The 121,896-nt window shown below is 41.1% G+C and overlaps 5 protein-coding genes and 1 long non-coding RNA gene across 6 annotated transcripts; 3 read left to right on the forward strand and 3 right to left on the reverse strand.

Moving 5' to 3' along the window:
• Window positions 1–1,656: 1,656 nt before the first annotated feature.
• Window positions 1,657–54,954, reverse strand: LOC141769331 (GDNF family receptor alpha-2-like). Its single transcript, XM_074638293.1, has 8 exons — window positions 54,270–54,954; window positions 52,659–53,015; window positions 40,346–40,432; window positions 26,363–26,741; window positions 11,904–12,016; window positions 10,792–10,932; window positions 7,599–7,741; window positions 1,657–2,875 (listed from the first exon to the last, which is right to left on the reverse strand). Exons 1-8 carry the CDS (start codon window positions 54,319–54,321, stop codon window positions 2,738–2,740), a joined length of 1,410 nt encoding a protein of 469 aa, XP_074494394.1. The 5' UTR covers window positions 54,322–54,954; the 3' UTR covers window positions 1,657–2,737.
• A 4,342-nt stretch (window positions 54,955–59,296) lies between these two features.
• bco2l (beta-carotene 15, 15-dioxygenase 2, like) lies at window positions 59,297–70,621 on the reverse strand. Its single transcript, XM_074638294.1, has 12 exons — window positions 70,548–70,621; window positions 68,254–68,431; window positions 67,781–67,992; window positions 67,193–67,308; window positions 66,972–67,074; window positions 65,819–65,956; window positions 63,649–63,809; window positions 62,675–62,845; window positions 62,043–62,180; window positions 61,108–61,290; window positions 60,827–60,937; window positions 59,297–59,880 (listed from the first exon to the last, which is right to left on the reverse strand). The coding sequence occupies exons 1-12, from the start codon at window positions 70,579–70,581 to the stop codon at window positions 59,764–59,766; spliced, it is 1,662 nt and encodes a 553-aa protein (XP_074494395.1). The 5' UTR covers window positions 70,582–70,621; the 3' UTR covers window positions 59,297–59,763.
• Window positions 70,622–76,213: 5,592 nt separating this feature from the next.
• Window positions 76,214–79,565, forward strand: ela3l (elastase 3 like). Its single transcript, XM_074638296.1, has 8 exons — window positions 76,214–76,340; window positions 76,570–76,658; window positions 76,870–76,967; window positions 77,326–77,454; window positions 77,858–77,994; window positions 78,243–78,388; window positions 79,258–79,410; window positions 79,523–79,565. Exons 1-8 carry the CDS (start codon window positions 76,301–76,303, stop codon window positions 79,538–79,540), a joined length of 810 nt encoding a protein of 269 aa, XP_074494397.1. The 5' UTR covers window positions 76,214–76,300; the 3' UTR covers window positions 79,541–79,565.
• Window positions 79,566–96,275: 16,710 nt separating this feature from the next.
• LOC141770196 (uncharacterized) lies at window positions 96,276–97,917 on the forward strand. Its single transcript, XR_012594458.1, has 3 exons — window positions 96,276–96,374; window positions 96,997–97,055; window positions 97,644–97,917. It is a non-coding gene; the product is annotated as an uncharacterized LOC141770196 (long non-coding RNA).
• A 2,844-nt stretch (window positions 97,918–100,761) lies between these two features.
• Window positions 100,762–111,105, forward strand: fam219ab (family with sequence similarity 219 member Ab). The gene is made up of 6 exons (XM_074638299.1): window positions 100,762–101,041; window positions 103,016–103,115; window positions 104,903–105,008; window positions 106,705–106,785; window positions 106,876–106,930; window positions 109,206–111,105. The coding sequence occupies exons 1-6, from the start codon at window positions 100,964–100,966 to the stop codon at window positions 109,362–109,364; spliced, it is 579 nt and encodes a 192-aa protein (XP_074494400.1). The 5' UTR covers window positions 100,762–100,963; the 3' UTR covers window positions 109,365–111,105.
• Window positions 111,106–111,245: 140 nt separating this feature from the next.
• Window positions 111,246–116,285, reverse strand: klf9 (Kruppel like factor 9). The gene is made up of 2 exons (XM_074638297.1): window positions 115,466–116,285; window positions 111,246–113,396 (listed from the first exon to the last, which is right to left on the reverse strand). The coding sequence occupies exons 1-2, from the start codon at window positions 115,869–115,871 to the stop codon at window positions 113,116–113,118; spliced, it is 687 nt and encodes a 228-aa protein (XP_074494398.1). The 5' UTR covers window positions 115,872–116,285; the 3' UTR covers window positions 111,246–113,115.
• Window positions 116,286–121,896: the final 5,611 nt, after the last annotated feature.

Genomic DNA, 121,896 nt, shown 5'->3' on the forward strand with positions numbered 1-121,896 from the left:
AGGATTTTGAATTAAGATTTTAATGTCAGTCGTCATATTTTATGATAACATCATCCTAAAAAAACATTAAGAATGCTTGAACAAAATCCTCAATTTGAACAAGTTATTAATCGGATTAAATTAGCTTTTTTCAACAGTTTTTGACCGCAGTGAAAATGTTGGTTTTGAAAAGCTAAACGCCAACAAAAAGGAATTGAAGCAGAATATTTTGTTAGATAAAAACGTGAATTTTGAAAATGATTACATCTTTTTTTCAATACATTTTGACTTTTGGACTTTGCAACGCTCTGGAGTTATTGGAAATTTATGGATCACAGAGTTGGAAACAACCTTACGCATCACTACTGGAATCTAATTCTACAAATAGTATAATACTAATAATAGTAGTGTAGCCTAATCTTTATCTGCAACTATGCAGAAATACCGGGTTTAAACAGATTGGATAGACATGTGCAACATTCAAATGTTGATTTAGAATTCAAATTTCAACTAGGTCGGAGTTGGGCATGCTTCAAACTCATGGTGTGAGCGATAGGTACCGGAGCAAAATTGAAGCGGGATGGAGCGGCAGCTAAAGGCCCTGACGCACCAAGCTGACGATCGTCCGTCTGACAGTTTGTGGCTGTCGGTGAGCGTCTGACGGCTTAGTTTTTGCGGTGTGTCCCAAACCGTCGGCACTAGTCGGCCCGTGTCGGAGGTTTTTCGGCCAATTCAGCATGTTTTTCAGCACTGCATCTTTTTCTGTAAATAGATATAGTGATATAGCCTATGTATGTCGGAGAGAGAAATCCCTCTGATTGGCTGTTCGGCTTGAACCAATCAGTGCACGAGAAGAGAAACGGACGCGAGGAAAACAAGCCAATGAGTCAAGAGGGCACACAGGAGGCTCTTTTCATTTTTCATCTTCATCTGATCATTGCAATACACGGATATTTTCACAATGACATGACCATCTGGAATAAAGCCAAGTGGTGAGAGAGAGTGGTGTGAAAGTGGTCGGCAAACGCCGCATTATTTCATGTATGTATCATAACAGCAGCTTGTAAATCCGGGCTGGTGCAGAACGTACGTGGTAGTTGGCAGTTGGCTGTAATCTTTGCAATGTGTTCAAGAGCTGCTTTTTGGCCAAGACACAGGCGACGTGAGGCGACGTAATGGTCGGCCTTCGTCGCTGCTAGTTCTTTGATGTTGGTTTGGTGTGTCTGGGCCTTAAGGTGACACTCCAACTTTTTAAAAAGTCTGCTCTGCAAAATCCTCCCGCCCATTGCTTTGAAGGCAGCTTTGTACAATAATTTACTTATTAAAGGACATTTTCTTTTCAACAATATCTTTTTCATTAAATAGATGTGGTCATAGAGCCTATGTATGTGAATTTAGATCATTTTAAGAAGAAGAAAAAAAGAACAACAGAGTTAAGAGGCTGGGTCAGGCTTAAGCTCTCTTAAAAAAAACTAGCGGCTGTCCTGACTCTCCAAAAAGCTTGCAGTTAATTACACTATGCATCATAACCTCTGCTCTCTGAGGGGGCACAACGAACCCCCACGCTGGCAATTTAAAGTGCTCCTTATAAGCTTCTTTTCTCCTGCATAGAAACATAAACGCACACACATTGTAATAATTGTCCGCAGTGAACACAGTATGATACTCACACACAGGTTATGGCTTTCCAAGCAGTTTGAGCTGGTTTAATCTCATCATCCTTGTATACATTCTTTGTGATCAAACCTTTATAGACAACGCAGATAATGAAGGCCTTCCATTAGAGCCAATACAGAGCCATCTTAGCGTACAGTGATGTCCATTCAAGGTACCGTAGATATCATTTGGTTGAATGAAAGAAAAATGTTGTTTATATACATAGAGACAGAAATATACACATGTGCAGGTGGACGTATGGCGCACACCCACAGTCATTAACAACATCTCAAATGACCAAAGGACTGCTAACTGGTTACGTCACCATCTTTAGTTCTTTTCGCCGCCTGCTGAGAAAAAGTATACTGTAGCACCCAAATGAAAGAGCCGTACGGTAGATTGATTATGGTCACGGATACTATACCAACACTTAGAACACTGAGTAGGCTTTACAGTTTAGAGTTTACACTAGTGTTGAAGAGACAGAATGTAATCATCCCCCATCCCCGCCCCTAAATTTGTGGTCTGTTCATCCAAGAGAAGATTAAGTCGAGAACCAATTCAAGACAAAAAAAAGTGTGACTGATAGCAGAAATATGTCTTTTTCTCTCTCTTTCTTTCTCTACCCCATTTACCTCTTGCTCATTCCTTTTCTCCCTGCAACAATTTCATTCCTGTCAATCCTGTCTTCTTTTAATTATGTTGTTCATTCCCTCTCCTCCCTCCTTTGGTGAGAAAAGCGCAGGAGTCTTTAAAATGAACAGCTTCAGTCCTCCAGGACTTTGTGTCTCAGTCTGAGGGAGAGTCGTTCCCAGAGAATGGCCCTCGTGGCCTCTCCTACCAAGGGTCCTTTTTAAAGCCATGTGCTTCATCACAGTCATGGTCCGCCCGAACAATACATCAAATGAACAACAAATTCACAATTGTAAAATTTCACTATATTCCACCTCCTTTTTTTTTTTTTTTTTTCCTCTTTCATAAATGCCATTTTACGTCAACTGCCCAGAGATTCAGCCTTCTTAATATCAGTCTCAGAAATAACACCTTCTGCTTTTGGGATCAGCTTGTGGGTGGATGACCTCTTTTTCTCCTCCTGGCGCTTCTATAAGGCATGCTGGGCCAGGACCAGAGCCAGAGCCAGGCCAGGAAGCAGTGCCCAGACGTTGGCACACAGACAAGCGGAGTGATCCTCTGGCAGGCCTTGGGTTTTGCCCAGGCCACCGTTTCTTGGTTCAGGATGCTGGGCAGATAGAGGGATACACAGAGGGAGAGAGAGAGACGTGTAAAGGTTAGACGTGACTCAGACACTCGTGCTGCTTCTTGTTCTGGCATTTGATGAGGGAGAGGAGACAGGAGGGAGGTGAGACAGGACAGGGTCAGAGCCGAGGAGAGGAAGAGACAACACAAGAGTCAGAAAGTCAGAGTAAGAGTGAGACATTACATGGATCCGTGGCAGACCCACTTTGGCACGAACATCAAGTGTTTGATCCACCAAATGTTTTGATATGTGAAGTATATTTGAAGCCTCTGCTTAGTATGCTCTCTGCTTCTTAAACAAGTTGGCAACAAAGGAAAGCTTCTAGTGAGGACTTTTTCTCTTTTTTCTTGAACTCTTTTAGGTTGTGCCAGCAAGTCTCTAAACAGTTTTTAAGGCTATCATTACCGACTTTATTTACAAGAAAAACATGCCACGGAGCCAAACACACACACTACAGAAGCCAGCAACGGCAGCAGCTGTGGAAATTCTCTCAATATTTCATAAGGCATAAATTACAGCAAGCAGAGGCCTAACAAAACACTTGCAAGACCCCTTGTATGGAGTTTGACTGTGCACAATCAAAACACTACAGTTTATTCTTGTGCACAAGAGAAAATAAACTCATGTACAAAGGGAGAGAGAAAGAGTTTGCTGTTCACATTATAGCAGAGAGCAGTGGGAACACATCAGTCCAGATATTAAACTCCATGGCCTCCAGAGCTCCACTGTCATATCCACACCGCAATTGCCTTATTATGTGCTTTTTCCATAAAATTGTTAGCGTTTTGAATACTTTTTCAATTTTCTTGGATTCTTGTAACACAAAGCAGAACCATTTGCCTCCAAGTTAAAGTAGTCTCGCTCAATTTGCGGAGGCACCATTTTCAGTCCAGCACAGCAATACGAAAGGCACATCATAAGGAACATGAAACATTTCTTCTTCTCCTCCTCCTCCTCCTCCTCCTCCTCCTCCTCCTCCTCCTCCTCCACCACCATCCCCTCAACTCATCTTCGCCAATGTAACCTTTGCAGAGATTGCACTTTGGTCCATTTCCCTGTACACAGGAAACACATCTACTCCGATGCTATCTAAAAGCACCTCATCTTCCAACAGAACACGGCAACATATGAACAAGAAAGTAAAAAATGAAACAAGAAAATTGTGTTGGATTATATTAACAGGGCAGGCATATATTTTTTCCTGTTGAGAGAAGGAAAGAAGGGGAAAGGAGGGGTATCCAAAATAGCAGCAGTTATCACAGCACCTGGGCTTGTGCGTTCACGCTCTACAAAGAAATGGTTAAAAGACATTTGCCAAAAAAAGGAGGAGAAAAAAAAGCTATGGTTAGCTTGACAATGCACCAAACACATCCGCGACTAAAAGCCAATTAATTAGCAAGGGCAGTGATGTGTGGCAGCAGCCTGTTGACATGAGTCCAGATCTCCGGCTGCAGCCAATATCCACACATACACTCAGGCTCGTGAGGAGGTACACACGCGCATAAACACACGGCTAGATGCACAAACACGCACACAGATGCATGCACCGTGACGGAAAACAGACAATGTCAAAACACGCACTCATTTACTGATGCTTAAACACATGCAGAGAGAGAGAGGATGGAAAACAGTCCCCTGTATTTATTTAAAAGTGTTGATAAGAAAGTATCCCGCACGTCATTGGAACAGGTACACATGCAGACGGCAGAGTGTTTTCATTATCGATCAGCAAATTGTCAAATTTACAGCGGCAGGTCTGCGTTTCCCGAGGCAAGTAATCGAGTAACCCTGAGGTACGTAGTTTCTGTCCACAATCAATTTCATTCAATTGAGCTGAAAATCAACACATGGCAGTGGCAGTGTGGGAACACACACGGCACCAGCTTGCCAATGGTTATGAGGTTGGAGGGGATGTTTACACATACAGAGGTTGGTTTATATTACATTTCAAATTAAACTTGAAATGCGGTAAAAATGAACAGTTTAACTAAAACAAGAATCTGTCAAGCGAGGACATTTAAATTCAAATCAGGATTACAAAAGACACACAAAAATACATCTTATCTGTGAGACCCAATATCCCTCATCCAACTCTACCGAAACATGTTAGTATACGGGAAAAAATACTGTTTTTCTCCACGTAAACAAAGCAGGACTTGTGATGGCTTCCACTCTGACTTACAATGCTCAAAGGACCGAGCTTCAGCCCACATGTTTACTCAGTGAGCATGGGATAAAGCCCACAACCACTGGCAGTGACATTTTGAATAATTATGCATCTAAATTAGCTGAAAATACTCTATACACACTATAAGAGAGCAGTGTGACTGACATGAACAGGCTTAGTCACGGACCGCGGATTCTCCCTCTAACTGCGCTTCACATTATAGGTTATCCTTTGGTGTCTTGGTCGTTCATCCATCCATCACAAACCTGATGCATTCTGGCGGTTTGTACACAATTGCGCGCTAGTGTGGGTCTGCCGTTGAGATTTACAGCCTTGGACAGTCAGTCTTCTGCCAAGAGGACTCCATACCATAACAACAACACTCCCCCAATTTATCTGCCATGGAAGTTTGACAAGTTTTAATTGCCAGGCATAGTTGTCTGAGAATGCAGAGCCGCCCAAAATGTCCCTACCAGCTCCCTCTCTAATTATAAACTTCCTGCTTGAGTAATCACACGTCTTATTGTTTCCTAATTACCATTTTTACAATAAATTAAACACCACGCTGCAGTGAGACAGGCACAGAGCGGTGCATCAATACTGACACACACACACTGAACCTTTGGAGAAATCCACCATCCATTCCCCACCCCGCCATCCTCTCTCCCTCTCCAACACCTTTCCCAAACATACACACTGTTATTGTTATCAGAGGTGCTCGTTCATTAATTCTCCCCATCGCAACATTTTTAAGGTTTTAATTTGCTGTCTCCGCCACAATGAGGGTTTGTGCGTAAAGGACAATGCCGCATGACTCGGGCGCAGTGTGACCATTTAATGGCGGTGAAAAGCCCCTGGAATTGCTCAAAATAGACGTCTTAATGGGAGTCATTCATTCGGCATGCAAATTTGCATTCGTAAACACTGCACGCTGCTTGGGTTTTGTGTATATCTGTAATAGTCGCTGAAAAATGACATTAACAATAACATCAGCAGCGGCAGAAAGTTTTTTTCAAAGGACAATTTTATTCTACAGTGTCCAATTCAGCTTAGCTTGGTAACTGGGTCTCCTGCAAAGGTGAAAAACACCATTAGTCTTACACCATGAAGGCTGCACGGCACATCTAAAATACATCTGTAAAACAGAACAATATTTCATTGTGAAAACTAATCAAACTCAACAGCTAGATAAAAAAAGAAAAGAAAAATCTCTCTTTTGTCCAAACTGCAGTGAAATATGTCTGTCCTGCCCAAGAGAGACAGAGAGCGAGAGGGTAGTCTTTGGCGGACAATATGGTCCTGTTATTTTCATGAGTTTTATTTGAGGAGAAAATGAAGTCCAGTTCTATTAGAAGACAAACACACGTGCATTCTTGCAGCGCAGCAAAGAGTGATGGTTTTTCTGCTGCAGACGGTGAACCCGGTTAGAGCCGAGTTGTATGCAGTCTTCAGAGTAGACGGTGCTGAGCAAAGTACAGGCCCTGGGCCAGTATTTTAGAAGCTCTAATCCAGATTAAAGCCCCCACCTCCCCATTTATTTCACTATATCATTGTGTGAGAGCGAAATATAATATTTCAACCAAATGTCATCATCTTGGGTGTAGCATAAACTGTCTTATCATAAAGCGCCTGTTCTGATGTGCCAATTGCTTTAACAAGCGTAGAGATTGAATGTGATGTGAATGTGAATGGAGCGGCGCGTTGAGCTTTATGATTTCGACTCTGTGCAAAATCCTCCTTTCATGGAAGTAGAGTGGAGGAGTGGTTTTGTGGCTCTTTTTGTAATAAAGCCATTTAACAAAGTTGTGCAAGGAAGTTGCTGGAGACTGATGAAAATGTACAGATATATTTGTGCTGCAACAATAACAACAACAACAACAACATCAACAACAACATATTTTTGCATATAAATTTAACATTTGCAATTGAGTGCTACAAGAATGAGTCCTAAAACCCGGACATGAGTTAGCATTTTAGCACTTCCAGTTCCCTCACCTGGAAGTCAATGGGTTTTAATGGGTTTTTAGTTGAAATAAGGTCTGTTGGTAACACAAGCTTAAGAAATTTTAACGTTTTGTTCTACGATATAAAATATGTCAGTAAATCCCCCACTTGTGAATTTTGAAGCCTTTATGTGTCTTAAAAAAGGTGGTTGCTAACAACAAAACGTCATCACGCTGACTCGTCCGCCTTTACAGTCTCGTTGTCTATACACCCGCTCATGCGACCGTGGTGTAGTTTGTTTATAGCGTTATAATATAACATTAGCTTTTTACCTCTGGCGATTGCCAAAAATCATAAAAGTGGTGTTCATTTGTGGAAATTAACTTGCTGAACAAAACGAGTAAGTATCATAAACATGTGTTTGCCACAGAGATAATTTTCTGCAATAATCCAAAACCCAATGTAAGAATCCCATTGGCTTTTTGTCGAGGGAACCCAGGGCGATGCTAACTTCCTAGTTGGCCTACAAAAAGACGTTATCCATGGAGCACTCTATATCCCAAGTAATGAAACAATCAGTGCAAAACCTTTTACCTTTGGGATGGTGACGAAGGGAGATTCTGAGGCGCCCGTCGAATACTCCGACCCCGTCTTCGTCGTCGCTGTGGGACCGGGGACCGACGCATTTTTGTTCTGCATGTTGTCTATCCCGTAACCGAAGGCCTGAATGGCATTTCCTGCAGGGACAGAGATATAAAGCCATTTGTTTTTCACATGCCGTCCCAGCAAGAGAAGCCAGCGAGCAGACAGACAGCTCTAAGTCAACTTCTTGGTCCCTTGCCCAATCTTTGGCAACCGAGGGAATGAGGGAGGGCGGCGTGGGATTGAGGAAGGAAGGAGCAAAACGAGTAAGGAGTCTTTTTGCTTCGTCAGTAAGCTTCAGAGTTAAACTAATCAAAAACAGCAATCGGAGACTTGTTTGCAAAATCTGTCACTGGGGAGGCCGCTTAGGATTTTACGGTCTTACAAACTACCAATACTGCCTTATGTTTAATATTTTAAGCTGTGCCTTCTTTTTGAACATGTTTATAGTGTGCTATCAATTTAGCTGGTAATTATCCTTCTATAAGTGAAGCCTGCAGAGACCCAACGGACACACTTATCAAATACAAACAACTTTGCTTCATGTCCTCGGCTCATTACAAAACCCCTTTTATGTTGCAACAGCCGCTCTCCAATTGCAACATGCTAACCAAATAGTGGCATAATGTTCGCACTTGAGATGATGAACCCCAATTTGTTTGCCGGCAGTTGTACACTCGGAAATGGAATCTTTTAAAAGCTCAAACAGAGGACGGCAGTCTGTGAATGCATGTAAGAGTGCTTTTGTATCCGCCTGTCCATGTACTGTATGCATGCGTGTGTCATTTTGTGTCTAAGTGCATGTGCGAGTCTCTGCAAAAATGTGATAAATCCCTGTTCAGTCAGCTTTTCAGCTAGATATGGTAAAATAGGGGCCGAGTACCTTTTCACTGCTCATCCGTTTAAAACACGAGGCTTGTTTCTCTTTGTTCAGCCAGAGAGAAGGCAAGGCATGTAATTGCTTGGCAACCACCTCCATTATAAGGTCAGCACGCAGAGATGACTTTGAATAGATTCATGTGACTGATCAAATTCAAAACATTCCCAAACAAAGGAGAAATGGCATTTTTCCCCACCACCACACAAAGGACAAACAGGATAGTTGTGGACCACACATGAATAATCGGCTGGACACCAACACAGTCCTCGGTGCTCCCGATGCATGGCCACATAGATTCGTCTGTCACATCCTCTGTACACCTACACAGTGTTGCACACGCGCCGTACAGCAAAACACACACCTGCGCACTTAACACATAACAAAAGCACCCTTCATGTTTCCCCATTCTGTTTCGACACTGGTGCTGCTGCTGGAAAAATAAAAAAGCACAGAGAGGAACAGAGCTCACCAGTGGAGCCTAACAACTTAAATGCTAGCAGTGAAGAGCTAGTGAAGTACTGCTGAGACATGCGATGTTACGCATCTGTTTGTCAGGGCCGTCTATCGCTAGCTATCCCCCTACAGATGCCGTACGATGGGGGGATAAAGTCGTAAATCAAACTAGTTGGCTGGAGGGCCTCCACGCAGGATGTTTTACTGCACCCAAATGTTTCACTGAGTGATTAAGCTCATTGCCAATAGCAATTCCATTTTTTAATGACTCTGGATAAGTTTTCCTTTAACCCCTGGGCATATAGCATGCATTGCCCTACCTGCAGGGACAGATGGAGTGAAAGGAAAAGGGAGAAGAGCAGAGACAGAGGGAGGCTCAGACGACGTTTGAACTATTATAATATCCTTTCAGCTGGGATGTTTTATGTTGGCCTCCTCCACACAAATTTGACTAAATGTCAAAACTATTCTTCTGTTGGACTAGCCCTTTGCTTGATCTTATAAGGAGAGAGTGGGGAAGAGAGTGGGGATAATAAGTTTGTCTAACACATGGTTTCAATTGCAATATGCTTTGGTTTGTTGATCAATGTAAAAAAAAGTGTTTACTCTGCAGGAACAGTGAAAGATAGGGATAATGTGTATATATGCACATATGTATACACATAGTGCTGCACAGTGGGTGTGTTTTTGTGTATATTCTCCTCCCTGGTGTGCCGAAGTTTATCGGCTGTTCCCCTTGACTGCAGAGCGGAGATGCTGCATTTTGTGTTATTTTTCAAGACGCCTCCTCAGCTCCCAGCCTCATCCCTCATCCTGCACACTCAGCTAAAACGGCACCTCAGCAATCTATTGAAATGGTCTGAAAGCATTATCCACACAATGGAACATGTTAAAGGCAATGGTGTCTTGTAGCGCTGATGACACTGCTCGCTCCGCCATAGCAAGAGGAAGGAGCTGTAGCTGTATTTTACTTCTCAGTGGGAAAAAAAATGGGATGTCATGCTGCACCCTGCCTGCGATGCATTAGATGTACAGATATGTGTTTTAGCTCCTGCTATTATTTCATTTGTGCTAGATCAGTTCCTTTTCATGACATTTTCCTCCTGCAAGGGATAAGCCCTTTAACTCGCTCAGATTGAATATGAAAATGACATGCAAATGGTTTCTTTTGTATTAAAGTCCGGGCAGATCTTGCCCAAAGGGGGGGATGAGAAGTGATAAAAAATGACTAGTTTCTGAGAAACTAAGAACATTTAATTCCAACTTAATCAGTGGGCAAAGGGGTGTCCGTGGATAAGTTGTATTAAACTATGTTGCAGACAAATTTTCATTAGCACTTCAGCAAGTTCCATCCATCCATAAATATTTAAATCGTTCTGGTTTTATTTCCTCTTTTGTCCTAACCAAATAACAGAAATAATTTCTTATTTTCTGTTTAAATTAAATAAAATGAATAAATTAAATCAACTTAATGTTCTTTTGACATTTTAATTCCTGGATGTTTGAAGAGTACCAACCCCGCCTCTCATTATTTCCATATTCTACCATCCACTCCTCATCAACATCACTTCCAATACTCATATCCCTGAAGAGCTCTCCGACTTTGAAAAGCAGAATCTGCCATGACACCATTAAAGTTGCATTAGATCGAACTAAGTTCAAGGCTCCTTCTATACTCTTACATGTCTGCAAGAGTAACTACCGCATCACATGCTTGTGCTCTTATCAATATTATATGACTGTTGGCCCATCTATCAGTTCCAAAACCCATTTGAAATGCATGCAGAGTAATCGTGTGTAGAGATGTCTCACTTAGGCATGTGTTATCGGTGAAGTACCGCAAGAAGTTCATACATTCCTCCTCTTGGTTCCCGCTGCCCTTGCAGGTGCACCACGGGGAGATGGTCCAGTCGGAGAAGCTGCTGTCGACGTAGTTGGGAGTCATGTCTGTCCCTGTGAGGGCATCCGCACACAAACACAATGCACAAATTAGGGCAAACAGTTATGGGTCACTAATGGACAATAATGGACTACATTTATTACAGATAGTATATAAAATGGATAACAAGATGTTAGTCATAGGAAGGGGTTTGCACTATTTGAGTTTATGGGAAGGTGAAGCATTCCGTAATGCTTTATTTTAGATGTAAAGAGGCCATTATGTTATGAATGTTTTTGCAAAGTAGGTGCTTTAGGAAGTGTGCGTGCTGTGTGAATATAGCACCGCTGCACCAAAACATTTTACTTTTCAAATGCCTCTCCGTGTCGATGCTTTCAGCTGGAGTCAGGGGTGTTGGATGCACTTTGTGCAGCATTTTCCAGAGAAATCCAGGAAGCGCAGTGGCATATTATCACTTCATACCGCACCAGTTACGACACATGGTGGGGAAGCAGTGACTGATACTGAAATATGGACACTTCAGCAACCACTATGTGGGAAAAAAAACGTGTAAATTTGCATTTGGAACTCTTTGCGAACTCTGTGATGCAACCGAGGTGCTGTTATCAAACGTTGGTCGGGGTCGAAAAATGTTGCACGTATTAGTCCAGACACATTGTTTGAGCAACATTTACTATGAGCAAACAGATGGTCATCGAGTGTTTTAATTAAGTAAACGCTCTCTCTGTGCCTCTACTGCCTAATTATTTCTGGTAGTGAGCTGATGTCCAGTGTACAGGGGGAGATATCAGGCCAGGAGGGAGGAAAAGTCTCACTGCTCTGCCTGCTCCTCATGATAAAAAATAAAGGACTGCTGTCACACTGTCTCTAACCATCACTCTTTGTCTCACCATGTAGCTGAAATTTGAGAAAATTATTGTGGGATTGTCTCCCGCCATTTCACACCCCTGTTTTTTTTGCTCTCAAACACACACACTCTCTCTCACTCCATCACAGTGCCACCCACAGCCCTGGCAGTACTGACCGATGAGCCTTGCGTAGGAGGCCAAGCAGGCTTGGTGATTGTCTTGGTTGGGGCAGGTGCTCCCAGTGTGCGGAGTCACCCAGCAGTTCACCATGTAATCAGCCAGCCTGGACCTGCACAACAAAAACACGAAGCACAGACAGAAAAAGAGAGAGGCAGGGGCTCAGTCATAAGCACAGGACAGATGAACACACATATACACAAATTCAAAACAGAGCACCTAATTTTTTTGGCACATTATTTTTTACTCTGGAGCATCTGCCAATTGAGTCCAGCATCAAACTGGGAAAATATAAGCAACATCTGTTTCCTGGCCGCTGCAACAGGTGTCCTGAATAGCAAACCAGGTCTCACTCACACCTCAGCACCAACAAGCTATTTACTACATTCACGGCGTGTAACATAAACCCAGAGGTGGTGCATTTGTCTAAGGATGAGAAAGATAACATGCGCCTCCTTTGGCCGTTACTCTCGTGCTTATCCTGGACATCTCGACCGTCTCCCAAACTCACTTTCCCCACAAACCGAGGGAACTGATAAAAATAGTATGTTTTGTTTCGGTGTGTGTTTGTGATAAGAGCTTTAAGTCTGTGGAGGCCCCCAGGGTGGCAATGCTAATCCACTTAAGTAGGTTTATTGGGAGTAGCGTGTGCAAAGTTGCTCTGTCTGTACTGTTCACATCACAGCTGCCCACTAAGTGAATCACAATCCAATGCACATTTCTCCCTCTCTCCTTCCTTCGCTCTGTAGCCTATCTCTCTCTGCCATGATTCATTCTTTGTGACCTGGTATGACCACTTTCTGCAGCCTTAAGTTCAAAGGTACTGTAGAGTTCCTCAGGCAGTCTTGTCCTTAGCAAACACATACAAGCACGCATACACAGACAGAAAAAGAAACAGGTTTAGTCAGGGCAGTTGACTGAATGCATTTTCTGGCTGGTATCCAGTTGGTTGCTAATTTTTGGGCAACTCTAGTGCCTGATAAACAGTTGATTTGACTCATTTATGATAGCCTCCTCTTCTTTTATTAGTCTGTTATAAAGTAATTTGTTACGGTGTTGTTTTAAAGGGTTTCTCTCATGCCCATGGTGTTGGTGCCAAAGAGTATAGAAGCAAATAGACGAAACTGGTGCTTTTTTTGACAATGGCTGCTAGATGGCGCTGCGGTATTTTGGACTGTAAACGCCAATGAGTCAATAGCCATGAATGTATAAAGAGACGTCTGTAAATCAGAGTATATTTTTTTTTTTAGGTAAATCAATACCCAGTACGAACACTTAAATAGCCCTCATTTAAATCATTATGTCCTAAAAGTTGTACAATTCACTGATAGCCGAATCCAGAGTTATTTTCCTCGGCATAATGAACGTGCATCAGACCCACAGGACTCTGCCGCCCTGCACGCTTAAATGACATATGAGGTACTGCCAGCCGGTTCTGGATATATTGGCTGTAATTCATCACTTTTATTATCTTATAATACACCCATGGGCTGTATGCTGTAAGCCTGTACCATGGTGGATGTATTAACGTCTCTGTCACCAAAAAAAAACAGCTATCGGCCAGTAGCTAGTAGTGCTAGTAGCATGACATAAAGAATTGAATGTAGTTGTAGGCTATTTCCTATAACAGGCAGGGCAAAAGCACAGGACACATACTCTTATCCATCCATGGTCTGTGGTCTATTGGACATCGATTTTGGAGGTCTTTGACATGAAAAAGATTGAGATTGCTCTCATTTTTCTAACTTCCGTTTATGCCCATCGCTCACTTTATGCTCCTGCGGGAGGCGGCCGGGCAAAAACGTTTAATAAATAAATAAGTAAGTAAGTAAATGGCTGTAATAGTATGCATATTTATAATATTTTTATTGTTCACACTGGCCATTTCAGTAGAGACATAAAAATGATGACAATAGAACAGAAATAATTTTGTTTTACTTTTGTACGCCACTTTGTAGGCGGACGTTTAACTGGCGTCATTATGGTAGTCGACTCGATTACAGTTCAAATATGGCGGATGCGTAGCTCTGCTGCTGGGCGCTGGCGTTGCAATGGAACATATAATCGACTTTCACTTCTTAGCAATATACGTTCTTTGTTGGTACTGCTTGTTTCTCACAATTAAAGGAATTGTTCGACATTTGGGGAAATATACTTATTCGCTTCCTTGCGGAAGGTTATCAAAAATATATACCACTCTCACGTCTGTATTTTCATCTTTAACAGTGATATTAATCTCCTCTAACTCTTGGCAACAAAGCCGACAGAAGTTTTTTCCAAAAATGTCTAACTATTCCTTTGAGCACAGCATTTTTGTTAGCCACTTTTTCCCCCCTCTGGTGCCAAAGTTCCAGTCAGAGGGTTTCTCTTTCACTTTGCTGAGGAACGTAAGAGGATTTTTTTTCTCATTTAATTTTTCAGAGTTATTCTGACAAACTCTAACAACCTATCTACACTGGAGTCAGACGTGTTTTAAGCAGGCTTTTTCCTCCGTCTGGCAGAGCAGGTAACCTTTTATGCTTTTAAGCAATGTAGCTGTCAATACCAGACACATAACAGTTTGTGCATTTCTTGCACCCTCGGCTCATTTTTCGCTCAATCTTTTACCGTGCAAGGTGTAGACAAGGTGTAAATAAAATGTGCAAAGTATTTTCCTGGTGATGTTCTCTTTTAGATAAGTAATTATCCCAGATGTCTCAAAATGGATGCGACAATAATCACCTCGTGGTAAAATGCTACAGACACCTTTGGATACATATTTCCTCAGAGAACAACAGTACGTGACAAATTCTGCATTTGCATGTATTTTTATATCCACATGTCACTGATTGAATTATTCATTACGACTTTATTGTCTATTTATCTAGTTATTGAATTAAACTGTAGTTAGGGAGACACTTTGACAGATGCATCTACAGCATCGTATTCATGCAATGAGCATTTAAAACAACAACAAAGTGCTGATGGTGCACACCACTGCATGCCACAGTAGCCTAAACAGGTAGAATGTTAATATCACAGAAATTTACATATTGCCTTGTCTTTAAATATGCATTGCAGCTCTATCACTTATTATACCTTCTACACCGGCGCCACTTGATCACTTATTCATCATTTTGGGCCTTTTTCTTGAGCTTCTAAAGTAATTGGATTAGATGAGATGCATTGTAATGATGCTGAGCTTCAACCTGTGTGTTTATCTGCAAACAGTGAATCTATTGCTTTGGGCATGGAGGGACATTGTCATTCAGGAGACTCAGAGAGGAGGGTACACGTGGCCATTATACATTACAGAGAGAGTTCTTCTGTTGTCGCAGTTAAAAAGACCAATGTGCTTACAGTTCTGCTGCATCTCAACTCCGCGAATAAAGAGAGCGAAGACGAGCAGATTTGGCTGAGGGGGACTACGGGGTGATGAGGTTACAATGTCTCTGTCTCTCTCTTGCTCTGTGTCTTTCACCACAGCAGAGATGCAGCCAGTGTGGTGTGATGGGCTTGAGCCTCCAGCAGCAAACCCCACTCAGACTCACTTCATTACTTCGACTCCATCTCCATCCGCCCTCCTATCAAATCACCCAGAGAGCCTCTCGATGTGACATGCTGCTAACATCACATCTAAAGCCACGCTTCGGAAAATGTATGGTTGCTCTGCCACGGCTGCGAAGACCGATACAGATGCACACACACACACACACACACACACACACACACTCAAATAACGATAATGTTAATTCACACAAAAAAAGAAAACACACACAAAAATACAAACCTATCCCCACCACACCTGCCGTGTGTCCTCCTCACTCAAAGCCCTCTCTCATCCGTTCCTGTTCTGAGTGAAAGAAGGCACTTGTACCCGCAATCACGCCACAAAAAGATACAACAGACGGAGGGAGCGAGAACAGCTTGTGCCTATACAAAGCAACCTTTAGAGCCACATTTTCCATTTTCCCATTTCTTATGGGCTAACAAAGAATGTGAGCGTCCGATTTTTTTTTGTAGGAAAAGCAAAGACCACGGGAAGATTAAAGAAACCGAACAGGCGCTGTGTTTCTTTTTAGATGCCGAGCTCTTTCAGACAATGATGGCTTAAAAACAGTAATTTAAAGTTTAGAGGTGTCCTGAGTGTTCAGACAATGGTGTTCCAACACCGGGATTCAGCACATTTCATGGCTTCCACGGGCTTTCCATTATACCTCGGCGAAGCGCCACTCGCTGCTGAAATTACAGGCTGTCTAGCTCAACAGAGTTTTATGGTCATTTCAGCCACTCAGCCCCCCAGGGAAGTGGCAGGGGAGCCCCCACAGAGGTAGACTTCTTTCAGCCAACCTGACACTTTAAACACAGTGATTCGGCTGAGCGCTGAGTGCCTGTCCATCCAGCTTGGCAGTAATAGAAAACTAATGGCTTTTTATATGGATTCTTATTCCTATCACTTGATGCCCGTGACAAACAATGTGACTCAAATCAGATGAGTGTCAGTCTTGGAAACCATTTCCTTGTGAAGGAGGAGGGGCGGGAGGAAAAACAGTTATCAGACTCCAAAGTGTCTAATAGCTTCCTTTCTACATTAGAAACAACAGTCTATCGAGAGTCCTATCTGCTTTATAGAGACTTCCCCTCTGTGCTCTTTCCACAAATATGAGTTCTTCCACGGATGATAATTTCTGTTAAATGTTACGGCTCTTCACTCTTATCACTTCCCCCAGTCTTCAGCCTAGAGAGGCTTTTAGAAACCGTATCTCTCACTCGTCTACAGAAAGCATAACAATAACCATGACACAGTGGCTGCCAACATAATAGCAGTTACATGAAGCAAATGAGGGAAACAAAAGATGTTTCTCTATGTCCCCTCCCCTCTCTTCTCCTCCGTTGCGTTCCTCCGACCTTATCTCTCCTCTCCTCTCCTCTCCTCTCCTCTCCCATTAATGCCCTGTTGTCACCGTCGTATAAACTGATTGTCATTGCAGCCTTAAGTGCTCATGTGCGAACTCACGGCGAGGGATATTTGACCCTGGTCCAATCAATAGGACTAAACAGCCTTGTGTGTCCTTTTGTCACTTGATGTTAAATGCCAAAGCAAACACTTCGTCTTGGCAGAGCTGGGATTTGTCTATAACTCTCCTTTGACACTCAAGAATGTTCTGCATTGTGCAGCACAGTTAATGACATCATAACAATTATTGTGAAAAGCCTAACAATACAGAGCTGACCTTGTGAGCGGAGTGCTATGAATATATTTTGATTAAAAGGGGCAAAACACACGGCAGTTATTTTTTTTCTTTCCGCTAAAAGACACTCTTATAATTTGGTCGCCTACAGTGGCGTTCTGCTCCTGCTTTCCCATGTCTGCTGGTGACCCAGAGACAGTCTCTTTGTTGCTCTGGTCAGAGTTGATTGTCCATTTTACCCCCAGCTATTTTCTCTTCAATGTGCCTAGACAGAGGCCTGCCTCTTTTGGCAGCACTGTACTCATTGGGATTCCCAGTCGATACTCTAAAAGGGCAATGTGGACAGATGGCATTCAGTCAAAACACAAGGCAGTTTAGCTTCGCTGTCCACATGACACAACCTTTCGCCCCCTTACTCAGCAGAGAATTGAAACCAACAAAAACTGTCTAGTGACATAATCTCCGCTGCATTCTTAAGCAGAAAATCCAAAGAAAGAAATACCAAAACAAACTCAACTTGCATTTTCATTTAATTAACCCACTTTATGTTTTATTTTGAAACACTTACTTATGCATGATTGCAATGTTCCTTGTTTGGTGACCAGAAAATTGCAAGTCAGTGTTTATTTTACTTTCTCTTGCTTTACTGTCTACACACCACCCGCTGCAGATGCCTTACAACCCCCTACTGAATGTTATGTCATTGGGACGAATGCTAAATCAAGCGTGCACCACACACAAAACCCAGTGCCGTCTGTTTGGTATAGGGGCGAGTAGATTATTCAAGGTTATCTGAACTCCCTAAATACTCTCTGAATAAGGCAAACAGCCGTCCCACTGACATGTCAAACAAATGGATGAACTGCCCCTGAAGCAGTGACAGAGTTAGCGGTACGCTGCAGAACGGTTACTGCCAGTAATTAAATAGCTGTTAGTCAAATATCAAACGATTCTTTGGGAAGAGTTTAAAGAAAGCTATACAGTGAGACTCTTTAGGAGAAATTCATAGTAAGAACGATGACGAGTGAAAGAGCAGGTCCTAATTGACAAATTCAAAGCCACACATCAACCATGCTGTAGATAAGGCTGAAGTCTTATTGATAATGTTTGCATTAATAATAGATACAGTAGCGTCGGCGGAAGAGATTGTGAAGGAAAGCATGAGGCCTAGTCAGTAATGACTGTAGTTTTCCGCTATACCATGTTCCCTTAGAGATTACGGTTAGGAAAGTAAATGGCCGTAGCGTAATCCATGTATTGGAATTAAATGCACAACTCTTTCTTTCCAGCTCATGTGTCATCCCTCTCACCACTTGTCTTCCTCTCTCTCTCTCTTACTTTCCTCTAACCCCGTTTGCCGCTCTCATGTGTAACCGGCAAGCTGAGCACGTCTCCACTGAAGCTATAAGGCCTGATTAAAGCCACACACTGCAGCAAACTGTACTATGTATGAGGAAAAGGTCACCAATTGACACATGCTTTGCTTGCAAAACCACAGCTTTGAAGAAGAGACACTTCACTCTGATAACTTGTATTGTAACCAGGGAGATGGAAACGGTCCAGAGTTTTAACTTGAGCACAGACTTTTTAAGGTAGCTTAAGAAAGAGAAATCTGTTGGTATGCTTTTATACTTCTGTCACTGTGAGGACCATTTCGAGACCTTGAGAGTGAGGACATGATCTCAATGCTATTATATTAATAATGGATTAAATGACTATGTGTAAAGGCTTGTCTACATAGGAGGCGTTTCAGCCCCATTTTTCAGTCGTCCATCTCACGCGTCTGTCAGAAGAGATACGCTTCTATTTTAATCAATACAGCTGTTTACACAATACTGTGCCTGAATGCATCCTGTGTAGACACTGACGGATGACTGAATTTGCTGCTGCTCTGCTAACTTGCTGCTTTCACTACGCAGGCTGGGTAATGTGAAATGGGCTCTGCTGCACGAAAGAGCAATAATTATAAAATAACAATAATTAATCCATGTTTGAGGTAATTGTTTAGGTAGTTGTGATGGTTAATTCCTTGCTTACACTTACAGATTTTAAAGATGCTGAATTCAATGATGATGATGATGATGATGATGATCGAAAGATAAAGAATATAGAAACATGAAAATGATAATGAAATTATATTAAATTCTTGAAACTTCTTCCCGAAACTGTTTACCTGACCTCTCTAGGTCACTAAGTAAGGGATAATGTACAGCGAGCCCATCATTGTTGTGAAATGAACCCAAACAGGGTGAAGTAGCACCACGACGTGAAGCGTCCCCATCCTGAAGGGGTTTATTTCACTACAATGACCCACTAGCTGTACATTATCCCGCTTATTACACGGCTACTTACTTAAGAAATCAATGATTTGACACAAAAACGGTCCGCCAGAGTCCGACATCAGAACTACGCCCATAGCCCTAAATAATTAGGTCCTAAAAGTTGTGAAATGCACTAATAGCCTAACCCAGAGTTATTTCCCTTCCACCGTTCATGTGAATGAGACGGAGACCTCAGCTGGAGCGAGGGCTGGGTGGCGGAGGTAAAAAAAAAACGCTGCTGTGCCTGCTCTATGGCCCAAAGGATGCGGAAGTGCGCCAGATGATCCGGGTACTTTGTCACTCGGCAGTCGAGCCATTTTGGCTTCATGCACCACTGAGCAACTCTCATAGGAATGAACGGGAGCCCGCTTGCAACGCTGTGTCCAGTTCTCTTTATACATCCATGCTGCTCACCCATCCGGATGCCCACTGTGGGTCCAACACCTCACTACGATGCGGAGAGCGGCAGCCGACCCGAAAAGAGAACTTGAAGAAACCTCTTCTACCTGGGTTCTAACCTGCTCAGTCTACCACTAAAGACCTTTGGACTCTGCACGCCATATCATCCTTCTCTCTGCTCTGCTCTCCTGCTGCTTGGTTCCTGAATCCCAACCTGCGCCTGCAGCCCCACTGCATACACCAATTTGCTGAAGACTGTTCCAGCAACTATAAAGAAAAAAGAGACTTTTAAAGAAAGACTTTAAATGAAAGATATTCTGAACTGGCAAAGATGCCAAGTGGCCTCCCTCCAGCTACGAGGAGCGAAGATATGATTAAGCGACTTGTCGCCACAACAGAGAAAGAGAGAGATGGAGACGGAGAACACGGTTCACGCTGAAGCTCCACGTGTCAGCCGACAGTATCCGGAGATGTCCGAGAGCGCCAAGGGAGCCAGAAAAGCTCATTGGAGAGAAACAACTCAAGCCAAGTCCCGTGGGATCCAATAGAACCAAAATGTCGAGGTCCAGAAAGAACCTGCAGCCACTCTATACAGCACAACCTCCTATCTGCCCATCAGGAAATGCTAGGTGATATAAATATATTCTCAGATGTGAAAGAGTTTGATGTTAGTCTACTAAACAGACAAGACTAAGAGAGAAATTCATCAGACCTAAATTAGATTACCCCTAAATTTAGAATGAATATGACATCAAACAACACATTTAATTGGTAGATATCAATGGCTGGATTGACCTGGTCACACTTGATTCATTTCTATTCAGAAATGTTCATTGTTGTGTTCATTGCTCATGTATCCTATTCCTTTTATTCCTTTTGTTTCATCATTTATCCACTTATCTTCTGTCGGTGGTTTAGTTATGTAGGTAGTTAAATAAACATTTCATTTTATAAAGACCTTGGTTATATGATTTGTGTGTAGGCCTTTATAAAACAATTTGTACATCACTGTACACTATGCCCAAGAACTCCATAGCATCCCCGAGATTACTAGACTCATTTGATTAATATCAAATTTGGAAGTTTTCCATTTTTACAAAATTGGGTGGCGCCTATTTGAAATGCCATCACTCTCCTTAACCTTTTACGACAATTCATGGGTTTATGATTCACAATTTTGAGCTATTAATTATAGATACATATTTTGATATTCATTATTGATTGATTATTTAATCTGCTTCACGCAATACTGCTTCAAAAACAAAGATGACGCATGACCAGGCTCTGCCAGTGGTTTGAAATGGTACACTCTTCCTGTCTCCTAAGTGGGTGTGGTCCAGCCAGCTCATAGCGAGATCTGTGAGCCTGACTGCCCGGCTGGCGAGGTAGGCATTTTCAGAAGTGAATTTAGTGACGAAATAGCTACGAAACATGTAAAAAAAACATGCAGTTTTTGGCCACTGTTGTTGTGACCATAGCCTGTACCGTTCCTTTGCATTGTGGGATACAGTAGGCGAGGTAGACTGGTCCGATGCATACTGGAGATTTTTTCCAAATCAGTACGACATCCGGGTATTTTTGGTATGCTGTTGATTTAGCTTTTATTTGCATACTGCATACTACATATGCAGATCATCAAATCAGTATGTACTACTAGTATAGTATGCAGTTTCGGATACTGCCTGTCTCTGACTACAAGCCACCGGCTCAACCATCGCCATGTTGAAAGCCGTGTGGAGGCAATCTCTTAATCAAAGATCTGCTCTGAATTTCGACTTTAGCACCTTTAAGGGTCTTTTTTCCTCATGAGTCTATAGCTTCAGGCATATTTGTGTTGAGCGTGTAATTTACATACCCAGCTCCAATTATGCACTCATATCTTGATTAATTTCCTATTTATTTTCCAAGTCTTGGTTGCTCTTTAAAGTTACAGTACATCATAGAGAACTGGCATCATGTGTGAACGCGAGGTTAGCGTAGGGTGAGTGGCCGCTGAGGGTCCTCACACAAATACAAGAGCACAAAAGTGTGTTTGTGTGTGAGTGAATGTGAGAGAGAGAGAGAAACTGATGATAAAAGTGCAACAACAATCCTTATTCCTTTCAGCTTCGTCTCAGAAGCTACAGAGTAATGCCATCTGGGCCAGTCAGTCTCCCTACACTGTTCCCCCTAGGTGGAGGCTTGAGTTGTCAGATACAACAGAGCAGAGTGTTGATTTAGGGCAGTGTGTGTGTGTGTGCGTGTGCATGTGCGGAGTACCCTGTGAGTTTTCTGTGAGCAAAGGCAGCCCGGTACAGATTGAGCATCTCCCAAACTGGGTCAGGTTACCTGTACAGTGATCGATTGTCTTTCAGCTCCCCACTTTGATAACCAGTGGCCAAAGAACTCAATCAAAGAGCACCCAGTGAGCCTGGAGACCAGGGGATATTAATCAAAGATAGAAGTGTGGCATTGATCCTCAGACAATCAATACGGTACACATATACAACTCAATGTTCTTTGGGTTAGGCTTCATTGGGCTGGCGTTAGCGTAAGCTGACATGGAAATGGATAGGGAGTTTATCTGCTTGCATACATGCATGCACACACACACACACACATATGCTCACTACCCCAAAACAGCACATCCAAATATAGCCCTATTGTCACTCCGTGGACTCTGCAGTCCCAAATGAATAGATGTTGGATCCATTGGAAGGATGGTGAGAACATAAGAGAGGAGAAGCTGAGAGGAGAGGAAGTGATGAAAATAGCAGGACGGTAACAAACACAGGTTTATTGTCTGTTGTATGTCTGTTTTTTCTCTCTATTTGTCTGGGATTATGGAAGGAAATAACGTAATAACTGCAGCAGAAGTACAACCAGGTGTAAGAAATAAGAGCTGCTCCATTTAATGCTTGTTCTCCGTCCATCTATAGTCCCTAGATCTCCAGAGTGTGTCAACAATTGCCTCTACAGAGACCAGGCAGAGAATGAAATCATCCAGTGCAATATGCCATCCAAGCCCAAGCCAAAATTATATATTTGAAATCCTTTCAAATATTTATTTTCTGTTTATTTGAGCTCTGGGCTCCACCTGGAACAATCTGAACAGTCTCCAAAGGTGAAATCAAAGCCAATCTGGCATCCAATGTGCTCAAGGTAAAACTCCAAAAAAGAAAGTATCTCAAGGCGTTTTTCCTGGTGTAAAGCAAGGACCTGCTGGCCTTTCAAGGTCTAAAATAAATAATAAAATAGGTAGAATATACATTTTTAAATCCATTTCGACATGGGTGTGTTTTGAGCCGTGACCCGTTCTTCATGAGAGTGTGTTGCGGGTTGCTAAGCTCGTCTTTGAGATGGCCCGCAGAGCCTGCTGCAGAGATCCATAGCTGTGTGACCAATCCACTGACCTCCAACCCGCTGCAGTAGCTTTACAGCCCGGATCGATTCTACGACCCTCTCCTCCCACCCTCTCTCTCTCTCTCTCTCTGTCTCATTATCTATCCTTCCCTCTCTTCCTCCGCCCAGTCCCTCCTCCTCTCTCCATCAGTCCCTTGTGTTAAAATGAAATAGGCTTGGGCTATAGCTGTGTAGCCCCCGTTTGGAGTCAGACAGGCGTCCCCGGGGGAGACAGGCCTGTCGTTGAATGATCTTCCCCCTGCTTTTATCAACACATCTCAGAGAGGGGAAAAGGGAGCCAAGGAAAGTTTCCTCTGCTGTTGTACTTGACTGTGCTGTGACTTCTGTGTTGGGAAAGTTTTAGGAGGGCTCTTTCTAGAGTGGTTCAATTGCGTTTATCACCGAGGTTGCACAAAAAACAAACTCTAATCTGTGGACTTTGTTTCCATTAGCATGACAAACACGTTTTAAATTCAATTTGCTTGTGCAACATACTGAAGGTGCAGAACAAATTAAGAACGCAACGTGTTGCTTAGCACAATATCTCGATAAATTATCAGATGGAATAAAATTCAGTGTTTTCCAAGGTGTGATGAGGCCTGACATTAACAGATAGAGGACATGAAGGCAGACAGAGGACACGTTAAGAATATCTCACAGGATGCTGGTCACTGTGGACACCTCAAGGCAGGATAAAAATCACCAATCAGAGAACACTGTCAGCCCAGCGCTGACCAACGACATCTCACTTTAATTGAATCGTAGTGTCATTCTCTTGCATGGCAGCACTTATTCACTGCGGGAGGATGCGCCACCCAAACAGCCGATTATTAGAGTCACGTCCCAGCTCAACGTGGCTGTGTATGAGTGTGTGGTTGTGTGTGTGTGTGACTGCTGAATGGTTGTTGGTCTGCTGATGCGCAGGCCAGCGTGCGTTCGCACTGTATGAGCGTGCGCACGCTCATCGAGCGGTTGACCTCAGTGGGGCATTTACCCAGCCACAGATAATGAGCTTTAACGTTCTATTTCATCTTTCTCAATGAGGAGGTGCACAGCAGACACCCGAGGGCCTAAAGGTCAAAGAAAGCAACTCAGCCTGAAAACAGATTACACAATGCAGGCAAGCAGGTAATTATCAAGACAATCATAAATCGGAGAGGAGGCGATAGAGTTTCCCTACTTTAGCAGCGCGGCTGCTGGATTTAGTGTTGGTGGAGAGGAATTGGGTTTTCGTCATTAACGCTCGGCCTCGAAGGCTGCTAACCTCTATAGAAACAGGATGAATGTGACGCACCACAGATATACTTCTCACAAGGAATCATTGTGCCTGGTTAGCAAGTATAATTTGAATTTCATGTGACTGTAAATCATTCTTACTTCTTACAAATGATTCAGGCTAGTTATCCAAAAGACAGAGAGAAAAACAAGTAATACAAAAGTGATATAAAATGTTTTTGCACAGTGCTTTTTATCACTATTATTCATATTGTGCAACATATTATTCATCTCAGAGTTGATAAACCGTTTGAATCTGTAAAGTTTGTTGTGTTGTTGTTAGGGCTGTCAAAGTTAACGTGATAATAACGCGTTAACGCAAATTAGTTTTAACGTCACTAATTTCTTCAACGTATTAACACAATCAATCTTTCGGAGGTTGTGGCGGGCTCAGGTTTGAAAGCTAAATAGAAGATACTGGCATCATATGAAACTAGAATATCTAACGAATCCATTGGTGCCAACCATGTCATACTAGCTTGTCGAGAAGAAGGATAAATAACGCTCCAAACTTGCGCTTAATTTTGGCAAGGAAAACCTGCCATTTTCAAAGGGGTCACTTGGCGTCTGACCTCAATGATAATGACATGCAGTTTTGGGCAAGTCATAGTCAAGTCAGCACACTGACAGCTGTTGTTGAAGTTGGGCTTGAGGTTGCCATGTTATGATTTGAGCATATTTTTTATGCTAAATGCAGTACCTGTGAGGGTTTCTGAACAATATTTGTCATTGTTTTGTGTTATGTTGATTTCCAATAATAGATATATACATACAATTGTATAAAGCAGCATATTTGCCCACTCCCATGTTGATAAGAGTATTAAATACTTGACAAATCTCCCTTTAAGGTACATTTTGAACAGATATGTGTGATTAATTTGCCATTAATTTGCCATTAATCGCGATTAACTATGGACAATCATTCCATTTGTCGCAATTAAATATTTTAATGGATTGACAGCCCTAGTTGTTGTGTCTGTCTCAAAGATGTAACCAAATTTATTCCGAACCTGTCATAAGACCTGTGTCAAGACCCGTCACTGAATTGTATCATCTGCCTAATCATCTGTCACACTGGCACATACAAAAGTAGACAAAAGTTTCCCCCGTCTCATAATTCTCGCACCCGTGAGTATTATTTTTAGTAGCGAGCTTTCAAGGGTCTAACACTTGGTCGAACTCCATTAGGCTCACAAATGAGCTTTTAAATGCTTAGAATTATTCAAATGTCCCACATTTTTTTTATGTTGTTAGACTAATGAAGGCAGAGCATATCTCCTCTAGCCGGCTGGATGTGTAGCCTGTTGATGGCCGGGCACAGCACATGGTTCTGGGGGGGTATTAAGATCTTGACAGCTGATTTGGGCTGATAGTACAACCGCTGTGTTTCACCTGCTCTCGGCAGCACTAACACAAGGAAACATGTCACGGCTGGGTAGGTGTGAATTGAATCCGGCCGCTTGAATCCAATAGAGGCCCCTGTGCAGCCAACGTGATCCACTAATGTTTTGTTCAGCTTAATTGAGCGTTGTCCCTTCAACTTAGCCTCACATCTTCATCCTGCCTCTAATAGCCACAGCCTCCATGAAAGTCTAATTACTTCACTGGCAAAGTTACAGCAGAGAAATATACAACTTCAGGATGCCATGGGAGGCAGGAAATTGCCGTCTTTTTCTTATTTTCCATGAATATAAGATACTAATGAATCTTCAGATGTGTTTGGCCGTAGCTCGTCTCGGATGCACAGCACTAAAATCTGTCCCTCAAACCAACAAAACAAAAACAGAGACATGGATGCACATAAATAAATGTCTTCCCTGCCACCCGTCTCACTACTCACATACAGTACAGGACACTCTTCCTTTGCCCTTTAGAAACCTCCTCCCACCCCACCATTTCCCATTCTTTTACCTGCAGAGAGAGTCCTGGCGGCAGACCCTCCGTAGCTCCAGACAGTTGGGTTTCTCCTTATCTTTATAGGAGCAATCAGGTACGATTGTCTGCCTGCGTCGTTCGGCGCAGCCCTCGCTCTGGCAGGGGCAGAAGAGCAGCCGGTGGCTGAACTCGGGTGGCACGCGGTCCAGGAACAACCTCAGTGCTTTGTGGCAGCGCTTCTTGCTGCAGGTTTCGCCCTTGTTGGGGTCCTCCTTGCTGCAGGTAGCGATGTAGGCGGAGCGTTGCCTCTTGCAGCTGCTGTTGAGGTTGCAGGCTTTAGCCGCGTCAAGACAAGGGTTGCAGTTTCTCTCGGCGTCAAGACAGTGGAAACCTTTCGGGGCCACAACGAGCATCCCTGTGACAGAGGATACAAAGAACAGAGAAAACTCAGTGACTTTAGTGAACTAGCCGATTAGACTCAGACCATTATAGGTGGTTATCGGTTATAAGCCCCGTAGATGTGGGTCAGTAGGGCCCTGCTACACGCAATATTAGGTTTTATCATCTATTCACATGGTCGATCACCAAAAGAAGGTATCAAAGAAGACGACAGCGACCTCTAGTGACCGTAGTAATTAATAGTTAATAGTAATCACTCCACATGGGATGGAGGTCGTGGGCGATGGATGGGACTGAAAACACAGGACTTTCACTTGGGATACTGGGGTTTGCATTCCGTGTGAAACAAACAACGTATAGCTGTCTTTGTGTTCACAATCGTCAAATTTTACTTTCACTTTTGAAGCATAGTTATTTTAAGCCAAAACATGATGTTTTTCCCTAAACTTAACTAATGGTTTTGTTGCCTAAACTTAAAGAAGCTATTTTGTTTTCATTCAAAAGGTAAAGTTTCATTCAGTTTTACAACGTGTTAGAAAGTGTTGCTTTTAATTTTCGCTTTCACATTTACAACGTAGTAGTCGTACAGTAGTAGGCCCCTACTGACCCACATCTATGGTACTTATAGCAATCGATAACGCCTATTTAATGGCCTGATAACAGTCAAATCGGGTTCAGCTAAAGGGAAAAAGAGATGCCAGACATGTATTTCCAGAGGGATGAGTCGTTTGAATTTACAATGCTATCTTTTTTTGTGATTTGTAGTATTTAAACAAACACAACCTGGATCAAACACAATCACAACAGTTAAATACAAATCTTCCCATTGATCCTCTAACTCAACATCATCATTACAGTCGGCTCAGCTGCAAAGTACGATCAACAAATAAAACAATAATCCCTGCGTCTCTACCCGTCGGGGAGTCCATTGCAAATGTTTGACTTGAGCGCTGAAGGAGACTCTTCAGTATCATCCAACATTGAGCCACTGGAGGGATGCCTGCAGATAGCCCACATCTACTCTAACTGAATTATTGATTCAGTCGGTTTCAGACCTTGAGTGAAATATGAATGAATTAAGCAATGATTCCAAATTGGATGTTGATGAATTATTCATTTCCAGGTAATATTATGATGTGATTATAATATTAGTACATTATAAAGTTGTTGTAGCAAGTTGCCTCGATGTTACACATAATACTTATTATACATAATCTTATTCTGATGTTTTTGCTATACTTATAATGTAAGTAAAACAAGATAAGCAAACAATATATTTTAAAGGAACTGATGTAAAACAAACAGGAGTCCTTGGGAAAATATTGACAAGAATGCTTATTGATGAGCAACACTAAATACTGTAACATCTGCCCGAAACATGCGAAGCTCAAGGACTTGGCAAAGACTCCACACTACGCTGTGCTGTATGATCCACTTATTGGATGGTTCAAGTACAAGATTAAGTTCCCTCATTGTTTTTTTCCAGTGTAATCACAAACTGAAACATTGCAATTACGCCTCAGGCTGCACATCATATTTGTGGAAAACAGATTATGTCATTAGGTGTTCTGAGATACAGCATATACCATAGTCGCAGTAAAAAAAAAACACACTTTTTCCTGAGATATACCGCTAATAAAGCAGGATCATGTTCACTTGTGGCGTCCCTCTCTTGTATTCTGGCTATATTAGAGAAGTTAACCTCCCTCCCCTGTAGATAATGATATTTCAGAGGTCGTAGCGGCATGGTGACACCCAGAGAGATTCATCTCTTATTCAACAGAACCAATCTCACTCTGCGTCTATCAGACAGCCGGGAGCAGGAAGAAGACCATTTATTTTAGAGGGGTGTGCCGGAGATGTTGTGTTGTTTCCGAGTGGTGCATCTCACGTTATCAATCCTAGAAATGGGGATACGTAGAACGCATCACATCACAACGGGGGGGATAAAAAATAAGGAAAAACCCCAAAATTAATGATTTTGTGGTTTCACATCACGTCAGATAAAACAAAACTCGATGCCGCCCGCTGAAGAATAGCAGAAGAAGAATATCGGGGATTCATCACAGAGAGACAAAAGCACACTTAAACTCCTCCGTTAACCAAGGCTTTCATTTTGATGTCGCAAGGAGGTTAAATGTAGGAGGCTCTGATAAACAGATGGTCTTAAGAGACACGTCCTGAGTTCAACACATGTAGGTGTTTACAATAGTTACAATGTTTCGTCGCAGGCCACCGGAGAGAACCTTTCCCTCTTTGTTCGAATAAAAAGAGCATTAACTTTCATGACTCCTATTAGAATAAGACATCATTGTATCATCAATTGAAACTTGTTTATCCTTGCACTCTCTGAGGGGAGCAGATAAATGATCCACAGCAGATGTCTGGCAGCGTAGCAAGCTCAGTCTTGTTAGTGTAAGTGACTGAAAAGGCTGGCAGAATTGTGCTCAGATCATGTACTTTTTCTGCGACAGTAGCAAACATCAAACCTTGAAGGCAGGATTGTTGTTGGTTCAACGAGAATCGAAAAAAAGAGCCGACTTTGGCGCAGGGCACGAAGAGGCCGAAGCGGGGCCAAAAGTTTGACTAAAGTGGGCCAAGCTTGGCTGAAGCGGGGCCTGAACGGGGGCGGTACGGTCCAGCTGGAGGCGAGGTTAGCGGAGCTGGTGTCCAGCGGTTCGGGCTATATTACATTGATGGATTGCAGATCCTAAATCTCCCCTGGCCATCTGCAGGCTCTAATGTGGGCCACTGGGGGGGTCCGGGATGAAAAGAAAATAGGAGAAGGATGAGCTACTAAGATTTATCTGACCAAGCCGCTTTTGAGGCTGCAGCGAACGCACCGGTTTTTACTACCTCTGATTGGGGAGCTGAGATTGAATTTGGTGCTCAACCCAAAAAGATGTCCTGGGGCGAACATAACACACAAAGCCCGCTTGATGGCTCTGACGCGCTTACACACAAACAGGATGATGGCGAGAGCGCGCGGAGGAAGAGGAAGGAAGCGAAGGAGTGGAGATGGGAGGGGAAATGTGCGGTATTGTGTTACAGAGTTATAATTGATTTTCCAAGTGCATTACAATGGAGGTTTTCAGCAAACATATTCTGCTATAATGCGAGGAGAAAGGGGTTGATAAGCTAATGATACGAGACGTATAAAAATGGAAAAAGCTTTAAGAGGGGAGAGGAGACTTGAGCAGTTGATTGCAGCAGCTGATCATGACGGATAGAGAGATAGAAGTGAGAGGACGCGGACTAACAGATTGGACGGCCACTTACAGAGACATGCTGGAGAGCTTTCAATTAATCCAGCCTAATTCAGGAGAGCCTCTCGCTCAGAATAATTAACCCAGCCCATCAGCGGCGCAATCAACAGCTCATAGCATCACAATAGTTTACACGTATCTATCACCTTACCTTGCTGGCTCTTGTACTATACATTAATGAGCAAGCGAGGCGCTGACTGAATGAACGAACAGATAGATGGGCGGGCGGCTGCATTGATTGATTAATGGATGTAATAAACACGGAACATCGGTGTCATTAAGTACAGGAAAAGTCATAAATAATGTTCTTTCCTATTATATCTTGGCACCTGTTGGCTGCAGAGTAAACTAATATGAATGTTTACAGAGATGTTATGGAGCACCATGCGACGTATTAATTTGGGGGAATACAAAACGGGAGTCCACAAAAAGAGTTGCAAATGGTCTTATGTTGTTTACTCGCAACTGCCTCGGAAAAAAACGCGGTCTCATAACTGTTTAGTCGATGTCAACAACAGTTAAAGCACCGCATTGCTTTTGGTGATCCTGCCGCTTGACTGTAAATAGGCTTTTAATAGGGCTCTTACTCTATGGGTATCATAAATTAGACCCCACTGATGGCAATGTAGTGGAAATAACCATCTATTCTTCCCGCACATATAACACACACAGGGGGAGAGAAAGAAAGAGAGGGAAACGAAGCAGAGGTAAAATGTGAGATAGGGGACACCTATAGGGAGACAGACGGAGAGAAACAGAAAATTACACGAGAGCTGTGCTCCGGTGAGAAAAGAGAAGGAGGGATGATAACGGGAAAGAGAGAGGCGGACGGAGCACGTATGAATGAGATGAAGTGGATAAAACGTTCACGTACACTGTATCTGGATTTTGATGCTTTTTTTTTACCCAAAGAGTAAGGGGTCTTCTTTCCCCAGTAATTGCTCTCTGTCAGCCTAATTTGAATTCTGCATTTCATATACCATCCCATACTCAAGGGACACTGCGCTGCAGAGGGGAGTTCAGCCCAGGTTAGGAAGAGGCTTCTGGCTCCGGGTACGTTCTCAGTAATTAGGAAAGGTGCCAAAGTTTGGATTTAATACGGCCCTGGGTGAGCGTGCGAGAGCTTGTTAGGGAAGTGTTTAGTCCGGACCCCGAGGAGCATGTCAAGCATTTCCGTGTCAAAGGGCTCATCAGTCATTAGCTCTGTACTCTGAGTCGCTGTGGGGTTTCTAAAGGGGAGGAAGAGGGCGCACTGGATCTTCAAAATCATCTCCCTGAGCCTCACTGAGCAAGTTAGACGTATAGACGTCATCAGAGGAAGACCGGCGGAGTTCATGAAGTCTTTTTCGTCTCTGGGATCAGCTGAATTTTACCTCTGAGCATGAAATTATTGCTGAGAAATGAACCAGCATGCAGATGAGAGAGAGAGAGAGAGAGAGAGATAGAGAGAGAGAGAGAGAGAGAGAGAGAGAGAGAGAGCGTGTGAAGGGAGATGGAAATGAAGAGAGAGGACTAAATATTTGTATGTGAGAATAAATACGTGTGTGCGTGTGTGCGGAGGTGGTCGAGGGGTGTCCAAAGGAATTTTAAATCATTGTAAACACACTTCTAAATACTTGAGCTGTTTATGAGCATCTGCCTTCCGGTTGAGCTTCCTCTGGTGAAATTCAAAGCCTTGAGCGTCCTCGGTGGCCCCCTCAGTCTTAATATGCATGCTGTTTAGCTCCTTCAACCGTCATCCGGCAATAATGTATTGAAATAATCTAACAGGATGTGTGTGTGTGTGTGTGTGGTGAACCTGTATCAATAATCTGCTTCCTTGTACGTAACCGCCGTGCACGTAGGGAATAAGTACAAACTGGAACATCAAACATGCTCTGCAGATTATTCCCTCTTGTTTAATGCAAATTTATTAGAAAAACGCTTACTCTAACAAAGGTTCTCTGCTAAGTGAGCTTCGAACAACAACTCTCATTACCGACCCACAGAGAGACAAGCTACTGTTTAAGGCTGGACTAAGGGTAAACTGATTAGAAAATGCACACAGAATAATGCATACGAACAAAGTAATATATAAAGACACACAGGCACAATCACAAGAATACACAAAACCAATCTTGCACAAGCAAACACGGGCACAGATATACTCTCAGACCCCTAATAACCAAAAACGCTGCATGCAAAAAAACAGATCCTAGTGTTTGCCTAAGTAATGGTAATTGTTATGAGGACAATGTGAAAATGTCAAACATTTCAACAGCATGCTGAGCACGGCTGTTGCACTGGTCCTTTTTTTCCTCCCCAGCTGTAGAAACAGCTTTCTGGATTTAATTGGATGGTGGGCACACTGAGCTGAGAGGTGAGAGGCTTAGTGCTGAAGGTCTAGCTGGGATGTTAAACTTAATTCCTGGAGGGACCCCCGAATGCAGGTTTCTACGCTGCCCTCTGCTCCTAATAAGTTAATTAGCTCAGCGCTGGGTCAAGAGAACAGAATGCATTTCGCGTGGAGCATATTAACAATTACGGTTAATGATATCTTTGCATGCTGTACGTAATATGGAATTCATTTGGGCTTTGATATAAGGTAGCATTGTGGAGGAAGGATTCTCGCCCACATCCTTCATACATGATGTCTTATTGATTTGGGAAGAGAGATATTGACTCGTTGCCTTGAAACCAAGAAAACAACGGTTATGCATTGTATCTCTAGTTCCATGAACATGGCCAAAGCTCTCTAGTGTGGCTCTGCATGCAAGGAAAAAATATATATTTTTACAGCTTGTTAAATGTGAAGATTTGCTGCTTTTTGTTATTTACCACTTAGTGAATATCTTTGACTTTTGGACCGTTAGTCAGACAAAACAAGCTATGTGAAGACATCACCTTGCACTTTTGTGATGAGCATTTTTCACTATTTTCTGATATTTCATTGATAGACCAAAAACAATGAATCAATCAAAACAGAAAATGAGTTGCAGAAAAAAGGTTTCCGCATGCATCACACAAACTAGCAGGACCACATCGGGCACCAAATGTGATTCATTTTCTCAACTAACTAAAGCTGGTGGGGCGAGGAGGTGTCTGTCATTGGCAGGTGTGGGACTATAAACAAGACAAATGTGCCTTCCTGTGGCATCTCCATGCTTCATCTTTTTGTCTGATTTTGTTAGATTCCCACTGGCGTTTAGTCCAATTTGATTAGAACAGGGGAAATATGCATTAATATTACTTATTGCACTCAATTGTTACAGCAACTCAAGGGGTTTTGGGTAGAGAGCTGATTATCAATAGATTTCCTCTGGGAAATACTCACTTGGCATCATTCGATGATGAAGATTTTTCAAGTTACATACGTGTGTATTTCGGTTTGCAAGGCTAAATGTGCCCCTTGTAAGTGTACCTACGCTTTCCACTGAAGACAGTCCAGTTAGTTAGGCAATAGTGGTGCAAGTGGAGTTTTGGTTTGGGCTGGACAACCAACTGTAGGGAGTTCATCCTTGATAATACTTTGGTGTTTTTATGGACATGTAGGAGCAGGCTAAAGTACATTTTTGTGGCTCTCCTTTGACCAGATTACTGCTGGAAAAAAAAATCCAATCCGTAATACATGATTAGCTGATCCAGTCGTGATGCTCTGGATTGGTCCTGTTGTAAATACCAAGAAGAAAATACTGATAAGTTGATAAAATGGTGGTAAAGGGCAACTCCAGGAAACAGTAATGTAAAAAATAAATAAATAAAACAATACTCTCCTGAGCTGCTCGTGTTAGAAACAGTACTGTTATTGCTCATCTTGGGTTCAATAGAGAGCATCTGTGTAGTGTCTTTTACATGCTTTAATTTGCTTTTTCATTGTGATAGTAGTAGCACATGGGAGAAGTTTGCCTTCAGGGCTTTCTGCCAGAAAGGGTTTATTTTAACCCAGACCATGATGTTTTCCTAAACCTAACCAAGTAGGATTGTTGCCTAAATCTAAGATTTCTAGCAGAAAGCCCTGAAGGCAAACTTCTCCCATTGCATACAGCTCAGACACTGATGATAAGGGGAACGTTGTCTAATATCTTTCTCCGTCTGTCTAGTCTCTACGGTGACTGAAAAGCATATTTTTGTGGTATTATTGAATATCTTAATTTCTGCTATATTTAAGACTACATATAGTGCCATCTGTGTTTCTGTGGAGCAGATCGGTGGCACTTATTGGTCGTTTTCATACTCATAGTAAGATACCCAAATGTTGATGATAATACCCCTACCTCCATTCCCATAGTCTTGGACACTTTCGAAGAATTTAGTTACAGGATACAAAATCAACTGATCTAAGTCATTACTACTTCCACTCAACTCATGTCTTGTCTCTTCCGCGATACCATCTCACATTCCAGTGGTGAACTCCTTTAAATGTCTAGCTGTGGATGTCTTCCCCTCCCTGTACTCCACTACAATTAATCCAGGGCATTTGAGTGGAAGCTGACATGAAAACATGGTCACTTCTCATCTCGAAATTCATTTGGAGGGGCAAGCATCCTCGCCTCAATCTGTCAACCCTGCAACGTTGCAGACAGGAAGGAGGACTATCTGTCCTCGATTTCAAGATGTATTTTTGGTCAGATGAGACCCCAATGCATCAGTTTCATGGCAATATGAACAGTATCAGACACAATTACTTTAACTAAAGATGATATGAACATAGTTACTGTATTGTACTGTAAACATAATACAGTATATTGCAATTACTTCCTCTACAGTAACTCTCTCTCCAAAAAATTCCATTGTTGTGTACACCAAAGAGCAAACCTGAATCCTATTTATAGCTTTCAGGCTCTGATTTCTAAGTGATCTAATTGGAATATGATGATAAAGTAATTTGCACTCATATTTTTCTCTGCATGTTTCTACACGTCTCACTCACTTTATGTCTGATGAATAACAGGTATGTTCGTAGTGACAATAAATCTTAGGTAGTACATTGTGCTTTCAGGATGTTGCTGGAATCAGACTGTGATTTTTGCAGCTTTAAGTTTTAACGAGGGTGACTTGCTGCAAAAAGAGAGCTATAGACTTACAACATGTAGCCATCATCATCATATTTCAGGCTTAGTATTACTAGTTATTATACTCTGCACACTGGATCTGTCAACCCAAAAGAGAACACCAGTCATTTTCACAGCGTTCCCACTTTCCGGTAACCGAGGGTCACTTCCACTTCCAGCCAGCTTTCAGTATTGTCCTATTCACACTTGCTCCCCTATATAACCTTTACCCTCTTTCCATCTATCATCTCCATCATCTATCAGATAACCAAGCCCCCTGCCCTGACACTGACAGCATGACATAGCGACTAAGAGTCACAGGTCACAGCAACACCCGGCAATATCCAGACTGCTTAAGCAGGATGTGGAAAGGTGGGCAGGTGTGCAGCGTCAACCCTCGTGACAGTGGGCCAAAAGGTGGGAGAATCTAACTGACACGGCACTGCTTGGGATGGGATAGGGAACAAATTCTTCCTGCTGATAGCGAAGCCTAACTGTGCCAGGTATCAGGTGTCACCTGGGCTGTGTGTCCATTTAAAGCATTAATATGGAAACCTGCTGCACTCGTATCGGCTTCTCTCTGGAATACATCATTTCCTGTCACTCTGAAACATGATTACACACCGGGGGAGTTTTTTCCATGGGTTATTTTGCACGTCAATATATTTTTTCGAACTGTTGCTTTTGTCATGAATACAGACAAAAATAACAATTAATATTCACACAGAACGTGAATATTATGCTTTGTAAAAGCAAAACATTTTGGAACGAGGTCATTTTTCTGAGCTTTCGCACCGCAGATAAAGGCATCAACCAATCATGTTGCACAGAACGGGTTGAGTTGCACCTATATTTATGAAACAACAACACGGAGGCTCCGTAGTCCGACCTAAGACGGCAAACTTTATTGCTCCTTTCAACCTTGACAAAGGCGGTGCAGACCAGATCCACTCTTTCTGTTCTTACCTTTCACAATAAAATATAATATTCACTGGTGAGTATTTTGCATTTTACAACATATTCTGATACAACGGTTCGTATGATATCTTACGAAAAAGTTATTCCTCCTTATTCGTTTGTTTTCCTACGAATGTCCAGCAACAGGAGTCAATTTCCGCTCGTTACATGCATACAGTTTTTTCAAAATAAATTTCCGTCTTCACAGGAAACAACGTCCTTAGGTTTAGGCAACACAACTTCTTAGTTACGTTTAGGAAAAGATAGTCTTGGTTAGGATTAGGCAACAAAACGACTTAGTTAGGTTCAGGAAAAGATCGAGTTGGTTAGGATTAGGCAACAAAACTACTTAGTTAGGTTTAGGAAAAGATCGAGTTGGTTAGGATTAGGCAACAAAACTACTCAGGTTTAGAAAAAGATCGAGTTGGTTAGGATTAGGCAACAAAACGACTTAGTTAGGTTTAGGAAAAGATCGAGTTGGTTAGGATTAGGCAACAAAACTACTCAGGTTTAGAAAAAGATTGTAGTTTAGCTTAAAATAACTCTGGAAGTGGCGTTACTTAAGCACGTAACTTACGTGACAAATAAATCAATGTTGACGTGAACGCCGGCCTCCTAAGTGATATTTTTTGACCCACCCATCCACACCGACCTCCGTTTACGTTAATTGCACACAAATTGATTTTGTGGGATATACACGGATTACAGTGCATTAATTGTCATAGGTTTAGCTATGAACAGTGTATGAGACCAGCCTGCATTTGCATGTTGTTTGTCCGTCAAGCCCCCGGTGTGTAAAGGTCTTAAGAAGTTTTCATACAACCTGGTAACCTTGTTGTCTTATTCACCCTGCATTGAGCTGCTTCTCAAAGTTAGCAAATTGACAGTGCTTGAAGCAAAATGACAGTCTTTTGTGACACTGAAGGCAATCCACCTTGTCACAACACAAACTACACCTACAGTGATATCACCCTCATCCTTTAGTGGGGAGAGGCGTGGCACGACAGACCCCCCACTGTGCCTCACTGCCATCACAGCAAAGAGGCTAGAGAGGATGCAACTGTGCTGAACACTGAGGTGATGAAACATGCTGATGCAGGTGCACAGTGCCAGCAAAGCCAGGACAGGTGGAGCAGAATTCATCGCTGTCTTTCTAACGAAGCCACCCTCGGCTCCATAGTCATCACTGAAGGGCAGCTACTTCCCTTATTTAAGCGACAGACCCCAAAGGGTTAAATGTGCTCATTGTCTTTTTGTCTGTGTGTGTACAGTGCATGCTAATTTTCAGTTTGAAGATATGCAAAAACGAGCGGCTAAGACTACACAGCCCCATTAGAAGGAGAAGCCTGTGTGAAATAGTTTTGCAGGTATCACTTGGGGCAATGCAGAAACCGAGTCTCCATATGTTCTGTTTAATTTAAACTTCAGGGCAAGAGTGCGTGAGTGCATGCAGCAGTATATAATTCTTTTTCATTTCTATCACAACTTCTGTCCCTTATCTTCCTCCCAGACAAAAACTTTTAAAGGAGCAGAGATTATTTTTCAATTTCCTACCTTTCCTCTTGGAGAGTATACATTCCCCTGTCCTCATCAACCAACCAGATATCATATATTCCCCGGGTCTCCTTGCAGTTTAGCATTTATAGGCGTGATTACGAATACTTTTGTGTGGTTTGGTAATCGAAATGAGAATTATTTTCATAAAACAAGTGTGTAATTACTTATCCGTTTGCCTGTGGTTTCCTCTCAGCGCCACAATCAATTACCCTGCCCCCAGAAATGATAAATAATGAGAAAGCTTGCGGCTAAACAGATTTCCGAGAGCAAATCCGATATTTCACCTTGGAGAGAATAGAGGAAACAGCTAAAGCAAAATGGATGCAGTAATGAGTCCCTTGTTGTATCTTAATATGTCTAGGTACACTGTACTGCTGTTTTACCAGGGCACTGGTACTCGTACACTGCTTGACTAAAGATAAGTGTCCGTACTTTGATTATCATTTTGCTTGATTGTTAGTTAACAGGGCATCTCAAAACTACTAAACATCAATCCCATTTTTTAAATGTTATGCCCATTTAGAAAGAACTTTACGTTTTTACTCCTACACAGATTTTCCAAAATTTCAAAAATCGTTGTGCTTTTACAACCACAAATGTCATCCAGCCTTTACCAAATTTGGTTCATAACACATTAGGATGAAAATGTGTTTCTCGTTTTTTGATATTGCATACTTTTTTATTATAACTGATAGCCTATTGAAGGTCTATTTGACATATACGGCCATATTTCTTGAGCACATGGTGCAAATGCAGCTATATTTTAAGCAGTGCGCAACCTCCGGGGTCTGAGAAGTGAAGCCTATGCAGAAGTGCATTAAACTTACATTCTTTCTAATAAAGAAAGTCTGATTGTATAGAAGTCAATGAGAAAATGACCCTATTTCTCACTGGATTTATTACCTCAGTAAACATTGTAAACATGAGTTTATGGTTTCAATCAGCATGATGTTCCATTTAGTAAATTATGGTCCCATTTAGAGTCAGATAGACCATAAAGCAGAGTATGCTTTAGGGCGTGGCTACCTTGTGATTGACAGGTCGCTACCACGGCGTTGTCCGGTCTGGGAGTTGTCCGTGTTTTCGTCTTACAACTTTAACCCTTTCACAGTGTGTTTTCAGTTTATGAACGTTGATTGTAATATTTTTGGTGAATAAAAATCTCGTCTGAAATCACATACTATGCCCTACATACCCAATAGGTGTACTATCGTTCAACATACTTTTGTGTGAATAAACAGCAGTATGTATCTTTTTGGACGCACTGAGCGGTAATTTACGTCGTCACTTCCTGAGAGCCTCCTTGCCGGTTGGAGACGTGTAACCATGGTAACCCGTGCCAACCTCATGTAACCAAAAATACGGTTTGTAAGAATCAAATAATTTAAAATATACAGTATACTACCCCTAGCAAAGTGAAATCGTATACTTACAATTAAATTGAAGCGTTATTGATGTTAAAGAGCTGTCCGTCAACGTCACTTATGAACGTTACCGTCATCACCGCATTGAATTGTGGGATATTTATGCCGTTGTAATGTCTAGCGTTGCATATTGTAATATTTCACCAGTAATAGTATGCGATTTGCATCCCAATAGGTGACGTCACGGTGACTATGTCCACTTCTTATATACAGTACAGTCTATGATTTAAATGATGGGTGCACATACTGTATCAACACAGAATTATTTTTGCAAACTATAATGGCATTTCACCTCTAGGTAACGCAACAAGCTATAAGTAACTTTTATTCACTCTTACAAAGCCCTAAAACCACTAATCATTAATCAGTATGAGTGTTTATAACTATAAACATTTAGCAAAATATCAAATGCTCAAATCCAGATGCAACATCTAAACATTTTCTACCACTAAAATAAAATTTTTTTTTGAGGATTCTGCAGCTTTGGAGGAAGAACACGCTTTCCGAATGCTTTCTAGATGAATATGCACTTAAATCTGGGACGGCACTTTGCCATCATTTCTCAAAAACTCCAAAGTAATCAAAGCCTGCACGTTTTCATATTTATTCTGGTGCTCTCTCCTTCTTTCAATATATCAAACAAGAGCATTTACAAAAACAAGTGATACACTGCTGATTTCGAGCTAATGGGATTATACAAAAAGCGTGTCTTTCTTGTACCTCCCAGTTATAAAACAAAGAGAGATACATCAGCCAAAAGAAAAGGAAAATGTGCTGTCTTCTGTGTTTGTAGATTGCTTTTGGCAAAAAAAATAAGAAAAAAAAATAGAAGAGAACATCCTCCGGAAATTTCTGTCAGAACTGGATGAAAGAAAGCGATTGAATTTTCAAGTGACTGTAGCCTGTAGCTCTGGCAGTGGACAGGCGCCGTCGTCCCTGTGTCCCATCATACCTATTGTATAACTTGCTTCCCTGCACTGCATTAACCATTGTAGCAGTGTCTTATAATAAGATCTGCATTGATTTGTAATACCATGACGGTAATAACCAGTAAATTAAACGGCAGGCTATAGCTCCCCTGATGAGTGTTGGGCTGTTTAATTAGTAAACCAAATAGGAAATCAAACTGAAAGCTAAATCAATAGCTGGGAAAAAATGTTGGGTAATACACTGAGAGTATATGGTTTACCTCACTGGCCCACAACAACCGTCGTATGTCACAAGACAGATAGGCACCCAGTTCATTCAGGACAGTTGACTGCTGGACTGCCAGAGATCGACAGGCAATTTAGAGACCTCTGTTTTTTATCCCAAAGGAACCAAAGGATACATATTTACATCACTTTGACACTCATATGTGTTTCATTAAGATCAAAACTGTGATACCTGAAGAGATGGAGGCCAGGCGGAACGCGTCAGGGTGTCGGTTTGGCGCCACAGGTTCATACGGAGATGAGTCATCCATGTCTCCACCTGAAACAACAGCAAGGGTGACAAAGATTCATCATCACTTAAGTGGACGACATGACTTCCGAGCAGAGCAGAGCATTTCCAGAAAAAACAAAAAAGAGACAGGAATGCGTTCCAGCTCCAATAAAAATACACAAGAACAGAACGGTAATTCAGTTCATGTCCCTAATGGAAACAATGAGCTTTGAAATGAATGTTTTGGATTAAATGTAACGCTGTTATGATGTAATTTCCCAGTATTGGACTGGCTGACCAAAAATTGACTCCCGCTATGAGCGGTTAGTTACTTTTTTTTTTCACATGGAAAACAGGATGTTCATTATGATCGAAACATTTCCTTTTGGAGAGAGTGTTTGTTCCTGCTGTGGTTTGATTTGGGGGAGCAGCTGAAGGACTAAAGCACGAGCAATGTGTCTTCCCTGCTAACAATGTGTTGCCAGAGCTGTTTGTAAAAAAAAGAAAAATTAAAATCAAATTAGCACTCAACTGACTGAGTCTCTCCCATGTGCCTGCTTCTCTGTAGGCCCTAATCCCGCATTTAAAATTCATAGCCATTCGGTGTGATTGAGACAAACCCTCCAGTGTGTAATAGCTTTGCATTCTGATCCCAACAGAAACACAGCCAGGGTGTTGTGAGGAAGGTTTGGAGGCCCGCTGCTACAAATGAGAAAATCTAAAACCTGTTGGCACAAGGCTGCGCTGCCTAGAAAACCAATCAGTAGATCCAATCAATAGATATAGTACATTTCGTTTATCAACATCCATCTCGGATGCTTTCCGAAAAGGGTGATCTTGTAGCTGCTTTGATAATAGGTAAGGCTGTTGTGGAAGGTGTGTGTGTGTGTGTGTGTGTGTGTGTGTGTGTGTGTGTGTGTGTGTGTGTGTGTGTGTGTGTGCACCTGGTTGCACGAAAAGGCGTGTGAATGACACGATAATGCGCAAGGCAAAAGCGTGTAATAAGAACGCCGCGTTTGCTTTAGGCGTGTCATTTGTACACCATGTAGTCTGTGCTGTCTGCAATGTAAATGCATCCATGTAAATATGCTACGCTCAGAGCTAGTGATTAAAAAGCGAGAGAGGCTTCTTATGGTGGGTGGGAGGGAAGGTGTATGCGTCCAACAATCACAGGACTGTCAACCAGGAGGCCGCTGTTCAAGGCCGCTGTTTTGTTTAGTAAGTGACATTATTGACGTTTGTGATGTGTACTTATTTTATGCCCAACCACAATGTTTTTTCCTGAACGTGGTTTTGTTGCCCTCTGCTGTACCACACCTTCTATGGCAAAACCATACACTGTATATAAACATGGACGACATAAACAGCTCCCCAAAAGTGAAGCCAAAATGTCTCGATCGCCCCCTGGTGGCTGGCTGCAGTATAGGTCATAAATCCCGTCTCCATGTTAGCAGATGGGACATGGGCCACACTAAAAAGTCAAAGTACACGTCAAATAAACTTTTCCCAAATACAGTTTCTGTCATTTTAGGTAGTTCTTATCACGCTGATGTATGTTCAATAGGGCTGTCAAAGTTAACGCTATAAATTTCTTTTAACGCCACTAATTTCATTAACGCATCTTGCAATTTTTAAGTTGTAGCGGGCTCAGTTTTAAAGCTAGAGTGAAGATACAGGCATCATATTAAACTATAAAACCTAAGGAATCCATAGGTACCAACCATGCCATTTGGGTAAATAATGCTCCGCTAAATTTTGGCGAGGAAAAGATTGCATGTCCATTTTCAAAGGGGTCCCTTGACCTCTGACCTCAAGATATGTGAATGAAAATGGGTTCTGTGGGTACCCACGAGTCTCCCCTTTACAGACATGCCCACTCTATGATGATCACATGCAGTTTGGGGAAAGTCATAGTCAAGTCAGCACACTGACAGCTGTTGTTGCCTGTTGGGCTTGAGTTTGCCATGTTATGATTTCAGTATATTTTGTATGCTAAATGCAGAACCTGTGAGGGTTTCTGGACAATATTTGTCATTGTTTTGTGTTGATATCCAATAATAAATATATGTATACATTTGCATAAAGTAGCATATTTGCCCACTCCCACGTTTATAATCCCTAAACCTAATCCCAGATCAAATGTACGTTGAAGGGCCCTGAATATCGTCTTCTGTGATTGTAATCTTTAAATGTATGTATCCCTGTTTCTTGTCTTTATCCTTTCTGTGATGTTGCAAATGGAGCTGCTGTGATGCAAAACAAATTTCAGACCTGTCTGACAATAAAGTATTATCGTATCATTGTATCGTATCGTATAAGAGTATTAAATACTGTACTTGACAAATCTCCCTTTAAGGTACATTTTGAACAGATAAAAAATGTGCGATCAATTTGCCATTAATCACGATTAACTATTGACAAACATGAGAGTAATCTCGATTAAATATTTTAATAGATCGACAGCCCTAATGTTCAAGTATTAATTTTTCTGATAAGTTTGGTTTTAATTAGTAATTTGATGGTATAAAAAGGGGGTGAGATGTTATGATTGGCAGCTGTGAGTCTCTCTCTGTGACAAGCTGCCGCCATGCTCGGCTCGTAACTGGTTCGGGCAGGTGACCTTGATACCGCGGCTCCACTGCCCGATCACTACTGCGCAGACTCTGGCTCCAAATGATGTCAAAATCTCAAGATGGCACTTCACGTATCCAGCAACATATTGACTTAATTTCTGTACAGTGGGAGGAAGTGGAGAAGCGTCGTTCATCTTTATATACAGTCTATAGGCAAAACATGACACTGACACACTATCCTCTGGTGGACAGGCGGGTCTATTACATGCTTTTGCGTGATACCGGGTTAGTGCGTGTGCGTGTGTGTGCCTGTGTTTACCAGTACATACAGTGTCATTCATGTATCTTGTGAACAAGAGTCAGAAATCAGAATTAAAAAGAAATGCGTTGATACTAAAAGTTGAAACTTAAAATCAAAGGAGCAGGAAGATGTAAAATGTACACGTACACTGGCACAAGGTAAAAAGGAATGACTAAAGTTAGATAATTAAGTGAAAAGGGAATTAACTAAAGGGAATTTTCTATCACAATTTGCAGAGTAAAGAAAACCAACCTCAGACTTGAGTCACTTGGGTCATTGCTTTACGTCCAGCTCTACATCTCCCCTTTCAATCAATACTGACAATCATAACAAGATGGAGCGGCTCAGCTGGCCATTCTCTGAGCACATAGCTATTGACATCTGGCACAGTTGAGGATTGTACGTGTGTTTGAGAAAGAGAGAAAGAGCAGAGGAGAGTCACGCCGGAGACACAAAGGCGAGAAAAGAAAAGACAGGACAAAGACGGAGAAAGGAGAAAGGAGGAACACATAAAGGGTGACAGAGAGACTTAGAGAAGATGACCTAAATCCTCCAAGTTTTGAGTATGGGCCTTTCTTGTTTGCCTTTTTGTCGGCGTATTGAAAGATATGTCGGCACATAAACTTATTTGAAAGTGTATCTCCGTCTTTTTTTCCCCCCTAGTTGCCTTTGCATCACCCACATCTCCGTTCATGTTATATTTCTGTCAAGAGAGAGGGACTGGAGATGCTGCCGGACTCGACATCTCTCAGTGTGTCTAATTACAACAATTACCTTCAAAAGCTATAGTGCTTTAGAAGCCTTTCAGGGGCTCAAGACTAGCACTTACTCGGCAAACAACCACCTTAACCCTCTTTCCATGTCAGCAGAAGACACAGTTGTGTATTTCAAAAAAGAGGCAACAGAAAAGTATTCTTCCACTCACCGAGAACATGTTGTGCTGTACGGAGCTACATTGGAATACAGGATTTGCCAAAAGCAAAACAAATGAGGTTGCTTTGCATTTTTGTCCAGGGCAGCTCCTTACAGTGCATGGAAGCTTCAGTGCACAATCACCCCGAGATCAAACAGTGTTAAGGCACATTACGTTTCATGACTGTACAGTGTGCACTGTGGCGATCCTATAAAACATTAATGTCAAGCCACAACAGCAGCTGTACTTAATGAATATTAAAAGCTTATTTACATGGATGTTACAAGCCGTGCTGAATCATAAAAAACGCAAAACACACTACAATCACACACACCCTCAGGATGTGGCAACCCCCACAGCAGGAAGCCTTGTTGTACTTTGAAAAAAAAAAAGAGCTCTTTGACAGTCATCCTGGACCCAATTATGCATTCATAATAGAGAATTCTTCCCAGCTGTTTGGTGATAGGATGTTTTTAGCCACAGGGCAGCAACTTATCGCTGTAATTAAGCCTCCGTTTGACTTCATTTGCTCTGACAGTGTGGAGCATGACCGGCACACAGCTCAGACAGACATGCAGGCCTTTTAGTTACAGCAAGAAAAGAATACTGCTTAAGTGGATCCACAGTCCTCTCCTTTGCCATAAGGGGTTTTATGAAGCTGTTAGGCGCCATCACTCATCCTTTTCATATGCATTATCAATGAAGCTAAACTCCTGGGGTGATGGAAACTGTCCTATGGATTCTTTAGCGACTTTCTTGGCAAACCCTTCATGGCTGGAAGCCAAGTCAATTTTAATAACTGTCATTCCCCTTGTTTTGTTTTTTCAAAAGGTGCCCTGTACTGATTTTGTTCCTGTTTAATATTGATTTATATATTTTTGCTGCAGGCAATGATGGTTAATGACTAAATAGCAATATTACTTCTTATTTAAATAACAATATATTGCAAAACTACTTCTGTTCTTATATTAATCACACACACAAAGAAAGTTTAGCACAGCCGGAGCAGCCTGGAGCACAGCCGGAGGTCCTCTGCAGAGCCCTGCTGGTTGTTGCACGAACTCGGCTGGTAACAAAAGGTGACCGAGCCTTCGCTGTCAGAGCTCCCAAAAGTCTGCAAATGAGCTGTCAGCGGAGATCGGGCCAGCCAGAACGCTTTCAAAGCACACTTGTACTCTATAGAAGTGTATGAGAAGGAACATTGGCATATGGGAGTTCACATATTTATTACATTAAGATAAATGCATTAATCTTTCCTTTCAACTTCCTCCCATACTGTAGTGGGCTCATTTCAACAAAGAAAAGATAAAGTAAAATGCATCTTTCTTCGAGGTGTGCTTAACAGAACAGAAGTTAAAGCATAAATTTCTTTACCGGCTCCAGCGTTTGAAGTGCTATTGACATTTTAAACTCAATTCCAAACCATACAAATAGAATATTGGATTAGCTCAGAATAATATTTCAAGTCACAATTCCAATCCAACGCGGCGTGGCGAGCAAACACAGCTGAGGAAATGAGTGCTGGAATTTTCAGCCATCCCTGTGGCTATGCGGATGTAATGTTAATATGAATAGTTACACACTCGCTTACCTAAATCAGCATTTTAATACCAGGTGCCAGGTGCTAAATGTTGAATATGGTGTAAATCCTGCAAAACTTCAGTTAAAAACGGCTATCATCTTTATGGCGTAGCAGCGTATTGGGGAGAACATTAAAAACAGGCAGCCCAATAGATCAGACTCTCCTCACCATTTTACATTTTATATCAATATGAGGGAATAGAAAACTCCATAATTTTGGTACATTTACAACATCTTAAATAGCCGATATTAAGCAACTATGCTGTAAACATGATTAGTGCTGCTGTTCTGTATTGGTAACTGAAGGATAAAAACCCAGATGATTAATCTAAATAGGGATGCACTGATGAGACAGTCCTGATAGCAATACCTGGGCTTTGGGTATCGATCCGATCCGATACCAGTCTTTAATTAATAAGATGTATGCCTCACTGTGTGGAAAGAGACTGGCATCATTCCTTTATGTGTAAGGCAACATCAGGTTTGACATTGCTTTCCTGTTTTTTGTTAAACAAAATGTAACAAATAAATACATAGATTACATTTTGTGAATTGTTATTTATTATTAAAATGATAAATTGTTCACCAGCAACTTGGCAAAAAAAATCTTCAAAATTAACAGGAAATACAATTCAAGTGTAAACCGTTTTAATGCAGCAAAACAAATTGGTCAAAACTTAAACAGGAATTCAAATTGAAGTATATACTATACAGTATATAATAGTATATAAACATAAAATTGAATTGAATAGATCGGCCCCATTGTCACGATACCCAATCGAGCTATTTGAGTTGGTATCAGCCCGATATCCGATCTGGTATCGGTGCATCCCTGAATCTAAATATATAAAAATGTGTGCTTGTGCTTTGAAAATCTTGGCTGATTTCTTATTCCAACAATCCGCTTCAATTAAGATGCAGAGAGTGAGAGACAGAGAGAGAGAGAGAGACAGAGAGAGAGAGAGACAGAGAGAGAGAGAGAGAGAAGTAACCATGCTGCGCTGACAGCCGCCGGGCCTGGTAGTTGACTTCTGCGACGCACATTCATTCAGCACCGCTGTGAACCTTCCTGCCAGCAGTGAGTCTTAATGCCCACATCATGACAGTATTCACTGAGCAGAATGGGCCGTCACTCACTCTCCCCTCTGATAGAGAGGCCCGAGAACTCACTCCGCTATAAAAGGCTAATCTAAACCCCCGTTACCTGGCCCTCATTTCAGCCGCACTGTCACACTCCATACAGCCTCGTAGTGAATGGGAGTCATCTCGGCCACTTCACCTTATGGCGTGGAAAATCATTAGACAGATTTACGACGACAAACAGTGCCCGTTTTGTCATATTTGTTCACTGATCCTTTTCACGTTTTGGGATGGGAGATAAAAGGAGGGATGAAAAGGGCGATGAGGGGGGGGGGGGGGAAGCTCTGAGAGGACCTTATTGATCACATCCAGAAGCTATCGACAGGTCCCTTCCTCTGATGATGAAGTAGCCACCTAGCGAGTGCCGGCTGGGTTCCCAGCGGTGGGAGGGGGGGGAAGCAGAGAGGACATATTCAGCATGCAGGAGCCTGCTTCCCCTATCCCCTGACATGCGGGGCAGGCTGGAAAAATGTTCTGCTTATGACAGTGGATGGCTAAGGTAATGGCCGGTGACTGCTACCATTGCTCATAGTAATGATGGTTTCACCCAGGAATACTGTGTACCTTTGTAACTCCCCCTCCTCTATGGTTTCCCCCCATGATTCTCCTCTTTCTTCCTCTCGCTCTTTCATTCTTTGGTTTTCTCTGTCTCTCTCTTAAATTTTCTTCCACCTCTCATCATTTATCCACCGTCCTCTCCTCACCTCCTCACCTCCTCTCCTCACCTCCTGTCCTCGCTCTCGCTCTCTCCATTTCTCTTCCTCCCTGCCTCAGTCTATCACGATGCTGCAGCAGAGCATTTTCACACTGTCCGTTTCATGTAACTTCCCGCAGCATTACTGGGGCCAACTCGTGGTATTAGCATGATGCGGTGACATATTCAGAGGGTGACCTTTTGCAACGCTGACATTCTTAAAAATGGAGAATATAAATCATGACACTAAATTGTCTGGTATTCTCGCCGTCGTCGCATGTAAAAGATACAGTCTTCTCTCACAATGAACTGGAAAAGATTGGAGTGGAGCACATGGTAGAGTTCTCCTTTCTCTCTCTCTCTCTGCGGTGAAAGTTGGCTAAGCTAATTAAACTGCTCTGAAAGGTCCCCCACAAAAAGATCTTCGATTCTTACTTGGAGAGACCCGGGCTGTGGTTTCATAGCTGAGGCTATGAAATAATGTATGTTAGAGGTGTGGAACTTATCGTTTAAATTACTAATTCTCCTGCAATCCTGCAAGGCTATATCCACATGAGGCCCAGGGCACAATTGAAAGGGAACCGCAGCCACCTATACAATATCCCTGTGTGTATCAGCCAATGTTTCTTTCTTAGTAATTACTTCTTTTATAGATTCAAACTGCTAGACCTTATTGCCTCACACCAACTCGGGCCCATTCAGAGCAGAAACCACCCATTATTCATCAAAGACGGCTCCATTGACGCGCTGAAATCAGCTGCCATTTTCCGTTAGAAAACACAATTAACAGGTCACCATTAGCACCATTACTGACGGCTCAAAGACTGGCATTATAACAGCCTTCAGTATGGGGTTTTTAAGCCAGTCAGAACGATACAGTACAGCCTAAAGGCAGGCAATAAGTGTAGCGATCAAGAAAAAAATCTAACCCCACTTCATAGCTGTGGAGTCACACATCAGTATATAATGTCTTTCTAAATTTAAATTCTACAGGAATATAGCTGCCACCACCTGCTTAAATGAGCTGGTATTTCAAGGAGACACGTCAAGCAACACTCAATGACGGTGTTGAGTCACGCTGTTGTCACACTGTTAAGTGTTTTTCTCAGCAGCAATGCATTGTTTCATCACACAAATTGTCAAACACCTTTCAAAGTTTCAGGCCTCTCGCTGGACTTATGTAACTGTAGACACTCACGCTGCTCCTAAGTGTCTGGGCCTTGTTTGCTCTAACTAATTCAATTTGCAGTTACATCTCACGGACACACCGCAGCACGACGGCCTTTCCACCTGGCCGTTTTTTTATGGTGAGTCTGGTTTGTCTTGGCTTAAGATAGATTGCCTTTCTGTCTCAGGGTAGACTCTTCAGTTTGCTTTCAAATGTTCAGTTATCAAACTGAAGGAGAAGCGAACTCCCACAAGAAAGAGAGGCGCATGCCGCTCAGTTTAACACAATGGTTGAAAGCCTGTGGCATGAATAATATCTACTTTAATCTGGATTTAAATTTGATAGCACTGAGCTGCAGAAAACCTTACACCATTACACCTACTGACGTCACAACACCTGAGTGGCGGGAACAAATGGTGCTGATGGTGTTCTGGTTTAGCGATGATTAATACACACCTCACAGCCATTCTGTCCTTCATCGTTTTGAACCATTGTTTAATGTCCTTCCATAGCAATCGGGCCATTAATTACCTCAACTATAAATGAAAATTGAAATGAAAGTAAGATATAAAACTTTTAAATTTGCAATCAAAATAAAACTGAACTATTTTCTATTTATTTTCTATTGAATTGGAGTAATAACCATGACTTCAGAGAGAAGGACAAATGGCAGCTTTTTTTGCCTTTTGTTATTTTTATATTTTATTGGCACTTATTAACAGTTACCAACCCTAACTTCACCTTTGACCATAATTGTTTCCAGACTGGAAGTGTTTAATTTCTGCGTCTGCTCGTAGGCAACTTGCAACATTAAAATACTATGACAAGAGAATACTTGTAAAAATGTAATTTTAAAACTGCATGTCTGCCTGTCTTGAGCCTTTTGTTTAGTCCGTATGTATCATTATTATCATATATATATTTTTTTTATTCCAAACCTCCCCCCCAGTGTTTAATTACAAATATTATAACAAGATTAATTAAAGCTGCAAGCAGTGATGATCAGGCCCTCGCACCTTTGCGCACGTCAGGGGTTTTGGTGGGACACCGGTCGAAGCAAATGTGCATTTCCGTGACCATCGGACACTGCACAAGTTAGATATTATTTCCTTGCACCACTTCCTGTGTCCACTATGTGGCGCTTGAGAACATGCGCTAAACATGCATTACGTTGCTCTACATCAAGTGTAGGCCACACAACATAAATTTCATGTAAATCGTATGTTTGTCACATAACGCTGACTTCCTGTTGCCAGTAGGTGGCGCTATGACTTTGAGTCAATATTGCCTTTTAGATGTCCTCAGGCCCGGACTGCTATGAAGTAGGTCAAGTTTGGGGCAGATTTGACCAAGTACAACAGTTTGTTGTTTATTGGCGAATCGTAAATTCTCCGCCATGTCACGGCAACGCCGTTTTATGAAAGTTCAAACTTTCAATAACTTTTCATCACAAAGGTCGTTAGATTGTACTGACTAAATCTGAAGTAAATCGGGTGAAATCTGTAGGAGGAGTTTGTTAAAGTACAGAGCCTGGAAATGACCAAAAATACCAAAAATGCACACAAAATTCTAAAAAGCTGACTTCCTGTTGGGTTTAGAGCATGGCCCCAAGAGACTTTCAAATTAATTAGATAAAAAAAATAAAAAATCATGAGTGATCATTTAGTTCTTACTATTGCTTTAGTTTACGGTGCTTATGCAACCATTTTGCATCTGAATGACATAAACCTCAGTGGAATGAGAAAGAGACGAACCGGCAAAGTAATGAATTTAAAGACAGATGTAGATCTTTCAAGGTTGTTTTGAATCTTCGAATGACTGATATTCTTTACATGACTTAAAGCACTGCCCCCGAACTGATTCACATGGTGAGTACTTCTATGTGTTACGGTCTTTTAGTTGATAAAGTATTTAATATAAATCCTAATTGTGGATATGGTGGTCCAAGCTCAGCTGTATGTTTTTTTACATTCTTAAAGCCAACACAGCAAAATGGTCATACAGTATGTGCAACGTGGCTAAATATGTTTGTCCTAAAGGCACCAGACATTACTTTTCATATAGAGTTTATCACATTAGTAAAAAATAACACAATCTTCTGTCTGTCGTTTAGTCATCCTTGTCCTTTCACCTTCTCCAGCTCTACTCCTCTTCTTTTAATCCTTAGTTCTCTCTCACATTCTCTTGCGTTCTTCATCTCTCCACATTAGCGTGAGTAAAATAAGACATTCAAAGCCACATTACGCATTATCTAACCCAACAACTACATCCAAACCTTCCTGATTTGTCCACAAATGCTTTTTAAAGTGGTTTAGCACCATTTGGAGAGGGTGCGTTGGGACTCGGCCCTTCCGTGTTTGTTTCCAGAGATGGATGTTGTACATAGATTGTTTCCAGTTAACAAAAGCCTGCTTGACTGCACAATGGATCGTGATTAGATTAAAGCGGCACTATAAGAGCTTTTCGTTTGTGTTAAAGTGAGTTTTTATCTCCGAGGGCGACAGGGCCAAAACAGGACAGTGCTGAGAGGCGTTTATTCGTAAAAAGAAACACGAGCTCTGTGAAGGGCACGCTGCGGGCGCAGGAGGTCTCTATCCCTGACTAGCTAGACAACTTGCATGATGCGTTCAAACAAACGCTTTGACTGGTGCGAGTTTGTTTGTTGGGGAAAGAGAGTGAGAAAGAGCTACGGAGGGGAGAGCAGAAAAGATCATTACAAAGGGGAAAGAGTTAGAAAAGGAGAGAGAGTGAGACAGGGAGGGAGACAGGAGGCCTGGGGAGCATCCATGTCATTACATTTCCCTTGAACTCGTGTCAGGGACCCTCTGCTGCCATCAGTCTGATGAAGTGTAGCTGGTGCTATGAGCAGTCAGCCCGGCGAGTCACTTCACGGATCACAACACAAAAGCCCAGAACGCTCAGAGCTCGGAGACTTTGCAGCGCTTCCACCACCATTACCCCACGTGTCAAAACAGCTGAGCACATTATGTCCTCCATGTTTACATGGCATGACACTTGACATCAGTCGCACAGACTTCAGCCACGTGCACAAGCGTGGAGAAATGTCACTCTCGGGTTAAGGCCCCCCTTTAGCCCAATCCCCAGCGCACGGCATCTCTAGCAGCTCTGGATCAAGAGTCAAGTCAGTTCAGGAATCCACTTTATGCACTCTAAATGTAAAAACCAGAAGGTGTCAATGTTACAACAAGAGTGCTGTTTTACGTCCCGCATAAGTGAACACATAAGGGCCACTGAGCTATACGATTGTAACCTAATTACATGGTAATATGGAACACTTTAGGTGAAAACCAATAAGTCCACCATAACAGGCCTACCTAATGTAATCCCATTATAGCTCCATTACCTTCGAGAGGGTGAGGAAAGTAGGAAAGCATATATTTTTCATCAGGGGCTTCTGGGTATCTCTATAAGAGGGCATCAGGGAATAGGGCATCAACAATGGGTGTGGTGCGCATCCTTCTCGTGTTTGCCCGGAAGGAAAGTACGCTTCTACTTGAGATCGGAACATTCATTTAAAATAAATGTCGTAATGCTAAAGAAGTCATTCATATCATTAGAGGTGTGTTGCACAACCAAAGACAGACTGCAGCAATGCACGTACATCTTCTTGTGTGCATTCTTGTACATTCTTGTACACGTTGCAAGCTGAATTCACGGGCAGAGAGGGAATACGGAAACAAATGACACTGACCGTTCATAATAAGCTGACTGGTGAAAGAAGGAGAAGAAGTGCTAATTCCACGTGAATAAATCTGTAGTTTTACAAAGAAACTGCATGACTTAAAGAGGTGTTATATTATATTACCGGCTCTGAAATTGCACCGCAGTTAAACATGATGTGATGTGAGCTTTGTGAGACAGAGACTCGTAAAAAAACTCCTACCTTCGGTGAGTCCCATGTGGATGGTCCAGTAGTTCTGCAGACACTGCAGCTCCTTCTTCATGCCCCTCTTGCAGCGGCAGTCATACAGAGGACTGACCAGCAGCACTTCCAAGGCGGCCTGGCACTCCCTGTTGTTGTCCAGCATGGCTTCCTTCTCCTTGCCCACAAGGCACTGGCGCATCACCCGGTACCGAGAGCTGCAGTGAGGGTTCTGGTTGCACATGTCACTCGCCTGGATGCAGTCCACCCATTCTGGCTGAGCTCCGGGCCCGGACCCGGCGCCCGGAGATCCTGGAGAGCCATCGGCCAGGGATACGGACAAAGATGAGGGTCCATCCCAGGAACTCGCTGTCTTATCTGGGTGGGGACAACAAGAGACAAGAGGGGGCTCAGAAATTGCAAATGAATGTGTGAGGGATTTTGTGTTTGTGTGTGTTTGTGTGTGTGTGTGTGTGTGTGTGTGTGTTAGTGCAAGCTCATATGGTAAACCTGTTTTCATCTTTGTTTTGTTGACGTGGTACCCACAAACAGGTCTGATGGCCTAGCTCATGCCCATACATGCCAATGCATCTTTTAGCAAAAGACAGTTTCACGGTTCACACGAGTCTTATCATCTCTTATCTCTACATGGTGTCTCGTTATATCTCATTTAATTAACCGTCAGTGATTTACCTGTGCTTATCTGCACTCACTTTAGTGCGTCTAAAGCCTCCAAAAACGAGTTACACTGCAGCTTTCAGTTTCCTATTAAATGTAATTAAAGGAAGACTTGATCATTGGAGTGTGTCTAATTATCTCACCTTAAAAAAAAAAAAGTGAACTACGCTTAATTCACATCTAGGTAACCAGAAAATTACAGCTTGCAGTGAGTAAACAGGGATCCACAGGAGCAGAGACTCAGAGTATTTGACAGGAGTCAACATTCAAATGCGCCTTCAGACCCAAAAGTAGAGACAGCAGCTCTGGTGAAATGACAAGAGAGACCCCTTGTGGTGATGTTGAGCATTGAGCTCAGAGAGGAGGGAGTATACTGCATCAGTATGAGAGAGCAAGAGTAACATGAAGTTCAAATATTTCACCAGTCAGATGGGTTTAACTGAAGTGCCTTTCATTTGTGGACGACACTTAACAGTATAATGGTAATTGTGCTAATGATGATGATGGTGATGATGGATTTTCTAATATTCAACCAAGCACAAGTGTGTAACTGGGGAAAAAAAACCTTAGAGATGTTCCCTTTTTACTGACTAAAAGCTGTTATAATAATGATCTCTGTATCCCAGCTATGGAAGCTGTGTTTTTTTTAATGGATCCAATATAAGTGATTCATAGACCAACTTGCGTTTTGTAGCTGCGGGTTACAATTAAACATAATCAAATCATCCAGCTATATAACATGAACGCCCATCAGTATTTCACCCCACATAATAATATATATTTAAAAAAATGAAAAAAAAAAAAAAAAAAGCAGAATGAACCCCCTCAAACAACTCCTGAATGAAAAAAGTGGACACATAACCAGAAAGAAAATGCAATAATAATTTGCAATAATTAACTGAGCCACACAATTTACACAATTTGCTCATGTTATTTCCATATTTCACTTCTCACCTAAGAGCAGGAGGAAGATGTAGACGCACATCCACACAGTGACAGACTTCATGTTGGAAGAGAGATGAGTTAAGGTCCAACACGACTAATATTTCCACCTTGTGAAAAGGTTTAATTCCCCTCTCCGGATCCTTGACCCAGGCGTATAGGCTATAAGTGTAAAAAAAAAATAATAAAATAAAAAAATCCTCGTTAAAGACGCACCTCCGAAAAAATCCCAATAATAATCCACGATTTTGTTCTCTTTTTTTGAATAATAGACTATAACCACGACACAGAAAAACAAATCCTCTGATATTGGGAAAAAATAAAAAATGCCAATCAATCAATCAGTCAATCCATGAAAGCAGTTTTCTCTGGTTCCGTCTGCGCTGCGTTCATACCGACAAACTACTGAGACTTGATCTCTTCTCCGCATTATAGGGGGCTCACACTGCCCGCTCTCCAATTGCCCCCTGGAGACAAATTGTGCCTAAAACATTCCTTAAACTGGCGTAAAATGATCTGTCAGCTATGCCGATATCTCTAACGAGGTGGAAGAACTCATCTGAAAGTGCTGCAAATCGCTGACTGGCTTGTTTTTCCTTCTTCTCCACCACGAACTGACTGGCTCCCCTCAAAAAAAACCAAGCTGTGCGCTCCTCTGGAGGGAGTGAACGCTTCTTTTGCACTGACTACTGCATGTGTGTGTGTCGAGGCATCACGGCACTTTATAAAGAGGGAGAGTTGATGTGAGCCGGCAGAGGGCGCTGCTGGGAGAGGGTGGGAAAAAAACAAAAAACGTGGGGTATTAATAAATGTTACCTTATAGGGGAAAAATATATAAAGATAATACTGTAATGTCCCTGCAGGGAATCGGAGATGCTCCTGTACTGTTAAGATTCCCCAGTAAAATAACAGTAAAGAACTGGCAGCAGGGTTGCCTTTATGTTACTGTAAAATTAACATTATTATACTGTCGCTGAAATTTACAGCTTTGTACTGTTAATGAAAAATATTGTTGTTTTTTTTATTAATTTCACAGTATTTTACAGTTAATTTACTGTTTAAAGATACATTATATAGCTGTTCCTTTCTTTTACATTATCTTACTGATTTGTTTTAATGCACTATTTAGGTTGTATTTTTTACATACAACATTATTTTTTTGCCTAGATGAATAGACTTAGCAGGTTACAGACATAGGAATAGTCACATTAAATACAATTAAAGGCACTTGTTAGGAAAAAGGCTATAATAGACTGGTTGACACTTTTCCCAAAATGTCTGTCTATAGCTGGCTACAAGCACAGAATGCAAACCATAACAACATGTGAGTGAAGAACAGAGCTAATTCACTGATTTTACAATCATGTACAATGTACAAACCTCACATGTGCAGATCAGGTCCCAGAATTAAAGAAATACTGCATGAAACTGTTACTGATGATACTTTAGACAGTTGATCAGCAGTAAAGTGATGTTTTTTTAAGAATGCATTATAGTTCAGTTAAAAAACAACCTATGAGCGTAATTTAACAGGTTTTCTTTTGTATTAACAGTAAAGCACTGTTTTTAGCAATAACGGGTTAATACTGTTGAAATCCTGCTGTAAATTAACAGCAATTGTTTACAGTGTGTGAAATTACAGTGACCTCACTAGTTGAGCCTGTGTGGTATTTCCTCCTCCATCTCCTGGGGGTATTGCCACAGGAATCCTATACATTTTGTGATACATTTCTGTGATTCATGTACTGTATATTATACTTCTTACACAATTACTATCTCTTTCATAGTCTTCTCAAAGAGAGATACACATCAAGGGAGGAATTAGGAAGCAATAATATAAGTGTGTTGGCTACTTGAACTCATGGCAAGAATATGCAGCACACAGGGCTTTTGGTGCCCTAGGCGAAATTCGGATTTGGAGCCCCGTTAACACCCGTAAACCGCAGGATTTCTATTTTACATAAATAACTGTATTTATTATAATATGAATAAACAATAGGTCCCTGATATTGTTGGTGTGAGGAAGAGAGTTACAGGGGTGAAAGGTGGATTTCTTTCTTTGGCGCCCACCGTTTTTTTTTTTTTTTAAGAGGGCGACCAGCAGGATGTTGGCGCCCTAAGCGACCGCCTATATGGCCTGTGCCGTAAGCCGGCCCTGCCAGCACATGTAGTGAATCTTTTATTCAAGTATTCAGCAAGGCCAATCCACTTTTCGCTGCATTACGGCCTCATTCTCATAGACATTTGCAAATGATTTTTAGCGACAGGGTTCAAGAGTGGACTCTCAACAATGATGATGAAAATGCCATCATTCATTTCAGCGATACCCCAACACTTCACGTGACATCTGTGTTTCCTCTGATTGAAAGAAAGATGGGGCACAATGCCTCGTATTGTATTTGCGCTCGGAGGAAATAAAGCCCACAACCCACAGAATCTGCCCATTTTTCAAAGTGGCTTCGTATTAAACAGAATGACTTTGCTGTGCATCATCGCTTAAATAGTGCCTGGAATGTCATAAATCTTTACAGATCTTGAAAACAAAGTCTCTATTTAGAAGCACTGACAGTGACAAAGTGCAAGGCCACTGGCTCATAATGATGTTTGACTGTCAGCCCAGGCTTCCATCCAAGAGGGAGAAGAGCTCGCCGCTATAATGGCAAAAAATCAGCCTCATTCTGCCTATATTGGCCTGGGCTTATTCTCGTCTCTTCCCCCCAGATTCTGAAGTCCCTGTCATTATGAGGACACTGAAAAGCATCATCCTCTGCCCTGAATGTATCCTGCATCTGTACTGCGTTAGTGCCGCAGTGCCTATTCTTCAGTTGTTTGCAAGAATGCATATTTCAACACAGAATTGGCAACCTTGTGGCTTTCGAGCAACTATTTCCAAAACCAGACCAATTTCCTTCTTTCATTTTAGCAGACAAAGAAGGAATTTAGTTATTGAAGTCACACTGAAGAGCAGTTGCATAAACTGTATAAAGTTTACAGTTGCTCCAGCAGAAGGCTCAGGAGGAAGATGATATTTCTAATAAGACAAAAAAAGGCCTGAAATCAAAAGAGAAACATTAGCTGCATTCACGGTGAATAAATCAGCTACATTTGCATTGTGGCTTCTTATTCGGGCATCACATTATTTCCATCCATGATTGTGCAATATGGATAAATCCCTTCCTTGCTTTTTTTTTTTTTTTCTTGAGCCAGGCTGTCAGGTCCACGGTGGGACATAATTCTTGTTGACATTGCACGATTCACCCCCTACATGGGCATTTAATTGCTCCATTCTGACTTCATGAAGCATCTGCAGTCTTTTTTTTCGTGTAATTAGAGAGAGCCCACAGAGAAACACGCACACACACACATGCATGGCTTTCATAAATAAGCATATACTTATGTGCCGCTTGCACACGCACGCGGATGCACATAATCTGTACGTCAGATAGCCGTGCTCCCACATGATGGCTCCAGACCGTGAAGATAGGGAATGACAAATCTGGATATGGAAGACATTGTTCTTACTATTGAGGGAAATCAGCGGCTGCCTCTGAGAAGTGTGTCTAATATGGTGAATATAGATGATGCCATTATGAATTCATGGGATATGAAATAATGATACAGATAGCAGTCAAAGTTAAGGCTCTGTGCAATAACTTGTGCTTAGTGAGACAGCAGGGGGGTCTGAGAGTGAGCTCATACGTACTCTAATGGGTCAAACAGGAGCTTAGACAGTCTGAAACTGTCACCTTGAAAGTAGGACAGACAAACTTGCATACAAATGTTGTGTATGGAAGTTTATTTGTGTTACAGTGTTAAGTTAGTGTGCTTGGCCATCATTCAAACTTAGGTGAATCTGACACATTTAGCCGTCGAGGTGTTAACCACCTAGAACATTGAATGAACCATTGATCCCAGGGCTTAACGTCTCACCCAATTAACACTTTAAATTAAAAAGGTGTGCAGCGACATTGATAAGGGTTTGCTTCGCCTCACAGGTTTGCGGAAAAACAAAGTAGAGCTGGAGATATATCTGAGGGCAAAGGTCGCCGTATCTCTCTCTGCCGGTCATGCTCCTCACCGAGAGTACTAATGAACCTGAGCATACAGTATGTGCACACACGGCAGCACACACGGAGGTTAAGCATGACCGATTAGATTAGGAATTACGGGCTAATTACTGTGTATCTTGGGAGACCTGTACAGCATGCTTATTAGGAGCAGAGCGAGGAACATGACAAAACATAAGTGGTGTTAATTCCCAGTATTAAATTAATTACATTAAATTAAATTAACAACAGTACACTATATAGCTCTATTCCCTCCTGTTTTATTCAGTTCAGCGTGAGGGAAGCTAAAGATGAAACCTCTGCCTGTGTGTACTGTACAGTCATGAATTATTGACGGTTGGGACTGCAAAATATCTTTAAAACTTCCCAACTGTAACTCTTGACTGAAAGTCTATTTTGAAGTATTAAAAAAAGGCAAAAAATATATATATTTGGGTCATAATATATTTGAAACCTCTCAGCCGATTAGAGCCGGTATCAGGTGCAGAGCCTGAAGTCAGTTCAGATCAATCTGGTCAAATCAATGTGAGAGGGAAAATAGCCGATGAAATGAGCATCAGTGAAGTCAATTGTGGAGACGGTGGAGTGACAAGTGCCGCTGTAGGCTACTTCACATTCTGAGTAGGGTTCAATCTACATTGTTCTGTTGGGCTCACAGTTTAATACAATGAAACAACAAACTGCAAAGTCCTACATGTCAGTGTTTGTGTGTATGTCAACTTTGTTTTGAGCGTATAAACAGCGCTACTTTCTGATGTGACCTCTGCCAGACTCTCTGGAGACTATCGACCATTTGGATCCATTTGTTTTCCAGGCATTTCAGACGTTGTCCATTTCTATCACATTACTTTGACAGAAATTGAATTTCCTCTGATGCATTTTTATGTATCCTAAGTGCTGTTCTGTTCTCGCTGGGGGTATAGCGTTTCCAGTGGCGTGATGATGCAAAAACACTTTGGGTTTCAACAAAAAAAAAGGGGGGGAAATGGATTTTATTTCAATGTGTGTATTGACTTTCATGTTTTGTTTTGCTTTTTTTAAAGTGTTTTCCACGTATAGTCCTTATAGGTAAGCGTCATCTGCATGGCCGTTGTCTAAAGGTTGTTCAAAATCTTACAAGAACATATAAGAACACTTAGAGGACACACTTTATCAGTGGGCTGATGCCATGCTGGGCTTTCTGTCCTGTTAGTCTCCAAAAGATTGCCATCTTTCTGACTATAATGGAAGCACACAGTGAGGCCATGCACCTATTCCTATTCAAGGAGGTACAAACAAATAGCGTGAGTCTGCAGGTTTTTTTCCCCAGCTCTTATTTCTTTTACAGTTCAGGAATATTACACGCAATGACATCAACAGAGATATTCTATTCTCTGGATAAAGTGGCTGGTTGCTGGTACAATTTCAGCAACACAGAGCTGCTAACAGTGGCACATGATCTAGCCCAATTCGTTGAACACGCCGTGGGTCCCGAATGGGATATTGACAGGGACCTCTGCTCTTCCCAGCTCAGTGAAGGTCTTGGCATCCAGGACGAGTAGGAAAGTGCTTTTCTCCTGGAAACAGAAGAGATTGAATGTGTTATGTAATGACAGAACACCCTTCTCACAATAATGTTGATGAAATATAATGATGATGATGGTAATGATGGTGTCTTCTCCATGCACAGTAAAGAATATAGGCCTATGTCAACATGTCAACACAAGTTAATGTGAGGGTAGGCTGAATGTTTTTGGCATCATTAGGCGAAAATTCTGTAATAACCTTTCAGTATATTGTAATTCAAGAAAACTAGATTTCTGCACCTCCTCATGGCTCTGTTTTCAGGCTTTAGAAAATCTAGCCCGTGATGGGAGACTTTGGCCAATCACAGCTCATCTCAGAGAGAGAGCGTTCCTATTTGCTGCTCAATTAACGGAGGCAGCTGTCAATCACTCGCAAACTCCGATCAAACGGTCAACATAGGTTTTCAGAAACATCTTGTAGTGTTATGTTTAGCTGTAAAATGAGAAAGTTTGCTCCGGCTGGTGGGCGGTGCTTGGTATTTCCTCACCTGATCTCAACATGGCTGCCGCGTCACAAACTTTCTCATTTTACAGCTAAACAGTACACTACAAAATGTGCCTAAAAACATTCGAGGCGAGAAATAGGCATTACAGTAACAGAATATTGATTCATATTTGATCAGCGCTGCCTAGTTTGACCGTTTGATTGGAGTTTGCGAGTGATTGACAGCTGCTCAGAGACGTCAGGCTCCGGCTCGGCCCTGATTGGTTGTTTTCCTCCGGTCTGTGAAACCTTGCAGATGCCATTAGGAGCACCGGAGGACACATGATTTTTTCTTCAGATTACCTGTTTGATGCACTACTGTCAGGATATAGTAAATTGTAATCATATTTGCTCCAATCTCCAGCTCCAGCCTACTGCTGCTTTAAAGCAATTATCCAAGTTAACAATGTTTGCTGCTGCTCCTGTTTGTTTTTTTAGCTCCTGTTAACTTACTTCTCTGGGTGTGATGATGACTGACAGGACCACTCCATCATCTTCCTCCGTAGCTTTGGGCGACGCAACAAAGACAGGCTCAGACGGGAACAAGCCAGGATAACGCCACACCTAGACAGGGAAGATTATATAAACACCCCTCTTCACTCTAAGCTGTTTCATGTTATAAAACCACCTCTCAACCTGCTGCCCTCGGTGATAGAGAGGAAGCAGTGGGAATAACTTTGATGTGCACGGTTAACAATGAGGTCTCCCTTAAGTAGTCTTTGATTGATAGAGACCTTAAGCTCCTTGGTGTGGACGTCCATCTTGAGCAGGGAGTCACTGAAGACGTGTCCAAAGCCGCAGGAGTAGAAGTAGCGGTAGGGTCTGCCGTTGCACTGCTCGTAGTTGATCTGAGGGAACTCGAGGCCGCCGTATTGCAGCAGCTCGTCGTCGTGAAGCTCCTCGTGGGTCATGTAAACCTGGAGGGTCACAGTAAGGATTTCATTTTCAGTGCAACTTTTATATTTTAGCCAAAAAATGTGCCCAGTTAATGCACACCAACAGACCCGATTTACTGTACACTGTTGAGGAATCAATACTGCATTATTCTCTAAAAACCTGTAAATGGATACCTGCACAAGATCCTGGGCATTCATCTCTAACTTGAGTTAGTTTATGTACCTTCAATTGCAATGTTTGTCCTCAGTGACTGTGACAGCCAGCAGCACTTTCACAGCTGCTTTTCAACGGTTACATGTACATATAACAGCACTCTCACTGAGAACTGAGGACAGTGTCACTCAGGTAGCCATGACAACTAAAACATCACATCTTCTTTCATTCTGCCATAAGAATATGTTGGACAGTGTGTGTGTGTGTGTGTGTGTGTGTGTGTGTGTGTGTGTGTGTGTGTGTGTGTGTGTGTGTGTGTGTGTGTGTGTGTGTGTGTGTGTGGGCCACACACATGCTGTTAAATGGCAATTGTTCAGCCGCATGATGGACTCTAATTTTGACATCATCTTTATCTGCTGTAAATCATGAAATTATTATCTTGCAGGAAGTACCTTTAGCGTCTCACCATGCTGGATAATTGCACTGAGTGTGTGGGAGTGTACTGGCGGTAGTCGTCATAATTATAGGCCTCAATTCTTTACTTGATTCCAGGAAAACCACATCAAGTGTGATGTACATTTAAACATATTACTTTATATATGCAATGACCGTACTGCACCTCTCCTGGTTTGGTCTTCTTTGCCGTGGCTTTATAGTTATGCAGAGTGACAAGGTTTTGGTCCAAAGGAGTTTGGTCGTCCACAGTCAGGGGTAGGACATATCTCCTTGGGAGGTTTCTGCATAAGGAGTTGTAAAACTGCCAGACGAAATCAGACAGACATGACAAACTGTGAGTGTGGCTCCTTTGACTGAAGGGGGCAATGCAAACACAATCAGACTCAAACAGATACAAAATACTGACACAAAATCATGTTTTTATATGGCAGTTATATTGTTTGGAGGACTTTTTATGATTCCATTGGTGAAAATAGATGGACGTCACGCACAGAACCATGAAAGTTGATTCATGTTTCATATTTTTTTGTGGACATTGATTAAAATAAGTGAAAACCTAGTGGATGGATGAATTTATGTTAATGCCAAGAATGCAAACCAATATATTAGCTGAACAATGGTGTAAACAGAAACACCATTAAAGGAAAAACATTTCAGTTGAAATCATTTCGTAAAAGCCAGAGCCTCAGTCTGAGCTGCTCACTGATGACAAACTAATAACACATCAGTATTTCAGGCATTTTTTGACTATTTGTGTGTTTGCATATGATTCAGAGTCAAACTGTTTGCATCAACCTTGTCCATTTCCTCTCCCGCGCCTCTGCGGAGGTTCTCCAGTGTGAAGTCTCCAATGACCTCGCCGTCGTCGCCACAGCACATGTCCATAACCAAGAAGCCATTGTCTTCAAAAGCATTGATCTGATGCAGTGTGAACATGGGTGCTGCTAGGTACTTCACTTCACTCTCCTGTTGGTCACAGCGAGCAATCAGGAAAATATTAACAAATCTGAGTTGGCTTTAAAGTGGCAGTAGGCAGAATATTTTTGGCATCATTGGGTTAAAATTCCATAATAACCTTTCACCATATTGTAATTCAAGTGCAAGTGCAAGTTCAGTTACAGCTAAACAGCACACTACAAGATGTTTCTGAAAACATTTGATGCGAGAAATGGGCATTACAGTAACAGAATATTGATTCATGTTTGATCAGCGCTGCCTAGTTTGACCGTTTGATCGGAGTTTGCGAGTGATTGACAGCTGCTCCAGCTTGGCTCTGATTGGTTGTTTTCCTCCAGTCTGTGAAATCTTGCAGATGCCATTAGGAGCACCAGAAGACACAGAGGCACATGATTTTTTTTCATATTACCTGTCTCATGCACTACTGTCAGGATATAGTGATCGTTTTATAAAAATAACTTTTTTAATCATATTTGCTCCAATTCTGCCGCTTTAACATCTGAGGACAAGCACTTCCTTGGCGCTGCTGTTATTGTGTCTTACCTTCGCATTATGAAAGCTTGATATTGTATGCTTAATGGGTATGCTGTGTAATGAGATGAGGAAATTGAGAGCAACAATGTATGAGAAAAGGCTACAGCATCAGAGTGTGACTTCATCAAAATAAATAAGAGAAAAGCTCCACCATGCGCGAAGAGATTAGCTCGCAGCTTTCCTCTTTCGTTCTGACTATTCAGCAAACGGCTGTGTGGGTGTGTGTTTCCTGCGTTGCACCGTTTGTGTGTCTGCTGCTGTGCAGTAAAACAACCCACCTTGCCAGTGTGCCTGTTGACCAAGTGGAAGATGGTGTCATACTTAGGCTCCCAGGTCATGACTTTATGAAAGCTCTTTCCCTGGATCCTGTACAGCATGAACTTCAGCAGGTCCAGCTTGATCGGCTGCTCGACGAACACGATGTAGTTCTCCGACATGACTGGAGAGGGAGGGCATACACAGGAGGAAATGTATGCATTCAAAACCCACATGACTGATACATCGTATTTTCATTATATTTCATCATGTTTTCAAGCTTGTATACTATAGCCCGGCTGTGTCATGGTGGTGTGGCAGTGAAATGCTGATTCTATAGACTATTTTCATGACGGAGTTCATCGTCTATTTCATTGCCCCGCTGATATGCCTTGTAAAAATTCTCATAAACACACATAAAATGGGTCGTAGCTAGTTATTGCAAGGCCATGTGACCTGCCAACATGATTTCAGTGGTGACTTAGGTGTGAACCAAATTTGGGGAGGAAATGGGACATTAGTAGGACATTAAAGGTAGGGTTGGTAGTGCTGTTTGAAAGCATTTTTGTTATATGTGTTGAAAATCTCTTTACATCCCAACAGCATTCAATAAATAATAATGCTCTGACAAAAAATCCAGTATCGGTGGCTGTCGCACAACTGTATTAAGCTCGTTCAATCATTTCATTTGGCCCCGAATGGACGGGCTACCTACCTGTCTACCTGCAGGTACTCTGCCTGTGCACTCATTGCACGTCACCGGAGTCTTCCACAAGCTGCTAGCTTGGAGTACTGACAATAACCATGTTCGTTGTTTACATTCATAATGATGATTTTGGGGGAGTGGCTTTGGAGGGAGGCCTGAAGGGATGGATTGCCAGTGTTGTCAACTTTCTCATTAGATTTAGCGGCTTTTGGAGCTTTTTTACTTTCATTGTAAAAGAGTTGGCAACACTGGGCTGGGTTTTTTGGTTGGATCATTTTTTTAAATCTAGTGTACTTTTGCTAGTTTCTCAAAATTACTAACCCTACCTTTAATGTCTCTATATAAGCTGAAAATGAGTTTCCAAGTGGCCCCATGTTGTTTAATTGGACCAGTAATGGAGGGTTTGCCACATGATTTTGAATGTTTTTTGCAGTTTGTAAAGTAAAACTTTCTTGCCTCAGCACCACCATCCTTTGAGACAAAAATGTTGTGCCAGCAGATAAACACATGAAATGGGGGCTAAACATACAGTAACTCCCCTAACCCTGACGGAAGTAATTATGTGGTGCCTTGTATAACCGTACAATGTTCCATCACTTTCTCGGTGCCAGACAGTCTGACAGAGCAAGGGTGGTCTGCCAGAAATATAGACTGAGATATTATCAGGGAAATGGTGCAGTACAACAACCAAACAGAGCAACATTGCTGTAGATCTGGCAGAGCAACAAAGTCGTGCTGATTGGCATCGGCTTAATGCTTCACTATCAGTTGTTTCTTCATCAACTGTTTGGCTATCAGCTGACTGGTAACATCCAATCATATTCATACAGTTGTACTATGTAGCCATTATAACCTGACTTTTCTCTTTATTCCCCCTAATAAACAATTAATTGATAAATGATTTTGTCAAGAGCTTCCTTAAAGATCAGATCCTGTTCCACCAAATTTAACGGTATAACCATTTGCTATAAATGATTAGTTCTTGACATCAGTGTCTCTGACTGAAATATAGAACATATAGAAATATAAAAGCTGATTTACAAGGAAACAAACACCATTACACAAATGATGTGTATGTTGGTAACACTGCTCTCAGAGTTAAGCCCTAGAAAAAAAACTATAGAAAAAACTTGATCATGTGTCTTTTTAACAGATTTATTATATTTTTATGAGAGACTCAGAGTGTTAAGAGAAAGTGTGTGCTTTTGTGTGCGCGTCAAAGGCAGACTTATAGACAGAGACAGATAATGAAAGCTGAACAGAAAGACAAAGGAGCTGTGATTGTCAAAAAAGAAGCAGGGCGAGACTAGAATTCAAATTAGTAATTAATAAGAGCACGGAGGAAAAAAAGCTGTGACGCTCTCTTTCAGTGAAGTAGACTCACCCTGTCGGTGCGGGCGAAAAACAAAAAATCTCTCACAGAACTCATTAATTCAGTATGCTACATCCAGCATGCAGACAGCTTGAAGACGTAGTATGTATCTCACCAAAGCTGTGATAATAGGAAGGTTTCCTGGCTTCAGATGCACGGATGGAGCAGACCACTTTGGCTCCACTCAGGTCTGCAGAGTCCTCCGCTGCTGCTTTATCAGGAGGAGGCACACGGATGATGTTGTAGAAGAAACCTGAGGAGGCCCAACAAAAATGGCGTTAGGGTGGATAACATAAGGATGTTTACATAAATACAGACATATCTATGGTTTTGTGGGTAGACAGGTGCAGCCGTTCTCATTCCCAGGGCAAATGCCGATGCTTTGTCACAGCCGTCGGCATTTAGTACCGCCGCACACGGCATACTTGAGCGCCGGTATGTGATGCACCAGGCTTTCCATTAACTACAATGTAAATGTGTCCACGGCAACTGTAAACACACAGGGAAAGTGCTGTGGTGACGTAGTTTAAAGAGCGAAAGAGACACACTGGGCGGGTAGATATACAGTAGATACATAGATGTGGGTCATAAGAGGCCTACTACATTTTAAAATGTGAAACTTAAAAGCAACTTGTTCTAACATGTTGTAAAACGGAATGAAACGTCCCCTTTTGACCACAAACAAAAAGGCTTCTTGAGGTTTAGGTCACGAAACTACAACTTTTTTAGGTTTAGGCAAAAAAACAGCTAGGTTTAGGCAAAAAAAAAAAAGCTAGGTTTAGGCATGTCCTACAGCTTTTTTAGGTTTAGGCAATAAAACTACAACTTCTTTAGGTTTAGGCAACAAAACTACAACTTATTTAGGTTAAGGCAAAAAAAAAAACGCTAGGTTTAGGCAACAAAACTACAACTTCTTTAGGTTTAGGCTAAAAAAAAACTACAAACACAAAGACAACTACACATTGTCGGTTTGACACGGGATGCAAACTCCAGTCTCCTGGGTGAAAGCCCTGTGTTTTGTGCCCCTTCCTTCGTCAGGAGACTGCTGTTCGCGTCTCGTGCGTTCTATTTCACTTTCACTTTCACTTTACAATCAGCTGATCTAAGTGTTGTTGCCCAAGGAGGTGTTTTTGTTTAATTTACAACATTAAAGACATGTTTACTGCAGGCGAAAAGTGACGCAGAGGTGTCTGACAAAGTGTCAGTATGTGACGAGTTGAGATGAGAACGTGTTGACAGGTGGGAAGCAAAGAGTGAAGAAAGGTTACCGCTCTTTCCGTACGAGTTGCCCATGTTGTACGTGTTTCCCTCACGGTCATAGTGTGGGTGAGCTGTGGCAGAGTTGACAGCGATGTATTGACTCCAGTCCACCTTAAAAAGACAGCATCATCATCATCTTTGTTGTCCTCATCATCATTACCATCTTCCTCGTCTGTGCCCTCTGACTGTGTATCAGCATTCAAAAGAGACTTTTATATTACTGACTCACCTTCTCTTTCGTCTCCAGGCTCTGTGGATCTACTCGTCTCATGTAGTTGGTTTCTGTGCTGACATAATAGTCTCCCTTGTACTTGACAAAGTTCACGCTGGCGTTATCTGTGGTCTCTGTTCACACATACAGATGTCGGGAACACATTACATATAGCACTGCAGCAAAACTCATCATTCCGACAGATAACACTAGAAACTACTTTTTCCATCAATTTCTTCCTTCTTCCTTTTTCAGAAGCTTTATGTCATGCTTCAGATTGATCTTTCCCTACACACACACACACACACCCGTGCACACACAAATATTGACTTACCTCAATAAAAACACAATATGATGTAACACCAGCTTTCATTAAGCTGCAAAAACAATATACAATACAGCACATACAGTACCAAAGAAAAGAAGAAAATGTGTTTTTCTCTGACTATTTGTTTGACTTCTACTTGCCTGTCGTAATCTGGCACAGCTGCCTTTTTACCTTCATGCAAAAATTAATTGAATAGTTTAATACTGCATTTGGCACTGCTGATGCACTGAAGTAGATTACACATGGGAATATGCAAGATGTAAAGAAGACACACATACTGGGCATCTGAAAGCGTGAAAAGAAGCGTGCAAATATGTTCTTGCAGGGATCAGGCATGGCCAACGTCCCGAACTCTGACACCACGATGCGGTTCTTCTCCGAGTTGCTGACGTACGAGTCACTCCGCAGGAATCGGCTACTGTAGGAGACATTGCCCTCAGAGATGTGGAAGCGGTGCATCATGGCCATGCCGTCAAACCAGTGGGTGTATCTGAGAGGGAAAAAAAGACAAGTAATTTGCCACCAGGGTATTCGTGTATGAGAAAAAGTTAGAGAGAGTGATGTGAGCACTGTAAGAGTGAGACATACTCAGCATTTGGGGAATCTTTTCTCAATCCTGTTCTTGGAATATTATAAATTACTGTTATGTGTTTGTTGTATTTCCTCTGTTGTAAACTGTCACGCTAATAAAACCCTCTTCGTTTAAGTAATTTGTATAAATTGGTTTTTTTCCCTAGTATTTCTCAAATACCTGTCTTCCCCAAATTCAAACTTCCCAGGACCGTTCCTCAGGAAGCTCCCATTGATCCAGGTTGGAATAGTTCCCCTGATGGTGGTGGGGATGGGATCAGGGGTTTCCTCCACAGAACACACCAAGGGCTCTATGTTCTCCAGCCCCTTGGCCTGCGGACATCGCTGCCTGCTGGACACTGGAGGAAGGAGAGGAGAGGAGAGGAGAGGAGAGGAGAGGAGAGTTACGTCGCTGCATGGCTGATTTTTGATTAAAGTACACTGTAAAATCTACGGAGATAAAGCAGGGGGAAAATATTTTGATACAATCATGATAGCATGGAGTACTTGAGCAGCAGTTGAACTCTTGGACCCACAACCTACACCTTTCCCACCTCACTCTCTCACTCTCTCTCTCTCACACACACACACACAGGTATATCACCACTTACATGCTAGGTGTGGTGCTGTGAGCCATTTATAGCTTTGGGACTTCGAACGAGTGTGAATGAGGAATTGATGTTAAGTATGTATGCATCCTACAGAAAAACACCCTTGCAGGCTGGCATGTGTCAGCATGACCTACTAATATCAACACAATCATTAACAACAAAGGTCTTTAGCATTATCTTCATAATCCAGTTTAATGTAGTCTAGTTATGAGACGTGTTATAAACAAACAGTAGCCCATGTCATACTTTCACACCGTCTTCACACCTCCGCGGCTGTATTTTAAGCTATCGACACCCTAATTAAAAAATTAAATAGGTGATTTAAAAAATGCCTTAGTGTGAAAAACATTATCTCTCCTGTGGTAGGAGACAGTGTGTGCTGTAACAGCTCCTGCCTGAATGCTCTCATGGCTCTCGGGGGTCATGCACTGTGAATGACACCTGCACCATCTACTGTCTTATCTGTTATCCAATAACCAATTCCCCTTCATTACCTCATATCTCCACACGTAATGGAGATTGTAAAATATATATGAGAGTTACGTGATTAGCAAAAGCAAATCATTTCGGTTCAATACGGAGCCCCATGCTGAGCTCAGGTTGCAATATCAGAGTTTTTTTTGACGATGTGAATTGTTATTGCGACCAATCAGCAGAACCAGAATTCAGTTCATTCCCGTGACACTACTACAGCAGACAATAAAAATGTGAATGTGCAATAGGGAGATAACCGCTGAAGGCTTTAACAATCTCCCACAATGTAGACTTTGGGAGTTTTGATTGTGATTACTGCAGCATTGCAAATTATGCCTGGATGTGTGCTGTCATTTATTTAGGGGGGTATTTGATATACTTTCCTTCTGCTGCATTCGAAATCAAGTTTTTTGAAAAACAAAACAGCGACACTGACGAGCCCAGAATTGTTGTGGATAATAGATTCAGGTATTGCTCTTTTTTTATCTCTCATTTTTGGATAATCACAATTGCAACATTTGTGACAGCGATTACTTTGACAAATTGTTTTCCTCGCAGCACCAACAGTATGTCGGCGTACAAATAAATGACCTTGTTGGAATTAGCCGTCATATTCATGCACATCTCTCTTTTTTTTTTTTTTTTTTCTGTTCTTTTAATTTTTACTGTGCAGGGACCTGTCAGACAGTTTTCTTCTTTTTTTAGTTAACAGCTGAATATGACTAACAGCTGTTAATTAGACATTGTGCTTATTCTTTCACCGGCTCTGATTCAACAGGAGACCTTGGAGCAGGAACAATAGAAAATGCCAACATGTCCTATTGTGCTGTAAAACTGCAGCTCGGATTTTGAAATTCAAGAAAATACCATAATGACTAAAGGACATTGTTCACATCTCTGTGTGTATGTGTGTGTTTATGTGTGGTTTCTATAGAAGAGATTTTACATTAGATGCTATTGTTATAATCCCTGCTTTAAAAAGGGATGCACCAAAATACAGGAATGCTACTAATGTCTACACTTCAATTTTTTTTTGTTAAAAGTGAAATGTTGATTCAGTTAGTCATGCCCTTTCCCCAAAATCAATGATAATAAAAAACAGCCTCTGGTACTGTAGAGGCTGATCAAAGTTTGTATTTATGTAAAAGCAAGACTAGTGTGAAGTCAACCAGATACTTAACTCAAAGTAATTATGTATTTTTGTTATTATGTAATAATATAAAATAGCATGACAAGTAAAATAATTATGACCAGTACTATCTGTGTTGTTATTTACAACTATCCCAATACAACAAACCAAACATCTTTACTTTTGCTTCATGTTCATATTTTGAAATGAATTATGAATGAAATCAATCTGGCTACACATCTGAAAGTGGTGTCTACTCACTGCTGTGTGTCTGGGGCTCTGTGGTCTTGGACATGGCTGGTCGGTCTGCGGATTTGATCCGACAAACACAGGGGCTTTATACAAGCCAGGAGGAAAACCTTTGAACCTTTGTTTCCTTGCCAAGATCAGGAAGTGATTGCAGGCAGGAAACAGCAGGACGGCACAGTGTTGACTATATCATTAAACCAGTAATAAAAGTGACAAGAGAGGCAGTGTTTCATAATGCAGCCAGGTCATTGTTTGCATAATGTGACATAATACATTAGTGTAGATTTATTCAGGATAGAAAACAAAAAACTACATTAGTATACTTTTCCTATCTATTCTGGAAGAATGAATTGATTGCATCATTATGCCATACACAAAGGCGCAACATCAGGTTATTTTATTATACTATATTTATTATTATGGTTGCACGGTGATGCAGTGGTTAGCACTCTCCCCGTGTTAGCGAGGGTTTTCTCCGGGTTCTCCGGCTTCCTCCCATAGTCCAAAGGCATGCAGGTTAGGTTTATTGTTGACTCTAAATTGCCCGTAGGTGTAAATGTGAGAGTGAATGATATGGTATCTCTGTGTCAGGTAGTGATAGTCTAGCGACCTGTTCAGCGTGTACCCCGCCTTCGCCCAATGTCAGCTCCAGCCCCCCCCACCCCCACCCACCCCCCACCCCGCGACCCTGAATAGGATAAGCGGTTACAGATAATGGCTGGAATGGATATAGATATAGGATTTAGATTATATACTGTATATAGCACTTAGTCCATGTTGTCTGTGCAGGTTATCTGTTTTGATCTAATCTCACTATACATTGTCTAGCCTCATGCAGTTTAAGGTTGCGTGTGTCACACTGCACTCAAGGTTCCTATGCATTTTTGCTGAATCAAATCACATAAAATGTCCATAATTACTGTAAATAATACAACATGTAGCTGCAGAGTTTCTATGCCAAACCTGTTGCAGCCAGATACAACAGTATCTTCAGCCCTGAAATGCATTCTTTTAGGTTGAGTGATCAAAACAATCTTGACTGCTGTTAGAATATATATACACATAAACAAAGGTATTGAGTTTTTTTGTTTTTTTTTCAAAGACCACTTAGTGTTAATTGGCCATGCAGGAGTCTGTCAGTGTGTCCAATTCTGATAAGCACTGTTTTCAACTTCTACTGAGACATTGCATGCGTTCCAACACCTCAAGCAACCCTGTAAGCAGAGCAGGCCTCTCAGAGCTGAATAGTTGTGGTGGTTCCAAAACCGAATTACTATGAATAACTATGCTTCTTAAATGTGTGTAAGTGTAAGACATGTGTTAATGAACACTTTTTTGTATACAAAACATAAAGATAACATCTGTGGACAAGACAGTTTATATACACAAATAAGATGTAGGTCTCTAATGTCTATGAAGTGTTTTATAAATCTTTAAAGGGACAGTGTGTAGGGTTTTTCTGGCATCTAGTGGTGTGGTTGCAGATTGCAACCAACTGTATACCCCTCTGCTCACTCCTCCCTTTCCAAGACTGTGGTAAGGTGAGCCGCCAAGTGCAAAACCATGGTAACGCCGTTCGCTTCGCTCAGAGGCCATCCATACCGTAATAACACTACTTTAGGATTAATGGAAGTCAGACGGCTGCTGGAGGTACTGCGGCTTTGCACTCTGCAGCTCACGTTACCGCAGTTTCACAAGCGTATCAGAGAACTACGGTGGCCCTCAGGTAATGTAAAAACACGAAAGTGTTTGATTTGTCCGTTCTGTACTGTAGAAACATGGCAGAGCAACATGGCGGACTCCGTGAAGAGGACCTGCTCCCTATGTAGATATGAAGGGCTCATTCTAAGCTAACAAAAACACAACGATTCTTAGTTTCAGGTGATTATACGCTAATGAAAACATAGTTATGAATATTATATTCAATTTCTGATAATAGGTCCCCCAAAATGTTACACACTGTACCTTTAATTTGGTAGAGGGATTAACATTTAAGACAGAGTAAGGCTGCAACAATACATATATTTAAACATAAGAGGTTGAATGCCAAATTTAGGTGACTGATAATTAATTTCTTTGTCACAGAAATTATTATCTGGTGAAAATAGAAATATATAGTGAACAACTGGCACATGAGCATACGAGGCATAAATGCCAAATCAAATTAATAATACATTCAAGCAGTAAGCGGTTCTTAACACACTACTATAGCACTGTACACTGCACTGTATGTGGTGAGACAGGCTGCACCCAGTCCCACTACTCCCATGCACGCTACTCTCTCCCGCTCAGCATGAAATAAATTAAACCTGGCAAGTATGTACAAGACCTGTAGGAAGACCAGTTTGGTCATGATGTGCTTAAAAGATTCAATTTAATCACTAGTTCCCAACACAAGAGGTTCTACGGGATGATAAGCCAAAACTGTTGGCACTGAATTAAAACCACAGTAAACAAAGGCATCAAAATGAAATAAACATGTAATCGAAGAGCGAAGGCAGGGGCGGCCGTCTGTTAACATCAGTGGAAAGGATAATGATAAAAGCAAATCAGCAGCAGACAGCCGATGTTTGGATTTATACTTCAGCCCAGCGGCTCAAAACACATGCCTGTGGCAAATAAAGCTGCCACAGGAAAATACAGCTGTGTATTTTTTAAAGGCAAAAAGCTGAACAATATGGACGTTAGTGGGCTCAGAATGGGCTAAACTATTAGACTATTGCCAACGAGATCATACACACTGTGCACAGGCACAAATACCAATGGTTTTATTGTTGGATAATAGGAGGTATGGAAGGGGGAATTACAGTAGTTAAAAAACGCACAGCTGACTGAAACCAATAGTAGCAACATGCCTCAATAATATTTATACATTATCAAAAAATCTTTTTTGTCTTTGCTCCACGTGGGGAGTGGCAACGGCCAAGTACAATGTTTACTACCCCAAAGTGATATAAAGCAACCATAAAGCTTACAGGTGTCATTCAGAGTTCAGTTGCTGTTCTGATAGGGAAAACAGGCTGAAGTGTACCTGCTACAAACCCCCCGGGGAGCTTTCAGTTCTGCTTTGCTCAGCCATGAAACTAGTAAGCCTCATCTCAGAACATGACAGGCTGCTTCTCACTGCACATAAACATATTTCAGTTGTAAGGAGCAGGTTTTGGAAATCACAGGTTTTGAACTCCATATGAAGGGTCGGTGATGTTTCAGGTCAGGTTGTTTTGTTGTAAAAACCGTATTGAGGCTTCAGTAGGCAGAATGTTTTTGGCATCACTGGGCAAAAATTCCATAATAATGTTTCAGCATATTGTAATTCAAGTGCTCTGAGAGATAACTACACTTCTCAGACCTCTTCATGGCTTTGTTTTCAGGCTTTAGAAAATCTAGCCCGTGACGGGAGACTTTGGCAAATCACAGGTCATTTCAGAAAGACAGCGTTCCTATTGGCCGTTCATTCAACAGAGGCAGCTGTCAATCACTCGCAAACTCCAATCAAACTGTCAAACTAGGCAGCGCTGATCAAATATGAATCAATATTATGTTACGTTAATGCCTATTTCTCTCCTCAAATGTTTTCAGAAACATCTTGTAGTGTACTGTTTAGCTGTTTAGATGGCAGACTCCAGCTCGGCTCTGATTGGTTGTTTTCCTCCGGTCTGTGAAATCTTGCAGATGCCATTAGGAGCACCGGAGGACACAGAGACACATTATTTTTTTCAGATTACCTGTCTCATGCACTACTGTCAGGATATAGTGGCCGTTTTATAAAAATAACTTTTTTTCATCATATTTTCTCCATTCTACCTACTGCTGCTTTAACTGAGATCATTTGCCTGATCTGTTTTTCTCTGTTTAATGTAGTTATATCAATACAGCACACACCTCAGTTCATTATCTTGTGTCATCTGGCCACTAACAAATTAATGAACACAAGAAGTTTAATCAGAAAATGGGAGAGGAAGGCCTCTCCTCTGGACACTGGCCTGTAATACGCTCACAGATTTGAAGACTAATTTTAATTAGCTTTCAATTAATTGCGTATCGTAGCTGTGGAGAAGCTCACACACGCGGGATGCTTTCACACACACACACAAGTACGTTTTAGACACAAATACACACACATAGCAGTCGAGTATGTCTGAGCTTGTTTTGTTGCTGTTGTTGCCTTTCAAGTGTTTTTTGCTCCCTATCAAGTATTTTCTCCAGTCTGTAAACTAGAGATGGGTAGCTCGAACCAAACTTTGAAACAAAACTTTAAAAAACAGCACTGTTTTTTAGATTCAGCTGTCAAGTTGTAAGGTATTCTCCCCGTGGTGTACGAGAGTCTCTTTGTAGAATTTTCAACGTCAAAGTTCTGTCTGACCTCCTTTACGGATGTTAAAAACCCAGTTAGATTGAGGCCTGATTTTCTGAATGACTCAGCTTACAAAGCTTGGATGTCGTCTCGCAGCAAATGGATTTAATTTTTCATCTTTTGTAAAAGAATTCAACTTGGGTTGGTGTCTAAACAGATAAATTGTCCCATCTAGTGGTGAACTGGGAAACTAAATGAATCATTCAAAACGTCCAGTGTGCTGTCTGAAGTAGTCTGATGTTTTTTTTCTACTTTGGAAATGCTTTGTATTACAATGCAGTTTTTGTTTAAAGGGGTCACAGACCAGAGATGAAGCTCCTGTAACTGCCTAAACAATGTTTGGCCCAAACGACCTGATTCTGTCTAAGCTGACGTCAGCTTCTATCATCAGAAACACCTTGAAGATCATTACAGACGAGCATTTTGTGTATTCCCCACCACCTTTTCTTCTCACTCCACCTGTTTACTGCACCGTAACACCTAACCTTTATTGTGACGAGTCATATCACCCAAGCAGCCCTCTGACAGATTTACAACGTCTGCATGCTGAGTCACTTCAGGCCTGCACACTTTCATACCTCAGGAACTGTGTCTGTGTCCTCCAAGGCTCATAACTTATTCAATTCAGCATAACTACCTCAGGATACACTGGTTCAGTGTTTTAAACTGCACATTTTTACTTTACAACAGCAAATTTACTGCATAGAATAATGCCATAATGTGTCTGAGTGACATGTTTGATCATACATACGGTCACACAATATGTCTCAGCACTGCAGAATGCACTGCAGAACTGTGTACGTTGTAAGATGTCAAGAGAGTGTGGTGTAGCTGTCGATATTTTCTGCATCAGGGACACCATCTGTTTCTCATTGTCCCTGGTTATTTGTCATAGTAATGCCTCATAGTTTGACTTTTGTTTTATATTTTGGAGAAAAACAGGCCAGTGCCGGTAATCCAGATGTTGGCTTCCCATGCTGTTATGCAAGCGTTTAATTCCAGGTTTCAGGGAAGAGACTTTGTTGTGGACAGGCTTAAAGGTGAGTTAAAGAACATAATAGGATGTGTGAAGGTTATGTGGTATGTGTCTCCAGCATTTACAGACATACACATACTATGCATGTATACATGTGAACCCTCATGAATACACATATCCTATGCATAGCAACAGAGCATACCCTGTAGCTCTACATTGAAGGTCATGTGAAATGTTCCAGAAAGCACACCTGTGTGTTTCGACAGCCACCAAGCCGCGCTGACCCTCATTGCCATTGGTCCACCTTCATCCCTGGAGGCCATGACAAACCAATGGGAGTGTGTGTTGCCACATACAGTGCGGGGCTTGCCTGTGGTGGAAAGTTTAAAAGAGAGTTGTGTGTCCCGCTGAGGCTCAGCAGAAGCATCAATCAACATGATCCCCATTGTGCTGGCCTCAGTGCTCATTGCTAGCGGTAAGAACATCTGGCATTCCCTAATTCTGTGTGTAATTGTTTCTGTGAGTTTGCAAGTGTGTGTAAGCGTGCATATTACCACACAGGGAGCTAGCGCTGTGCAGTTCTTTATTGAAAAGAAAAATTATGCAGTTTGTGCTTGATGCAAGAATCAAAATTTCATTGTGCTCCTACCTCATGAACACTCTCTCATGTCCATTACACTCATGTACGTCTCTTCCTCGTCCAGCCCTTGGGTGCGGCACCCCACCCATTGAGCCCCTGACTTCCCGTGTGGTCAACGGAGTAGATGCCAAGCCCCACAGCTGGCCCTGGCAGGTATGCTAATACATGCACATCTGTCAATGTTTTTATATTTACTGGCAAACCTTTTGGGTCCGGCATCTGTTTATTACACTCCAGACCCAGTGGCTATTGAAAATTCTGTGATTAAATGGTTGCTTTTGAATTAAATCAGCAAACTATACCATCCATCTATACATCAGCAACCTGCCTCTTCCTTTATTTTGTCCTTTTTTTCCATCTCCAGATCTCTCTGCAGTATGAGAGGGACGGTGTGTGGAGGCACACTTGTGGTGGATCTCTGATTGCTGCCAACTGGGTCATGACTGCTGCTCACTGCATCAAGTACGAGCAGCCGAGGAACACAAATACTAAAACACCAATGCCCACCACTTCAAGTCAGACAGATCCTCTGTTAAATGCACTCTGCTTATTCTGCACCACTTGCCTAATTCTACACCCTAAGATCTACTTAACCTTAATAGAAATGAGGATCAAGCAAGTCTATCAAAAAACTCACGTCACACAAAAAAAAGTACACTCAAGGTCATCTGGGCCGCTGCCCGGTTCAAATCCTCTCCATCATCTTGCCATCACAACTAATCATCAATTTGAGCTCATCACATCATTCAACTGTGCAGTAAATCTTGTGTCTGGGTTAGCATGATGGGCATCAACCGTCTGTTCTCTCTCCCCCCCCAAGCACCAAGCTCTCCTACAGGGTGTTCGTGGGCAAACACAACCTGGTGGAGGAGGAGGCCGGCTCTAGGGCCATCCTGCCTGAGAAGATTATCGTCCATGAGAAATGGAACCAGATCTTTGTGGCCCTCGGGTAAGACAAGCACCGCGACATCCAGTACATCATAATCTCATCTGTTCTGAGTCGAGGTGACAAAGTGGGCCGAGGCTCAAATTCCATTTATTCACTTCGGTCCAGCACATACCTTTGACACAAGTTCTACATCTTTATGCATCTCGTATTTCTCCACAGCCAATAAAAAGTGTAAGACAATCTGAATAAGAATGGACCTCTTTAACCATGTACTCCAGTATGCAGTTGGACTTTTTCCACAGTGGGAAATTAGAGAAATAAGATTGGCCATTGAGTTGATTTATTTCTATGTATTGATAAGATAAATCTCCTTCTTTCTGGCTCTGGGGGGAGATTGTAAACTGCCTGTCAGTAGATCACCTCCCTCAGTCACATCCTCTCTCTCTTTTTGTCTTTCCTGCAGAAACGATATTGCCCTGATCAAGCTGTCAGAGTCTGTGACTTTGAGCGACCAGGTGCAGCTGGCATGTATCCCCGCTGCTGGCACCGTGCTGCCCAACCTCTACCCCTGCTACATCACCGGATGGGGCAGGGTGTACAGTAAGTCACCGTTTAGTGTGCGTGATCGGGGTTACCCGTGGAAACCTCCAAAGTTGGAATGAAAATCACAAGCATGAGATTTTAGCTTTAACTTTTTTAGGGGGGAAGGATTACTCCTAAATTGAAAATTTGATTCGGACTGTGAATTTGGCGCTTGGGGAAATGCTGTAAAGCAGATTTGAGAGATGGCTAGTACTGTAGTGTATGTGGATGGTGGGACAGTAATAGTCTCTGCCTGTGTGTTTTAGCCGGAGGCCCCATAGCTGATAAGCTGCAGCAGGCTTTGATGCCTGTGGCTGACCACGCCACCTGCTCCAAGTCTGACTGGTGGGGTATTGCTGTCAGGACCACCATGGTGTGTGCCGGTGGGGATGGCATCGTGGCTGGATGCAATGTAAGTTTGTGTTCTTGTTTTCATCTATTTATTTTTTTTTTTCTAAACAACATACATCGTAAAGCTTGTTGAACCTGATTTGGTAACGCTGCACTTATATATGTGTAATACAATTGCACATATGGTCATTCAAGTGTTCTGAGAGAAAACTAGACTTCTGCACGTCCTCATGGCTGTGTTTTCAGGCTTTAAAAAATCTAGCCAGTGACGGGAGACTTTGGCCAATCACAGGTCATTTCAGAGAGAGAGCGTTCCTATTGCCTGTTCATTCAACTTTCTAATTTTCCAGCTAAACAGTACACTACAAGATGTTTCTGAAAACATTTGAGGAGAGAAATAGTCATTACAGTAACAGAATATTGATTCATATTTGATCAGGCTCTCATAGACAGCAGATGGACAGCAGACCTCAGATCAGCTCTTACTGCTTGTTTTCCTCCAGTCTGTGAAATCTTGCAGATGCCATTAAGTGCACCAGAGGACACAGAGGCACATGATTTTTTTTTCATATTACCTGTCTCATGCACTACTGTCAGGATATAGTGACCGTTTTATAAAGATAACTTTTTTAATCATATTTGCTCCAATTCTATGCTTTAATTATGTCAGTGAAGCAAATTTGAGTTTAAATGATTGATTCAAATAAAAATGTCCACAAATCAGTGGGGAAGCTTATTTTTTGTCATTACACTCATGTGTTTTCTAGCTGCCAAACAACGTGACAAATGTTTCCTGTGTCCCCATTATACTGGGTGAAACAATGATTCTGATTGTGATTCTCAAACTGTAGTTGTGCCTTGCCAGTCTCCCAGCAGCTCCACTAAATGAATAAAACATAAGCCCTCCTCTCTCTCTCTTTCTGTGTCCAGGGCGACTCCGGTGGCCCTCTGAACTGTAAGAACACCGAGGGATCCTGGGAGGTCCATGGTATTGCCAGCTTTGTCTCTGGCCTTGGCTGCAACTATGTGAAGAAACCCACTGTCTTCACCAGGGTTTCTGCTTTCAACGACTGGATCGACCAGGTAAGGGAGAGACACAGATTTTAATTCTGTTGTGATGAAGCCAGTTGGCTCACAGGAAATGCTGCTTCCCTGTTCCAATTTTCTGCTAATGACTGAATATTTGTGTTTTCAGGTTATGATGACCAACTAAATAAAAAAAGAGCCAGCAAACTGCATTTGTCTCGTGTGTGTGTTTGGATTCCCACCAGCTTTAGCAGACTCACATGTGATAAACTCACATCCAGATGAATAGTGAATGAATCACAAACCTTATTAAGCCACATTAACTGATAATGCGCCTTGCTGTGAGGCTGGCCATAAATGGAAACAATGTCAACAAACATCCAGCAGGTGTCCTCATATGCTCATGATAGGAAATTGGTTCTGACAGCTTTCCAAGCCATGGATACTGTGCAGAATGACCAATGTTTCTGCCTGCAAAAGCAGCACCAGCAAACAGACGCTGCAAATAGCTGGCATAAAACAAGCAGGTGATTCAGACACAAATGTCCATCAAATAGCAATCAAGTTGCATATTGGATTATTAAAGTGAATGGTGTGCACTGTTATGAAATAGACCCTTCATATGAAATATGAATCTAATATCCCAGCTTGAATCTGACCTGGTTTGTCCCCTTGCCCTCTCAACAGGAGGGCTTTATGAAAACCATAATACTGGGGGAACCTATCTTTCCTCATGATAATAGTGCTGTGAAAATGAAAAAGGCTAGTTGAGATTAACACTTCTGTCATTTTTTTTCCTCGCTGTGATGAGATGAACATGAGAGAGTAGGGGGGGAATTAAGAAAGAAATTAAATTGCCTCTCGCTTCTTTCTTTCTTTTTTTTTTAAATCTCACTCTCTTTTTCTCTCTGTCACATTTGCAAGATTCTCACGCAGCAGACACACACCCTGATAAGTTTTGACAGGGTAATGGAGGTGTTCGAGCGTCTTCGTTGACATGGGAGGCCGTGATCAGACGTGACACGTCTTGCAAGTAATCATCACTGTGTGTGTGTGTGTGTGTGTGTGTGTGTGCGTGTGCGTGTGCGTGTGCGTGTGCGTGTGCGTGTGCGTGTGTGTGTCAAGAGCAGACAGAGGGAGACACAGGGAGTTTCACTGTGTCCGCGATTCTCTCAGGCTATATTTGAGTGCATTTCTCTGATATGATGAATCACTCTTCTGAAGCAGCTTACTCTGGAGTATCAGCCTGTGATCACTGATAACTATCCCATCTAAGCTCTTATGAAGGCTGCAGCACAAGTGCTGCTCCCTGACTAATTCAGTCTGATTCAAATGGAAAATGAAGGTAGCCACGGATATTGCTCGTCTACATTTGAAGTGCATCATGAAAATAAGCCCAAGCACTTTGTTTTGTTACAGTGCACAGTACCGATGACGTAACGCTGCATGAGTATAGAATGATTTAACACTGAGGGCAGTAATTCATCCAGATTTAATAATAAAATAACGAGGCTAAAATGTAATTAAAACTTTTAATGTGCTTGACTATGTCATGACATCATCCCATCCTGGTTTTAATTAACTTAATTTAATTATATATATATCAAGCTACTATCATCTGGCAGTTATTACATTGCCAGTCACTACATTCATATTTAATTCAAACACTGTACTTTTTGAAGTATTGCTAATATGTGCACTACCAAACTGCTGATCTCTGGATGTGTTCCCTTGCAAAAGTTTTTTCTGAAGCCAGTGCTGAGGGTGAAAATGAGGCCTCAAAAGAATGCTTTGTCTCTGCCTGAACTTTGTGGGTCAGGGTGCCCCCCATCACACACACACACACACACAAACAAAGAGAGGGAGACAGAGAGAGAGAGCCGAGCAGAATCCCCTAGGGACATCCTGCCGTTGTGCTGAATACCAATGAGGAAAAGAGGGGGCAACAAGTTTTAAGTTTGTGCAGCTGCCATTCAGGTTCATGCAACTTGTTTCAAGTGTACTAAGCAGGGGAGAAGGTGTTTGTAATTCACTGCAGCTCTTCCTGCATGAAGGCCAAATTACTCTTGATGCTGTGTAGTTTTAAAATGGGTCCTTCTACACAAGAAGAATCACATTATTGTTAGGATATGTTAGTGCAGTGATTCTAAAAGTGGGGTCCGGGGACCCCTCAGGGGTCCATGGCACTCTGTCAGGGGTCCACGAAATAATTAGCTATAAATTATATCTACAGATAGGGACCATTTGTGCCAATAAAACAAGCATATTGTGTCCATTACTCCCACCTACTATTTGGTTTGGACCAATAGAAACTATGATATGATTGTGACACACAGCAGTAAAGTTCATTATTTTTAAGTTGAAGCCTGTGAAAGTCAGCTTTAGACTGGAAGGTTTAAATATGTGGATTTAATAGGACTACATGTATGCCAGTCTTGCTATGCTGTTAATTTTCTGAAAGATCTTAAGATTAATTACTTGAACTGTAGGCTAGAAATGCTGTCAAGTTGAGTCCAAATGCAATTTGAAAAAAATCACCCAATGTTTACAGGTATATAAGTGGTATTAACATTCAATAACATTGCAAAAATGTCCCCGCTGTGAGACTAATAAAGGATTATCTCATCATGATTCATATTGAAATGGGTTTCTGTTTATCACTAGGAAACAGGTCTGAATTATTTAGGTTGAAAAGTTTTTGAATACAATAAGGTCCAATTGCATCTAAGAGTACAAATGTTAGTACACATCTGTGTTACGATTAAAGGGACTGTTTGTAACTTTTTACACGTATAAATCTACCGTGTCGGTTTCCCATGCGCGTTCGCATATGCGCGCTCGCATATGCGTGCTCACGTGTGGCCGGAGTCTCTGCCCCTCTGCCTGCTTGCCTTCACTCACACACCGCGCGCATTCTCGCTGTCTCGCTCCACCTCTACACTTGCATGCGCGCTCACTGCACACTGCAGGAGAGTTAGTAGCTCTGAGAATATCTATTGAATGTACAGTGGACGTTTGTGCAGAAATAAATGCTGCAGCTCCTCCAGACCAACAGAGGTTTTCCGTGTCTTGTGAAGTGACGGGGCTCCACAGCGAGAAACGTTATCGTCTCTGACCGGATGCCGGTGTCTTCCCCCAGCTGCCGGTGTCTTCCCCCGGCTGCGGTCGGAGATGATAACGTTTCTCTTCCTGCAAAAGCCAACATAGAGTGATATTGTGGTTTTAGCTGACGTGTGCGCCTCACTGTTTTGAGCGATGCTCGTTCATGTCTATTTAGAGCAAGCAAGCGCGAGCCCGACGCTGACTTTCGTTGACTTAACGGCCACAGGTGTCGCTGTTAACAAGCATTTCTGATTCTTATAAACAGTCCCTTTAAAAAGGGCTCCTTGGACAATTTTCTCTCCTGTAAGGGGTCCCTGGCTCCAAAAAGTTAGAGAACCCCTGTATTAGTGCACCCTGCATCTGTGTATACCTTGCTTTTATTTTCTTCTTCTTCTTTGTTTTTCCAAGCTAAATGATGCTTTGCTCGGTGCCTGATGTTACATCTCTTTTACTCTACTTTTACTGACCGTTTGGGTTGTTGTAATAACCTTTTGCGCACAGGTGTTGACCGAGGGAGGTGTGAGAGGAAAAGCCCTTGATGGGATGTTCCAAGAGCGTCTCTGTATAAATAGCTCAGTAGTAACAGAGTCAGAGAGGGAGGGCTGGGAGGAGGAGGAGGAGGAGGAGGAGGAGGAGGGACTTGGTGGATGATTAGTAGCCACACCGACAGCAGCATCTCCGCTCTGTCGCCCTGCGCCTGTCAGCAGTCGCTGGGAACCGGCCTGGACTCCGCCAGCTCCACTTCATTAACAGTCCGGTGTTGCTCAGCTCGGAGCTCGGTGACCTACTTCGAAGCAAAAAGTTGCCGCCTCACAAACAAAGTGGTGAAGATCGGTTTTGAACATTTTTATATGAGCGCGTTTTACAGCTGAGGCACGCGCGGAGGAGAGGACACAAAAGTAGAAACGCATGGACACCAGAGGGACACCAGAGGGAAGGATTAGGTATGAACTGTTTATGTGCTTATAGTGGGCAGCAAACAGCAAGCAAAATATTGAAATATAAACAAATTACATTTTTTATCCAAAGTCCATACAAAAGTAGGCTATTTTTTTTTTTAAATGACATGTTTTCTGCTATAGATGTACAACACAGTATTACATCAATTGCCTTCATTGTTATTAAGAAAATGTAAAAGTGCTTGAAAGTATTTCCATTTGTGTAAGAAGTGTCTTTCACTTCAGTAAAAGTAGCATTACCACAGTGTCGAAATACTCAGTTACAAGTGAAAGTTCTGCCTTCAGGAAGTTGCTTAAGTAAAAGTAGAACAGTGTTAGTTTCAGACTCTACTTAAAGTAAAAGTACTCACATGCAGAATGGTCCATTTCAGAATGATATATATTATATTACTGGATTATTGATGCATTAATGTGTTCATCACTTTAATGTAGCAGCTGGTATAAATGTGGGGATACTTTTTCACTATATTTACAGACATATAGCTTGTGAATTTCACCAAGGGGTCAATAAAGTCTTTATCCATAATAATACATCATCATTTTTTAATTTTTTTTTATTTTTAATGAATATGCAAAGTGACTTAAGTTGTCAAATAAATGTAGTGGAGCAAAAAGTACAATATTTGCCTCTGATGTAGGGGAGTAGAAGTATAAAGTTGCAGAAAATGGAAATACTCAAGTAAAGTAGGCTATAAGTACCTCAGAATTGTACTTAAGTACAGTACTTGAGTAAATCTTAGTTACTTTCCACCACTGAGTATTTCAGAATTGTATGCGATATGTAATACTTTTGTGATACATCCACATTCAAAACAGTAAAAGGCCTCTATAGTTTGTCCTCTATAAGCTCAACCAATGATCATATGTCTGTTTATGCCCATGGTAGACCAATCTACAACTATTTGGCTATAGGCCTACTCATTTCTGTTATAAATAGTGACACAGTCAGCACTGTTGATTCCTGTAACTTCATAGTGAAGTTGTTGACCGTGCAGCTGGTGTTCTCAAATGAGCTGGGGAGGAAGGGAGGCAGCTCGGTCACATGAGACGGAGGTCATTCATACTGGTAGCCCGCTGCAAAGTGATGCATTATGCACAAGTATTCGCCTGTTTTCCATGTGGTCACTGCAAGCACACGTCTATGCAGGTGGTTGTGTGCAGTGCCCATTTGGCTGCCCCAGTATCAAGCAGTCTGTAGGCTATATTTGCATGCATTTACATTAGATTGTTTGCACTTGTACATAAAAGGGCCTTTATGTCGGTCAATGGCAGCATTCACAAACACACGCGCGCAAGCACAAGCACACACTCATCCTGTGTTATGCTGTTGCAGGACACCAGTGTCAACCTAAAGCTTAACTATTTCCTGCTCCAGCCACAGAGAACATCAGGGCTATTATGCAATAAAAAGAGTTATCTGTGTAATTGATTGTGGCCTCAGGAAGTGACCTTCATGTGTGTTTATATATGGGCCAGTTATGTGCTGTTCTGACCTTTGAACATTTGAATCTACTTACTGACGTTTTCTGCAATTGGGCCTCTTCCAATTTGTCAGAATCCAAGTGCACAAAGAAAAGCAATCTTCTTTTGCGTAATATTAGGCTTTACTGTCCTCCAGTGTGGAAACAGAGCTATCTTGTATTCAGAGGAAATTCATTTATCTTGCAAATGGGAACAAATTATCCTTGTAGTTATTAAAACATGGACCACAATCATCTACTTTGGGTAGTATGAGTTATGAAAATGTGCCATAATTGTGGATAATGAACAACTGGGGTGACTGCTGTGTGTTTTCTTGTTATATGCACGGCTGCTTGTCTGAAATCAATATGAGCATGCAAACAGCTCTCTGTTCCAATACATTGCTCACACTCATTTCTCTCTCTAACACACACATGCAGACTCTTCCCTGTCACATCTCCCTGTCATCTAATAGCCTTCACATTCCTCGCTTTGGCTCTAATTGAAATTGTACACTGGATACGCTTCATTTAGTGTCACCTGCGAAAAAAGTTCCTCAGGATGTTTTGGAAACATTCTGCACAGCAGTGAGGGCAGTTTTATTGACAGTAATCCCAGTTAGAGATTATGAGGGTTCATTCCCCACAGCGACGCCACCAGCATCCTGGGAGGGACCCATCTGGTACCAACAGAAACCGACAGATCAAATGCATCACTGCCACCTACTCTGACTTGCAGCCATCTTTATTTGGCTTGGTCACAAAATGCCTTTTATAAAGGGAAGGATAACTTTGAAATGAGTTCTCAACAGCAAACTTGGATAGTTGCGGCATTGCCCCTCAGTTGGAGAGAGGAGAAAATATGTGGTCTCATTAGAAATGCATTAGAGGGAAGGGAGAGAGGTATAGAAGCGAGGAGATGAGCTCCAGTTTTTATCTGGTAAACTCTGAGAGGGAAAATATTCACACTCTCCAACTCATGCTTGAACTGACTTTCCTCCCTCTCTGTCAGTCTCTCTCTCTAACACACACACACCAGTACACCTCAGTGACCCATTTAATATCAGCCGCAAAACTGGCAACTATATTTCCACACGTTCCTCCTGAAAACACATTACTGCCGAAACTCATTCAAAATAATTCAGCGAGAAAAAGGTGCTTACTGGCACCTTCTTTATCAGTTTAATAACTTCATCGCTCTCTGCCTGTATAAAGGAAACAAGACTTAAAAAGGATGTTTCAACATGGCAGCGCTGCAGCCGAAAGGCACTTTCTTGTCCTGTAATACTCCCCTATCATCCGCAGATTATTACACCTAACAAATGAATTTTTCTCTGCACCTGCCTGACACTTCTCTTGTACATTACAAGTACTGAGATAATATGATAATAACACTCTGTTGCGTGGCTTTATTAGAGACCCTTGTAACGCTCTTATTGCCTCTCGAAAAGAAAAATCTTGAGAATAAAACCCCTCACATATGTAGGTTGTTCTATATGCAGTGTCTGCAGGGATTAAGCCACCTTGGCTCGGTGACTACTTCGCCAGGGAGAAAGTAATCTTTACTGAGCTGACCTAGTGGAGTCAGCAGGCACATGTGACAGCCAGGATAACTGTGGCCAAGTATGCCAACCTGTGTGTGTGTGTGTGTGTGGGTGTGCATGTGCTGGGAAAATAAACTCATGTGATGCATTTTCTCTATTTTCAGGGAGAATCTGTGGAGTTGTAGTGACCGATGGTTGCAGACCTGAGGTGTGATGTGACCACAATGAGTCTGGAGGCTGCATTCCAGTCCACCATGGAGGAGCACGATCTGAAGACGGGCCTGTCTGTGTGGGCCATCATTGCCATCGTTTGCAACTCTGCGGTGGGCGTCCTCATCCTCATCCTCTTCGTCATCCTCTACAAGGCCTGCAAGGTGCCTTCGCACCAGGAGAAAGTGCCAGTTTTCACACAAGTGCCAGAGAAGAAGAAGAATGAGAAGAAGACGGCTGAGCAGAAATACCTGCTGACTGCAGCCTGAAGCATGGAGGACACAGACTTGAGATGTAGATCTAACTCAACTCTGTCCATCGAGGAGAGTCACTACAGAGTGTTAGGAGACTAGCTGAACTTTGAGTGATCTTCTACATTTCTCCTCCTCTTCAACTACTCATGCAGTTATTTTCCCTCACATGAACATACATGTTCACATTTCTCCACCATCAGCGGAGCTCAGAGTGAGCTAACTGCATTAAGAGTTGTGGCGAGGCCAACAACAACAACAAGAAGCGGGCCCAATCCTCTTATCTCTGCTGTGCGTCGCAGGGACTGTCCATCTGTCAGTCTGTTTGCTTTTGTTCCACACAGGCAGACCATGATCTCCTCCTCTACTCCATCCTCGTTCATCCCTCCATGCGACACAGCTGAGAGGATGTGGAGGAGAAAGTGCAAAGACACAATGGATTGTAACAGGAGAGTTCAGGGTGACGGTGTTGGTTGAGAGTCACAATAACTTGTTAGAGGTAAAGGGAAACAAGCGGCTCCGTGTTTACCCGCTGCAGCACTAATGACGGCAACAGCAGAGCTGCCAAAACCAAAAGCCTGAAAGAGTCAGGAAGGAGAAAGTGTGCGAGAGTCACAACAATGCGGAGAGGGAGACAGACGGAGATAAAGGACAGATCTTTGGTGGGGATGATAAAGTGCAGGGGGAAGAATCGGAGAGAGGGGATGCTTTGATGTGTTGTTTACCGAGAGGCAGCTCGAGGCTCCGGTTTGACAGTCTCCCTATTTGACACACACACTTCCACCGATCCGACTCCCATGGGATTAAAAGCAGCAGCAAAAGTGTTACTCGTGTCCCAGAGTGCCTCACTTTCATTTTTGTGAGCTCCTCTAAAAGCTAAGTAAGATATTTATGCACAGCCTTCACCAGAAATGACAGACTGACTGAACACTTGCACAATGTCTCCCAGTAACGAGTGAATACTGTGTTTATTGGAGTGAATGTGCTGCACCTAACACTCTAACTGTGTGATATCAATAAAGGGTGGAAGAGAGGCAATGTGACAAGCCAGTCATAAGTGGAAGATAAAGTGCTTCACACCTCTATATTGTTTTTGTCTTGTATAGTCAATACAATGTTTATTAACGAAAGGGCTATTCACAGACATGTGCTATCTAATCTCAGGTCTGAGTTCATTTATACTATAATAACAATATGCTGATTTGACTTTATGTGCAGCGTTTTTTTATTCTACTTCATTTATGTTTCTGTGCAACTTATACTTAATGATGAACAGTAATTTTTTTTTGCTGAAATGAGTCGTTGTTTAATATTTGATAAATCATTTTAATATCAAGTTGCAGCTTCTTGTGTGAGCTTTTCCCTTCATATTGATGGAAATTGAATAACATGTTTATTTTAAACTCGGACCCAAAATAGAACTTTGAAGGCATCGCGTGGGACTTTGGCAACTTGCAGTGGTCATTTCTCAATATATTTTTTATCTTTATGGATTAAATAATCAATCAAAGACTAATCAACGGAAGAACTGGTGTTGAAAATAATCATTTGTTGCAGCCCTACACTTACTTTACAGAATAGCTATTGTTTCACTGTGGTAATAGCTATTGTGCTCTATATGACTTGTGGTACTGATGACAGTTTATTTTTGACTGACACAATAAAATGATTTACTGTTGTTTATAACATATATTTTTGTGTGTATTACTGCAGCATTAATGGCCCTGCAAATTCTTTAAACATGAGAGCTTGAATATAAATAGCAACTGACTTCCTGCATTGAAGTAATCAATGTGGAACATATTGAAATCAACAGTGACCCACACCCTGTTGTTAGTGAACTACAACCATATAATACTTATCTGATAGCCACAACCCAAAATTATTATAACACAGGAAGAGAACTTCTGAGTGTTAACTGCTGCTTTTACTTTCTTTGAGTGACAACCAGCATCTTGATTATACAGAGTTTAATGATTTCAGTCATTGTTTCTCTCATTGTTTCAGCAGTGTAACGTTACTTTGTACCTCAAGTACTGCAGTTACAGTAAGCACAATTCTTAGCTACTTGTACCTGAGTACAATTTGCTATACTTTGTACTTCAACTCCATTACATTTCAGAGGAATTTATTTGACTTTGAGTTATTAAACATGAGATCATCTCATAAATTGCAATACACTCTGCTAGATACCCAACAGAATATAAAACAAATAAGAGACATAAAAAATGCATCAGTAATCATTTCTCATAATAATAATATTAATCTAAGAAGAAGACGAGGGGGTGCATTCTGCATGCATAATGCATACTTTCACTTTTGATACTTTAAGAAAAAGCATTCATTATGTATTATATATATTTAGCTGATAGTAAATACATACTATTACTAAAATAATATTTTGAATGCAGAATTTTTTTTTCTTGCAATGGAGTATTTGTAATACAGGGATGCACCGATTCGACTTTTTCTGTCCTGATACCGATAGCGGTACCTGAGCTTTGGGAATCAGCCGATACCAAGTACCGATCTGATACCAGTATTTAATTAATAAACTGTATGCCTCACTGTGTGGAAGTGATTGGGATCATTCTTTAATGTGTAAGGAAACATCAGGCTTGACTTAAACTTTGCTTAAATAATAAATCGCATACCAGCAACTTGGTAAAAATTCTTCAAAGTTAACAGGAATTATAATTCAAGTGTAAACCTTTTTTAATGCAACAACAAATTGGTCAAACTTAAACAGGAATTAAAATTCCAGTATATAATATATAAAGTATATAAATATAGAACTGCATTTAATAGATCGGCGCCATTGTCACCGATACCCGACCCAGCAATATAAGTCAGTATCGGCCCAATATCCGATCCGGTATCGGTGTTGGTCGATCCCTAATTTTCTCTGAGTCAATTTATTTTGGGTCCCATAGATGAGAACTACTAACAAGATCACAGATGAGATGTGATAATGAATAGTGTAATGTTATTTATTTGTTTGAGTACATGTATGCATGCATGTGTAAAAGCAATGTGGTTTTCCAGCATGTATGAGGCAGATGGTCGGGGCCTTTGGTGGGCTCTTGATTTGAAACTGATCATCAGAAAGGCGGCTCTACATCTGTCTACTGTTTATCTGCTTCCCTTCGATTCATCTGCCTGCCAGTTCCTTTCTCTCGCTCTTTGGCTGTCTTCCTCATATTTGTTTCTCAATTCCCATCTAACCAGACCGGTGCCAGAGCCACGCAGGCTGCCCAGCGCAGATCCAGTGATCTGCTCCACAGTGAGCTGGATGTGAAGGTCAGCGTGTTCTGACTCACACTGTTGTTGAACCGCTGCACTGACCTCCCCTGTTTTTCAAATCAGATTTTCCATTCAAGAAATCAGTCGATCCTGTATGATACGAGTGAAAGAAAACAATTGAATAAGCCTCCGCCTTGTCATCCATCTGTTCTCCTGCCCATCACACTTCCATCGATCCTTCCACCTCAGGAATGATGGTCAGACGTGGCGACTGAACTCTGCATCAGTTACTCCATCCCTCAATTTCTGGGAATGGGTTATACAGCACCAAAGCGATGTCCCAGATCTTCCAGTGGTAGTTGAGATGGAAGAATGTCACTGAACTCAGCATGGTGTTATATAATGATCAGGACCAATATTACAGACAGAGAGATTACTAATAAACATATGAGGGACCAGTAATCTGCAGCTCCATTTGCACGGCTGGAGGGGTTGCATAACCCACATCAGCCCAGACTGAGTCATGGGCAGTGTTTGTGTTTGCGTGTGTGTGTGTGTGTGTGTGTGTGTGTGTGTGTGTGTGTGTGTGTGTGTGTGTGTGTGTGAGTGTGCGTGTGCGTGAGTGTAACGCAATTACCAAAGGATCAAATGTTAATCCTTCTTTTGTACACTACATATCCAAAAAATTGTGTGGGATTTTTTAACTATTTGAATGTTATGTAATCTTAATTTAGTGGCTCCAAATAACATTTCAAGTGTGTGAGTGTGTGAAATAGAGAGAGATGCTGTAGAGAGTGAATCTATACACTTAACTGTTGCTTTGAGGCGGTCTGTGGTTAACCATGAATGTATGCAGTATAGTGTGTACTGTGCAGGTGTCTTTGCTAAAGAGTAATATGGGGATGGATATATGCGTTGATATCTTACTGTCCTTGAATAGTTAATGAGAAAAATTCTAATCACACATAATCATATCTCCATAACAAGACCCCTATGGAGTCGTGAACACTCATCACAGTTACATGCACACAGTCATGAAATTGATTTTGACAACAGCGCAGCTCTGATATCGAAATCATTATAATTCAGTAATTTAGTCTGAATGTTTATTCTGTCAACAGAGGTCTAATTATGGCATGAAACGAGCTGAAATAATGGCCGTGATAGGAAAAGCATCAGTATGCACGACACGGCAGGAAAAATACAAGGAAACATGGTGAGTGCGTGTGAGATTTAAGGAACACGAGAGTGCGAAAAATTGGGTAAATTATTATTTTTTCATTAACTTGCAATGCCTCACAAAAAACAGCGTCTCACATCTCCCAAAGTATAACAAGCTGAGCTCCAGATATGCTGCTATAGTCATATCTATAATCCATATGCATGACCTTAAGTATGGACCTCAAACTGTTTGCATTTAACAGACTCAAACACTCTGACCTACTTGACCCTGCACTGGCCTCATTGTCATTCATCCTCCATCCAGCCTGTGTAGCTCCTCTCCTGTAGGATTAGACTGCCACCTGCTGGTGAAACTATTCAATGTGTGCTGCTTTGAGTTGGAACCACCTGGTGGTGTTGGCTGCAGCAGCGGCTGATTGCTGCCAAGACCCGTCTCCATTATTGTGCAGCAGAGCGTGCTATTGCTGCTCTCTGCTGGCATTTCCAGGTAAGGACAATGTGCAGTCAGACGTGTCAGTGACTTTCAATGAGAAACCAGTCACAACATTGCAGATTTTTCTTCTTGCAGGCCATCTAATGATGGCCTGCAAGAATTTGTGTGAAGTTTATAATGTTGGGGGGTTTCTTTTACACCTCCGGAGAGGTGCCGAATCAACTCTGTGGTCATTTTCCAGGCAGTAGCCTACTTGCTGTGGTTCAGTGGTGGAATAAATCACTACTTTAGTAAAAGTAATACTACAGTGTACAAATACTCCCCGTATAAAGTCAAAGTCCTGCATTCAGAATCTTACATGAGTTATCAGTAAGATGTAAAGTATCAAAAATAAAAGTAGCCTACTCATTATGCAGCATAATAGCAAGTGTCAGAATTATTTATTAAAGATAACAATTAAATTATTAGGCGTATTACTGATGCATACATGTACAAGAGAGTGGGTTGAGTTGAAACTTTATAGTTTGTTCTCACCTTATTCATTACCAATACTTTTTATTTTATAAACTGATCATCGTATGTCATTGTTGTTGTTGTTTTTTACATACAATCTAACAGCTGTAAAATAATGTAGCGGAGTAAAAAAGTGTAAAGCAGCGTAAAATGGAAGTACTCAAGTAAAGTATAATACCTCAAAATTGCACTAAGGTACAGTACTTCAGTAAATGCATTTGGTTACATTCCACCACTGCTGTAGTTATTTTGTGTTGAATTACTGTATGTTTGTACGGTGTTCCTGTTATTGTGCCAATTCCCCACTATTTTTTAAAGATTTTGTATAAAAAAATATATGATTTAAAGGTATCATTCTTGTATTCATTTATTGTTTCTTAAACCCACTTACATATCCCTGCAAGAATTGTGTGCCTTGTTCATTTTAATAACCAGTGGTGGAAGAAGACTCTTCTTATGTAGAGAAAAAATTGTTACAGAGGAAACTATTGTACCTGCATTCATGCAGTTTAACCAGCAGGTGGCAGTCTAATTCTACAGGTGTTATTTGCATCTTTTTTCCCTTCTGCAATAGCTGTTTTAGTCCAGCTGAGGGCAGTGGTGGCGCTGCAGACAGGAAACACAACAAAAGCGCGTTAGAGGGAGCGTAGAGTGAGACAGCAGAGCAGTAGCAAGCTAAAAGATAAAAGTAGAAAGGAAACGAACCACGCAGAGCAGAAATTATAAACGCAACATAAACCCAAAATGGGTTACGAGGAGTAACTGGTTGAAGTTCTGCCGAGGATATTTTACTCTCCGGTGAGTGTTTGTTGTGTATTTACTATTCCCTGCTAGCTATCTTTTGGTCATTTGAGTTTCCTTTCACAAAAGGATATTAAAATACAAAAAATGAGTGGTTATTTAATTTTCATTTTAAAATACAAAAAATAAAATTGAAATACAAGGCGTTTTTCTTTATCAAAAAGGGATGAACTAAACTTTAAAAAAATGGTTGATTTTCATTTTTTATTTCTAAAAACAAAAAAATAAAATCACTTGAAGACAGAAACGAAAAAACACCCAAGGGTTATTGCTTTATGCACATTTTATCTTAAAAAAATAATACAGATAATAAATAAATAAAAATAATGAAAAAAAATGTTTTATACTTTAAATTTAAGGACATCATTCGGAAACACGTATGTAACAATTGTAAAGTTGAAAATAGGAATTAAGAATTTGTGTTGCTGACGTCAATTCCTCAAATGAAATTACTGCGCATGCGCGAAATATCCACTAGAGCAGGGGTCACCAACGCGGTGCCCGCGGGCAACAGGTCGCCCGTAAGGACTAGATGAGTCGCGCGCTGGCCTGTTCTAAAAATAGCTCAAATAGCAGCACTTACCAGTGAGCTGCCTCTATTTTTTTTAAATTTTATTTATTTTATTTTTTTGCTATTGTTGTTTAAATCAGACTTGCATGTAACTTACAAATGACAACATATATATATAAAAACACTTAAAATTTAAAATGTTTTTTGTGTTTAATATAAATGAACTCTGACCTAGTATAGTTCAAAGGTCAGTATTGTGCGCATGACCAAAACGTAGCGTTTGTTGCGCTCATACAAACAAGCTAGCAGACGCAACGAAAATGAGGAGAAGAGTTACCCCAAAAAATGGCAGAAAAAAGAAAGAAAACATATCATTTTCACGACGAATGGGAGGTAGAGTTTTTTTTTACCACTGTGAAAGGATCCTGCGTGTGTCTCATTTGCGGGGCAACTGTGGCGATAGCAAAGCGGCACAATGTGGAGAGACATTTCACTACATGTCACACAAGCTACCATGCTAACTACCCACCGGGCAGCGCACTGCGAGCAGAAAAAGCCCGCGAGTTAAAGGCAGCTTTGTGCAAACAGCAGTCTTTTTTCACTAGACCGGTTAAAAACTCCCAAAAAGCAACCGAAGCCTCGTTTAGAGCTACGCAATTCTTGATGAAGAAAAAGAAGGCATTTACAGACGGGGAGGTTGTCAAAGAAGCAATGATGATAATTGCTAAAACTGTGCTTGAAGACGAGAAGTATGGAACCGATGTACTCTCCAGTCTCTCCAATGTTCAACTCGGGGCAACTACAATGGTAAGAAGAGTGTCGATGATGTCTGGGAACTTGGCCGACCAGCTGGACCGTGATCTGGCGAGGTGCCGGTGGTTCAGCATCCAGTGTGACGAGTCGGTGGACAGCAGCAGTACGGCTCAGCTGATGGTCTTTATCCGGATGGTGTTTGATGATTTCTCCACAAAAGAAGAACTTCTGACACTACTGCCCCTGAAGACAACTACGAGGGGAGTTGACATTTATAACGCAGTGAAGGAGTTTTTGGTGGAAAAAAAGGTGCCGCTGGAAAAGCTGGTATCAGTGACTACGGATGGGGCTCCTGCTATGATCGGCCGACACACAGGATTCGTTGCTCACTGTAAAGCTGACCCAGAGTTCCCAAACTTTCTGCAGTACCACTGCATCATACACCAGCAGGCCTTATGTGCAAAAGTGATCTGCTTTGAGCACGTAATGACTCCCGTCGTGAAGATCATAAACAGCATCCGCTCCAGAGCTAAACAGCACAGAACATTCAAGGTACTTTTGGAGGAGCTGTCAGCTGAATATGATGACCTGCTACTACACACAGAAATCCGATGGCTCAGCAGGGGACGAATTTTGCAACGTTTTTTGTCACTTTTGGGTGAAATCAAAGAGTTCATGCAGTCCAGAGGTGAGGACACCGTGCTGCTGGAGGACACTGAGTGGATACTTGACCTTGCATTTTTAACGGACATTACTGGGAAACTGAACAGTTTGAACTGTGAGCTGCAAGGCAAAGGTAAAACTGTCGCCGATATGATAAGTGCTTTAAATGCATTTAAAGCTAAGATGAACCTTTTCTCTGTGCATTTACAGAGAAAAAAAGTGCTGCACTTTCCCTCTGTGCAGATGGTGCTGAAAGACAATGCTTCTGCATCTGAGGCTTTTGACAAAGTTGCAGAAAAGTACTCTCAGGTCATAAACAGAGTTGGGCAAGAGTTTGAGAACAGGTTTTGTGACCTGGATCAGCTTGAGCCATGTGTGTCGTTCATTTCTAATCCTTTCATGAACGTGGACATATCATGTATTGCTGAGCAGTTAAGTGCAACATTCAGCCTGGATGCTGAACAGGTGGAGATTGAAATTGTAACACTGCAAAATGACCTCCACCTCAAAGCCCATCAGGCTGCACCAAACTTTTGGTGCCTTCTTGACACAGAAAAGTACAGTGGTGTATGCGCAGCAGCTATGAAGGTTGCAAGCCTGTTTGGTTCAACTTATCTTTGTGAATCAGCCTTTTCTGACATGAACTTCATCAAGAACAAACACAGAACACGCCTCACTGATGCACATCTGCAAGACTCACTCAGAGTTGCAGTGTCAAGTTACACACCAGAGTACAACACACTGGTTAACAGCATGCAATGCCAGGCTTCCCACTAACTGACAAAGAAACAGATAACAGATTTGGTGTCCAGTTCAAAGTGTGACATGATTTATTTAAAAATTTGAGAGTTGATTTTTGTATTTTACATGAGTTATTATTTGTACAAACATGGTGCAAAGTAATTCATGATTTGTTAAAAAATGTTAGTGGCTAGCTAGTTAAAATGGGATATTGTGATTTCACAAGACTGTCGTAGAAGTGATCATTTTCAAATGTTTGAAAAATTTGAAAAACATGTGCACTTAGAGAAAATATAAAAATAAAGTGTTGCATATTGATATTTATCTGTTTCTATATATTTGTTGTGAGAAATCATTAACATGATCAGTGTTTTCACAAAGATAAATATCATTAATTATTAATAATAACATAGAGTTAAAGGTAAATTGAGCAAATTGGCTATTTCTGGCAATTTATTTAAGTGTGTATCAAACTGGTAGCCCTTCGCATTAATCAGTACCCAAGAAGTAGCTCTTGGTTTCAAAAAGGTTGGTGACCCCTGCACTAGAGGCTGTACTCAGCTGCGTGAGCACCGAGACCGTGACCGAGACGCCGCTGACTTCTCTGCATCGACGGTCGGTGACTGTTCCGGCCAGGAGGAATCTATTTTAATGGGTAAGTTGATAAATACCAGTTGCATTTTTGCCGTGCTCTGTCGGGCGTTATGGGAATGCATTTCGCACAGATAGGTAGGTAGATAGCTAAAGATGAGCGTCATGTCAAAGGTGGCGTGGCGTCCACCATATTGGCGCACTAGTAAACAAACAAATGGGAGATGCACAGTTCTTCAAAAAATCAACTGTAACTTTCCTTATTTTTAACCGTATTTACTATTTACTGTATTGTCATTGTTGTTGTTATATATATCTTGTCCTAATTGTTTTATCACTATAATGTAGTCATATTATTTCTTTATATTAATCTTGTCTTCAGATAAGCCCAGTGGGTTTTTTACCTCTTCCTGCACTGTATATTATTAATTTTATTTTTTTGTTATGTTGTATAGTCTTAAATTGTGCAAAATAAATAAACAAAATAAACAAACATTATATAAAACTGAATTATAGTGTACATGAGATGTTCATTGGCTTCCTCCCATAGTGTTGGTAAGCTATGTTGATTACTGTTGTATTTTATTTTTTTCAAGGTTCATTTCAATGGATTCAAGAGATTTCCTTATGTCAGTGCATGAATAAATTATGTAATGTATATGTTTAATGCTGTTTCATTATTCTAGATTTTCAAGTTGAGGCGAGTGAGTGAAGACCACGAGGGACTGCATGAACAAGATGTAAGGTATCTAGCAGTGGTTGATGTAATGCGTAAAAAGGCTTGTTTTTTTGTTCCTTGCGCAGTGCTTTCCAGTATACTTTTAAAGCACTGGCCTCTATATTTAACACTTATTTGCTTGTTTTTGTGTATAAAGTTTTCCCAGATGAAATCTCACAAGTGGATCCCTTTGGAAGGTTTAATTACTACTGTTTTGACTTCACTTTACAGACTCATGACCAATGCCATGATGCCCATCATTGACGTGAACAGTGGTGGTTTGTGCAATAAGAGGGGATTTAAAGATACAGCCATGTACTCAGTCATACCAGATAATATAAAGTAGTCTAAACTGATTTTTTTTTTGTCACAAAGTTATATATAAATGATAAGATGCAAGAAGCACAACATATTTTAGAAAGACATAAATGTCACAACTGTGTGTGCCACATTGTGTCATTATTCGGTATCTTAAAGTTTAGCTGCTTTCCTCAAAGTCAGCAAAACACGTCATCTCCTTGACATTTTGCATCATACACAGTGTGAAGGGAAGCTTTAACTTTACCATTAATTCTAACTTTTTACAAGTAAATGTTTTTCTTTTTTTCATTACAGATGCAACATTTTTTGAGGACATCCAAGAGAGAAGAGAAAATCTACATGTCTGGCCATTTCAAGCAGGACCCAGCCAGAACCGGTCATGGGGGCTACCAAAGGACTGTAAGTTCAAGTACCTTCCCTTTATACATACAGTGTTACTCGTCTACCATCTATCATATATACTATTCTACGCTATCATACACATATGATAATATCACATCCCTGGCATCCAGCATACCTCAGAGGACCTTTTTTGCAACCCTTCATCGTTTACACCTGATGACACACATCTGCCCTGCTGTCTTGACCCCATAGTTAACCACAGATAGAGTTAAATGACTATCCAGTCCATCAAAAACTTTTCCCACACGTCTTTTTTAAGGAGGGGGGGATTTTAAAATTGCCATCAACTAAATTAATTTTCAAGTCTGAATTCTAACTTTACTTTTTCTTGTTAGTCGAAAGGCCTGGAAAAGATGTATGCTCAGTTCTGTTTGTTTGTGTAATGCACGTGTTCTCGGTTGTTCAACATTGGATTTATAAAAAAATAAAAAAAAGTTGAAACAAGTGTTAAGTCTCACATTTCAATCTTGAATAACCTTAATCTAAACTAAATATCTGCAGACAAACAGACACATATGTCTATTAAACATATTTTCACCGTCAAATTGCTCAGTGGGATGTCTTGATAGATTTACTAAAAACCAGTTGGAGTATGACTTATTGTTGTCGAATAAACTAAAGCATAATTAGAAGGAATTAAGGAAAGTGATGGTCACCTTGCTGTATGGTATACCAATGCCAGAGTTTTACATGTGCAGTAACTCAGAGGGTTGAATGTCTAGCATTAGTAATCTAGAAGGTACTGCAAATTCATTCATTTGGATTTTTTTTTTTGTGATATTAGTTCCAGATCTGGTAACATTTTCATTTAAAAGAGAATAATCAAATGTTGCCCTGCTTATGCAGGTTTTTTTTTTTTTTTTTGCACCTACCAATTTGTGTAAAGTATAGGTACCTAGAAATTGTACTTAATTGTACCAAATTGACTTGAGTAAATGTCCTCAGTTGCTATTGTTCATAGCAATCAGGCTGCTGAGTGATGAGGCAGAAAGCTGTCATGACTGTACTGCAGTTCCTTGAATGGTGACTGGGATAAATGAAAGTCGTGACTAGGTGATCCTAATTGTTCCGTAGGAAACCAAAGCTATTCAACCTCAATAATATACTGTAATTTAAAATAAATCCAGGTTACAAGACACTGGATGATAATTTGACTTTTATATTCACTATCATCACACACACACACGACAGGTTTCACATCAGTTCCTGCTGTTTTTCGTTAGACATATGTTTTGTCCTCGTCCAACTCCTTTCTGTCGCTATAATTAATTGGTTCCAAGCTGTTCGTTTGATTGAGTAATTTATTCGGTCTTAATTAAAATTCCTGAATGAAGACAATTGTTAATTGACTTTCCGAATGATGGGTTGTTAAGCGGTCTGCTTCTGATCTTTCTAGTATTTTTGTAATAAAGAAATGTCTTGTGTGTTCGCTGGTCCGCAAGGTTTCAATTGGGGTTTAAAGCATTTTCTGACAAAACTGCCAGAATAGAGACTCATTTTAAAGAAGATTTATTTTGTTTTTGAGGATATAAAAACAGAGATGGTTAATCCTCTGACTTCATTTATTCACTTAATTTTAATTTGAGAATTATCTGTTACTCCCAGAGGTGCCAAAGAGAAATAAAAAAAACAATAGGAGAAACAAAAAGTTGCCTCACATACATAGTCATACAATATTATAGTGATTCCCTCTCATCATATATTCAAATTACAGTGATCTTAATCTATTACCAGTGGTGAAAGAAGACCTTTTACTAAAGTAAAAGTAGCAATACCACAGGGTATGGATCTTTCAATTAACAGTCATGCTCTCAAAATTTTACTCAAGTAAAAGTACAAAAGTGTTAGCATCAATATATACTTAGTTACAATCTCAAAGATCTCTGTTCATTCTCTTTAGCGGCACCTATGGCGATAAGCGGTAATTGCTGGTCTTTTGGATCTTACTTCCCAGAGATCACCTCTTGTGATTTTTCCAGGGAATGTCGTCACAGACAGCCAGTTAGTAATACTGCAAATCCAAGGGCTCTCATCAGTGGGTCATAGACTCAGTCACTATTCTGTTACCTCATTCAGCGATAGATAATGACTTAACACAGTGGTTTTCAAAGTGGGATCAGAGGATCCCCAGGGGTCCTTGAAGGGGTTCCAGGAAGTCCCCAGCAAAAAGGGGAAAATGTATTGTCACTATAATTCCATCCATAAGTAACACAATGACAGAATGTATGACTATTTTGGTCTTGGGTTTCAAACATTTTCTGTAATAAAACACCTAACAGCAAAAATGATGGGGGATTCTGTAACAAAATCTTATCAACTGGGGGTCTGTGGTCTGTGAAAAGGTTTGGGAACCACTGACTTAACAGACATTTATTTAAATGAAAATCTTCCAGATTATTACTTTACCAAAAATAAAAGTACTCATTATGCAGAATGGTCCATTTCAGAATAATAATATTGAATTATAATTATTGATGAACTAATGTGTAAACATCATTGTATTGATGCAGCTGGTAAAAGTGGGGCAAATGTTGATCATTAATTCAAACTTATTTCAGACACACAGGAGGGTCCATAGCAATAAAAGAAAAAGAAACAAAAAACATACAAGACAAGACCACAGCAGTTCATCATTCAATTCATATGTAGGCTAAATCAAAGATATTCCATGTTTAAAGTGATCAGCTTGTTTAAGGTGAGACAGCTCAGTCTGTGTTCAACTTTAATGGTATATTTAGTTGTAACAGTTTGACTGATCAATAAATGTCAGGTTGTCCTGTATAATGTTAATAATGAATATCAGTGAGGTGTTTCTTCAGCTGATAATCATAATTCAGATTCATACTCTCTGATCAGCATCACTGTGTTCAATTAAATGTACTGGGTTAGGCTACTTTCAATTACTGTCTTATTCCTCACTTTGCTGGGGGACCTCTTTAATAAAAAGGCCCCTTTCTGGGTCCCCGGACCTTAGCTTGGGATACCCCACCCGGAAGTTGGTGGTGGAGTCACCGTCACCCAAACTGGTCACACCACCGTCGACATAGCCTACTGCCTGCTGGGATGAAGCTCGACACCGGAGAACTACAGAGATTGTTACAAATCTGAGATCACTCGCACACAAATCTCTGCGATAAAACGCGTCTCAACGAGCCGTAATCAGCACTTCGTTACCGGGGAGACGGGAGGAGAGAGAGAGGCGCGCTGCCAACATGATGGAAGAAATAGACAGATTTCAAGTGCCGAGCGCCGTGCAGGAGGCGGAGATGCAGGCTGAGATGCAGCCGCTGGTAAGTCACATTTGTATGCTTGTTATCTATTAGAGATAATCAATGTTTTACCTTTGTTTTCTAGTTTAACGTCGTTGTTATTCCAGGATGTTTGAGGCCTTTCAATTCATAATGTTATGCGCTCTGGGATCCATCACATCCATCACCTTGCCATGCGTAATATTGGCTATACCATTTAGCATTTTCATTTTCAGCAAGTTTTTTTTTTTTGGACTACAGTAAAATGTTAAAATAACAATGTTAGGGGATAATTGATTTGCTCATTTTCTAGTTTCTATGTGTGTAATGCAAGCAGCGTCCGGTGGTCTGCTGCGTAGTGAGCAGCATCCGTCATGTCTGGTGGCGAAAACAAGCATCCCATCCTCCTAACGCTGCTGCTGCTGCTGCTACAGCATCAGCATCAGCATCCATGCAGCAAGTTGCTCCGACTAAACGCCACCTTGTGTCGTGTTGGCGTGATTAGTGAGAAAATATGTGCTTGTATGCACCGTTAAAGCTGTGTCTTATAATTAAAAAAATCAGTGTAAATGATTTGGCGGTGCGCTCCGTGGCCCGTAGCGGGGCTCTGGGTTACTGCAGCCTGCAGGGCGGCCTCTTCTGCCCACCACAGCCGGGGCCGCTAGAGAGCCAGACTAATATATATATTGCTGCACTTTACTGTCTTTTGATTGTTTTTATTATCCTTTAAATTTTTTTCTTATAACTTATACTTTTATTCGTTTTTATCTTATGCACTTTGTGCTCTTTTAACTTGCTTTTATATATGTAAAGCACTTTGAATTGCCTTTGTGTAAGAAATGTGCAATATAAATAAACTTGCCTTGCCTTGCCTATAGACCCAAAGTATAGTCTGACCTGCTGTCTCCAGGCGTCCCCGTACCTCCATTCATCCATCCATCCCCTGTGCAACATGTGGGGGTCACTGAGGGGTCCTTACTTTTTGCCCTGTGGATATAAGATGTGATTAGTATTATTATTATTTTTAGAAATGTTTCCCAGGCTTGGATAATAAAGGGACTTCCAGGAGTCCCCCAAAGGGTCCTAGAGCAAACTAAACAAATCAAAGTATTTTTTATTTATTTATTTAACCTTTATTTAACCAGGAGGTCCCTTGAGATTAAAATCTCTTTTTCGAGGGAGACCTGGCCAAGATGGCACACCATTACAAAGTTACAACAATTATACAGTGGAGCATGTTAAAACAGACAAAAGAAAGTAGTCTGACTTTTCTGTCTCCAGGCGTCCCCCATACCTCCATTCATCCATCCATCCCTGTGTGTCATGTGGGGGTCACTGAGGGGTCCTTAACCTTTGCCCTGTGGATATGAGATGTGATTGTTTTTTTTTAATGTTACCCAGGCTTGGATAAAGGGACATCCAGGAGTCCTCAAAAGGGTCTTAGAGCAACTTGAACAAATCACTTTAACTCAATATTTAGCATTCACTTCAAATGTATTCAAATGAGATAGTGTGATAGCAATTTTAAGTCAGCATTTCAATCTCTACATTATCAGTTGGAGGTAGCTATGACAAAATGTAGTTTGCCTATAAAGGATTACTTTATCCAGGTCTCGAGAAGTACAGTAGATGGATAGATACTCTAGATAGTAACTTTATTGATCCCGAGGGAAATTCAAGTTTCCAGCATCACAGTTCCATAGTGCAAAACATGTTAGTAAAAAGGCAGTAAAAGAGTTAGTAGTGCAAAGTACAAAGTATAAAACAATATACCAGATATAAAACTACAAGGAAATGAGTCTAAATATAATAATTTATCTGTGTAACGCTTCATACATTCATTAGATAGATAGGGACTCCTTCGCACTCGTTTTATCTATTTATGAACGGTTTTATTCACATTGTCTGGGCATAGTAGGGTGTATTGTGCATGACAAAAAGACATTCATTATTCATTAATGCCTCAGTAATGCACATTTCTGCTCATCTTGCCATCCCCCTTCTGTTTGTCTCCAGGACCCGGCCTCGTCCACGGCCTCAGAGGCGGACTCGGACCACAGAGAGGGGGAACCTGTCACTATCAACTACAAGCCCTCGCCCCTTCAGATGAAAATAGGTGAGTGAGAGCTACAGTATTTGTAGGCCATCATATCCTGTTATCAACTAAAGTCCTGGAAAGAGAAACCTACTGTTATGTGCTGATGTGGCATCATCTCTAGACAATAAATAGACTGTGTTGCAGCATTTTGTTACCTAGAATGATGGCATCTGAACAGTGAGGATCAATTTTCAGAGAACCTTCAAAAGCAAACGAAGGATGTGGTGATATGTTGTGTTTTAATCATCCTTGTAAAGCTGCTAGACTCTTGGTAAAAAGTAGCATATTTATCGATTCTAGGATATCTGTATATGGAAAACACCTGTCACCAAGTTCCCAGAGCTCAAGGTTATGCCCTCAAATTGCCCTCAAAATCTTCACATTTTAGAAGCTGGAACTAGCAAAGGTTTGTCATTTTTGCTTGAAAAGTAACTTAAACAATGAATCGATTCTCCCAGTTGACTAATCAATTAATAAAAGACTAGTTGTTCCAGCTTTAATCCATTTTATTGTTTGGCCTGTTTTATGTTTGGAAATTTGAGTGTCTAGTGTTTATAAAAGCCACAGTCCTTAAAGGCTCATTTCAGCACCTTGGACAGAGTCCAGTGGTGAGCAGCAGCGCCTCTTTCTTTTTTTACTCCTACTGTAACACATCTCTAGCCAAAGCCTTGAAGAACCAAGAATATTCAGAAGGAGTAAACTATGCAGTGACATAAATGCAAGAAAAAGGTCTTATTTAAAATGTAACTCTGGCATCCACGTTATACGTCAGCCGCTGTAGAAGTTCATTTCATTCTACGTCTATCCTACATGTTGAAAGTGAGCCCACAATGATGGCTACAATTGTATTTCATATTATTCTGCTTAATTTCATTAGTTGTTCAGCCTTTTTACAACACGGAAACACCGTTATCAAATTTCCTGTCTATAAAATGCAATCTGAGCATATTCCTTTCATCACACATGCCTGTTTAACAAGCCACTTTGCCGTAGTGACCTTGAGCTGGAAAAGGCTCTCGTCTACATTTGATGGCCTTTTTAAAACTGTTTTCTGGATTAAAAGTGTAATGCCATTAATTGGTGGCACAATATGAATTAAAAACAACATTTTCTACGGTCACTGGTTTATTCTACTTTAGTTCACCGCCCTCAGAGTAGACTAGTAGCATTAGTTTAGTTATTTGTCATCTGATCAGTGACGAGACTCAAAAAAGAGAGAAAGGGGAGTTGACAGCCTGCTGTTTCTGAATGTATTGTCTCATGCTTTGTGGATTTTGTATTGTATTGTATTATGTTCATTAAACAACCCCCTCAGCTCCAACAGCAGTGACTTCCTGTTCAGCTGACCACTGAAGAAAATCCCTCCCTAAAACAGAAACTGATCTGCCCTGATGTCACATCTTGTACTGTGCTGCAAAGCCTATAGTTTGTCATCATGTTCGGAAAGAAGACATTTCCCAGTCAATTCCTCTGCCTGGTCATCACACTTACCGATGACTGTGTGTTTGAATTCCACTGATTTATTCATGTCAAATCTGGGGCCCTGTTTGTCAAGTAAATTTGACAACCTGAGTAGACTTCCAGATCCATCCTATGCCATGCTTTACATCAGCAAATCACAAAAGTTCCCTGGTTTATTTAGGACTCTTATAATAAGTAGATTGCAACATTTCATTGAAGTTGTCTTGTAAGTCTATAAATAGATGACATTGACATTAGCTCAAACTAACTCCATCACTTTTTATTGTGCAGTTTGTGTATCATTTGAAGCTAACCTGGTGGGTGCGTGTGTGTTTCTTGTGCAGAGAAACAGAGAGAGCTGGCTAGGAAGGGCTCATTGAAGAACGGCAACGCTGTAGGTAGTCCAGTCAACCAGCAGCCCAAGAAGAACAACGTCATGGCCAGAACACGGTAAGAAGTGAGCGCTGCGGTCTCGGTATAGTGGAGAAAAGGAGGTGGTGGCTGTCATTAAAATGTCTTTTGTTTTAGTGATAAACTCAATTTAAGCCCGTATTCTGGTGTGCTATTGGACTATATTGATTAACTACCAACAGCAGACCACATACTGATTTACTAAAATAATGTCAAACTGAAGTTGTTGTCCAAGTCTGTACTAGATGCAGTGCTTCAGGTGGAAAAAAAACAAGTGACAGTACTCCCATTATTCACGTGTTGGCGTATGTATCGGCAATCTCTTGCAATTTATTCTTATTTATTCATTGTTTCTTAAAGCATGTTATACTGTGTCAGTCATAATCAGCTATTATTTTATTGCTATATTATTATACTTGGGCTATGCATCTTCTATAGTAGGTCTATAATATTCCAGCTGACACATTATAGGGTTAAGGTGGTGTGTTTGTAGGCTATATTAACCCATAGTGGGAATACCGTAGTTAAAGTGCTTTCCTGTGTTATTTGTAGCCTATAGTAGGGTATCATTCAGGTTGTAGGAGCAGTGTTAGTCACGATGCTCCTACATATTATGCAGAAGAATAAAGAGATCCATTCTGAATATCAACAGTGAATAAAAGGTACTAGGAGATATTGTATTTGGGGGTCCTCCCCCAAGAAAATTTGAGTTTTTTTTTTACTTGAAACTGCATTTTTGCATCATTTGGACCATTATTTTTACTAGATAAATGGTTATTTTATTATTTATCACAGCCTTCATCTGAACATTTAATTCTTCTGGAAAGGTTTGTCCTGTAAAACCATATTCTTTAAATCAAAAGAGCAGATTCAGAAAACTTTTAAATAATGTAACATTAATTCTGTTTGTTCACAAATAAAAGAAAAAGACAAAAACAGTTCACTAATTATTTTACAATAAGGACATGGTGATCGTACCAATAAATTACAGCACCCTTGTTCTCACCCACCCTCCCTTGTGCCGTGCGTCCGCTCGTCCTGTTGCTCTACACATTGTTTTTATGTTCTTACGGCTTATGAGGCGCGGTGCAAAAACGCTGGCGCTGCGGCATTTTGAATCACCAGATGAATCTCCCAGAGAACCTGATATGGCAGAAGAGAGTACCGGCAGCTTGAGAGAAGTGCCGGTGCACAGGAAAAAGTCACGGTACGCCAAAGAGTCAAATGTAGAAGTACCGGTGAAAACGGGCCCACTTTAAGCACTGACTAGATGTAAGTGTACAAATACTGTTGAGTAAGTAATGATGTATTTTGAGGAGCAAAATACACAAGCCACCAAACTATACAACTTAAAATCAAGTCTATTTTAATTCCAGCATTTAGTAGATTATATGTGTAAAATCAGAAACGTGTTTTCATGCTTGACTAGATGATTATATTCTCCATTATCTCTGTCTGTCAGCGGGGCTGGCAAGAGCATAGTTTTATTGATTTAGGGTTTGTAAGATGTACGAGCTACAAATTAGACCTCTTTCAAGCTTCTGCTGTTACTGTAGTTCAGCTGTGATGTCGCCTCCAGGCTTTTCTTTCAGCGTCTCTGTCAGTCTTACTCACCTCTTCCTGTTTGTGAATCTATTTTCCCTCCTCCACCTTTTCCTGTCATATTCTGTTACACCCGTTTTCTGCTCCTCTGATCATTTCTCCTCTGTCCTCTCTCTCTGTTCCCTCCCTGCAGGTTGGTAGTGCCCAATAAAGGCTATTCCTCTTTAGACCAGAGCCCAGATGAGAAGCCCTTGGTGGCCCTAGACACAGACAGGTGAACACACACACACAAACACATTAATACACTTTTTGCCACATAAACACAGAAATTACCAGCTAACTTGTGTTTTTTTGTTTGTTTCAGTGATGACGATTTTGACATGTCTAGATACTCATCGTCGGGATACTCCTCTGCGGAGGTGAGATGCGTGATAGAGCAGACATCTGCTTCTTTGCCTCACATTTACTCTCTCATTCACTCCCTCCCTCTCCTTCCTCCCTCCATTTTCCTATGATTGTCAAGAGGCCAAGAGGCAGGCATTTATAAGCGTGTCTCAAAGCAAACCCATTTATATCCATCCTGCTCATCCATGTTAATTCTGTAGGCGTGTGTGCTCTCGCTACGAGCGCATCATTACATTGCAGACACACCTGCACACAAATGTGCATGAGACACAAAGCGGGAGACAAATGAAATGTCCTCTCCGGGTGTCTGCACCTGTAAATCCTGTTTTCAACGCTGCTGCCAATTTAAGTGCAAATCACAGACACCTCATCATATTTATTCCCCAGAGGAATCCTCGTTCCAACCCTCTACATCCATTTTCTGTCTGACAAATCAAGGCTTGTGGATATATTGTTATATGAACAAGCCCACAAGTGTTCAGATCTTAAGTCAATGTTGTAACTTGGTTTAGCCATTTTCTCCTCTTTCTTAGTATTAGCTAACAACAGCAAGTTTTGAGCAAGCAATACATCGTGGCAACAGTATGATTGTACTGTAGCTAACAAAGTATGGATTTGTGGTTGTTTATGCAGTGCAGTACAGGTTATCTACAGTAGACTAGACAGTTAAAACATAAAAAGGTAAATGCTGGGATTTTGAATGAAGACTTTGCTTCTGCTTTGCATGCAAACAAAGGCGTAGTTGCTAAAATAAAAATCACAGCAGGACAGTAGTCATCAAAGCTCCATGTAATGATCCCTACCACCATCTGTGAAAGTGCCCTAATTCAGTTTGCCATGGTTACCACTGTAAATTTAATTTTCTCCAGCTTACGTCACAAGCTCGAAAACACTTGAGATTTGTAAATTGTCTAAATCTGATTAAGTCAGAGGAACCCCCCCGTAAAACGTTGAATTAATACACCTCTGTTTTTATGGATTAAGCAAAACAAGATATAATGGGTCAATTATCGCGTTTTAGAGGTGTTGGAAGGGAAAAATGTTTTACCGTTTTTTACCGCCACCGTGACATCAACCTTGGTTTGTGGACCACGGTTTTGAAGTTCAGCATTTTGGCCGTCACCATCCTGGTTTTTGGTCATCGCTGTCTTGTTTTTTTGCAACCAGAAGTGACACGAGAGGGTGGAGCTAAGTACAACCGAACGCTGAATAAGACATTTTTAGTCGACCAAAAAGGTTATGATTAACTTTCGTGACCTGAAAAACACACTGTGAAAGGGTTAAAGTTCTACGAAGAAAACACGGACAACTCCAAGACCGGACAACGCCATTTTCTCATAGACTTCTATACAATTGGACTTAGAAAGGATGCAAGTTTAAGGCACTCACGCTTTGGCTTCACTTTTTAGAACCGGACGCTGCCACCCGGTTATAACAGTAGCTGGAACACACTACTAGAGTTCAGACTTAAAACTGAGAACCAACTTGATTAAACCCGGTTGAGATCCGAATTTGAACTGAAACCCAAATTTGTATTATTAAAGTGGCAGTTGGCAGTATATTTTTGGCATCATTGGGAAAAAATTCCATAATAACCTTTCAGCATATTGTAATTCAAGTGCTGTGAGAGAAATAGACTTCTGCACCTCCTCATGGCTCTGTTATCAGGCTTTAAAAAATCTAGCCCGTGACAGGAGACTTTGGCCAATCACAGGTCATTTCAGAGAGTGAGTGTTCCTATTGTGAAATCCTGCAGATGCTGTCTGGAGCTCCAGAGGACACCGGAGGACACAGAGGCACATGATATTTTTCAGATTTCCTGTCTCGTGCACTACTGTCAGGATATAGTGACCATTTCATAAAAAATAACTTTTTTATAACTGACTGCTAGTTAGCTTGCCAGGCTAATTAAAAAAATTAGTGGGCATTGTGTATCTACTTACAGCATATCGCAGACATGGAAGCAGACAATCATTCACAGAGAAATTTCTTAATAAATTTCATTTGAAATTTGAAAATGAGCAAACCCGAACCCGAACCAAGCCCAAATCTTCATGCAACAAAATGTCTGGACTTATCGGGTTCAGATCTTGCAGAAGAACTCTACACACTACATGCAGGTAGAGTAGCTAATGATGGATTGATTCACATACTGATGATCTACTTTTGAAATCAGTGTTGTTGTGGGAGTAACAGGGAGTGGCCCAGTAGCAAATGATGCTCTGTAGCCCGGTACTGAAACGCTGCTCAAACCCATCGACCTCCTCTGTCTGTCCTCCCCTTCTCCAGCAAATCAATCAGGATCTGAACATACAGCTGCTGAAAGATGGTTACCGCCTAGACGAGATCCCGGACGACGAGGACCTGGATCTGATCCCGCCCAAATCAGTCAACCCCACCTGCATGTGCTGCCAGGCAACCTCCTCCACCACCTGTCAAATACAGTAACCCCACCTCTCTGACCTTTTGCCCCTAACCCCTTTCCACACAATATAACCCCCAATCTTCATCTGCTGTGAGTTTACTTCGCCGCCACAGTGGTGACAGTGAAGCATTGGTAGAGTATTGTAATGACAGTTAAGTGCTATGATGATAATGACAATGAGAAATAATCAAATTAATGTATAGAGTATTTGGTTTAACATGTAGGAGAAGGAACACATTTGAAAATATTTAATATGTATTTAAAATATGAGTAAAAGTAGTGGTTTCCTCCTATGGTAGGACGTGCACTTGTGTTTGAGAAACCCCTCTCCTGGTGAACATGACGTAACACGCCGATATTAGTGGACAGAAAACAAGGTCAATTGATGCTATAAAGTGAATTACATTTCCCTGAAGAATAAGAATCATCATAACTGCTGACTCAACTGTTCTGCTTACCTTACTGAATTCCTGGTTGCATTTTTCTAGGTTTTTTTATTATTTGGTGGTTTTTATTTAAATGCTTACTTTTTTAAACTTGAAGGATAAGTATGATTTTATGTGTTGACGTGGGGATGTTTTTAGAAGCGTGGACTGCGGTCTTGGTATCCCTTAAATAGATCTGGTACCGTATTCATTGTACTGTACAGGGTTGTAATGTAGCACAGGCCAGGTCGTTGCACTCATTCACACCACCCTCGACACTTTTGCGTTCTTTGCCCTACCGGCTTGAGATGTTCCGGTACAGAGTTTTAGGGATGAATGTATGAACATGAATGGCTGAGGAACAAAATTGCATGAAGAGCACTGGACTGAATAATTAAATGGAAAATAATAAGGAAGTAGCTTGTTGCACATTTGATTTGTTTGCCCTATTTCTATTGTGCAATCACATGCTACTGTTGTGACACTAGCTTGACTTGTATTGTTTTGAATTTGCACATTTTTTATTAGTATTATTTTTTTGGAGCCCATATCTGTGTACTCTTTCCTGCATAGCAGTGACAGTGTCTTATCTGAAATGAACTGTGTCAAAAGGGAAGATTACATATCATTACAATGACCCTCTAACACGTGATCACATGATTGCTATATTATCATGGCCAAAGGGACCTTTAGAGAGGGGAGGGGGGGTCTTTAGATAGATTTTCTGTGCCCCCACTATATCCTTTTCTCGATCTCTGGACACTCCTTCCTTCCCATTTCTGTTTTCACACCACGGATCATCAAGCGGTGAGCACACAGGTGCTCAGGTACAGCAGAAAGATTTACCCTTTCTCGTCTTTCTCACACACACACACACACACACACATGCGCATATGCATGCATACAGACATATAATGCCAACATAAAGAGTGAGATGGCATCTTTTTGTCTCTTTTGACTAATGGGTTGGAAATCATTTTGTAATTGCAACCTTGAGGATCATTGACTAGGAGCACTAATACCCTTCATTTGACTCTCTCCCTCCCTTAAATCAGTTGATAATTTGCAATTAGAGTATGCCTTAAGTACAGAGAAATTAAAAATACGTGTGTATTTATTGCCATGTTGATCATTTAGTTTATTTCAAGAGCATTTGCTGTCTATGAAGTTATGCTTCTTTCTTTTTTTTTTAAATAGACACGGGTGTAATTGTTTTTCTTTGGTTTTCCTTTTTTTTAAATGATTTTCTTGTAATGTAAACACTTCCATTACAGTATTTAACAATGTTATTGTTATGTGCGGTGTATGAAAACAATAAATAAACACAAAGCTAATGGAGCACTCCCTGTTCTACCTTACTGTTTTAGTTGTTACACCTCCTTTACACTATTTCGTCAGCATTAAAGAAGAGCACCTTTTCATTTATAAAAGGTGTGAAGAACCGTGTGTGTGATGTGGGACAGAAATAATGAGCAAATGTTTAGAAAGAAAAAATAATTTTAATGTTAAAACTTTTGAGCAGTAATCATTACACAGCTATGTATATTGCGATAACATGGGGCCTGCGTTGACAGTCCCTGATTACAGTACAGTAGCATCAGAAATAAGAGATTCAACCTGAAAGGCACCGACATCTAATCACAGTTGTCATAATGCCAGAAAAGAAAAACATTTCACTTTACAAATGTATGTAGTTTGTGTTCTATTAGCTTAACTACATCTTATTTTACTGGATGTTTTAATGCATTATGTGGCAAGTATAAAAAGAAAACTAATGACATCAAGAATGTTTCTAGTTCCTGTAGTGGACGGATAAGACCTCTCACCCCATTAGTGATATTATAAAAGATTACCAGACAAATAAAAAAATACATTGTACCAAACAAATGAATACAATCATGCTACATGGAATTCATTGATTCACAATCAAACTAAGCAACAGAGCCTGCTTCAAAATGCTACAACAGAAAATAAAAAAGGTTTTATGACTTTCTGTTGTGAGAATTGTTGTGCTTCCATGTCACCACCAGGGGGTGTAATGATGTTTGAAATGACCATGCATCACATTATTCCCTGATAAAATGCAGTCCAGATACAGAGTAAACAAAAGTTAGTTTCAATGTATAGCAACTGGCACTGTTGGCATAAGAGACGGTCGTTGATATTCAAAGTATTTTGAATATCAACATAAAGAATCTGAAGATGTTCATTCAGGTAGTAGATTATTTCCGAAGGTTGAAAATGTAGAAATTCATCTCTTCTACAAAACCCTTCAAAAAGGCACAGACCTCCTTGTTTACAGTTTACAAACTTTTAACTAAACATGAATAATTATGGTCTTTGACATTGAATAGTCTGTCAGCTGCAAGTGAAAAAGTAACCTTTTAAAGGCTTTACCCTGTTGTGTTTTTACCCCTGCACTATGGACATAATTCAAGCCTGAAAGAGCAACTGTTATAATGAATTTCCCCCCCGAGGTTTGCTTATTTGTTATTGTCAATTATTTATCACGATGTGATACCATTTATGTTTCAACACAGGAAGCAAACTGTGCGAACACACTATACCTACAAGCTCACAGTATACCTCATTTACTAAGTCCATAGCCAAATATATGCATTTAAATACCCAAGCTCTCTAATTCTAGTATAGCTTTGTCTTTTTACTCTCTAATAACACTAAACTACAGTATACTGAGTATATCATCCATCTGAAAGTTAATCTGTTAATCTATTTACATGATAATACTGCTATACTGTACATTCGCCTTGTCCTGGACTGGAGAGTAATTGTACAAGTATATGAGTGTATATAATATTTACTAAAAAACTATTCCCAAAACTTCTTAACCCACTAAGAATATATCGGTAATGATTTGTTCTCTTGTTGTCTTCACCTGCAAATTAAGTCTGTGTTGCAAAGTGAACACATGTAGTGTTAATGACAACTAAATATGTACATGAATGCCTCTTGGATTGCAGATTCTTCCAGGAAAAAAAAAAAAACCTCACACAACACAAAGTAATATAATTACAAATAGCAAAGCAACTAGAACCTGTGTGACAAACCCTAAATAACCCTTAATAAATACCAATCCCCTCAGGGAATAATAGGGGTGTAGTTCTAGTTTGATTACAGTCAGGTTCAAACATACAGTATTTTTCTGTTTTGCTGTTGCACAACGCTACATGCATAGAAAAACTTTTTAAATAGTGGTCTGGCTGGTTGAATTTGATTGATCGGACGGATGGGATTTGTGTAAAGGTGCACACAACCTGTGTGTTTATGTCTACTGCATGTACCTTTATGTGATATATATATATACTGTATACAGTAATGTGGGTGTGTCTCACACTCCAACAGGGCTTTGGTCTCCAGAGTCAGATGAGGACACGGACACGGAGCAGCGGCGTCTCTTGGCCGCACTGGAGCCCTGAAGCATGCTGGGATGGAAGCCTGCATGTCGTCGGGCATGTTTGGTCAGGTGGTCGCTCCTGATGAAGCACTTGTCACACATTGGACAGTTGAAGCGCTTCTCGCCCGTGTGTGTGCGGTAGTGACGCGTCAGCTCGTCTGATCTGGAGAACTTCTTGCCGCAGTCTGGCCAGGTACACTCGAAGGGACGCTCACCTGAGGACACACACACACACCCACATGTTTTGCATTACTACCTTTGCCTGCATTTATTTATTTCCAACCTTAAAGGGGACCTATTATGCTTCTGTGCTTTTTCCCTTTCCTTTAGTGTGTTATATAGTTTTTTTGTGCATGTAAAAGGTCTGAAAAGTTACGAAGCACAAAGTCCACGCCGAAAGCTCAAACGGAGCGTTTCAGACAGAGGGTGAAAATCGGTGCTTCGGCACAGCCGGTATGAGAAAAGTAAAGCATTTTTTGAACATTAAAGCATGTAAACATGTTATAGTAGAAACCCCAAATACACGTATGCACCTGAAAATAAGCATTATAGGTCCTCTTTAACCCCTGTGGTTTGCTGGTATTGGCTTTTTTTTCCATCATTGTTTGGGGACCCAGACCCCAATTTTCTTTAAACGTTAATCCATTGTATTTTAACCATGTTTTCACAGCAGGGTCAGAAGTAATGCATCTTTTTTTTCTGAAAATCAGAATGATAAATGTGAATCATGTCATCAGTTCAAAAGTATCAAGGTGGTAAAACAAAACGTTGGGTATGGTTTTCGAGCTGTTAAAAAAAGAGTCTGGGGTCTATAGCCTTTACACTAAAACCAGGGGTTGTCAAAGTCAGAGACTGTGTGCTTCTACTCAGACAAAGCTTGGAAAAAGCCTCCAACTTTGAAAACCTCTTCTCTAAACAAATCATAATTCTCATTTCTATTAAAAAAAAACATCATTTTGATTCTTAATCATTGCAATAAATTAAAAAACCACAGACACTTATACATAATAAATCAAGTGAGATGAGGAGGAGGAGGACAAAGTACAGAGGGCAATTTCACCCAAAAAAAATTGTTTCTCAATTTTTGGGAAGTCCTGAATAAACAAGGTTTTCCAGGAACAATAACAGAACATATTGATTCAGAAATGAGTCATGATAAGAGCCTCGTGAATAAAAAGAAAAGAAAAAAGAAAACAACTATGGCTGCCCCCTTCTTCTCCTCCTCCTCCTCCTCCTCCAACATGTGCTCCATTGAACCACATGTCTGCCCTTGTTTACAACCCGACCTGAGAGGGGGGAGTGGAGGAAGAGGGTGACGTATGAGGAAATAGTGGTGCAGGGAGGTTATATGCGGACAAGAACATGAGGACGCAACAGTGTCGCAGTGACCTGCATGTGAATCAGAAGCCAAGATGTCGACATATTTAGCTGTTATTCGCCTATTATTATTACAACACTTGTAATAATGCATAGGCTATAAACACACATTAAAAACAGATTCATAACAGTGATGATGATTTTGATTTTTTGGAAAAAACATGTGACATTGTGGTCCAGGATGATTTGTCACACCTGAGCAAATCTAGTGTGCTTTCACAGATATGGGCGTGCGGCACGCGGTGTTCCCAAATCGCAATCTGCGTGAGTGACACCATGCACGAGCCTCTAACCCTCCTCCTCTCCTCTGTGAGCCAGCCTCTCTGGCCTGCTATGGGCCAGTCAGTCACACCCCCCACCAACATGGGGCTAGTTCATGTAGTTCATAGGAACACCTTTTCCTATAATGTGTTATCCATTTCCAGGAACATGTTGTCTTGCACTCCCTCTCCTCATGTCACATTAGGCTGATAAGGCTATAACATAAGCTATAAGCCTACAAGTCTACTTTATAATGACATCATTATATTTTCTCTTAATAATAAGAGAGATTCTCATGTCACATTAGGCTGATAAGGCTATAACATAAGCTATAAGCCTATACAAGTCTACTTTATAATGACATCATTATATTTTCTATTACAGTAATTCTACATTGTCATCTATTCCTGCAATCTTGGCTTCATAGAAATAGCGTATAGAGTTTTTTTAACAGTGATGTCAACATGCGTCTGAAATAAATAAATAAATAAATAACAAATCAAATAAAAATAATAATAAATAAATAAATAAAAAGATAGCAGAAGAAGTGACGCAGAGCATTTTCGCTGTCGTCAACAGAATCGAGCCCACTTTGGCCCACGTTGTGTCAGCGTCAGCCTCCACAGCACATGATCGAGCCTCTTACCGGTGTGCACCCTCAGGTGGGCTTTGAGGTGGGACGACTTTCCGTACATCTTCCCACAGCCAGTAAAAGGACAGCAGTGTCTCTTCTCAGGAGACTCCTGTGTCCTCGCCTGTCTCTCCGCCGTCGTCTTCTTGCTCCGGGACTGTTTGGGTGCAGCAGAGCCCCGGTTGTCTCCGGCATTCAACCGGCAACTCCCCCTCTGCTGCTCCACCACCTTCTCCTCCTCCTGCTGCTGTCTTCTGTTGTCTCCGGGGCTGATTATAGCGTTATTAGGGTTGTTCAAGTCCAACAAAATCATTGCCACCATCAGTAAAGTCCTGTTCTCCTGGTTCTCTTTCAACATGTCCTCTGTGCATGGTGGTGGTCGGCTGGGGTCACAGTCTGCAGAGACACCAACCTCTGACATCACTACAGCAGATAGTCCGGGTGGAGAGAAAAAAAAGAATAATGTAGCTATATATTCAAAAAGAATCCGACAATGTGGATACAAAGTATCAGACCGCAGTCATCAAAGGATACATGTGGTTAAGCATCCACACGTGTCGTCTCCAATGTGACTATTACGCACAAAGACTGCGTTTTTCTTGTTGAGGTTTTGCAGGGCGGATGAATAAACACCCCTACAGGAAAGATAGCAGCTTGAATCTCTTCTTACTCTCTCCTTCTCAGGCTATATCCTTTTTTGATATATATAAATGATCAATAGTGATGAGCTATAGCGTCTGCGTTTATTCCTGCCTGTCTGTGTGCGCTCCCTCTCATAACACATGCGTCAACTTGTCCTATTTCTACTGAGAACTGCACTTCTTCTCTCAACTCCAAGAAACAATTTCGCGGAATCCCACGGTGTCATCACAGAACGGTGCTGTGATTGGCTGAGAGGAAACATGACTCGTTTTTTGGAATTGTCCATTCACAGTGAGTGAGTGACGGAATACTGGAGCCAATCAGAGGCTTGTGATCGATGAAAAGAGGGCGGGACCAGACTGATGTTGCGTTCAGGGACTTTCAGGTGACTGGGGAAATATGGGAACCAATTGTCCAAAATTTGAAGTCTCAGCTAAAATTGCTAAGTACTTAGAAATGAGAATACGTCTGTCTAAAACACAAATGGTCTGCAGGACAGATAATAATGCATACAGTGCACTTTCATAGACTAAGCTACTGGAGTTACCCTGCACTATACTCATTTTTAACAGTCTCTTCTGCACTTTTTAATAGTCCTGTATCACAGCTGTTACCCTGCACTATATTCAGTTTTAACAGTTTTCTCCATCTCCTTGTATTTTTATATCTGGTATATTTTTTTGTACTTTGTACTTTGCACTACTAACTTGTTTACTGCCTTTTTACTAACATGTTTTGCACTATGGAACTGGGATGATGGAAACTTGAATTTCCCTCGGGATCAATAAAGTTACTAACTATCTATCTATCTATCTATCTATCAAATCAAATACATTTAGAAATATTTACTACAAAATCTTATAGAATATATGCGATTATGATTGAAAACTATTATTGAAACTATGCAGCATCAGCATTTTATATGTCTACTGTGCACATTTTGTCCTGTTCATTCTCCCATAGCAACTCAAAACATATATGTTTGTTGACTCATAGAAACTCCTTTCACTAGTATCGTTCTGCCGTTTTCCTATCAAACATAAACTCATATGTAATACATATGAAGAGGCACTTGAATGCAACATCACAACAGAGTATAGCTGAGTACACGACCTCCTCATGGCACGCCCCCAGAGAGCTGTTTAATGCAAAACGACCTTTTATTTTATATTTTTACAAGTATGCATTTGTCATATTTGTAAAGCAGCTTGCTGGGGGATGAATCAATGGTTTTACATTTATGTTTGATCCAACACAGGCAAGATCACGTTGATTTGCACGAAATGGGCATGCATTGTGTGCGAGAAAAAAAGAAAAAAGAAACATTTTTTGTTAAAAAAGTTGTTAAAGAGCAGGTCCACACATGCAGGTCGAGCACCAGTTGCCACAATTTTCATTTTTCCTGAGGAGGGTGCATTGCAACATCATAGCACAGGCCACACTGTCTATAAGAGGTATTGTTGCTTAGTATATAGAAACTGCAGCTCGATGTTTGGCTGATAGATTTCTGAAGAAGCCAGTGGTTGCTTGTGTTGTTGAATGTCCCGCCTACAGCTGCAAAACTATTTGCTCTGCTGTTATCAATCAGTGAAGGTCAAACCATGCAAGCAGTCTAGAGAAGAGGGAAGGCATACAATAAGGCAGCTGTTACACCAGTCCTTCCATGTATGGTGTTTATTGTTACGTTACCATAGGCTACTGTATGCCTGTATTTGGAAAAAAGGAACTGTGTGGTAAATGTTGATGACAGATCATGCTTGGGTAATATCCACTTATTAGCAGCTGCATTGGCATCTAACCAGAGCTCAGGGGATGACACATAAATCATGTAGTCTAGCCCAGCCATTGTGGCCCTTAATGTTATAGCTGTGGACAGGTCTCACATTGTGTCCCAGTTCGACAACCATGGTCTGATCTTAAATTAGTGCAGTCCTCAACTGCCCTCAAGGCTATACGCTTGAACTATTCAATGCCAGTATAAAACTCACTTGACACTGTGCATGAGGTCAGGTTATGCTGTCAGTGTGTAATATAGTTTTTGTCTTTCTTGAAAGCTCAACAAGAGAAACAGTTGTGAGAAAATCAAATGTAAAATTAGATAACAGTCAGCTGGTATTGTAAGAAATGCCTTCCCCCAATTTCTCTCACAAAGACACACAATGTCAATTTGTGTTTGTGTGAAGTTGCCTGTGTCACACTGTCAAATTAATGTCTAAAATAAGAGTAAATGAAAAATAAATTGTATTATTACACGGCTTTGTTGAATACTCGATTCTGGTGATCTACGGTCTGTTATTTCTTTATAGCACACCGTTGCTATGTATAAGAAACTGTTGCTATGGGCACAGTTCTGATGTCGGACTCTGGCGGACAGATTTTGTGTCAAATTATTGTTTTCTTAAGTAAGTAGCCATGAAATAAGCGGAATAATGTACAGCTAGCGGGTTATTGTTGTAAAATAAACTCCAACAGGGCGATGCGGTGGACACCGACAATGTGGTGGACCCCGACTTACTTAGCACTTTCTACATAATGTGCAAAAATGTAAAATGTAGATACCTGCATAAACACTATCACCTCATTGTTAGAGGTTTTGGTTAATGCATTATTATGTTTAACAACAACAGTCATAAAGCCTTACAAGCATGAACAGATTATTATAATATCATGTATCACAATTACTGACAGTTGCTCTACCTGTTACGCATGAAAGGTTATGAGGATTTATAAACATCATAGTAGTTTATGTACTGGTGGAAAAAGTGTGGTTAAGGCTTGCCATGGCGCCTTTATGACTGCTCTGTGTCTGCTTCAAGTAAAATAACATGTTTACAAGTTCCGTTTCATAGGATTTAAATATTTAGAAATTGATGTTTGCTTCATGAAAGATTGCAGATTTTCTTCATGATTTTAGTGTATAGCGACACATCAAAATATCTTCATGGGTATACTTTCCATTTTTTATATAGTTTGATTGGAGCAGAAAAGTATGAGGAGTTCTGCAATGTCTCTATGACACTTTTTGTGTTTCGGGTTGTATGATCCATCCAAGCATGCTGGGTTTCTTTATCCTGCCAAGCCAGCATTCCTAGTTTTTAATTAGAGATGTTCTTTCAATAAGTCTGCAGTTTCCTCTCTTCCTCAGCACTTCCAGTCTGGATGGACTTCTGCATTCTCCCTCAAGGTTTTATAGTGGAGTCTGGTGTCAGGACCAACTAATAGTATGATGGTCATATCCTGCTTCTGCCTGCACCTTGTGTTTAGTATAACCTTACTTGACTTAAAGCAGACAGTGTGTTGTGTCAATGAAAAACATAGAATAAGGTCTGCACACTTTATCTCCTTTTTAAGTGCAATTTATTGGCACATTTTAGTTAGTGACGTTTCGAGTAGATGCTCTTCTTCAGACTTAATAAATCTGCACAGACGCCATCTTAAAAAGGTAAACGCTCTGGTCACATGATAGCCACATGACCCAAATATCCCACATATAATCACAGGGAATGTATATTAAGAAAAACACATACATACATAATATACAACAATATAGACAAAAATACATATACAAACATTTATCAATCAATAGGTAAGTACCTCACAGCTCATAAGAATAACATCATACCCAATGGCTGTCATATTTTCTGTATGGCTGGACATTAATAGAGGCACCTCTATATAAAAAAATAGGATGTACCTAAAACATATAGGAACAGGAACCTACACTCCTGAGCCCATAACACGGGGGAGGGAACGTGGCGTCTCTGTGCAGATTTATTGAGTCTGAAGAGAAGCTGGTGCTCGAAACGTCACTAACTAAGATGTCCCAATAAACTGCACTTAAAGGGAGCTACAGTGTGCAGACCTTCTTCTACTGGTCCAGCACTGGCCTACTACGGTTTTGGACGTGTTGAGTCAAGCCATAACCAAACTGTCCCTTCAATATGGTTACAAGAACAAATGTGTGCTCATAATAACTTATAGCCTTACATGGTATAACAGGTTCATATAAATAGATACTGTGGATCAACTTTTATGCTGCAGTTGCATGTGTTGTGATGCATTATTGTAGTTTATAATGCATTATACATGTGGGGATTTATAGGAAGTGCTATTGGTGTTTTATCTGCATTCTTAAAAAAAAAAGTTTGATATGGACATTTGCCAAGGCAGAAATGTCTACAGCTAAAGACACATAGCAGACTAGTGAGAAGTGTTAAGTGTTTTATATATACTCTGCAAGAGAGACTATAATGTAGCGGTGTGTAACAAGACCCTCAGTCTCTGCAGCTTTAAAAAAAGAAGGAGGAAAAGAGTGCTTTCAATGCTGTGGGAGGTTCATTCATGGGTAAAGTTCCTAGAATATCACACTGAGCTCTGGGGTTGCTGGGATTGAGCAATGCTGTCTCTGAAAAAATGTTTCCTTGGCATGAACTGTGTAGACATTATTTGGATACATGATCTTCCCTGGGGCTGTTTTGATGAGAATAAAGTGATTCAGACAAAGTCATGACAGGCACACACACAGAGGTGTTTTGTTGTACTTGTCCTCATATGCCTCTGTGCTCCCTTCAAAGATACATCATGTGGATATGGCTTTATTGTAGCCTATACATTTATATGCATAAACAGTGGGGATGTCACAATGTAGCAACATTTCAAAACAGGAAAAGTGCCACACCTCTCTTCAACAACACCCTCTTCAGTTGAGGCTAAAACATCCTGTCTGCACTGCAGCAGTGACTCATTGCCTAAAAGCTTAATTTATACGATGTCCAATGCTCGCACGATATGAGAAGCAACATGTGAAGGAGGAAAAGTTCAGGAAGACTGCAGGAGTCATAACACAAAGTCCCTATTTGAGCAACAGCCGATGCTGTATAACCCTTTTCCCGGGTCGTACCGTATTGAACTCCGCCTCCACTTTGCTGATTGGCAGAACATCCAGATTTCCAGGAAAAAAATGTGTCCGCCAAAAACTGATTGCCGCTCGCGGGAGCGCGCACAGCCTGTTAAAGCTATATCACCCGGTTTATAAAAGCCACGTCTCTAAAGCTCATTTGATCTGGATCAAACAGTCAGGACGTGCAAATGCACATATGGTAATATCAAAGGTATGTCTTTGTGAAACTTTAACGTTTCTTGTTACCCAATAATCACAATTGTGGCCAAACAAGTGTTTGCAGTTTAGTAATGCATGGCATTTATGTGATGCATGGTTACTAAACTGCAAACACTTGTTTGAGGTTTACTAAACTGCTAAACTAACTAAACTGCAAAACAAGTGTTTGCAGTTTAGTAATCATGCAACACATAAATTTCATGCATGATTACTAAACTGCAAAAACTTGTTACAAGAAACGTTAAAGTTTCACAAAGACATGCCTTTGATATTACCATATGTGCATTTGCACGTCCTGACTGTTTGCATGGCATTTATGCATTTATGTTTCCGACAATATGTGTTTGGTATGTCTATTATTCTTGTTTACTTTCTGAAACTAGACTAAAATGATTTACGGATGTATATGTTATATAGAAATTATCTCTTTTGCATTATGACTGCATTATTTTACCTTCTCTGTGCTGTAGACTATAACCACCCAGTACTTTTTACTAGTCTAGGCCTACAGTACAACCCATAAAATGCAGTTTTCCAGTTGCCAAAAAGTGATTACAGCTCCTACCGTGTGACTGAAAGGCTATTTATGTCTACAAATGACTTGATTTCATTCATGAGGGTTATATACTTGACAGATTTATAGCCCACTTATAGTCGTTTTAACCTGTTGAAATGCCTCTAAAGG

This window comes from Sebastes fasciatus, chromosome 6 (assembly GCF_043250625.1).
Source record: "Sebastes fasciatus isolate fSebFas1 chromosome 6, fSebFas1.pri, whole genome shotgun sequence".
Taxonomy (NCBI): Eukaryota; Metazoa; Chordata; class Actinopteri; order Perciformes; family Sebastidae; genus Sebastes; species Sebastes fasciatus.

Bases quoted from the DNA above. Each gene is read 5' to 3' on its own strand.
- ela3l (XM_074638296.1), top strand. From the start codon at position 76,301: ATGATCCCCATTGTGCTGGCCTCAGTGCTCATTGCTAGCG. The intron at 76,341-76,569 runs GTAAGAACATCT...TTCCTCGTCCAG, and splicing joins CTCAGTGCTCATTGCTAGCG to CCCTTGGGTGCGGCACCCCA. The intron at 76,659-76,869 runs GTATGCTAATAC...TTCCATCTCCAG, and splicing joins CCCACAGCTGGCCCTGGCAG to ATCTCTCTGCAGTATGAGAG.
- LOC141769331 (XM_074638293.1), bottom strand. From the start codon at position 54,321: ATGAAGTCTGTCACTGTGTGGATGTGCGTCTACATCTTCCTCCTGCTC. The intron at 12,017-26,362 runs GTAAAAGAATGG...TTTGTTGTGCAG, and splicing joins CGCCAGGACTCTCTCTGCAG to GTCCAGGCTGGCTGATTACA. The intron at 2,876-7,598 runs GTAAAAGGTTTT...CTATCTGCCCAG, and splicing joins CCTTCGTCACCATCCCAAAG to CATCCTGAACCAAGAAACGG.
- fam219ab (XM_074638299.1), top strand. From the start codon at position 100,964: ATGATGGAAGAAATAGACAGATTTCAAGTGCCGAGCGCCGTGCAGGAG. The intron at 101,042-103,015 runs GTAAGTCACATT...GTTTGTCTCCAG, and splicing joins AGGCTGAGATGCAGCCGCTG to GACCCGGCCTCGTCCACGGC. The intron at 103,116-104,902 runs GTGAGTGAGAGC...TTTCTTGTGCAG, and splicing joins GCCCCTTCAGATGAAAATAG to AGAAACAGAGAGAGCTGGCT.
- bco2l (XM_074638294.1), bottom strand. From the start codon at position 70,581: ATGTCCAAGACCACAGAGCCCCAGACACACAGCA. The intron at 68,432-70,547 runs GTGAGTAGACAC...TCCTTCCTCCAG, and splicing joins AGAGCCCCAGACACACAGCA to TGTCCAGCAGGCAGCGATGT. The intron at 65,957-66,971 runs GTAACCTTTCTT...GGGCCTCCTCAG, and splicing joins CAACTCGTACGGAAAGAGCG to GTTTCTTCTACAACATCATC.
- klf9 (XM_074638297.1), bottom strand. From the start codon at position 115,871: ATGTCAGAGGTTGGTGTCTCTGCAGACTGTGACCCCAGCCGACCACCA. The intron at 113,397-115,465 runs GTAAGAGGCTCG...GTGTGTCCTCAG, and splicing joins CCACCTGAGGGTGCACACCG to GTGAGCGTCCCTTCGAGTGT.